General features: G+C 39.5%; 7 protein-coding genes across 10 annotated transcripts in view; 4 read left to right on the top strand and 3 right to left on the bottom strand.

Moving 5' to 3' along the window:
* The first annotated feature begins 10,659 nt into the window (after positions 1-10,659).
* Positions 10,660-22,809, top strand: LOC148896904 (soluble guanylate cyclase 88E-like). Of its 2 annotated transcripts, XM_088999522.1 has the most exons (18): positions 10,660-10,770; positions 10,927-11,213; positions 12,613-12,745; positions 12,875-13,049; positions 13,196-13,287; positions 13,598-13,691; positions 13,773-13,855; positions 13,950-14,097; positions 14,650-14,772; positions 14,849-14,969; positions 15,057-15,186; positions 17,076-17,222; positions 17,541-17,687; positions 17,779-17,935; positions 18,160-18,269; positions 19,560-19,649; positions 20,842-20,960; positions 22,320-22,809. In XM_088999522.1, the coding sequence occupies exons 2-18, from the start codon at positions 11,086-11,088 to the stop codon at positions 22,681-22,683; spliced, it is 2,361 nt and encodes a 786-aa protein (XP_088855648.1). In that variant the 5' UTR covers positions 10,660-10,770; positions 10,927-11,085; the 3' UTR covers positions 22,684-22,809. The 2 variants fall into 2 exon arrangements, with proteins under 2 accessions (XP_088855648.1, XP_088855646.1); XM_088999520.1 differs by having other exon boundaries at positions 13,598-13,855.
* A 4,602-nt stretch (positions 22,810-27,411) lies between these two features.
* On the top strand, positions 27,412-36,809 carry tnfaip8l2b (tumor necrosis factor, alpha-induced protein 8-like 2b). The gene is made up of 3 exons (XM_088999250.1): positions 27,412-27,716; positions 34,251-34,574; positions 34,670-36,809. The coding sequence occupies exons 1-3, from the start codon at positions 27,570-27,572 to the stop codon at positions 34,910-34,912; spliced, it is 714 nt and encodes a 237-aa protein (XP_088855376.1). The 5' UTR covers positions 27,412-27,569; the 3' UTR covers positions 34,913-36,809.
* A 576-nt stretch (positions 36,810-37,385) lies between these two features.
* lysmd1 (LysM, putative peptidoglycan-binding, domain containing 1) lies at positions 37,386-42,585 on the bottom strand. Its single transcript, XM_088997995.1, has 3 exons — positions 41,711-42,585; positions 40,285-40,583; positions 37,386-38,048 (listed from the first exon to the last, which is right to left on the bottom strand). Exons 1-3 carry the CDS (start codon positions 41,891-41,893, stop codon positions 37,895-37,897), a joined length of 636 nt encoding a protein of 211 aa, XP_088854121.1. The 5' UTR covers positions 41,894-42,585; the 3' UTR covers positions 37,386-37,894.
* A 49-nt stretch (positions 42,586-42,634) lies between these two features.
* scnm1 (sodium channel modifier 1) lies at positions 42,635-48,192 on the top strand. 2 transcript variants are annotated; one of them, XM_088997994.1, is made up of 9 exons: positions 42,656-42,934; positions 43,116-43,186; positions 43,278-43,366; positions 43,524-43,618; positions 44,656-44,759; positions 44,835-44,932; positions 46,110-46,230; positions 46,294-46,406; positions 47,789-48,192. In XM_088997994.1, coding segments are annotated over exons 1-9 (744 nt in total). In that variant the 5' UTR covers positions 42,656-42,883; the 3' UTR covers positions 47,791-48,192. The 2 variants fall into 2 exon arrangements, with proteins under 2 accessions (XP_088854119.1, XP_088854120.1); XM_088997993.1 differs by lacking the exon at positions 47,789-48,192 and having other exon boundaries at positions 42,635-42,934; positions 46,294-46,414.
* A 293-nt stretch (positions 48,193-48,485) lies between these two features.
* Positions 48,486-68,923, bottom strand: tmod4 (tropomodulin 4 (muscle)). 2 transcript variants are annotated; one of them, XR_016115217.1, is made up of 11 exons: positions 68,808-68,923; positions 62,655-62,844; positions 60,828-60,984; positions 59,965-60,084; positions 55,386-55,478; positions 55,181-55,311; positions 53,705-53,812; positions 52,254-52,397; positions 51,927-52,071; positions 50,197-50,277; positions 48,486-49,898 (listed from the first exon to the last, which is right to left on the bottom strand). XR_016115217.1 is itself a non-coding variant. In XM_088997992.1 (10 exons), exons 2-10 carry the CDS (start codon positions 62,754-62,756, stop codon positions 50,255-50,257), a joined length of 1,023 nt encoding a protein of 340 aa, XP_088854118.1. In that variant the 5' UTR covers positions 62,757-62,844; positions 68,808-68,923; the 3' UTR covers positions 50,120-50,254. The 2 variants fall into 2 exon arrangements, 1 of the variants encoding a protein (XP_088854118.1); XM_088997992.1 differs by lacking the exon at positions 48,486-49,898 and having other exon boundaries at positions 50,120-50,277.
* A 53,498-nt stretch (positions 68,924-122,421) lies between these two features.
* mcl1b (MCL1 apoptosis regulator, BCL2 family member b) lies at positions 122,422-124,945 on the bottom strand. Its single transcript, XM_088999533.1, has 3 exons — positions 124,305-124,945; positions 123,427-123,677; positions 122,422-123,290 (listed from the first exon to the last, which is right to left on the bottom strand). The coding sequence occupies exons 1-3, from the start codon at positions 124,792-124,794 to the stop codon at positions 123,174-123,176; spliced, it is 858 nt and encodes a 285-aa protein (XP_088855659.1). The 5' UTR covers positions 124,795-124,945; the 3' UTR covers positions 122,422-123,173.
* A 2,705-nt stretch (positions 124,946-127,650) lies between these two features.
* The window catches only part of LOC148896898 (juxtaposed with another zinc finger protein 1-like), a 15,561-nt gene continuing 11,444 nt past the window's right edge, over positions 127,651-131,767 (top strand). The window contains exon 1 of the mRNA XM_088999534.1: positions 127,651-128,025. Within this exon, the coding sequence (XP_088855660.1) occupies positions 127,911-128,025 (115 nt within the window). The 5' untranslated portion in view covers positions 127,651-127,910. The remainder of the gene's footprint in view (positions 128,026-131,767) is intronic.

Raw genomic sequence — 131,767 nt, 5'->3', positions numbered from 1 at the left:
TAAAGCTGACTTTGACTTTGATGAACGAGAGTAGAGAACGACAGTACGAACAATCAAACGAACAATAGACAATCGAACGAACGAATAAACGATCAAACACTATTTTCATTAATTAATATTACTACATTTTAGCAGATTATTTCAGAATCTGTAGGGTTGGCCAATGTAACTTTAATTATCACAGCAATTGGACCATTTCTCTAAGAGGCGGATAAATTCATTCACTGCCATTTACGAATTTATTCGGGAATTGAGAGTATGACGTAGAGCACCATTCCCGAATTAGTTCGGGTTTTGTTTTTTCTTGCTTGGATGCCAATAAAACGCTGGCCAGACCTCTGGCAGTGTTTTTCCCTTCCATCAAGGATGTCCCTTTTTTTCCATGTCAGTGCTTTGTTTCAGCATCAGCTGTTGTTATAGCGCTATATAAACCAATGTATGTATTGCATTGTATTTTGGACATCAGCCCTCATTTCAAGTTCATATAACTCCAGACCCATAAATCGAGGAATTAACTCTTTTTTTTTCCTGATGAAAGAAGAGAGGTTTCTTACGCTGCATTGAATGTTTATGTAGTCCTAAAAGTCAACATTCTGTGGGTCGTGGAATTCGAGTGACAATGACAAAAACCCTGGCACTGGAGTAGACACATTTTTGCACGTCTGGCAGTGAATGAGTTAAGGACAAAAACAAAATAATTGTAAGTCAGTCGACCCTCGCTATAGACTCCATCGTAATGAATATTGGTGTTGACATCATGTCGTGAAAGTTTTTGTTGACATGCTAAATCCATAAATTAGCTAGCTATCTATCAAAACAATGTGAACATATTTTTGCACATTGTCTGGCAGTGATTATGTTAAGTATGGTAAATTCCCACTGAAAGTAAACAGGTGCAACGTTGTCCATCCTTTTCTCCATTCCGACCAAAAATGCCATCACAATGATTTTGTGAATACATGTTGATTGTGACTAGCATACGTTGGGGTAGGTCAAACGCCGCAGTGGGTGTCAATTGTCATGCAAATGCATCAACAGGAAGCGGCAGCATCAAACACGACCGCGCTGCCAAGCTAAAGCGCGCTAACGTGAGCTGCAAGGACATGGCGACGACATAGCGGAGTGGCGTATGGCCATGTTTGGCACACACAGAGCGTCTGGCGGATCCCCTGGCACACTATCAACGTTTTATCTGTCAAAATGTCCAGTCCGGATTTCTGTTGTTATACATTGAACTCCAATGTATCACGAGTAATATGGTTCAGAATCTCAAAATGTTTTTTGTTGTTGTTTTTTTTTTACCCTTTCATCTTGCTTTTAGGATATTTAACCCTTTCCTGTAACCTCATAACATTGTAAAACATTTAAACTGTAAAGTGTCCTTGAGAGCTTTGAAAGCTTAAAATGTAATGTTTTATTATTATTATTATTATTATTATTATTATTATTATTATTATTATAAAGACTTTTTTATTTAAACAGGCGTTTCAATAACTGTTATGTTCTATGCCTGCATAATTTTCCACTTGCACGTTTTTGTGTAATGTTTTTATTAAGACTGTTTTGAATTTTGTGAAGCACTTTATGGTTTTACCTGTGAAAAGTGCTATATAAATAAAGCTTACTTAAAATGGTGGTAACCGCTGCTCCCCAAATATAGATTACAGTACACATAAATAAATAAAAAAACATCAATAAATAATAATAATAATAATACATTTAATTTCTAAGCACCTTTCAAAACTCTCCAGGACACTTGACAGTCACGGGATATGAACTTTTTTTTGTGCAGGTGAGCAGCGGCAGCCATTCGTGCCAGCGTTCACTCTACCCGGAAGTAACACAGCAGCAACGTTATGAAAGGAAGAGGAAAGGAAAGAAAGAAGTAGAAAAACAAAATACTAAATAAACAATAATAATAATAATAATAATGTTTAAAGAAGGGACGAGTCGATTAGCAATGGGCAATTTCAAGTCTTTATTAAAGTTAACACGCTAACATGTTTTTAACTTGTTCACTGCCATTCCAGAATTTATTTGGGAATTGAAAATACGACGCAGATAAAGCGCTGGCCGTGGCCTCTGGCAATGTTATTCAATTCCACAAGGGGGTAGCATTTGCCTTTATTCCATATTCCAGCTTCAGTTGTTGTTAAATAATACATTTCAAGCACTATATAAACCAATATATTGAAAGGGTAAGACATAGCGCTTTCCTTCCTCATCAATCATTGAAAGAGTTGTACATATTATCTATTAGCTAGCTAGCTATTGCGGGTTGAGTGAACGCTGGCGCATGTGACTGCCGCTGCTCACCCACAGAAAAACTGATCCTGTGACTGTAAAGTGACCTTGATAATTTTGAAAGGTGCTGATAAATGAAATGTATTATTATTATTATTATTATTATCATTGTCATATCATGATACATATCATGTATGTATTGCATTGTATTTTGGACAGCCACCCTCATTTCAAGCTCATATAACTCCAGACTCATATAATTTAGGAATTAACTATTTTTTTCTGATTAATGAAGAGCGTCTAAAGTTTCTTACGCTGCATTGAATGTTTATGTTGTCCTAAAACTCAATATTCTGTGGGTCCTGAAATTCGAGTGACAATGACAAAAACCCTGGCACTGGAGCGGACACATTTTTGCACAATCTCTGGCAGTGAATGAGTTTAAATGTGGCAGGGTGGGGAAAAAAAAAAAAGCAATAAGAGATTCAAACCCAGAACTTCCAGACTGCGATGCTGACAGCTAAACAACTCACATCCATTGTATGAGGTCAAATACCCCCCGCCCCTTTTTTTTTAATTTCCACTTCACATCTCCGGTAATTATTATTCCTCTGGCTGCGAAAGAACACTATTGATTTGATCGGATTGTCTTGTGCGAGCTTTTAACATTCACAGTGTCTCCCGTGACCTTTCCGACGCGGGGTGCATGCGTGTGCGCACGCGCGCAAGCGTGTGTATTGTCGCTGAAATTGGATTAGCGTCACCTGTGATGAGGTGGAGGGACCAAAAGTATTAGAAGAGGAAGCGGCTATTTCCACTCCTACCCCTCCCCCCCACCCCGCTTCCCTCCAACCTCGCCTCCATAATTTCATTTTGGCGTCCACGCTGAATACATAACGCTGTTATGGAGCCGACTCCACTTAATGGAATATTGATATGCACGCTTCCTTCCTCTGCAAAAACGCTCGCTGGCTTGCTTGGCTTTCCTTTGAAGCCATCGCGGAACTTCTGAGTGGGCAAAACAACCACAGGAAGATGTTTCAGTGGTGAAAGTCGTCACCGTGTACAAATGTGGAGTAGTCAACATTTAATGTCATTACCATTGCGTGGAAAGGGAATCCAAAATGGTCAGTTCGTTTCATTTTCTTAACTAACAGGCAGTGATTTTTTTTCTTTTTTTCTTTGAACGCCGCCACCACATTATAAAACAAAATGTAACGGCCCACACTAAAAATTAAATCAAAATAAAATAGCTAGCTATCAAGATCGCTAATCTAGCGATCTCGATAGCTAGATTAGCGATCTCGATAGCTCACTAGATAATCTAGCAAGATAGATAGCTATGCTAGCTAGATTAGCTAGATAGCGGTTCACATCCATCGCAAACAGATAGCTATGCTAGCTAGCTATCATAGCTACCTAGATAACTAGATTAGCTATCTAGCTAGCTAGATTAGCAATCTCGATAGCTAGATTAGCGATCTAGCTAGCTAGATTAGCTATCTAGATTAGCTATCATAGCTAGCTATCATAGCTATCTGTGTGCGACTGGATGTGAATAGCTACCTAGCTAATCTAGATAGCTAGCTATATTGAATAGCTAATCTAGATTAGCTATTTTTAGAGCTAGATTAGTGAGCTCGATTAACTATCTAGCTAGCTAAATTAGCTATCTAGCTATCTTGATTAGCTAGATAGATACAGATACAGATAGAAATAGATGGATAAATGAATTAATTAATAAATAAAACTGCAGTGTGTGACTAAAAATTCAAAATCCAATTATTTATTTTTTGACAACACGATTTTTCTGAAATATTTTCTTGCAGAAACATTACTATTTCACAAAAATAAAAAATAAATAGAATACATTCTGCTGCATTTTTTTAAGTGTCACTTATTTTGGTAAATTTGCCATTAAAAAAAACTTTTTCAAAAATCTCTTTTCTCCCATTTTCTTTTTTCTTTTCTATTAGCTAGCTAGCTAGCTATTGCTAGTTCCCAAATGTTATTTTCTCCCAAACTGCACTTTTCAAAAATATCTGATTTCAGAAATGCACCTTCATCCAAATGTTCAGTGGTTTTTTTTCTGAAATACATGATTCATTTGGAAATACTACCTTTTAAGTAAATTTATTCTGGTTACTTATTTTACATCCTTGTATTCTAGCAGTAAATCATCATTCGCAATTATTCTCCTCAGCTAGCAGACATTAGCAATAGTTAGCAGTTATTGATACACATTTTCCAAACACAGGGAGAACAGTCAAATAAACACCATGAGTATACTCAGTTATAGAAGCTGCTGTGGGTCACAGTTGACATCCAAACAGTCGCACACAGACGCGCTGATGCCACATGCTGCTGCATCAGGGTCCGCCTCTTAAAGGCACATGAATGCATATACACAAACACTGCAATTTGTGTGTGCGCGTGTGTGTGTCCGTGGGGGGGGGGGGGGGGGGGGTTATTTCAAACCCTTTCACAGCTATTATTGATCAATGTGTGCTTTTGGCTGCAGGTCTTGGTCCCGAACCTTGGCCAACAGCTGGCGTTGACTGTAATGTCTTTTTAATATTCTCGCACACGTACACAAACACACACATAGACACACACACACACGAAGAGCAGCTGAGATGGGAGGTAAGCAGCCAAGATAAAGATGCTGTCAGGGGAGGGCGGGTACAGGTGGGGGGGTGATGGGTTGGGAGGGGGGTCCATGGGGAGGAGATGCCATAGATGGAGAACACACAGAGGAGCAATAAATGCAATCCAAAGAGCACCCAACTCGTTAGCATTCAGCTAGCATGGCCCCCGCACCCGCTGTGTGAGCCAATGACGAGGCGGTGTAATGGACTGTGTGTGTGTGTGTGTGTGTGTGTGTGTGTGTGTGTGTGTGTGCGTACATGTGCGAGAGAGAGCTTAACGTAAACATGCACCTGTCAACTGGAAGATCCAAAGACTTTTATAAAGAAAAGGAGAAAATAGCATTTCCTTAAATAAAAGACCATCAGGGTGAAAAGGAGAGACGTGGTAACATACACAGAGGTCGTACAAATGTGTCAGGGGGGATTTATGTCTGGTTTCTTTTCTCCAAATGAAGAAAACAAATCAAATACAAATGTTGTTATTTTTGTTATTTTTCTTAGCTATTAGCCATATAGCTAGATAGCTAGGTAGCCACCTATCTGTCTATTTACTTTCGGGTTCAGTGAACGATGGCGCGTGTGGCTGCCGCTGCTCACCCAGAGAAAAACTGATCCTGTGACTGTAAAGTGACCTTGAGAGTTTTGAAAGGCGCTCATAAAATTTAATGTATTATTATTATTATTATTATTATTATTTTATAAGTGAATGGGATGGACGAAACACAGTCACACTATTCACGTAAAATTTTAACTCATTCACTGCCAGACGATGTGCAAAAATGTGTCAACTCCAGTGCCAGGGTTTTTGTCATTTTCACTCAAATACCAGGACCCACAGAATATTGAGTTTTCGGGTTATATAAACATTGAATGCAGCGTAAGAAACCGTAGACTCTCTTCTTTCTTCAGAAAAAAATTAGTTAATTCCTAAATTATGTTGGTCTGGAGTTATGTGAGCTTGAAATGAGGGTGGCTCTCCAAAATACAATGCAATCCATACATATTGATTTATATAGGACAGAATAAGATATTTTTGGACTATATAAACATTCAATTCAGCGTAAGAAACCTTAGAATCTCTTCTTTCTTCAGAAAAAAAGTTATTTCATAAGTTATATGGGTCTGGAGTTATCTGAGCTTGAAATGGGGGTGGCTGTACATATAAATAAAAACAATACAATACATATTCATTTATATAGTGCCTTAACAACAACCGAAGCTGGATCAAAGCGCTAACATGAAAAAAGGGGAAATACTGCCCCCAAGTGGAAGGGAAAAAATTGCCAGAGGTCTGACCAGCACTTTTATCGGCAGTGCCTACAAGAAAAAACAAAACCAAAACAAATTCGTAAATGGTGCGCCACGTCATGCTTTTCAATTCCTGAATAAATTCGGGAATGGCAGTAAATGAATTCATAATTGATAACGATAAGTCAGATGTGTTTTTCACAGATTCACCTACTTCAAGTACGATGAAATAAAAGCATATATTGTCCCAGTGTTACTTCCCTGTCGTGAATACAGAAAGTACAGAAAGTGCTTAAGAATGAATGTCTCTCTGTTGTCATGTTATTTGTTCTTTTGACTTCAAGACGGCGCCGCGAAAGTGGCTGCCTTTCTAGCAGCTCCTGTGTTTTGCTTTTCTACTTTAATTTCTTTCATAACTTTGCTGCTGTGAAATGTAAATTTCTCCACTGCGAGACTAATAAAGGCCAATCCAATCCAATCCAATACATGACTTTTGCTTTCGTTGCTGAATATAATTGTGTATTTTAGGACTTTTGAAACATTATAAAGATATAAAAATGTGCTACGCTAGCATTTCTTCTATATTTCCTCAAAACCGCGGTCAAAAAAAAATTTGCGACTTATCCTCCTGGTTGAATAACGGCGAGCAAAAACACTATCAGTGTTGGTACAGAAGCTTCTCGGAATCCGAAGCGATAAGGGCGTCAGCGGATAAGCGGCGAAAATGATACACCTGCGAGACGACGAGGACAAGGACTGACTCAGCGGGTTGTGCTAATGAAAGCGGCCGTCATCTTTTTGCACGTTGTTATCTCTGCATGGTTCCGCCACCGCTGAGGTGTCGGGGCGCTACCGAGCGGCACTGTCGTGGGCCGCTAACGACCAAAACCAACTGCCGAGGTGGGAAGATGAGGTGAGTCAACGGGCTAGGCTATTAGCTTTATTAGTGCGTTCCAGCCCACGTGGCGACTGAGGCCTTGCTAAATTGCGGGGTGACCTTGTTTGCGTCATGACTAGTCGATGAGAAGGTTTCTTCAGCAGTCATCTGTACAAATTTGAAGGTTTTGGACGTTTCGCCTCCTATCCAAGAGGCTTCGTCAGCGAACTAAAGTCTGACTGGTCGTATCGGCCCTATTTATATATCCCTAATGTCCAGCCATGGCGGCGCCGGACACAGCTATGATAGGTCCCTACTCTCAGGTTGGGGGGGGAGCAGAGGACCCCTCCCTGTGGCCCCACCCCAAATTTGTACAGATGACGGCTGAAGAAACCTTCACATCGATGGACCACTCCTGTACGACAGAGACCTTACACAGACGTCATGACTTGTGTGTCGACGTACTTCAAAATCCCGTCTGAAGCTTTGCCATTGCGCGCTAACAAACCAAAATAGAAGAGGCTAGCACTTACATCTCTCAGAGCGCTAAAAGCGATTAATTGAAAATCATCAAAGTAAAACTGGAAAAGGAGATGCTAGAAAATTAAATGACTGAACTGAAGTGCGACTAGCAGAAGCTAACATGCTAAGATGTTATTGCAAAATGGCTCTAAGATAGCGAAATGGGAAACGCCAACAAACTATTTTTTTTCCTTGACAAATAAAAGGAAAAGTATGCCGTTTAAAGTCCTAAAATCAGAAGTGAACCGAATCAAATCTCTTATCTTTTGGTACCTTTTGGCAAACTCACTAAATGACAATATTTTGCGATCATAATTTGTGGTATACTGCCCGCCATTTTGGTGGAACCTTAAGTTACAAATACCCAAACTAACAAGTTGTTTAATGACAAGCTATCACTTTTTTTAGTCAAGTAAAGAGGAAAAAATGAAATGGTGTTAACGTACCCTATTTTCTGGTGTATATCGCTCACCGCAGTTTTGAATGAATGGTATATTTTCAAACGTTTTCCAGATACAGTGATACTTCATCTCATGAACATAATTGATTCCCAGAAAGTGTGTGTGAGGCAAAAGGTTTGTCTTACGAACATTTATTTCCCAGAAGAAACCATTAAAATGAGAATAATCCATTCCCAAGTCCCCATAAAACATAATTTTCTGCTAAATAAGCATTTAAACTACCCAAAATACACCTTATTTTATGTATGATATTGTATTTTATTGTAATTAAAGAAATAAACTGTACCGTGGCACTGTTCGACTGTGTGGTTTGGTTCGTCCGCCAAAAACTAGTTCAGAGACTATATGCTAGCAAATTTAATGTTCTTAAGACGAAAAGTTTATGAGCTGAAGCATTCATCGGCAGAGGTATCCCTGTAGAGGACACACCCGACTATAAAGCGTACCTTCAATGAATGAAAATAAGTTTTCCAAATATAAAATATAAAAAAAATAGTTTTCCAAATATAAAGCACACCACGTTATAAAGCGCTACATAAGAGGTCGGGGTTACGCACTACTTCTTCTACAGGGTGAAATTGAGTCAGTGACCGTGGACAGTAGTTGCGAGACCCGTTTTGGCTCAGTATTACATCACATATAATATGCCCCTGCGTATAAGGCGCAGGGTCATCTTTTGAAGAAAATAAAGGCTTTTGGGTGTGGCTTATACACCGTAAAATATGGTACTTTAGTACCTTTTGGGCTGGGCAAGTTGAGCTATGGTCACGGATGCAATGATTTTTTTCATTTTTTTTTTTTTTTTACAAAATGAGAAAACTTGCAAGGAACATGGCGTGACACATAAACACTGTACTCCATTGTGTATGCGTGTGTGTGTGTGTGTCTGTGTTTTGCAGGTTTACTCCATGTTAGAGTTCCTCGCATTTGTATGATTGCCAAAAGGTCTCTCAACCCTTGTTTGGCTTTACAATGTTGGTACATTAGCCGTGACAACAGTGCCCTCTTCTGGGGCGCAATCGCACAACAAAAACTAAGGGTAAGAATACATGTAGTCATGTAGGCAGACAGCTCACAGTCTGACACAGTACAGCAATAAAGATTTTATGTTATATCACGTTGGCTGAAGGGGTGTGTTTAATAAAGTAACAGTCAAGCCCACATTGATTTTAAATGAACAGATTTTAAATGGCAATGCATGAGTTTGATGAGATAAGATAACCTTTATTTGTCTCACATTGATAGAGAATGGATGGATTAATTTGTTATTAAAAACAAAGGAAATTAATTTGTCACGTGATGTAGTGATTTTGTTTACCAAATCTGCCCAATTGCAAATAATGTTATTGAAATAATGTATTATACTCTATTTCATTAGGTTGTTTTAAATTTCCATATGATGGGAAAAAAAGCAGTTCAAAATCCATTCATTCATATTTTATTGAATATACATAATTTGAATGAACATTTAACAGAGACTGTGCACCTTCGAGACAGTACCAGTTAACATTTCACAGAAGTCGTTTAGTTTAAAATGGCCACGAAATATAAAATAGGCTCTTCAGGCAGTCGTCCGCATTATGTTGAATTAATATCTAGCTAGCTATTAGCTAGTTATTATAAATGAAATTTATCATTATTATTATTATTATTATTATTATCCATCCGTCCATACATTTTCCGTACCACTTATTCCTCATTAGGGTCGCGGGGGGTGCTGGAGCCTATCTCAGTCGCATTTTTATTATTATTATTATTATTATTGTTATTATTATTAGTGGCACTGACAATATGAATTAACTTTTGTCCATTGGGTTGTCGGTGATGTCTACCTTGAATGAAATCAGCCATTTTGGTAGCCAGTCACAAATGTAGTGAGTCACTCATTTAGTTGGTCACTATCCTTATTTTAATTCAATTACTGTGATTCCGTTTGATCGTCGTTTGTGAAATATTTTGTCATTTAGTCAGTCAGTTACCGGAATTCAGCCAGTCCCAAAGTTAGCTAGCTACTCACTACACTTTAAACTATCAGCTAGCCAGACAGTCAGTTAGTCAGTCACTTTTAAATAATAATTAGTCTTGTACTTCAGTTAGTAATGTAGTTAGTTTATTCAACTCAATGTTATTCGTAGAGCTCTGAATGAGTCAGTCATTTAGTTACTCACTCAGCCATTTTGTATTTGTCAGCGACTAAGTCACGGATGTAGTTAGTCAGCTAGCAAGTCACTTAGCTAATCAGTCTGTCATATTTTTAGTCAGTTACTAAATTAGTTAGCAGAAATGGCATTCATTTCTTTCAGTCAGCAAGCTAATGTTAGCCAGAAATGTTATTCAGCAAGCTAACTATTTTTTAAATAGTTCATTAATCATTCAGTTCCTTGCTAATTCTCAATGTACTCTGTTTAACTTGAGTAGTTAAGATGTGATTGTGTTTGTCAGCATGTCAGAGTGGATGCGTTTTGTTTGGCAGCTGCCACAAACACAAGTCACTTGTTCTATTTCGAACCGGCTCACCTGTTGACCTGACAGCCAAGTGCCTGTATGTGTGTGTGTGTGTGTGTGTGTGTGTGTGTGTGTGTGTGTGTGTGTGTGTGTGTGTGTGTGTGTGTGTGTGTGTGTGTGTGTGTGTGTGTGTGTGTGAGTGATGTTGGGGCTCGCGAGGGTGGGCAACTGACATATGCAGGTGGTCTTGGCGAGCGGTGGTCTACGCTTCGGTTTAGCCTCACACACTTGCAACCTGAAACGACGCAGGGCTCAGACTACGCAGGTAAGAAGAACTTTGGTTAGCTGCTTTATTGTCTGATCCACTCACTGCTAAGAACCTGCTTGGACCAAATTGGGGTCCGTAGCTTTAATTTTGGCTTGATCGTCCCATCTCCACCCCTTGAAAACAAATCTGTTTTAAACCTGTGGTTTTCAAAAGGTTGAGCAACACTGAGGTGAGCCAGATCTCATTCCGGTCCGGTCCAAGGACTACCACCTCTCAGCGGATTTCCCGCCCTCCAGATTGTGTTCTCCCCTCAGCTGAGTAGTCAAATCAGGCAGCGTTACGGAGGTCCCTAGCGCCACCAGCGCCGCCAAGATGTACGGCCTGTACCTGGAAGCGGTCAACGACTACATCAATGAGTCCTACGGCGAGGACGTATGGCGGCTGATTGAGAACCGAGCCGAGATCCCGCACCTCAAGTTTGTCAGGCATCAGATGTACAAGTAGGTGACGAGGATTGGACCGTACGAATAATAATGGAAACCCTGAGATGTCAAGTTTCATTGAATTTAACGATGGTTTCCTCTTTGTGGTGTTTCTTCGTTAATAAAGTTGATGATGGGATGTTTTGTTAATGGGATTGGCAGCAAAAGTGAAGATGGATATTTATGGCCGATTAAAAACTAAAAATGATATTATTAAGATAGACACAGTAAAGATGCTTTCCCTGCCCAGCCAAATTTCTCACCCAAAATTAATTTCATGTTGTCTTTGAATCGTGGACTAACTGAGCTAATAAATTGACTAACTGGCTAACAAAATGACTGACAGATTGTTGAACATAACGAAACCAACGACTGAGTAATTGAATAGGTAAGTGACAAAATGGCTGTCTGACTAATTAACTCAATGATAGAGATCCTGACTATGTGGCTAATGACACGACTGAGTACCTTGCTAATGAACCTAGTGATTTACTATATTACTCATAACCGAGTGACTTGCAATGTGACTGACTAAATGACTGAACTAACCAACTGATTAACCAAATATCTCATAACTAAGAATGGCTAACTAAAGAAGGGATTGACTGTGAAAAACGATGAACAGAATAACTAACCAAATGATGACTTCAAACAAGTGTCTCGATAATGACGTTGGATCATCTGTGAACCACCAAACTAATTGAATGACCGACTGACCAAAAGTGACTAGTGGCTGACGACATTATGAAATGGCTAACTACCTCACTACCTACTTGACTGATTGACCGTCTACAACACAGGTGTCAAAGTCAAGGCCCGCGGGCCAAATCCGGCCCGCCACATCATTTTTTTCGGCCCGCGAAAGCAAATCAAACTTGTTAAATTCCATGATGATTGCTAAAATCTGAGCCAAAATTTCATATTTTTGGATGTCAACCACAATAAAAGTCACTATTCTTGACTTCAGATTTGAAAACGAGTTATTCATTAATTTGCTGTGTGCTCTATATGTAATATTTGAAGGGATTTAAACATTCTAATGGGTTCCCCAAATTCATAACGGCCCTCGAGAGGAAACCATAACTACAATGTGGCCCGCGGCAAAAAATGACTCTGACACCCCTGGTCTACAAGATCAGCGAACCAGCTAGTTGAATGAATAACGGGCTCAAGTGACCAAGCAACTGAGATCTTACTGAGTGACTAACAAATTAATTGACAGGTCAGTTAGCTAAACATAAACTCGAATGACTCAGTAACTGAATGACAAACTGATTGGCTGACTCGCCGACAAGCTGTCATGGAACTAACTGACGGTACGGGACGACTGGCTGAATGTAGCCGATTAGCACGATGAGTTATTGACGAAATGATCAACCGGTTAAAGTAACATACGCACATGGCTTCTCCCTGTCAGTGACAACCTGATTCTACGTCTGGCAAAGGCGGCAGGTGAAGTTTTGGGAAAGACTCATGACGAACTGATGTACGCCTTTGGAGTCTACATGGTCAAGAGGATCGGAAATTATGGCTATGAGCGAATCCTGAAAGTAACCTGACCGTCCATTACATCCATTAGACTAATTATTAAATGCTCTTCCACTAGATGGTGTAAAAGTACATAATCAGACAGTGATTTGAAGCACAAAAGACCAAAGTATGCTGATGTTTTCTCCTAGGTTTTAGGCCGTAACGTCCGCGACTTCATCAACGAGCTGGACAACTTGCACGAGTATTTCCGCTTCTCTTTCCCGAAAGTACAACCGCCTAGTTTCTGCGTGGAGGAAGAGTGCGAGACCAGTCTGACCCTGCACTATCGAAGCACACGCAAAGGATTTACGCAGTTTGTCAAAGGTCTCACCAAACTTATTGGGCTCCTTTCTTATCATCCCCCATAAAGAAATGATTCCGCTCGTCTTGTCTATTTTTTAGCGGGAATGAAAGACCAAAAGTTGACGTGTTTTGACATGTCTTAAACCCAACGCCTCCCCACCTTGCAGGCCAGCTCTCCCAGGTGGGACGTCAGTTTTACAACACAGATATTGAGGTAGAGATTTTGTCCAAGGAAGAGACGGAAAAGATGACATATGTGGTACGTACGCTGAGTCATCATCATCATCATCATCATCATCAGCATCATCATCAATGTCATAGATTCTTTAAAATATTGCAGTAAATTGAAATATTGTCTGTCACGATACAGAGTCAATACACAAAAAATGTGGATCCCAGTGCTGCATGAGTGTTGCATAACGTGACACTCTATTAAAATTTCCTAACCCCCACACCCAACCTTAAAAATCTGTATTATATAGCGGGGTGGGGGCCACCATCTTGTCATACGCTGCGATACGTTCCGTATCCTGATGATAAGAATGGTCCTGCTGATCCCATCCCGTCAGGTATATAAGATGAACTTTGACAACGCGGCCTTCAAGCACCGCATGCCGCAGCAAAAGACGGCGCCGAGCTATGAGAAGCTTCCCATGAAGCGAGGTATCTTTTTTGACATGTTCCCCTTCAGCGTTATCTTCCGCCGCGACATGACCATGTACCGAATTGGCGACGGCCTCAAAGAGGTCTTCTCTGACCTCCAGGGCAAGAAGGTGAACGAGGAGTTCACCCTAGTCAGGCCGATGTTGGAGTTCAGCTGGGACAACGTGAGTGTCCCGATCCACTGCCGCCATCCTTTCCCTGCTGTGTTCTGATCATTCAATAAACACCGCCCCCACCCCTTCATACCTTCTCATATAGATCTACACCCACCTGAACAATGTGTTTGAGCTGCTGTCTAAAGCAGTGGTTGAGAGCAAACAAAAAGTTAACATTCCCAAACACAACAAGGAGGAACCTGAAGAGGAAGAGAGCGAGAGCGAGAAGACCAAGAGGGAAGAAGAAAGAGGTACGGCATCCTAACAACGCAGACAAGGTGTTGAAGGTGGTGGGTCGTATCGCTCAGTCAATGATACAAAAGTGGCAAGATGTCACGGGTGTCAAAGTCAAGGTCCAGGGGCTAAATGTGGCCCATCGCATCATTTTATTCGGCCCACGAAAGCAAATTAAGCATGTCAAGTTCCAGAATGCTTGCTAAAGTCTGAACCAAAATGTCAAATTGTCCCATGTAAACCACAATAATAGTCATTATTTTGGACTTCAAATTTGAGAACTATGCATTAATTACCATATTTTCCGGTGTGTAAGGCGTACCCAAAAGCCTCCATTTTTTTCAAAAGATGACCCTGCGCCTTATACGCAGGTGCACCTTATATGTGAAGTAATATTGAGCCACAACAGGTCTCGTAGCCACCGACTCCATTTCCCCCTGGAGCAGTATTGCGGAACTCCAGCTTCTACTGTCGCGCCTTGTTGTGGTGTGCCTTATATTTGGAAAACTTTCGACTTGTCGAACCTTCGACTTGTCGAACATCAGACTGAGTACTTGTTGTTCGCGCAGAACAAAAGTCTGAGGAGATGAAGGGCACAGATCAGGAGTACAGCAGCTCTCTGGCGCAGTACAATAGCGCCGCCAACTCTGGGGGCGAAGACATTGAGCTTCTGGCCTTCCAGACCGTCACAGGTGAGTTAGTCGGTGTAAAAAAAATGGAGCTCAGTACACTCATGAAGCTTGGATGATGATGGTGGTATCTTCGCAGGAAAATGCAGCGAGACCATTTTTGAGGACATGCGAGAGCCTCCCAAAAAGCCTCTCCACCTGAAAGGCCAGATGAAATACGTCCCGCAATGGGATTCGCTTATCTTCCTGGGGACGCCCATGTAAGCCAATCACTACGCATCGCTCTGGCACCTCCACTCACCATTATTGACTTTGGGGTGACCTCCATGGAATTCCTTTTTTTGCAGTATTGAGACAGTGGAGGACATGATCAAGATGGGCGTCTACGTCAATGACTTGAACCTGCACGACTCCAGCAGGGAGCTGATCCTGGCCGGGACGCAGCAGTCGGCCGAACTGCAGCTGGCTTTGGATCAGGTGATGAATATGGACCTGATGATGGTGATAGGAACTACTGATGTGAAGATTAGTAGTCAAGTGCAGATTTTTTTTTACCAATTCGCCTAAAAATAAATTGAAAATCATGTTTTTTTGGGGGGGGTGGGGAGTGTCTGACTTCAAACTAATTGTTCTGTCAATGTGCTGTTTGTATCTGATAATAGGAGGGGAAACTAGAAATATGAGATTGTTGCCCGCAACAAACATTTATTTGACTCTCCTGGATAAAAAAAGGCAATGTTGACTTATAACATAGATAGATAGATAGATAGATAGATAGATAGATAGATAGATAGATAGATAGATAGATAGATAGATAGATAGATAGATAGATAGATAGATAGATAGATAGATAGATAGATAGATAGATAGATAGATAGATAGATAGATAGATAGATAGATAGATAGATAGATAGATAGATAGATAGATAGATAGATAGATAGATAGATAGATAGATAGATAGATAGATAGATAGATAGATAGATAGATAGATAGATAGATAGATAGATAGATAGATAGATAGATAGATAGATAGATAGATAGATAGATAGATAGATAGATAGATAGATAGATAGATAGATAGATAGATAGATAGATAGATAGATAGATAGATAGATAGATAGATAGATAGATAGATAGATAGATAGATAGATAGATAGATAGATAGATAGATAGATAGATAGATAGATAGATAGATAGATAGATAGATAGATAGATAGATAGATAGATAGATAGATAGATGTTTCCGGAAAAGACAAAAATGTCATAAAATACATGTGCTGACAAAAATTGCATAAAATATTCACTGTAAAGTGACCTGTTGAGTTTTGAAAGGCGCTTATAAATTAAATGTATTATTATTATGATTATTCAGGTATTCCTTTAGCGTAAGTACCTCTAGTGCAGTGGTTCTTAACCTGGCTTCGATCGAACCCTAGGGGTTCGGTGAGTCCACCCCTCAGTTAGACTGCAGTGAGTAGGCACAGTCATTGGAAGAAGGCTTCGGTGAATGAGCATATGAAACTTGTGGGGTTCGGTGCCTCCAACAAGATAACCACTGCTCTAGTGAATATGTAATTCCAATTAGCATAGCTCCATCTAGTGGATATGTCATGCAACTGTCGCCGCTATTGTCGCTTCTATTCTACGTTGTCTTCTATCTTGTGTATGAAAACAACGCTAAAATAGGCAATTCGTTGAAATTGCGTATTATACTCTAAAGTGCCTTATAGTGGAGAAAATACGGTCATTTAGACAATATATATTTTTGGACAAAATTTGATTCACGCAAAACAAAACAATTTGCTGTACATGTTAAGCATTTTAACTCAATCACTGCGAGATGATATGCAAAAACGTGTCCACTCCAGTGCCAAGGTTTTTGTCATTTTTACTCAAATTGCAGGATCCACAGAATATAGAGTTTTAGGACTACATAAACTTTCAATTCAGCGTAAGAAACCTTAGACTCTCTTCTTTCTTTGGAAAAAAATCATTAATTCCTAAGTTATATGGGTCTGGAGTTATCTGAGCTTGAAATGGGGGTGGCTGTACAAAATACAATACATATTGATTTATATAGTGCTTTAACAACAGCTGAAGATGCAACAAAGCGCTAACATGGACAAACGGCAAATGCTACCCCCTCGTGGAATGGAAAAACACTGCCAGAGGTTTGACTAGCACTTGATCTGCACCCCCATGCAAGAAAAAGCAAAATCCGAACTAATTCAGGAATTCACTGCCATTCTCGAATAAATTCGAGAATGACAGTGAATGAGTTAAAAACAAGTTGCTCAGCGAAATTGACCGCATGGAATAGGAAAGAAGTGAGACGTACGCCTCACAATCCAATCGTGTTTTATAGGAGCAACAAAAGTATGCACAGCTGCAAGAGATCATCAAGAAGCTGGATGAAGAGAAGAAACGCGGCGACTCCTTGCTGTACGCTATGATCCCTAAAGCCGTGGCCGACCGTCTCAGGAAAGGAATCACCGCCCTGGAGACGTGCCAGGTACGACGCGACCTTTGCAATGTTTTCCTTTGGGTGAATTTTGTCCATTTTTTGGTGCTTCGTACGTCGCAGTGGTGCTCAGAGGAATTTAGGAATCATTATTTTTTTATCTCAGATTTGATTCCGATCCTATGAGATTTTGATTTGTGTCAGACCGGGGGTATTGGAGTCCGATAATGATAACCTGTAACATGACAAGGTGTCAACCGTCGTTTGGCTTAATCTCATCTGGATTTGGATTTTTGTGACTCAAGAACTTGACTTGGACTTCGAAATCGCAGGAAAGAAGACATCATGACTTTACTGGATACGTTCCAGGTCTTCCCGGATGTGACCATCCTGTTCAGCGACGTGGTCAAATTCAACGAGATCTGCATTCATATTACTCCGATGCAAGTGGTGGACATGCTCAATGAGATCTACATCGTCTTTGATACGCTCAGTGAGAAGCATAACGTCTACAAGGTGGGAATCCTCAAGCTCGCATCTTCAGATAGGATGTCACGCAAGGAAACACGACGACCCTCAAGACGGGTTTCCGGTCTTGTGGGTACAGGTGGAGACCATTCGCGATGCCTACATGGTCGTGGCGGGTGTACCCAACAAGACCACCTTTCACGCGCATCACATCTGTGATATGGCCCTGGACATGTTGAGCTCCATTGACCACCTGAAGGATCCGTCTACTGGGGACAACATCCAGATCCGAGTAGGTGAGTTGGACCGTTTTTGCGTCTGATCACTGTCGGGCGGAAACCTCACATGTCCAAATATCTCAATTTCAAATTTTATGTATGTATGATACAATTGGTCTGTCCTCGGTTTATCTTTGGAAGTCTTGAGAACCGCTTCAGCACAAATCTTTTAATTCTCTTGACGTGTTGTGTATCAAAGGATTAAATTGCTATAAAACTCTATATCTTCACTCCCTCTGCAGGCGTCCACTCCGGAATGGTGGTAGCTGGCGTGGTGGGCCTGAAGATGCCTCGCTATTGTCTCTTTGGTGATACGGTCAACACAGCCTCCAGGATGGAGAGCAATGGTGTGGTGAGTACACTGATATCCATTATGATTAACTCTCGAGCAAGGGTTCTTGAACTGGGGTATTCAGACCTCAGAGGATCCACCAGATGCAACTTCAGGATTTAAAAGCTGCAATTGCGAGGATAAAGATGTACTTCTAATACCCATGTCATTAACTCATTCATTGCCATTCACTAATTTATTTGGGAATTGAAAATATGACAGAGTGCAATTCCCGAATTAGTTATTTTGTTTTTCTTGCTCTGGTGCCGATAGAGCGCTGGCCAGAGCTCTGGTAATGTTTTTCGCTTCCACAAGTGGGCAGCATTTCCCTTTTTTCCATGCTAGCGCTTTGCTCCAGCTTTAGTTGTTGTTAAAGCGCTATACAAACGTATTACGTACGTATTGCATTGTATTTTGGACAGCCGCCCTCATTTCAAGCTCAGATAAGTCTAGACCCATATAATGTAGGAATTAACTTTTTTCTGATGAAAGAAGAGAGTCTAAGGTAACGCTGCATTGAATGTTTATGTGGTCCTAAAACTCAATATTCTGTAGGTCCTGGAACTTTAGTGACAATGACAAAAACCCTGGCACTGGAGTGCACACATTTTTGCACATCATCTGGCAGTAAATCAGTTAAAAATCCCCCCCGCCCCTTTGTTAAACTTTAGCTTCATTATATTCATATCCCTGCAAAAGTACGTTGTATACCGATTTTTTCCCCCTGACAATGAATAGTATCTCATTTTCAAGAAAATATCCTTTTGACCCATATTAATTTATCATATTATTTTGGATAGTTTAGGGCAGGGGTGTCAAAGTCATTTCTTGCCACGGGCCACATTGAAGTTACAGTTTCCTCTCGAGGGCTGTTATGAATTTGGAGAACCCATTAGAATGTTTCATCACCTCCGCATATGACAGAGAACACACAACAAATGAATGAATAACTAGTTTTCAAATCTGAAGTCAAGAATAATGACTGTTATTGTGGTTTACATCCGACAATTTGAAATTTTGGTTCGGATTTTAGCTAGCATCATGGCACTTAACAAGCTTGATTTGCTTTCGTGGATTAAAATGAAATGGCCCGCCAAATAAAATGATTCGGCGGGCAACCAATCAGATTTGGCCCCCAGCCCTTGACACCTGCACTTTTGGGCATTTCGAACATGTTGTGGTCCTTGAAGATATTATCAACAAAACATCTTTGGACCCCAAACATTTAAGAACTCCTGCTATACAAGATTTAAGATGCAAAATGCTATATGTGTGTTATTTGGTTATGCGTGCATGTGTGTGTGTGAGCAGGGTATGCAGATCCACATCAGCCAGACCACCAAAGACCACTTGGAACATGAGCCATACATCATCGAGGAGAGGGGCAAGATATTTGTCAAGGTCAAACCCATTGCGGTCACTCAATCTTGTCAATTCGGCCACTTTTTTTTACGTATATTGTGAATTGTTTTTGCAACCAAGCTATCGCAAAAAATAAAATAAAAAATAAAAAAGCAACAAATACTACAAAATGAAGCCTAGTGGCAGGATGAAGAGAGCATTGACACAAATTAAAATGTAATATCAAAAAACGGAGTTAACGGATCATCTCCAAGCCACCCAATTTCAATGTTGTCAATTAATGTAGAGCAGCCAAATAAAAAAGTGCACTCCCTCTGGTGGTACGGATGAGAATCACTGAATTAAATGTGCGCACAGCTAATCAAACTTTATTTCGACAAAGTGACATTGAATTCAGTGCAAGAAATACAGAACAAAATGCATGAGGGAGATTGTAGCATATACAAGCTTTTAAAAAAACAAGAACTTATTTTATGTTTAGTGCCCGACAATTATTTATTTCAACATTTATTTGAAGCAACATAAACACGTTTTTAAAATTCAAAGTCGAGAAAAGGACAAAATTTATTAACCTTTGTGTATTCATTTTCACGTGCAGATTTTTAGGTTTATGAGACTGTTGTATTTAACTAAGTACAAAATTTCGCAAAAAATAAAAGTAATATAAATAGCTTCCTAAAAAAAATTTTTGCCTTATTTTATTTACAGTGTAATACAATTATTTTTCTAAAAATGTGTTATAATCCATAACAGTAAACATTTTACTTTTCACATAAAGCTGAAATTTATTATTATTATTATTACTACTACTACTACTACTATTATTATTATTATTATTATTATTATTATTATTATTATTAACATCCTTTTTTTAAGTTGAATCCAGTACAAAGAAATTGTATAACATCTTAGAGAATGTTTTTAAATATTCTAAAATTAATTATTGAACTTATTTTAATTGCATGATTTTTCAGAAAATATTTCCGAACCTCATACATTAAAAAAGTGTTAATCTCCCAACCGTGCATCATGGCTTACAATAATATTCAATAAAAAATAAAAAATAATCTAAAAAAAAATGAAGAAAATATAATATCATAATAATTCATTTTTCGACTACGCCGTGGTTGCGCTATGTGGTAGAAAATTCATTGCTTTCGATGTTCCACTCATTTATTTGCCATGATGCCATACGATCTGTTCACCTATGCTGATTTACGGTGTACCACAGGGTAAAGGCTACATGAAGACATACTGGCTCAAGGGAAAGAAAGATCTTTCCTTCAAGACTCCGGCGGAGTTGCGCTACAGCAGCGAACAGAAGGACTCAGAAGACAAAAGCTCCAACGGGTATCCTAAATTCTTTTTGAACTCTTTTTTTTTTCCACGCACTGCGGTCACGGCAGTGTCCAGGTGATCATGTGATCAGGTTACGGGTTGTCATTGGTGCATGAAAGGGTTAAATAAGACCAATTTTGTCATGCCGTGAACCGGTTTGACGTAAAAGACATCATTAAGAAAGAAAAAGAAAAACATAAGTTGCTATTATGCTAATTGTCATTGTAATTAGTTTAAGGTCTCCTTTTGTGTTCCGTCGCATGCTAACATGCCGGGAAACGGCATGTAGTCAGGTTACTTCAAAATAAATAAATAAATAAATAAATAAATAAATAATGCTGATGATAAACACATAAATAAACATAAATAAATAAATAGATGAATACAATACAATACATATTGATTGTAATATAAATAAATGATAAATAAATAGATGATAGTTAATAAATAAATAAATAAATAAATATATAAATAAAATAATTTTTTATAAATAAATAGTTAAAGAAATAAACAAATCAATAATTATAATACAGTATTGATTTATATATAAATACACGATAAATAAATAATGATAGTAAATAAATAAATAACTATTTTTTTTAAATAAATAGTTAAAGAAATAAACAAATCAATAATTATACTACAATAAATATCGATTTATATATAAATAAGTGATACATAAACAGAGAATAGTAGTAAATAAATTATTTAAATAAATAATAATAATTAATAAAAAAATAATAAAAGTAAATAAACAAAGAAATGGATAACTAAATAAATACGTATTGATTTAGATATAAATAAATGATAACTACATAGATAAATAGATGAATAGATAAAATAAATGATAAATAGATAATGATAGTAAATAAATAAACAAACAAATAAATTGATAAATAAATACATATTGATTTATATATGAATAAATAAATGCGAAATAAAAATAGATGATACTAAATAAACAAAAAAACAAACAAATAAATACAGTACATGGACAAATAAATAAATGAAGTTATTTAAATAAATAGTTAAACAAATATGTAGATAGATATTAATACATACATACATAAATACACACATAAATAAATAAATAAATAAATAAATAAATAAATGTTAGCTGCTCCGTGTTGCTATTAGCATAGCAGCATGACAGCAAATTATTTATTGTCTGCCAAATAAATGAGTTAATATTAGGAGTTGAAAAGCGATCCAAAGTAGTCTACGTGAGGAGTGATCGGGTAAGAAAATGAGAATAGTCTTGACCTTCATTCAACAACCAGCCTGATCTCGCTAGGGACATTTTTGTTAAAAAATGTCACATTTTACGATATACTAACTTTAAATCAAACCTTGCACGAATGTATTTATTAGTTCCGCCAGCCCCAACGCCAAGCACATGTCATCCAGCCAGCCCATCAGCGGCGGTGAAGAGCAAGCAGAGGGCAAGCCGAGCCCCAGCGACCTCCCTCAGGATACCCTGCCTCTTCCCGAGGGCACCATCGACCCCATGGACGCATCGGGAGATCTCCAAGACAAATCCAAAAAGACAAAGAACAACAAAGGCGGCAAGGCTGAAGCGGGCCTGGGAAACACGGCATCGGAACTGGTGCCGCCCATCGACGATTCCGAACACCCGGGGCCGATTCTCAACATGAAGAGGAACAGCTTCAGGCAGCAGTACGCCAAGTTGCCCGCCAACCTGCCCATAAAAAGTGCCTCGTGTACCCTCCTGTGAGAACCGCGGCGCCGCCCCGTTATCACAATGTCATAAAGTCATGACAACAGGACCCCGTGATGTCATCGCGCTGTGACAGGGAGAAACAGAGTGATAGATGGAAAGCCTTTGGGGCTTTTTTTATTATTATTTTTTATTATTTTATTTTCCCCCCATTCCAATAATATTCAGTGTAAGGTTCACGTAGCAGTTTTTTTCATTTTCCTCATTCGCAAGACAATCAACACAACAGCAGAACAACTTGAGCCCAAGGTAAAAAGAACAAGTGGTTCTCCACTTGAAAGGTATTGCAGTTTTCTTTCTGAAGCACATTTCATACACACAACTTAGCATCACAATCACACATAATTACTACTCTGATAGTTTTGCTGATGTTGTCATCTTTTTTTTGTTACTTTAAATGATGATGCCAACAATGTAGTGTTTGATGTTCAAAGTAGACAAAATGAAAACTATGACGGTTTTGTTGAGTGAAATATGTATTTTACTTGTTATCGTCTTCATATAAAGATGGATGTACAGCCACTTGAAACGTGTGTTGCCATAATTTCGTACCCATAGGCTACATTAGAAACTTATAAAAAAAGCAATTACAAAAAACAAACAGTGCTTAAAATGTTTCTAATCGTGTATTCAAATGTTTTTATTGTGTACAAAGAATTACAGTTCTTGAAATAAGGTCACCTTTAGGATATACGTTAAACCGTTTTGTTGTTTTTTTTTGTTTTTATTATGAAATAAAACTTAATAAAAAATTATGGTTGGTCAAAATGCTAAATGATTCAATCATAACTGGGGAAACGAGTAGCCACAGATAATGGTAAAACTTTTCAACTACAGAATTTGGCTTCCATGAGTAACACTTCAATTTGCTGTCACACAACCGGACACAATTATTTTATACTAACACAAATGACAAATAATAATAATAATGTTGAGTGTACTCACCAAAACTGTAAATTGTTTGTAGACGAACTCCTTCCATGTCTTTAGCGGGCTCAGCTTGGTATGGTCAAAGCTAACTGTCGTTGTTGCCGCCTTGGAAACGGCAAATAAATCTAAATTGAAACAATCTAACCAAATGCAAGCAAGCGTTGTGTAGCATATACTACACGTTGTTCTCACATTGTCCATTTTTTAAATACCCGTTGAAAATGAAACAAGCTCGTTCAATCATGACTCAACATTGCTCTTCACCACCATGTTTGACATTCGAGTGTCTCCGAATCAACCAATCAGAAAACAGAAAAAATAATGACGTACCCAAACCCCTCCCGTTGGCTGCTGATTGAAACTGAAATTTAATTGGCTGAGACTGGTGTTTATAATAAAAAACAAAAAAAATACCCACAATGATTTTACATACACGACGGTTCTCTTTTTAATTATTACAAACAAAAAAGGCGCTACATACCCAGCTAACGTGTGCACTGAGCTTCTTATTTTAAACGTTTTTGACGATTTAAAAATTGTAACGTCCGGCGCTTGTTATCGTGTAATTTGAGGGTTGGGCTAGTCAAATGAGCATGACGTCCACGGGAAAGGGCGGAGCTTACAACAAACAGTCCGTTTGAGTTGGGAGAGAATGGGCGTGAGTTTTGGCCAACAGCAACTCCTGTAGATGTTGCTATTTTTTTATTTTTTTTGTTTATTAAAAGACTGACCCACTTTACCCACGAAGGTGCGCGTCCTTTATTAATAATAATAGTAAACAATAATAATAATACATCATAATAATACATTTAATTTATAAGTGCCTTTCAAAACTGTCAAGGTCACTTTACAGTCACAGGATAGGTTTTCCTGTGGGTGAGCAGTGGCAGCCACACGCGCCAGTGTTCACTCAACCTGAAAGTAAATAGAAAGCTAGCTAGCGAGCTAGTAGATAACAAATAGATAGCCAACAGATAGCTCACTAGATAGCTAGCATGCTAGATAGCTATATATCTATATAGCTAGCTAGATATATGGCTATATAGCTAGCTAGATAGATAGATAGCTAATACACTGAATGTCACTAAAATACACAGATAAAAAGCTAGCTATCAAGCTAGTAGATAGCTCATCGATAGCCAACAGATAGCTCGCTAGATAGCTAGCCACCTAGAAAGCTATATAGCTAGCTAGCTAGTTAGTGAGCTAATACACTGAATGTCACTAAAATACACAGATAGAAAGCTAGCGAGCCAACTAGTAGATAGCTAATAGATAGCCAACAGATAGCTCACTAGATAGCTAGGCACCGAGATAGCTATATAGCTAGCTAGATAAATAGTTTATTACGCTGAGGGACATTATAAATATTGGACGTCATACACTCCAGCAGAGATTCGCCAATGTGATTAAAGTGCATGGTAGCATTTTACACCAGCGCACACGAAAACACATCCAGATAATGTTGATTTTGCCGCCCGCCCGCTGATGTTTCCTCGTGAGATGTCATTACGCGATACGCGAGGAAGCCGACAGGAAACCACTTAAGCACTACTTCCTGCCTGTTGCCCTAGCAACCGGCCTCCTTCTGCTGCGGTCCAGCCACTCATTCATTTTGACTCGGCGAGACAAAGAGGCAGGTGTGCTCGGTTGGGGGGGCCTCGATGGGCATGAACCCTCCGGGCTCCCAGTGCAGCAGCTGGAATGTAGAGGCACCGCCATCATCAACATCTGGCAGCAATTAACGTGTTGGTGGGAGGTGAGGGGGGGGGGGGTAAATGGTCCCAGTGTCCACACACCTGAATGTTATTCATACACAGTCACCAAGGTAATGTTTACAGAAGTGAAGTGTTTAAATAATCATAACAGAGTAGTAGATTTGTTAACAAATATCATGGCTTAGTACTATTTATATTTTTAGAATTATAAAGCATGGCTGTGTGCTACAAAAACACTGATTTGACTTCAGCCGACAACCATCTTCTGATGCGATTAATCGAACGTGGTACTTTGTCAATTTCTGGCATACATGAGCTTTGGGAGTTCCACTGTTTGAGAATTATACAATGCAATACAATACATGCTAATTTATATATTTATATAGCGCTTTCACAACAGCTGCAGCTGTAACAAAGCGTTTCACATAATAGTCAACACAAAGCAAAATAATAAACAACAGAAACATATGACTGAACGACCATTTTTCTAAAAGAAAATCTTTTGACAAATACTATCTTATATGGGAAAAAAACTACAACTAATACCGAAACAAATACAATTAAACTAATAACATGTTTTTAATAAAATGAAAATAAATCAACATTTACAAACCTGTTCTAAAAACTAAATTAAAAAGTGACTAAATCGACAACAAAACTAAATTAAAAGTATCGTGAGAATAAAAAATCCCGACTATTTTAACCGTGCTTCACACAAGCAAGGTTAATATTCACTCAAATTTTCATTCGGGATCCAAAGCAAAATAAAAAAAATACAAATACCGTATTTTCTGTTCTATAAGGCGCACCTAAAAGTTTTTTTTTTTCAAAAGCTGACCATGCGCCTCATAATCCGGTGCGCCTTATGTATGGAAACATTTTAAAATACAGTGATACCTCAGTTTACGAATGCTTTAGCTCACGAACTTTTCGCTTCACGAACATTAAATTTGCGAGAATACAATCTTGGCAGGCGGACTAGTTTTCGGCGGATGAACACCAAATCACATGGTTGAACAGCGCCTTGGTTGCTGGCAGACGAGTTTTCGTCACCTCCTTTCTTTCAGTGCAGACGTGGTTTGTTATCAAGTGGAGTACTTTTGCTATTATGGGACACGAAAAAGACCCCACCACAGGCTGGTGTTGAGCGGAAGAGGACACAAAACTAAATCACGGTCGAGCAGAAGGAGCTCACCGAGAAACACAAACGAGGTGTGCGTTTGTGTGACTTAGCATCCCAGTAACGGTATGCTAAGTCGACCATTGCTACATGTGGCTAAGGGTGTTTCTGTGTTGTCCAACCAACGGTCTCAGGCAATAGAAGGGGTTGAAAAACGTCTGTTGATTTGGATTAACAAAAAGCAGCTAGCAGGGGACAGTGTGAATGAGGCTATTATCGCCAAACTACATGAACGACCATCACAAAGGTAAATAAAATGACTTAATTATACAGTACAGTTCATTTATTTAATTACAATACAATAGCAAATTTATTATACATAAAATAATGTATATTTTGTGTAGTTTTAAAGCTTATTTAGTAGAAATTTGTTTTATGTGGACCTGGAAATGGATTATTCTCATTTTTAACTGTATCCTATGGGAAATTAATGTTTGGAAGACACACTTTTCGACTTACACACACTTTCTGGAAACCAATTGAGTTCATAAGCTGAGGTAACACTGTATGTCATTCGTTGAAGGTGCGCCTTAAATTCCGGAAAATACGGTACAGTAAAATGAAAAAAAAGAAAAATCAAAAGCGACAGATTGTGCCTAAAAAAACAAACCCCGTTCATGGCATGTCCACATTTTGCTTTTCTGCCTTGAATAAAAGCGAGAACCTGAATACAGCACTGTCACTGTCAACCGCATTCCAGGCAAGGTGAACACACACACACACACACACACACACACACACACACACACACACACACACACACACACACACACACACACACACACACACACACACACACACACACACACACACACACACACACACACACACACACACACAAAGGTCTAAGCCGCTCCCCTTTCAGGCTGTTGCATCTCTGGCTTACATTCTTTGTCTTTTCACTTGTCAGGACAAGCAGACTTTGACAACGTCAGCAGTCGGAGCTTTGATTGCGGGGACGCTGCAACTTTTACAAGTCAATCTATGAGCAGCCAGTGAGAGAGAGAGACACACTTTACACTCACACACTTGACCGCTGAGGGGTGTGTCGATGCATGTTGAGTTCCTCAAGGAAGTACAAGTCGTCAGTATCGCAAGACGGAGTGCCGAGAAAACAGGGCCGCTGTTTTCGCAAACATGAAGTGTTAAAGTCACGCCGCTTTCCTTGTTGTCGTCACCCTCCACCGGATCAACCGCGACAGGTAAGGCCGCCACTCGTCAGCGTTCCGCCCGGTTAAAACTTACCACTTTGAAGAACTAAAAACCAAATGGACTACAGTGATACCTTGGCTTACGAACTTAATTGGTTCCCAGAAAGTGTGTAAGGTGAAAAGTGTGTATCCCAAAAATTAATTTCCCATAGAAAACCATTAAAATGACAATAATCCGTTCCCAAGTCCCCATAAAACGTAATTTTCTACTTTCTAATTTCCTAAGCCTTAAAACTACACAAAATATACCTTATTTTATGTACAATAAATTTGCTACGGTATTATAATTAAAGAAATAAACTGTACTATATAATAAAGTCATTGTATTTACCTTTGTGATGGTCATTGATGGCTTGATGGAATGGAGTGGCCGATTTCATCTGCATTAAACACTTGATGAGGAACGTAACCTTCTTTCACCATCTTGAGGAATGATCCCTTGTAGGTGCTTTCTCTGTGATAATTCTATCTAGTTCCTCATCAATTGTGTTCTGTTTAGCTGAGTTGATAGCTTTTTGCAGCAAGTGTACAGATGGCTTGTGCGGGTTATTTGTGGAGCCAGATTGATGGGATATTCTAACCTTGCAGTCTAAACTCAGCCTTTGAACTATCAAAGTTGAAACTCTCACTGTCGTCTGCCGGTCTCTTTAATGTTAAAACCACCCCCCCCCCCACACTGCTGCGTTCTTGACCAATCACGTGGCTTTAACCGAAGACTGGGGGCGGGGAATAGAGGACAAAAACAGTCGGCTGCCATTTTGTTGTTGGAAGAACGGGCTCATTCGCGAATGACACATCACTCATTGAGGAAGCTCTGTGTAGTTTGTATGCCAAGGTAAAGTTCGTATGCCAAGGTAAAATTTTCATAAATGTAACGTTCGTAAACCTAAAGGTTCATAAGCCAAGGGGTTCGTAAGACGAAGTATCACTGTATTTTCCACAACCCCTCCGATCCCCTTCACACACATGCGGTTGCTCGCGGCGAGACTGTGCGCTTCCTCATCCACGTTGATCTTATTGGATACGAGATGCCGAGAGACGATGGCGGCGTCGTCCCAACTGTCAGCTGTCAGTTTCGCTTCCCGTCCAAGGGGTGTGGCCTGAGGGGGCCGTGGCGGGCTTGAGCAACGACCACTTGAGCAACGGCGCAATCTCCGCTGGGCAATTTCGACATAGCTTCAAGTCAGGTCGCTTTGAGGAAGCGGTCGTGATTGGTCAAGAGCGCAGCAGTGAGGGGGGGGGGGGGTTAACATTAAAGAGACAGGCAGACGACAGAGAGAGTGATAAAATAGATAGAAAACAGTGAAATTTGGACTCATTTCAACGTTGATAGTTCAAAAGCAGAATGTAGACTGCAAGGTTAAAATACCGCATCAATCAGGCTCCACAAATAACCCGTACAAGCCATCTGTACACTTGATGCAAAAAGCTATCAACCCAGCTAAACAGAACACAATTGATGAGGAACTAGATACAATTATCACAGAGAAAGCACCTACAAGGGATCATTCCTCAAGATGGGGAAAGAAGAAGGCTACGTTCCTCATCAAGTGTTTCATGCTGAGGAAACCGGCCACCCCATTCCATCAAGCCATCAACGACCATCACAAAGTTTATTTCTTTAATTATAATACCATAGCACATTTATTATACATAAAACAATGTATATTTTGTGTAGTTTTAAGGCTTATAAAATTAGAAAGTAGAAATGTATGTTTTATGGGGACTTGGGAACGGATTATTCTCATTTTATTGGTTTCCGATGGTAAATTATTTTTTGGGATACACACTTTTCGCCTTACACACTGTCTGTGAACCAATTAAGTCTCTAAACCAAGGTATCACTACTTGCATGCTCTTCATGAAAATACTGTTCTGGATTAATAAAAACAAACTAAATAAATAAATAGCTTTGCACAATTACGCACAGTTTGAACATTTAATTTAGTAATTCTCCCCTGGTGGTGTCAAACTGAAGGGCCATGAGCTAAATTTGGTCTTCCATATCATTTTATGTCTTTCACCCCCTACCCCCAATAAAAAAATAGCGATAGATAATGAGAGCCACATGCAAAGTGTCAATTGTTATATAGTGGCGTGTCGGACAGCAAAACGATTAATCTGCTACATTGACTGGCTCAAATATATAGTAAATAAATAAATAAGTAGATAAATAATTAGCGAGCTATCTAGCTAGCTATCTATCTATCAGTCTATCAATCTAGATAGCTAGCTAACTAGCTATCGAGATTGATAGGTAGCTAAATAACTAACTAGCTAGCTATTAGTTTTCATTAGTGTGTCTCTAGTGGTTATCACTATCTATCTATCTATCTATCTATCTATCTATCTATCTATCTATCTATTTATTTAGCTATATAGAGATCTATTCATCTAGATAGCTACATATCTAGATATCCTGATTGATGGGATATTTTAACCTTAGCTAGATATCTAGCTATCTATAGTAATAGATAGCTAAATACATAACTAGCTAGCTATTAAATTTCATTAGTGTGTCTAGTCATAATAATAATAATAATAATAATAATAATAATAATAATAATAATAATAATAATCCATTTTATTACTACTGGGATTACACATACAAAAAAAACACACCAATCACAACAAAAGAGGACTTCTTTCTTTGCACTTGTAAACATCATGTAGATGTTTTGTGGTCCATGTAGATAAATAAACAAACAAACAAATAAATAAATAAATAGCTACCGAGTTACCTTGATTTTTTTAAGTGTAATCCCAGCAATAACCACTCGAGACACTAGTGAAAACTAATAGCTAGCTATTTATTTATTTACATATCTATCAATCTATCAATTTATCAATCTAGATAAATAAATAAATAAATAAATACATAAATAAATAAAAGATCTGGAAGCCTTTTTACTTGCTGTAGGTTTAAAAATTAGGATTGAAGAGGAATTGACTTTCAATCATTTTTATACCGTACTTTCTGTTTTCAATATTCTTTTTTTTTAGTCAAAAATACTAAAATAAGTGTCCTTGAGAGCTTTGAAAGGCGCTTAAAATGTAATGTATTATTATTAATATTCTAATGTGAAATTCAGTAGTGTATCTCTAGTGGTCATTACTGGGATTACACATAAAAATAACACCAATAACACCAAAATAGGACTTTTTAATTGAGTAATTTTTTTGTGGTCCAGATTGAAGAGCTTTTTTTGTATTATTCTAATGATTTTTTTAAAGGGGGTTTCTTCTTTCAAAAAAGACCTCAGGGGGTCATTTGAGGAGTCAAGAGTTCATTCGTTGGTGAAGGTGAGATTTGTCATGTTTTGATGTTTTTTTTAATCAAGAAGAATTTATTTAAGATTATAATTGGAGGACATTTTCAAATTGTTCTTCTGCGAGGGAATTTCTTGTGGATATTTTTTTCTAAATGTGTGGATTCCAGATACGTGCTTGAAATATCTACTGTGTATATTGTAGTGCTGATGACATGTGAAGCAAACAGGCGTGGGCTTGCCTCAGCTATGTCACTCGCCTCCACAACTTGCCAGCACAGGCAATAATTTGCACACAACAGCTTCATACATTTGAAATGGTTCGACTAAGTTGTGAACTTGGGAGTCCAGCAGAAAACCCGTACTTGTGGTTGTGGATTTGGACCTGTCAATCAAAATAGGGAGTGGTCTAGTTGGATAATAGAAATTGCTGTTGTTGTTGTTTTTTTTTGCAATATAGGCTAAAAAAAACAAGCATTGAGTCCCAATGACCTCTCCTGGGTGTTTATGTGTGTTGGATGCAAAGTATGCTAAACAATCGCGGTGAAGGGTAAAAAAGCCTCATGAGGTATACGTTGGTGCCGTTTTTCCCATTAGGTTTCACTAGTCGGTATGACAAAACAAGCAAACAAACATTTCCTGTGGGAACTATGTTGGATGGAGTTGAGGATCTTTGCCCAAAAACATTGCTTTGGCGCTATATAGTGTCCTTGAGAGTTTTGAAAAGTGCTTAGAAATTAAATGTATTATTATTATTATTACCGTACAATAGCTATCTGGCTGGCTAGCTATATAGCTGGCTAGCTATTAGCTATCTATTGGCTCGCTAGCTAGCTTTCTGTCTATTTGTCTTACTAATCTATTTGAGTTACTTCCGGGTTGAGTGAACGCTGGCGTGTGGCTGTCGCTGCTCACCCACAGAAAAACTTATCCTGTGACTGTAAAGTGACCTTGAGAGTTTTGAAAGGCGCTTAGAAATAAAATGTATTATTATTATTATTATTATTATTATTATTATTATTATTATTATTTTGGTGCCAAGGAATTATTTCAAGGTGAGGTTAGGAGCTTCATTTAAGCAAAAGTAGTGCTTCTTGTGGCATCTTGGTGTAAAGGAACTATAGTGAATTGAGTTGAGGAGCTTCTATTAGGCAAAGGGAGTATTTTTCGTGTTGTGTTGGTGGCAAGGAAGTATTTTGAAGTGAGTGGAGGAGCTCCATTTTGGATACTTAACTCATTCGCTGCCATTCCCGAATTTATTCGGGAATTGAAAAGTGTGATGTGGAGCGCTGTTCACGAATTTGTTCGGGTTTTGGGTTTTTTTCTTGCGCAGGTGCTGATAAAGCGCTGGTCAGACCTCTGCCAATGTTTTTTTTCCCCTTTGCATTTTGTCTATGTTCCTGCTTTGTTACAGCTTCGGCTATTGTTAAAGCGCTATATAAGTCAATATGTATTGTATTTTGTACAGCCGCCCCCATTTCAAGATCAGATAACTCCAGATCCATATAATTTAGGAATTTTTTTTTTTTTCCTGATAAAGAAGAGAGTCTTAAGGTTTCTTACACTGAAGTGTATGTTTTTGTAGTCCTAAAACTCAATATTCTGTGGGCCCTGCAATTTGAGTGAAAATGACAAAAACCCTGGCAGTGGAGTGGACACATTTTTATGCACATGGTCTGGCAGTGAATGACTTAAAATTGATTTACACAACTTGCTTGAAGCGAGACAATTCTGATGTTTGGTGGGAAAGGAAAGGTGTCCTGTTAGCTATAGATGCTAACACTGCTAACACGCAGCTTTACGTCTTTGTTTTAAGATATGCTAAATCCAGAATGGTGATCACGGTCCTAGAAACTACACAAGATTTTATCCGTAGACCGATACAGAGATAGGCGCAGTGTACGCATGTTGTTTGTTCCACACTTCCTGCGTCGTTGTTGTCGTGTTTCACTTGGCAAGCAGCAGTGAGAATGTCGCCTTTCCTCATGCCAGCATGACTATTGGGATGATTATGTTTGTCATATACTATTAAAACCTGACCGATTACATGGGGCGTCTCCAGTGACGAACTTCTACAAGGTCAAGTTAAAATATAAAATAAAATAAAAAAAGAAACAACAATAATTTGAGAAACCTCATCAAAATATGTTTTTTAATCCTTTTTTTTATTTTCTAATTTTTTTCCGTTTTTTTTTTCCTTTGCTCACATTTTCCCCCCTCACAAAAAAATCCAACATTTGTATAGTTTTAATAATTTTTTTTAATATTTTGAAATATGGTATTTTGGCTATGGCACAGGTATTTATTTTTGAGTTGGTTACGTTATTAATTAATAATAATAATAATAATAATAATAATAATAAATACATATCATTTATAAGCGCTTTTCGACACTCTTAAGGTCGCTTTACAGTCAGGGGATAAGTTTTTCTGTGGGTGAGTAATGGCAGCCACACACGGCAGCGTTCACTCAACCCGGAATAACTCGAAAAGATAGAAAGCTAGCTAGCTAGCTAATAGAATGCTAGATAGCTAATAGATAGCTAGCTAACTAGATATCTAATATGTTTCCTGACTCAAATATAGCTAGCTAGCTAGATTGCGAATAGTTAGGTCTCTAGCAGGCTAGATAGCTAAAAGCTAGCTAGGTAGATAGAGAGCTAATATGTTTCCTGACATGACTTGAAGATTGCATCGGTAATTTAACTTTATCAATTGACCTTAATTTATTAACTCATTCATTAACCCGTTCACTGTTATTCCCGAATTTATTTGGGAATTGAAAATATGATAAAGCGTGTAAAGTACCGATAAAGCACTGGTCAGACCTCTGGCAATGTTTTTAAAGTGAGTGGAGGGGGCAGCATTTGCCTTTTGTACAGCCGCCCCCATTTCAAGCTCAGATAACTGCAGACCCAGATAACTTAGGAATTAACATTTTTTTTTCCTGATGAAAGAAGAGAGTCTAAGCTTTTTAACGCTGTATTGAATGTTTATATAGTCCTAAAATTCAACATTCTGTGGGTCTTGCAATTTGAGTGAAAATGACAAAAACCCTGGCACTTGAGTGGACACATTTTTGCACATCGTCTTCCAATGAATTGGTTAATTAATTAACCGAGCAGTCATCACAGTTGAGATTCACTGAACGAAATAAATACAATACAATACAGTACATATTGATTTACATATAGCACTTTAACAACAGCTGAAGCTGGAACAAAGCGCTTAACATGAATCATCATGTCATTCCCAGACAACCATGGACCACTTCAGCTCGAGGGACACGGCCTTAAAGGTCCAGAAAAAGATCCTGAGCAGCATGGCCACCAAGACCTCCGTCCAGATGTTCATCGACGACACCACCAGCGAGATCTTGGATGAGCTCTACCGCGTCTCCAAAGAATATTCGGGCAACAAGACCGAGGCCCATAAAGTGGTCAAGGACCTCATCAAGATTGCCGTGAAGATCGGCCTCCTGTTTCGCAACAACCGCTTTAGCACCGAGGAGCTCATCTTAGCCCAGGACTTCAAAAAGAAGCTGCACCAGGGCGCCATGACTGCCATTAGCTTCTACGAGGTACACACTTGCTATCTTATCCGAAAACGAAATTCTAAATCTCAAAGCGGATAATCGACGGAGAAAAGTAACGATCATGTACGGCGTTCCGACAGGTGGACTTCACCTTCGACAAGACGGTAATGTCGGAGCTCCTGACAGGATGCAGGGACCTCCTCCTGCGACTGGTCAACAGCCACCTGACGCCAAAGTCCCACGGGCGCATCAACCACGTGTTCAACCATTACGCCGACCCCCAGTTGCTCACTCGACTATACCAGCCCGACGGGCCCTTCCGAGACAACCTGGAGCACATCTGCAAGGGACTGAACAAGCTACTGGAGGACGGGACAATTTGATGGCGCCCCCAATGCCCACCCTGAGCACCCTTGGGACCACACTGACACTCCATACTTGACACTGTCCTGCTGCTGAGAGAGAAAATATTAAGGAGGGAGGCCAAGCCAAGCGCTGTACTTGGGAACAAAACTGCAGAGATATTTTTTTCTTTTGTTGTGAGGCGCTGTCATGACAAGTCAAATAAGAAGTGCTTCACAGTATTTGAAAATGATTCATGGAGACGCCGATGTTTACAGTAATCCCTCGTTTTTTTGCGGTTAACTCATTCACTGCCAGACTTTTTACCGTAACACCGGTCAATGGCAAATTAAATGAGAAAGAACTATGTGTCCATAATCAATATATTGACACTGATTAAAAAAAATCCCTCGTACAAAAGATTTTTTTATATACAGTAAAGTCTCGTTATATCGATATTCAAGGGAGTCGGAAAAAATATCGATATAACTGGGACTATCGATATATCCGACCCTGTTTGCATGTAATTTTCTCCGTGCGTGCATAGAAATAGTATCGATATAACCGGGACTATCGATATATCCGATATCGATATAACGAGACTTTACTGTATTAAATTTGATCACTAAAAACTTGCCAGTTTTTTTTTTTTAACTCATTCACTGCCAGACGTGCAAAAATGTGTCCACTCCAGTGCCAGGGTTTTTGTCATTGTCACTTGAATTCCACAGAATATTGAGTTTTAGGACAACATAAACGTTCAATACTGCGTGAGAAAGCGTAGACTCTCTTCTTTCATAAAAAAACAAACAAACCAAATAAAAAAAAAAAACAGTTAATTCCTAAATTATATGGGTCTGGAGTTATATGATCTTGAAATGAGGGTGGCTGTCCAAAATACAACGCAATACATAAATATTGGTTTATATAGCGCTTTAACATGCTAATACTGGTTAGCACAGTTAGGGATTTATGGCGTCCTGTCCGTAGGATACCAAACACGTGAACAATAGATACTGACCAGCTAGCTATTAGCTATATAGTGATATAGCTGGCTGGCTGGCCGTCTAGCGAGCTTGTTATTAGATATCTGTTGGCTTATTATCTATTTGAGTTACTTCCGGGTTGAGTGAACGCTGGCGTGTGTGGCTGCCGCTGCTCAACTGCAGAAAAACTTATCCTGTGACTGTAAAGCGACCTTGAGTTTTTGAAAGGTGCTTATAAATGAAATGGATTATTATTATTATTATTATTTAACAACAGCTGAAGCTGGAACAAAGCGCTAACATGGAAAAAGGGGTAAATGCTGCCCCTTATGGAAAAGAAAAAAAAACATTTCGGTAAGGGCACTCTACGTCATCTTTTCAATTCCCGAATACATTTGTGAATGGCAGTGAATGAGTTAATGGGGACCACGACCACCTTCCATAATAATAACTCACGTGACAAGATTGAGGGGGGTGCACAGCCAATCGCAATGGCTTTAAACTATGAGCTGTCATGCTATCATCCTGTCATCATGAATTATAATTAAATAAGCCACAAATTCAGTGGCGTTTCTTCGCCATTGCGCCTTAAATCGCAGATTTCTTCCAAAGACAATATGAATCGCATTGAATCGTGACGTCAGCACTGGGAACAATCAAGCGACAGCCATGTACAAAACCTCGGAGTTATTCTGCATTTTTTTTTATTCTAAACGATTTTTTTTCTTTGAAAAAGAAACATCTACGATGCACTGAAATTGCAATAAGTGAACCACGAAAGAACGAGATTACTGTCATGGAAAGAGGAAGAGGCAGTCTGCTGACACAATGCTGCCCCCTGGTGGCCATGACGATGTGGAAGCGTCCAAAAAAAAAAAAAATCACAAAAAAATAAAACAGCCAATATGAAATATAAAAATGATGACGATCAGAATAAAAAGGCTTGACTGTGGTGTGGGCTCTGCATTTAATTAGCTGTTTATTCATCCATATTCAACACTGCTTATCCCGTGCAATAATCCACGCAGGGTTGCATATTAATGAATCAAATCAGTACTGTACTTTTTTTAAATTAATTAATTATTGATGTAAGTAAAATTGTTAAAAAAGTTAAAACACAATTAATCACATTAAATCATCACAAAATCGTTATCATATTTATTAAATCGCTCAATAGTGTGCATTAGATGATAAAATGCATAAGTAAAATAGATGTATCTTTTTAAAAAAATTGCACGCAGTCATTTATGAACAAAAAATAATCATTTTCCCCCAAATGTTTCTCTATTTTTTTTTTAATACATAAAAGAGTGACCTTGAGAGTTTTGAAAGGTGTTTATGAATGAATTGTATTATTATTATTATTATTATTATATATTATAGATTGGATTTGCCTTTATTAGTCTCGCAGTGGAGAAATTTACATTTCACAGCAGCAAAGTTATGAAAGGAATTAAAGTACCATTATATTATAATTATTATATTATTATATTATTATTATATTATTATTCATTAATCAAGATGTATGGTATTGTATTTAAGAAATTGTACTGATAATTAAACTAAATAGATTAAATCAGGCATAAATAAATATATTTTAATGAATCAAATCAAATGCATGACCACATTTGTTACACCAATAAAAAAAAATCATGTTAAAAATGTTTAATAAACTCGACAAAACTTCTTAGCACGATGATGCTAATTAGCATGACATCCTAACCTCCAGTGTCTAGTAAGAATGAAGCTAAATTCCGTGCATAAGTTAATAAACCTGGGAACAATATTGCCTGTTGTTGCAAGTTGGGCTTGTGAGGCTGCTTCACACACACACACGCACACACACACACACACAAACACACACATATACACACACACACACACACGCCTCCTGACCGCCTACATGTGACTTGCCTCCATGTGACATGTCACACGCAGTCCATATATAGCACCACGATCGGGATAAAATAAGTGTTCAAAATGTATTTCAAAGCATACCGAGCTCAGTGTCAGTCACACCACGTTAGCGTAGTCGCTTCACAACTCAAACATGTCGTCCTCTCGCTCCCTCAGCTTCATTGTCAGCTTGGTGGTGATGGGCGGCACCGCCGCCGCCCGTTGACCCCTGCTCGGAGGTGAGCGCAGACGTTCGGTCAACCTGCTGGAGCAAATCGTTTCCAGGTCAGCTATCCTGAGAGAGGGAAGACAAAGAGAGGAAATAGCAGTGTCTGAAATAACGTCTGCCCGGACACCCGGGGCGTGCAACTGTTACGTCGGGCGTACAACTTACAAAACGTCACCACGCGGGTGGCCGACAACTTCTTCAAGGAAAAAATAAAATAAAAAAATCGAAAGATCAAACATTTGCTTTATTCAATAAAGCAAACATTTGAACGAAGATTTCGAAATCTTCGGTTTGGAAATTTTGGTTCGTTTTACATACTCGGCACGGCAGCCAATCAGAAGCCTGCTTCGTGCTTCGGGACTTTCCCGAGCGTTATGAGGTCGTGCATTTGCATATCATTTTCCAAAGTAGATGTACAGAACCTCAGCCCCAGAAGAAAGATTCAAAAGAAGCTTACAACATTTATAACGCTACAAAACGTAAACTTACATTATCCTGAGACTGTAAAGTGTCCTTGAGAGTTTGGAAAGGCGATTAGAAAGTAATGTATCATTATTCTTATTAAAAGCATCGTGGAAAGAGGAGTTCACATGGCTTGTAGCAGACGACGCAACGCAAACATTGCGTTGTGCAACATGATGAACAGTGTTTGGACAAACGACAACTGGAGCAAAATCATCAGCAAGGGATATTTACGATAAATTAAGCAAGGGAGCATTTGTGGTAGGTACATCCTTCATTAAAAAAAATTCTTAATACTTTGCAACAAATGTTTTTTTTTTTTGCGATTAGTCGTCTTATTGTGTTTTAAGTTGTGAAAAATGGGGCAAGCAACTTTATGGCAAGCAACTTTTCAGAGTTGTCTGCACTGGTGTCTGCTAACTTTTTGTCATGAGTTTCAGACACTGGAAATAGATTGATCAAATATTGGCCTTTGAGTTCACATCCGTATCATGGTTATATTGAATAGGTTATTTTGGGCTCTTACCGCCTGTAGAAAGGCAGCTAGACCAACCGACTGACAAATACAGTAAAGTCTCGTTATATCGATATTCAAGGGAGTCCGAAAAAATATCGATATAACCGGGACTATCAATATATCCGACCCTGTTTGCATGTAATTTTCTCCGTGCGTGCATAGAAATAGTATCGATATAACCGGAACTATCGATATATCCGATATCGATATAACGAGACTTTACTGTACTCCAAATATATGCTGCAGACTGACAAATACAGTGAGTTCGATTCATACTGTTGTTGGACAAAGTGATACTACGGATTAGCGAGTACCGATACCAAATATCGATATCGGGCCGATACCAATGTAATTTTTCAAAGCAGAGATTACTAATGGAGGCTGTCCACCATTGTTATTTAGGGCAAAAAAAAAATGTGATATTCCAACCCGGCAAGAATTGAGGTTAGCTAGACCATAATGGTTGACACATCGGTATCAGAAAGAGAGATAGATCTTAGTTCAGAATCGTAGGTTGTGTGATTTAAAATTTGGGCATCCTCGGTTCAATATAAAAAAAAGAAGAATGCAATGATTTTTAAAAAAATCATGGTTAGGCATGATTTGAAGACACTCCAAAGACAAATTATTTCAATGAATGTTATTGTACTGAGAAAATAATGGTGGTGGATCTCAAAAATGCATGCAGGAGGGTGCAGCAATGTGTATTTGACAAATTGTATTAAATAAAAGTCAGAAGGAACAAAATCACAAACAACAAAGTCATCAGAAAAGAAAGGTCCAAAGTAGCAAACAAAACCTTTAGTAAAACATGACAAGATGAAACACACCTGACAGGGTGAAACAAACAATGATCCGACACTGAATGGTCACGCCGGGAGTCCTTTTAACTGTCACTGATTAAAATGACCAACACTCGAGCAGCTGCAGGCGGGGCCCTACAGTGCCAACGATTGGTCGCAAACCGAAACGTGTCAGAAAATGCAGGTTGAAGAAATTAACTCATTCACTGCCATTCCCAAATTTATTCGGTGAGCAAGGGCAGCCACACGCGCCAGCATTCACTCAACCCGAAAGTAACTCAAATAGATTGAAAACTAGCTATCTCGCTAATAGATATAGATGCCAATAGATAGCTTGCTACATATTATGACTCTCTCCAAGGAATGTGTCAAGTTCATGACAATTTGCTTAAAGCACTGAAGTTTTGAACAATCCTGCTTTTGTAGAGTCTTCAATTTGAGAAGGAATACTTGTGTCGGTATCGGTTGGGGAAAAAGATGTATGGATAAAAAGACAAAGAGACAGACAGAGATACTGTACCTTTTCTCAGCATCCTGCCATCTCCTAGCAGCCGCCCGCTTGGACTCGCTGATAACGCCGTCCAATCGGCTGAAGAAATCTGCAGCTGTTAATTCTTTGGAAGGGCTCGCCGTCGGGACCTTACCAGTCCGGAAAACTCGGCTGTTCGATGGTGCATCTTTATTATCATCATCCTCCTCTTCATTGTCAGCGTCAGTAGCAACCGTGTGAGACTCTGAGTGCGACGGCACAGGGATGGATAAGGATCTTTTCAGGTAGATGGAGTCGTTGGTGTACAGACGGTTGACTCGTTTGATTTGCTGACAGACGTCATAGGAATGTACAAAAAAATTATATCATTGGATTTATTTTGATGGTAAATTGCACGAGTCAACACGTTATTCTTTTTTTAACATCATATCATGTTGAAAAAAAATCAAGTTGATTATTTTATGGGTTATTTTTTTGTAAAAATCCACACAAATACATTGATGCCTCGGTTCACGAATGCGTTGGCTAACGAACGTTACATTTATGAAAATTTTACTTTGGCATACAAACTGTTTTTCGGGACAGACACGGAGCTGCCACAATGAGTGACGTGTCGTTCGCGAACGAGCCCGTTCTAACAAGAAAATGGCAGCCGACTGTTTTTGTCATCTATTCCTCACCACCAGTCTTCGGTTAAAGCCACGTGATTGGTCAAGAATGCAGCAGTGAGGGGGGGGGGTTAAACATTAAAGAGACAGGCAGATGACAGTGAGAGTTTCAACTTTGATAGTTCAACGGCAGAGTGTAGACTGCAAGGTTAAAATATCCCATCAATCAGGCTCCACAAACAACCCGCACAAGCCATCTGTACACTTGATGCAAAAAGCTATCAACCCAGATAAACAGAACACAATTGATGAGGAACTAGATACAATTATCGCAGAGAAAGCACCTACAAAGATCATTCCTCAAGATGGTGAAAGAAGAAGGCTACGTTCGTCATCAAGTGTTTAATGCTGATGAAACCGGTCACTCCATTGCATCAACGACCATCAGAAAGGTAAATCAAATGACTATTATACAGTACAGTTTATTTCTTTAATTATAATACCATAGCACATTTATTATACATAAAATAAGGTATATTTTGTGTAATTTTAAGGCTTAGAAACTAAGACAGTAAAAAAATATGTTTTATGGGGACCTGGGAACGGATTATTCTTATTTTAATGGTTTCCTATAGGAAATATTTTTTGGGGATACACACTTTTCGCCTTACACACTATGGGAACCAATTAAGTTTGTAAGCCAATGTGTCACTGTATTTAATTTTGCTTTCTTCTTGCCCCTTCTCAAACATATCTATCTTTGTTTTTAACATTGGTGCAAAGTAAAAGACAAATATTGATACGGATGAATTCAACATTGTAGACAGAAAGTGTTGGAGACTACGTACAGTGACTCCATATTTGAGGGCGAGTCCTTGGAGGGTTTCGCCGGGCTGGATGGGATGTTCGATGTGTCTTCGTCGGACCGGGGACAGATTGGATCGGACCAGGCTGCCGTAGGACCTGCTACTGCGGCCGCCGCGTAGCAAGCCGCTCCCACCGGCGTCCGGGGGCTCTTTGCCCGCGGACATGACGGCGAGGGGAAGGAAGAAAGGAATCACTAGGATCCGGTCAACTTTCCTAATTTCGTAGAATCGCGAACATGGCAATTGCGTAATGACCAACGAGATTATTTTTTTTGTTTTGGTTTTAACAAATCATTTGCTGAATCGGCGCTCCAAAGATAACGACCGACGTCAAATCCATAATGTCAATCCATGCAAAGTTAGAGTCCAAATTACAAAGAATAGTACATTCTAGAAGAATCATAGAAAAGATAAACACGGAGAAAGGTTCCAGTGGAAAAGGACAAAAGTTAAGCTTTCCGCCGTCTCCGGCTCGCTGCCATATGTTGCCATGGCTGCCTTGTGAGTGACAGCTCCCATGATGCATTGGGGGTGATGCGTTCAAAAACACTGGGCATTGAATCTGTCATCAACATTTTGTAATAATACAATAAAATACAACGATTAAATATATGAAAAAAACTGCGAATTACCGTTACACCGTGAAATAATTCTAACCATCATATTTACCCCTACTTTGAACGCTTCATAATTTGTCGGCTCGACCGTAAGTAAAAATGCTAGTGATGCTGCTACTAAGATGCGCTGCACATTAAGAAGCATCCATTTGAAAAGCAAATGTGGTGAAAATACGTACTTAACATAATATCCTGGGGAGGATCTATTTGTAGAATTTACGTTATTGTCAGTGGATACACATTGCATGATGCCTTCCCATTCCCCCGGCTTTGGAGGTTACTGATTCCCTGCGGCGACCCGAAAGTAAAAGATTACTGCGGTACAATGTCGTTGTAACCTTTTTAAACTCAAAACTCTAAATTGAATGCATAGCTGTATTTTTTTTTTCGATTCGTAAGCTATCCACTTAAGTTAAAATATTTTAAACCTGAAAAGCCAAATTTACCACGACTTCTAAAGGCGACAGTACACTCGCGAAGTTACTGTAATGTGTCACTAAACTACGGTTTCAACATCATATTGTAGTGCTATACAAACATGTCTTTTAAACGGGAAGGCAACGACAAGAGTCAGCTCAATATCCTAAAGGTGAGTCTGAATATTATAGCATGTGTTGTGATCAATGCAATTATATTACAGTCGCGAAGTAGGCTAACTGTTAGCAAACGCAACGCTCCAATTTAACTACAGCCAAACGGAAATAAACTCTGCAGTACCGTACTCCCAATTTGTTGTCCATCGAAACTTTTGTTGTTTGATTTGCTTGCAGAAACGTCGCGTTGCAGATCTTCTGTCAAACTTTATACCAGATGACGAAGCAACACTTTTGAGCAATGGAAGGTAAAATGTAAACAGTGGCCACGCCGTGGTTGTCTGTAGCCGTTCCAACTCATGTCATCGAACAATCACCAACATAAAGTCGTTTTTTTAGGTACACTTGTCTTGTATGCAACTACCGTCCTGTGTTTGACACCGTCGACATGCTGACAGTCCACAGGAAAGGGAAAAAGCATCTAGAAGGTGAGTCAAATGTACTGACTGACTGGTGACCCTCCATATCGTTACCCAAAATGCAATTAATAAGCCTGACAGTCAATGAAAAATTCCAAAATACAATACGTTAATGTAATGTTTTTGGAGTGCTATTTAAATCTAGATCATTTGTGGATATGTTTAGGGTTACAGGCATTCTATGGGAGGAAGTCCCAGCTGAAGCACGAAATAACAAAGAGGAAACAAGAAAACTTAATCGAAGCTGAAGACCAGGAGCAGGTGGATGACCCTTGCTTGAGCGATTCAATTTACAGTGATAACTCGGTTTACGAACCCTTTGGCTTACAAACTTTTTAGTTTACAAACGTTAAATTTATGAAAATTTTACCTTGGCATACAAACTTTTTTTCAGGATACACACGGCGCTGCCACAATGAGTGATATGTCGTTCGCGAACGAGCCCGTTCTTCTAACAACAAAATGGCAGCCGACTGTTTTTGTCCTCTATTCCCCGCCCCCAGTCTTCGGTTAAAGCCACGTGATTAGTCAAGAACGCAGCAGTGAGGAGGGTGGTTTAAACATTAAAGAGACAGGCAGACGACAGTGAGAGAGTTTCAACTTTGATAGTTCAAAGGCAGAGTGTAGACTGCAAAGTTAAAATAATCCCATCAATCAGGTTCCACAAACAACCCGCACAAGCCATCTGTACACTTGATGCAAAAAGCTATCAACCCAGCTAAACAGAACACAATTGATGAGGAACTACATAAAATTATCACAGAGAAAGCACCTACAAGGGATCATTCCCTAAGGTGGTGAAAGAAGGTTACGTTCCTCATCAAGTGTTTAATGCTGATGAAACCGGCCACTCCATTCCATCAAGCCATCAATGACCATCACAAAGGTAAATAAAATGACTTTATTATACAGTACAGTTTATTTCTTCAATTATAATGCTATAGAACATTGATTATACATAAAATAAGGTATATTTTGTAGTTTTGTAGTTTGTAGTTTTAAGGCTTAGAAAACTAGAAAGTATAAAATTGTGTTTTATGGGGACCTGGGAACGAATTATTCTCATTTTAATGGTTTCCTATGGAAAATACATTTTTGGGATACACACTTTTTGCCTTACACACTGTCTGGAAACCAATTGAGTTCGTAAGCCAAGCTATCACTGTACATACCGCTGTCCCTGCCTTTTTAACAGAAGTAGTTTTAAACTACTTGTATGTAAGGCAAAGACAGCTATATTTATCGAGCAAATTTCATCCATAGACATTCAAAACGACTTTTGTTGTATTTTTTTGAAGGGAGGATCCAATTCAACAGCTCCTTTATTGGCCCAAACGAGGAAGCTAACTCATCACGCTTTACTGAGGACGGCCCCATATAACAGTTGCCATCAAAGAACCAGGCATGCCGAAATTCACGTTTCATTCCATCTCACAAAAGCTCATAAGAGAAATAAACTTGTTTTTGTTTGAGGCAGAAAAACCGCGAAAGGCCAAGGAAACAGCCGAAGTCCACTTGATCACGTGGCGTCACCTTGTGTAGCTGCAGAGTCATCTGACGTTCTGAGCATATCAGGTGATATTGATTCTATTGATATTGATTTGGATTTGTTTTGTATTGGATTGCATTTGCCTTTATTCGTCCCGCAGTGGAAAAATGTATGTTTCACAGCAGCAAAGTTATGAAAGCAAGATGAAAGGAATGAAAGAAGTAGAAAAACAAAATATTGAGTACAATAATGAGAGATTTGAGTTCATCCGTAAAAGCAGTTCCGCTTTGTATTTTGCACCTCGATCAAACACACTTGAAGGTAAAACTGTGACCGGGCAGCAAATGATGATACGTGGGACTGTTGCGGCTTGGAATTGAAGCGGATTGGATATTGGATATTGGATATGCCTTTATTAGTCTCACAGTCTCACAGTGGGATAGGAGATGTGAGACAGTTCTTCGTCAATGGACCATTTAGTGTCGAGTCATTTGTTTCACCCTGTCAGGTTTGTTTCATGGTGTCATATTTGACTCATGGTTTTGTTTGCTACTTTGGACCTTTCTGTTCTGATGACTTTGTTGTTTAAGATGTTGTTCCTGATGACTTTATTTAATATGATGTGTCAAATACACACATCTCATCCCTCTTGTCTGCCTGCATTTTTTGGGGTCCACCATATTAGTTAGCTAGCTAGCTTTCCATCTATTCAAGTTACTTCCGGGTCGAGTGAACGCTGGCGTGAGTGGCTGCCGCTACTCACCCACAGAAAAACTTTTCCTGCGACTGTATAGTGACCTTAAGAGTTTTGAAAGGCGCTTGTAAATGAAATGTACTATTATTCTTATTATTATTATTTAGCTTGTAGCAGATGTGCACATTTCACTATGACATCCCTGATCCACTGGTGAAAAGAATGCTTTGATCGTCCATCTCCTCTTTCATCTAAGACTGCTTCATGCAACAAACAGGGTGCAGAAACTGCTTAAAATTGAATGACTGTGTGTCTTTTGTGTTGTCACATTATTTGTTATTTTGTTTATTTTTTTTGTTTTGACTTCAAGATGGCGCCGCGAGAGTGGCTGCCTTTATAGCAGCTCCTGTATTTTGTTTTTCTACTTCTTCCTTTCCTTTCATCACTTTGCTGTTTAGCAATGTCAATTTCTCCACTGCGAGGCTAATCAAGGCTCATCCAATCAGAAGAACTGCCAAATGTTCCAGAAATCGCAGTTTGTTAAACCCTCTGATTTTGTTTCTATCCAGACAGCGAGCGATCACAGTCATCAAACACCCCAGGAGGGCCTCCCCCGTTTGAGACCCCGCCATCTGAGCCCATGTCAGCGCAGAGGAGACGCGAGCTGGAGCAATATCTCAAACTGAAAAGGTACACTTTGTCCTGTTTTTTTTCACACACACGTGGACGCTAAATGCATCATCTCACCCGTAGTGACGGATGGCTGCAGGACACTAGCGGCCGCTGGGTGAAAGACGAGGACGTGGAATTTGATTCCGATGAGGATGAGCCTCCTTCGCTCGCAAGCGAGCTATCAGGAGACCCCTGTGAATAGCTATGAGGTTCCCTCACTTTACTTCCTGGATAGCTAAAATGACATATGACGCTTAAAGGACAACCGACAACATTTTTTTGTTTCTTAACTGACATCAGAAAAACGTTTTATAGAACAGGTGTCAAAGTAAAGGCCCGCGGGCCAAATCCGGCCTGCCACATCATTTTTTTCGGCCCGCGAAAGCAAATCAAACTTGTTAAATTCCATGATGATTGCTAAAATCTGAGCCAAAATGTCATATTTTTGGATGTCAACCACAATAAAAGTCATTATTCTTGAGTTCAGATTTGAAAACGAGTTATTCATTAATTTGCTGCGTGCTCTATATGTAATATTTGAAGGGATTTAAACATTCTAATGGGTTCCCCAAATTCACAACGGCCCTTGAGAAGAAACCATAACTACAATGTGGCCCGCGGCAAAAAATGACTTTGACACCCCTGTTTTATAGCATCTAAAATACTCAAAACACGCAGGCTGATATTTTTTGTCAAATGCAAAAACACCAATAAAAATGAGTTAGTGTCCCAAAACTACGTCAAAATGACCCCGGAAATGGCGAGTTTCAGAAGGTCCCGCCCCCTTGTTCGTGATGTCACGCCAGGACGTCTTGCCTTGCTCTAGAATCAAAACAATGGCTTCAGATTCGGAAAAGATGCTTTCTTGTTACTCATCCAGTTATGAATATCATTTAAATAGTTCTGAAGAGGAAAGCATACATGTTTGCAATCGATTAAAGAAGTACTTGCGTATCAATTCGAGCCGTCAGGACTCCAATGTAGCGTCCGGAAAAAAACAAGATGGCACCCAAGCCGGTTGTCTGCTGGGAATTTGTGTCAACTAGTATCAAATAGTAGTCTTGGTGCAACAAACAGTGATTCACATCACATTATTTATGTTTTTTCCTTCTAGTTTCGCCATCAACACAGATCAACACGAGGTTTTCAGACCAAACAAAGTACCCACAATGCATTGTGTGTCACTTTCTCGGTCAGGGGCGTGCGTTCCCGACGTGACGTCACGTCAGGCATCGTCATCAACTCGAAAACAAGACTTCCTGAATATTCAGTGCGAGTCTTAAAACGAAAAATCTAGCCATATGCGGTGGAATCTTTATAAAATATGCTCAATCGAAGTCATTTGAAGCGATTTTCCAAATTATGGACACAACTTGTCCGGAGGCGTCGGTTGTCCTTTAAATGTAAACCTGCAGTGGATGAGTGATGGGGTGCTAATTTGGGGCCTGATTCCGCCAGTTAGCATCGCGCTTAGTAAAGTAGCTTGCGGGGAAGCTAAGTCCAGAGGTGGGGGGGGGGGGGCTTGTAAACCTCACCTCTCAATGCCGCTAATGTGTCGAATGCATCTTGCATCCAGGAGGAGTCATTCAATACGTCCAGTTGTCAGAAGCAGCAGATCTTCAACTGTGATCTTCAACTGTGCCCAGCATGATCTCGAGTGATGCAACTCTACCATCTACAGGAATCCGTTAGTCATTACGAGTGGTTTACAAAACTCAAATTTCACAAACCTCCTTGTCCAGCGCCTTCCTGTTGGAAAAACAAACTTGTGGAATTGGCAGAGATGTTCAGTCGGACACTGGAACACACAAGGCATGAACACAGGAACACTGTCTTTTACTGCCGGTAGGGGTCGCAGCCATTCATGGCTGACGCCCAATGTCTTGAGCCCTCTGCCAAGCTATTTATTATAAGTACAGTAAAGTCTCGTTATATCGATAGTACTGCTTATTACGATACTACAGTAAAGTCTCGTTATATCGATATCGGATATATCGATAGTCCCGGTTATATCGATACTATTTCTATGCACGCACGGGGAAAATTACATGCAAACAGGGTCGGATATATCGATAGTCCCGGTTATATCGATATTTTTTCGGACTCCCTTGAATATCGATATAACGAGACTTTACTGTATTTCTATGAACGCAAGGAGAAAATTTACATGCCGCAGGATCGGATATATCGATAGTCCGGTTATATCGGTATTTTTTCGGACTCCCTTGAATATCGATATAACGAGACTTTACTGTATTTCTATGAACGCAAGGAGAAAATTTACATGCCGCAGGATCGGATATATCGATAGTCCGGTTATATCGATATTTTTTCCGACTCCCGACAATATCGATATAACGAGACTTTACTGTATGTAGAACACACAAGGAATTTGTTTCCGGTAGAACAGGCTGCACTAGTATCATCATCAAAAAATTGCAAAGAGGCACGATACAGTTCTACTTGGGTTACTGTTTACAAAAAAAATATTTCATAAACAACAATGTTTTTTTTTGTGGATTTTGATAGAGTGAATTAACATCTCACATCCCAAATTCAGAATGTTTTGGCTATTCATTGATAGGTCAGGTATTAAAGGGTTAAACAGCAACATTTTGAAAAGCTCAAATAGTGATCGACGGGGAACTCGGTTGGCCATCACTTTAAGGAGAAGACGAAAAAAACGTGCCGGGCAAAGGAAGAAAAAGGAATTCCAGCCATGTTGTGGAAATCCTGGGAGGTGAACAGCTGTTATTACCCATAAAGAGCTGAGGGTGTAAACGGGTTGCTCTTCTACGTGGAACGCCGTAACTGAAGAACGTCCATCCGGATGCGTTTCACTTTGCGTCCCGGGGGAGATAAAAATAGCTCAGGTGCTTGTGGGAAGTGCTTGGATCAAAAATGACTTAAAGGAGATTTGCATGATTAAAATGAAACCTTAGAAGGTTGTCAGCAGACCACATGCCAGAGGTGAGGAAGCCTTCATCTGTACTTCTTTGAAGGTATCGGACGTTTCACCTCTTATCCAAGAGCCTTCGTCAGCAAACTAAAGTCTTTTGCTGGTAGTTTCGGCCCTATATATATATCCCTACTGTCCAAACGTGGCGGTGCCAGACTCTGCTATGATTGGTCCCTGCTCTCAGGTTGGGGTGAGCAGAGGACTACTCCCTGCGGCTACACTGACTACTTCTATTGTCCTAATTGATTACTTCTATTGTCCTGCCTGAGTATGAGGTCTACGACTTGGCCTGGTTGCCCCATTTGCACTGGTATCACCTCATCAGCATAACTAAGCCTATGTTGTCTAAGAAGTCGGTTGTAGGAACGATCCAAATTGAACCTCACCACACCATGGCGATTTAGTGAAGGGGTTTGCTGTTTTATGAAAATAGCTTATTTTACTCCCCAACAGCAACATGTCACATCTGTGCTTCATGTCAGAAAATGGTACAGCAAGAGCTGAAGAATGAATGACTCTCTGTGTCTTGGTGTTGTCATATTATTTGTTATTTAGTTTTATTAGTTTGTATTTTTTACCTCAAGATGGCGCCGCGAGAGTGGCTGCCTTTCCAGCAGCTCCTGTATTTAGTTTTTCTACTTCTTTCTTTCCTTTCCTCGTACTATCATAGCTTTGCTGCTGTGTTACTTCCGGGTGAACGCTGATGCAAATGGCTGCCGCTGCTCACCTGCACAAAAAAATTCAGTGACTGTAAACTGTCCTTGAGAGTTTTGAAAGGCGCTTAGAAATTAAATGTATTATTATTATTAGTAGTAGTAGTAGTAGTAGTCAAAATGGTGCACATCGGCGCTTTGAATTTATGATTTCTTAAGTTGTTTTCATGTGTTACATTCTTTAAAAAAAGCAGCCAATAAAAGTTGTGCAAACGTTTACAAAGAGTATTTGAATAAATATTTTATTGAAAGTATTTACAGACGCTCCTCCTCCCACCCCCCCTTCTCACATGAGATGAATCATCATGTCACCTGTCTTCAAATGAAAACCAAAGATCTTCTGCGTGACAAGTTCTTTCACCTTTCGTCTTCATCTCAGCCTCTGCTGCCGAACTGGACAAATAAGCAAGCAAAAAAATGTGAAAATCACATGGTGGAATTATATCGGTCAAAACGTTTGTAGTCATATTATCATTTGTGTCTTTCCATATTACTCATTCACTGCCAGACAATGTGCAAAAAATGTGTCCACCCCAGTGCCAGGGTTTTTGTCATTTTCACTCAAATTGCAGGACCCGCAGAATATTGAGTTTTAGGACTACATAAGTATTTAATTCAGCGTAAGAAACCTTAGACTCTCTTCTTTCATGAAAAAAAAACAGTTAATTCCTAAGTTATATGAGTCGGGAGTTATCTGAGCTTGAAATGGCGGTGGATGTACAAAATACAATACAATACACACATATTGGTTTATATAGCGCTTTAACAACAGCTGAAACTGGAACAAAGCGCTACCATGGAAAAAAAATGTAAATGCTGCCACCCCGTGGAAGGGAAAAACATTGCCAGAAGTCTGGCTAGAGCTTTATCGGCACCCCTGCAAGAAAAACGCAAAACCCGAAAAAATGTGGGTATGTTGTTCCACGTCATGCTTTTCAATTCCCCAAATAAATTCAGGAATGGCAGTGAATGAGTTAAATTGACAGTAGCAAAAAAAAAATTAAACACTATTCATATTTATATTTAAGAAATACAATTGCTATCTATTAGCTGTCTAGCTAGCTATCGATTAGTTATCTATTAGCTAGCCAGCTAACTTTCTATCTATTTGAGTTAGTTCGGGTTGAGTGAATGCTGGCGCATGTGGCTGCCGCTGCTCACCCACAGAAAAATGTATCCTGTGGCTGTAAAGAGATCTTGAGAGTTTTGAAAGGCACTTATAACCAAAATGTATTATAATTATCATTATTATTAACTTTGTCATAATGATAATGCATTCGCTTTTTGTTAACACAAAACTAGCATCAATCGCGCTGCTACAAATCCTATGTAGTATGTCATAAGTGTCCTTGAGAGTTTTGAAAGGCGCTTATAAATGAAATGTATTATTATTATTATTATTATTATTATTATTATTATTATTATTATTGTTATTCTTATTATTATTCTGTCCCCTGGTGGCTAAGATGCGCACACATGAAGGAGCAGCACAATTTACATTGAATAATAATAATAATAATAATAATAATAATACATTTCATTTATAAGCGCCTTTCAAAACTCTGAAGGTCACTTTACAATCACAATTTTTCTGTGGGTGAGCAGCAGCAACCACACGCGCCAGCGTTCACTCAACCCGGAAGTAACTCAAATAGACAGAAAGCTAGATATATAGCTAATTGATAGCTAATAAATCGCTAGCTAGAGCTAATAGATAGCTAGCTAGAGCTAATAGATAGCTAGCCTGAGCTAGATCTAATAGATAGCTAGCTCGAGCTAGAGCTAATCGATAGCTAGCTAGAGCTAATAGATAGCTAATAGCGAGCTAGCTACGGCTAATAGTGATTATGCTATATTTACATTTATCCGCTCTGTAATTATTTGGAGAATATGAATATAAGACAATTTTTATGTATTAAAGTAAACATATACTAACTGCATTGTCCATTTTATCACGAAATACAAATTTCTTTTAATCCTTTCCGTTCTATTTCATGATGATAGATTTCCAAAATGGAGAGACCTGATGAAGGTTGTCTTACGCATGTCGTTGTTTCGCGTGATGGCCATGGCGGCGCGGGCGCGCGGTCCCTGCTGCGTGAAGTGATAGCCGAATTTGAGGATGCTGGAGTTGTTCTCCAGCATGGCGGCAATCTCCATCTCCACCGAGTCGCCAAGCTTCTGTCGCTATGAGGGAAGAAGGAAGATCCTGTCACGGAAATGCCCTCGCTGAAGAATTTCAAAGCCTCCATAGAACCGAAACTACAACCACGGAGTCAAGATTCAAAACCTTCACGGACCTCAGAACTGTGAGACAGACATGCTAACCATTGCTACACTGTACTGCCTCGCTGTGCGTTGTTTCTGACCTGATTGTCGATTTTGAGCTCCACCAGAGTGGCGTTACTGGCCATGGCCTTGATGACGGCCATCATGCCGTCGGAGGTGATGAAGTTGGACTCGATGTTAAGACTCTGCAGGTTGGTGTTCTCCTGCAGCATCTCCGCACATGCCTGGCAGGCATAAAACACAAATACAGTGATACCTTGGCTTACGAACTTCCCAGACAGAGTGTGTAAGGTGAAAAGTGTGTATCCCAAAAAAATATTTCCCATAGGAAACCATTAAAATGTGAATAATCTGTTCCCAGGTACCCATAAAATGTAATTTTCTAATTTTCTAAGCCTTAAAACTACACAAAATATACCTAATTTTATGTATAATAAATGTGCTATGGTATTATAATTAAAGAAATAAACTATACTGTATAATAAAGTCGTTTTATTTATCTTTGTGATGGTCGTTGATGGAATGGACTGACCGGTTTCATCAGCATTAAACACTTAATAATAATAATACATTTAATTTACAAGCGCCTTTCTGAACACTCAAGGACACTTTACAACAAAGACAGCACACAAACAGTAAAATCATGCATAAAACAATAAATGATAAAACAGCATAATAAATTAGACCATGTAAGCAAGTTTAAACAGGTGGGTTTTCAGGTGAGATTTGAAAGTAGGAAGGGAGTCAATGTTGCGGATGTTGGGTGGAAGTGAGTTCCAGAGTTTAGGAGCGGAGCAGCTGAAAGCTCTGCACCCCATCGTTGTGAGACGGGCAGAGGGCGTGTAGAGATGGAGGGAGGAAGAGGATCTGAGGGCCCGAGAAGGAATGGAGATTTGAATTAGGTCAGACAGATAGGGGGGGGCAAGGTTATGGATGGACTTGATGATGAAAATAGCCTTCTTCTTTCACCATCTTGAGGAATGATCCCTTGTAGGTGCTTTCTCTGCGATCATTTTACCTTGTTCCTCATCAATTGTGTTCTGTTTAGCTGGGTTGATAGCTTTTTGCATCAAGTGTACAGATGGCTTGTGCGGGTTATATGTGGTACCTGATTGATGGGATATTTTAACCTTGCAGTCAACAATCAGTCTTTGAACTAACAAAGTTGAAACTCTATCACTGTCGTCTGCCTGTCTCTTTAATGTTACCCCCCACCCCCCTCACTGCTGCATTCTTGACCAATCACGTGGCTTTAACCGACGACTGGGCGCGGGGAATAGAGGACCAAAACAAGCCGCTGCCATTTTCCTGTCAGGAGAACGGGCTCGTTCGCGAACGACACATCACTCATTGTGGCAGCTCCGTGTGTATCCCGAAAAATAGTTTGTATGCCAAGGTAACATTTTCATAAATTTAACGTTCGTAAACCGAAAAGTTCGTAAGACAAGGGGTTCGTAAACTGAGGTATCACTGTACTGACACGAGCTGACACGACATCATTTTCACTCATTTTGTTCACGGTTGGACTCACAATGGCCACGGGGTCGTTGCTACGAGTGGCGGCGATGCTCAGAACCTCCACGTGAGAGTTTCCCTTCATGGCCTCGAAGAGCTCCTTCAGTGTCGGTATGGGAATGTCCTGAAAGGGTCAAGCCGAAGAAGCGTTATAGACTTGTGAAAGTTATGTGGTTCCAGTAAGTATCTTTGTATACGGTTCATACCGATATGTGGGTATTACTCGGCAGCAAGAATATATAAGAACAGTTTTTTATTCACAGCCCCGCTTTATACAGCGAAAAGGTCTGTGCTGTTGGACAGTCTGCAGCTGCATGGATGCATAGCTTGAGTACCCCGCGATGAGAAGAAAGGGGCGTTAGCGCAGAGCGCTGCTGCATATGTGGAACTGTCGTGGCTTGGAATTGAAGCGGATTTACATGGGACAGGAAATAATAATAATAATAATAATAATACATTTCATTTATGAGCGCCTTTCACAACTCTCAAGGTCACTTTACAGTCACAGGATAAGTTTTTGTGTGGGTGAGCAGCGGCAGCCACACGCGCCAGCGTTCACTCAACCCGCAAGTAACTCAAATGGATAGAAAGCGAGCCATATAGCTAATAGTTAGTCAGCTAGATAGCTATCCAGCTAGCCAGACAGCTAATAGACAGCCTGCTAGATAGCCATTCAGACATACAGGCAACAGATAGCTAATTGATAATAAATAGCAAATAGATAGCTAGCTAGGTATTCAGCGTTCACTCAACCCGGAATAACTCAGATAGAAAGCGAGCCAGCTAGCTAATAGCTAGCTAGATAGATAGCCATATAGCTAATAGCTAGTCCGCTAGATAGCTATCCAGCGAACCAGACAGCTAATAGATAGCGAGCTAGATAGCCATCTAGACAGACCGACATTTATATGAGACAATCTCTTTTTGTCAATGGATGCTACAGTTTCGTGATAGCTTTAAATATTTAGCTTGTAGCAGACATGCACATTTCACCATGACTTCCCTGATCCACTGGTGAAAAGCACACTCTGATCCTTTCTTCATTTAGAACTGCTTCATCCTCATCTCGAACTGACGGTGGAGAAAGTGCTCAAGATTGAGTGTCTTTTGTGTTGTATTACATTATTTGTTATTTAGTTTTTTGTTGTTTTGACTTCAAAATGGTGCCGCGAGAGTGGCTGCTTTTACAGCAGCTCCTGTATTTTGTTTTTCGACTTCTTCCTTTCCTTTCCTCTTACTTTCATCACTTTGCTGCTGAGAAATGTAAATTTCTCCTATGCAATAAAGGCTAATCCAATCCAATCCAATACTCCCACCTAGTTCAACTTTGACACAGCTAAAGGCTCTGATATGATTAAGTCTTGTTTTAGCATTTTCAACTATAAAATCTTACAGACTCCAACATTTTAAGAATCCACCAAAAAGACGTTCCATTGGCTCTCGTATACATTCAACCAACCTACTAGATGCCATGCGAACATCAAGCGTTTACCTTGATGTTGTTAAAGTTGACTGCGGTTAGGCTACTGTCATTGTTTAGGATCCTCTCCAGCGTCTCCTCCACGTTGGTAGGATTGGGCGGCTCGTCTGGGAAGATCTTGAAGGGGTCTTCTTTCACCACACCTGACGGATTACACAGTAGACATCAATCACTAATCTCTCAAAAGAGATCGCGAGGTACCTCGACTGCTACGTACTGTTGATGCCCTCCGTGTTGGCGATAGTTCCGGTGGTGCCCAGAGCGTCGTAGTACTGCTTGTTGCTCATCAGTGTGTACATGCCCAAGATGGCTACCAGGGTCAGAAAAAATTGGCGGGTCATTTTGTGCTTTGACTGTAAGTGGTAATGCAATCCAGGAAGTAGACACTAGCAATTTTGAGTACAGTGATACCTCGGTTTACGAAGCCCTTGGCTTACGAACCTTTCGGTTTACGAACGTTACATTTATGAAAATTTTACCTTGGCAAACGAACTTATTTTGTACACAGAGCTTCCTCAATGAGTGATGTGTCGTTCGCGAACAAGCCAGTTCTCCTGACAGGAAAATGGCAGCGGCTTGTTTTGGTCCTCTATTCCCCACGCCCAGTCGTTGGTTAAAGCCACGTGATTGGTCAAGAATGCAGCAGTGATGGGGATGGGGGGGTTTTAACATTAAAGAGACAGGCAGACGACAGTGAGAGTTTCAGCTTTGATAGTTCAAAGGCAGAGTGTAGACTGTAAGGTTAAAATATTCCATCAATCAGGCTCCACAAACAATCTGCACAAGGCATCTGTACACTTGATGCAAAAAGCTGTCAACCCAGCTAAACAGAACACAATTGATGAGTAACTAGATAAAATTATCACAGAGAACACGCCTACAAGGGATCATTCCTCAAGATGGTGAAAGAAGGTTACGTTCCTCATCAAGTGTTTAATGCTGATGAACTCGGCCACTCCATTCCATCAAGCCATCAACGACCATCACAAAGGTCAATAAAACGACTTTATTATACAGTAGTTTATTTCTTTAATTATAATACCATAGCACATTTATTATATATAAAATAAGGTATATTTTGAACAGATTATTCTCATTTTAATGGTTTCCAATGGGAAATAAATTTTTGGGATACACACTTTTCGCCTTACACACTTTGTCTGGGAACCAATTAAGTTTGTAAGCCGAGGTATCACTGTATCATCAGAATTCAGGAAAATGACTAAGGTCAAAATAGAAACTGTCTGGCCCGTTATGGCCTTTATTGTTGTTGCTACCAGGTGAGAGCCGAAGGGGGACATACGATGAGACAGGCGCAAATTGTTTGTTGGTCTGAGTTGACTTTAGAAGAGTCAGTCTGGAATTGGATTGTGTGTAAGTGAGACGTCAACGTAAAAAAAGATCATTAAATTTAGCGTGCAGCATGACAAACGGTCTATTCTGGTGTTTCTTGACCTCAGCCAGGCCTTCGCAAGTTGACTCTGGAATTCTCTTTGAGATACTTGAACTCGGTTCAAACAGTCTTTCGTTTCGAACTAGGCACACGCAGAGGCCCCCCAGGGATCTGTTCTGTTCCCACTGAGCTTTTAAACTGATGATCTGAGTTCAAAAAAATATACATAAAAAAAGGTTTGGACATTCATTTCTGAAAATGCCAATGGCTTGACTTCAAATCTGTAAATACCAGGAAATATCCATTCATTGATTGCCAGGAAACATTTTTCACTACACCCAGTACACGTCTTTCATTTTAGGCAGCTATCTAAAATAAAACCTCTCCTTTCTCATGACCATCTTGAAGCAGTAATCCATGCCTAGGTCACAGCTCAGCTCGATTACTGTAATGCGCTTTACTTTTGAGTCAGCCAATCCTCCATGAAACGTCTCCAGCTGGTTCAGAATGCTTCTGCTCGCCTCTTGACTGGTACCCGTAAGAGGGAGCATATAACTCCTACTATGGTGTCCCTTCACTGGCTCCATATACATATCTTTTCAAGATCTTATGTGTCTTCAAATCTTTAAATGGCCTCGATAATCCACCCCTACACACCTTGCCGACGCCTCAGGTCTGCTGACCAGACACTATTAGATACAGTAAAGTCTCGTTATATCGATATCGGATATATCGATAGTCCCGGTTATATCGATACTATTTCTATGCATGCACGGACAAAATTACATGCAAACAGGGTCGGATATATCGATAGTCCCGGTTATATCGATATTTTTTCGGACTCCCTTGAATATCGATATAACGAGACTTTACTGTATGTCCAAAACTAAACAGAGGCTCAGAGGGGATCCAGCTTTTTCCGTTGCTGGTCCCACTCTCTGGAATGACCTGCCACTGAACATTCGTCAAGCCCCTTCGCTACCCACTTTTAAAACTCGCCTCAAAACTCACTTGTACTCTTTGGCATTCGACTCAGTATGATTTCAGCACGATCACAGGGAGACGAACATGGTACAATAAAGACGTTGACAAAGCAAGTCTTCTCCTCTCATTCCTCCGACATAACAACTTTTAATATATGTTTTGTGTTGATTTAGATTATTATAATAAGAATAATAATAATACATTTCATTTCTAAGCGCCTTTCAAAGTTCTCAAGGTCACTTCACAGTCACAGGATAAGTTTTTCTGTGGGTGAACAGCGGCAGCCACACGCGCCAGCGTTCACTCAACCCGGAATAACTCAAATAGGTAGAAAGTTAGCTAGCTAGCTGATAGCTAATAGATAGCTACCCAGATAGCCAGCTAGATAGCTAGCTGGCTAATAGATAACCAGCTAAATAGCCAGATAGTTAATAGATAGCAAATAGATAATAAAAATGCGTGTGCCCACTCCAGTGGCAGGGTTTTTGGGATGTTTCACTCAAATTAGGATACAGTGTTCCTTATTTATGCTTTAGGAATGGCAAAAGGCACAAGAATGATTTTTTTTTTCAACACACTATTCTATTCTATTTTTGATGTGTTTCATAGCCGTGTCACCTTAAATTACAAATTTAGACCTCAAACGACAATTTTGCTGTTACCAGGAGGGGGAAGCATTGTCTCATGCTGTAATCCGCCTCCCATGAAAGTGTGTCATACACCAACTGCGGTGACCCCCCCCCATCCCCCCAACCCCCCTTCCCTTGTGACCCCATCAAGGAAAGGCAGGCCACTGAGACAGCTGCCTGCTTAGCCATAAACAACCGCTGGGCCCCTGACAGTAACCCAGCTAGCTTTACGGCTCCAGCTAGCCAAGCAGAGGAGCGTCGACGGATGCTAATATTGTCAATAAAACAGTTAATTACATTTGCTGATCTACAGTTGCCCGCTCACTTTTGCGCCAAGTTTTTCATCCCCACTGCCAACCACGCTGGCCAACAAAGCTCAACAAACGACTGGCGGAAGTTAACCTAGCTTTAATCCTCATCTGGACCGAGTCCAGATCCAAGGCAAGGGGCAGCCAGTGAGGGGCCAGGCTCCGTGGTTCTATCTATCTGTCTGTACACATGCTTTGGAATCAACAATTGACTTCACTTTTATGGCTTTTACAGAAATCAAATCCAAATCTACAATTCTTAGTTGACCCCCATAATCTGGCTCACCATTCCTAAACATGTGTTGAAATAATTAACAGGCTTAAATATCAAATACAGTGATACCTTGGCTTACAAACTTAATTGGTTCCCAGACAGTGTGTAAGGTGAAAAGTGTGTACCCCAAAAACTAATTTCCCATAGGAAAACATTAAATTGAGAATAATCCGTTCCCAGTTCCCCATCAAACATAATTTTCTACTTTCTAATTTTCTAAGCCTTAAAACTACATAAAATATACCTTATATTATTTATAATAAATGTGCTATGGTATTATAATTAAAGAAAACAGTATAATAAAGTCGTTTTATTTACCTATTGTGATTGTCGTTGATGGCCTGATGGAATGGAGTGGCCGGTTTCATCAGCATTAAACACTTGATGAGGAACGTAGCCTTCTTCTTTCATCATCTTGAGAAATGATCCCTTGTAGGTGCTTTCTCTGTGATAATTTTATCTAGTTCCTCATCAATTGTGTTCTGTTTAACTGGGTTGATAGCTTTGTGCATCAAGTGTACAGATGGCTTGTGCGGGTTGTTTGTGGAGCCTGATTGATGGGATATTTTAACCTTGCAGTCTACACTCTGCCTTTGAACTATCAAAGTTGAAAGTCTCTCACTGTCGTCTGCCTGTCTCTTTAATGTTTACACCCCCCTCACTGCTGCGTTCTTGACCAATCACGTGGCTTTAGCCAAAGACTGGGGGCGGGGAATAGAGGACAAAAACAGTTGGCTGCCATTTTGTTGTCAGAAAAATGGGTTCGTTCGCGAACGACATATCACTCATTGAGGCAGCTCCGTGTGTATCCCGAAAAAAAGTTTGTATGCCAAGGTAAAATTTTCATAAATTTAACGTTCGTAAACCGAAAAGTTCGTAAGCCAAGTGGTTCGTAAACCGAGGTATCACTGTATATGATCCACAGGCCATCTTAGGTTTATTCTGTCAACGGCCGTGTGTTTTACAAAGATATCCTATCTTTCGCCCCACAGAAGCTGCTCCACCCTAGCAGCTCGGCAGCGTTTTATTTTTGAGCTGCTGACTTCAGGGAAATCGGATCCCGTCGCATGTCTGTCGTGGTTGATGGGACGTCCCAGTGCAATTTATATGTGGGTCAGTTCAGTTGATGTGCTGGCATACTGAGGGTTAACCCCAAAAAAAAAATCCAAAACAAACAAGTAAGCAAGGCGTTAAAGTCGTGGTTTCACCTGCGATGTCGCACATTTCGGCGTCGGTGGCGTTTTTGAGAGCCTCCTCCAGTTCAGGCTCCAACATGACCTGCTCGTGCTGGGGAATCTCACTGGCTTTTTTTGCCACAAAGGCTTTTCCTGAAGGCACATAGACAGAGAACACCATTGACAAAAATGCTACGATTATTTTTTTTTTTTCCTCAAATGTCGTTAACCAAACGCTGGCATCCACTAGTTGTAATTTGAGATATCATTTTTTCAAAAATGCTAAAAATTGATTTACATTGATACCACAGCTTACGAACGCTTTAGCTCAGCTTATTATACTGTATTTTGTTTTTGTCCTTAACTCATTCACTGCCACACGTGCAAAAATGTGTCCACTCCAGTGCCAGGATTTTTGTCATTGTCACTCGAATTCCAGGACCCAGAGAATATTGAATTTTAGGACTATATAAACATTCAATGCAGCGTAAGAAATCTTAGACTCTCTTCTTTCATCAGAAAAAAAGAGTAAATTCCTAAATTATATGGGTCTGGAGTTATATGAGCTTCAAATGAGGGTGGCTGTCCAAAATACAATGCAATAGATACATATTGGTTTATATAGCAATTTGAAGCTGGAACAAAGCGCTAACGTGGAAAAAAGGGAAATTCTGTCCTCTTGTGGAAGCAAAATAACATTGCAGAGGTCTGACTTGTGCTTTATCGACACCCAAACAAGAACAAAACCCGAACAAATTCGGGAATGGCGCTATACGGCATATTTTCAATTCCCAAATAAATTTGTGAATGGCAGTGAATGAGCTAATAAATAATAATTTCTGCAATTATGCTATTAAGCGTACAAGTGCGGTGTCTGTGAATAAAATGTCAGGCACCTTTCTTCTCTCCCGTGAAAGGCACCAGTTCCTCTCGGTCAGGGTGTTCCATGGCTTGCTTCTCCAGGTGCTGCATCAAAGCGTCACGGTCAAACGGTCCCGTTGGGTTTTTCTTTGTCTGGTCACGCTGCCGCATACCAGCTGGCAGCATGGCATTCTGGGAGGACAAGGAGGTGATGTTTATGTGACCAGGCAGCAGAAGTGTGACAAAGTCATATGTAAAAGTCTTAATCTTCATGTTTCGAGCAAGTACTAGATTAATTGTGGCAAAAATGTAGTGAATCAAGTCTTGTCATAAATCGGGCTGAGCAGTCATGTTATGTAGTAGCTCAGTTACAATGTATGGTTCATTGCCCCATTTGGTCTGGTATCACCTCATCAGCATCACTAAGCCTATGTTACCTAAGAAGTCTGTTGTACGAACGATCCAAATTGAACCTCACCCAACCATGGCGATTTAGTGAAGGGTTTCGCTGTTTTATGAAAATAGCTTCTTTTACTCCCCTTTCAAACCATCGTTTTTCTTTCGCTAAGATTTTAACCTCATTGTCGTCAAATGAGTGGTTGCTAGCTTTTAGGTGCATATGTACTGCCGATTGGAGCAATCAGGCCAGTGGTAGACCTCATACTCAGGCAGGACAATAGAAGTAATCAGTGGAGCCGCAGGGAGTAGTCCTCTGCTACCCCCAACCTGAGAGGAGGGACCAATTATAGCAGAGTCTGGCACCGCCATCTCTGGACGGAAAGGATATATATAGATATATAGGGCCAAAACTACCAGCAAAAGACTAGTTCGTTGACAAATCCTCTTGGATAAGAAGCGAAACATCCGACACCTTCAAAGAAGTACAGATGACAGCTAAAGAAACCTTTTCATCGAATCACAGTTGTGTTAATCATAAAAAACAGCCCATATTGTCCAACACTTTACTGTCTTTTCAATTAAAAACATCACCAAGGCAACATGAAACTTAGTTTGACAAGCTATCGGTTAGCCAAATCTGTGACGGTAACCTAGTTATACTACCTTATTGTTTTTTGAGTTTATAACTTATTACAAAAGTAAAATTGATTTTACTCTTTTAACATTCAATAGTGTTGATGTTCAAGTTTCGAGCAAGTCCTAGAATAGTTGCGGCAAAAAAAATCAAGTCAAGTCATAAATTGGGCTGAGAAGTCACATTATGTAGTATTGCTCAGTCACAACATATGGTTCATTTGCACATTAGCCACATTGCGCTCATTATTTTGACTCGTTACTAAACGTGTACGAAGCGCAATCACAGCTGTTTTAATTATTAAAATAAAAACAGCCTATATTGTCTTAGACTTCACTGCCTTTTCAATTAAAAATAGCACCTGGCTAACATGAAACTTAGTTTGACAAGCTACCGGTTAGCTAAATCTGTGAAGGTAACTTAGCTTACACGAACGACCTCATTGGTTTTGGAGTTTCTAACTTATTACAAAAGTCACATTATTTTTTTCATATTTTTGTTATTGCTGCCGCACACAGTTCGCTAGCTAGCAGCTAACTAGCTAATTGTGTAGCAGGTAACTAGTTAGCTAGCAAGCTAAATGTGGAGCATTTAACTAGCTAGCTAGCTAACTGTTGTGTTGCAGTTAACTAACTAGCTAGCTAGCTAACTGTGTAGTGGTAAAAAAGCTAGCTAACTATACTTACATGACAACAATGCCACAATTTTAGTGAACAGAACCGCTAAGTGACTTCATTCAAAAACTCCCAAGCGACACATTTATTTTCAGTCGACACTTTTGGTCCGACTCCAGTCAAGTCATGTGACTCGAATGGCGTTCCCCTCATACCTCGGGGTCCAACTCTTGCAGTTCATATTCCAACTGGTCGAGCTCTTCGGGACTCAGGCCATTGAGGATGGCGTCCTCGTCGATGTCCCTGGGGTCCGACATGACTCACTTCTCGGGGTGGGGGGTGTGTGGCGGGGGCGCACACTCACATGCACTCGTTCTGGTACGGGTGGGCCGAGGTGGTGGAGTTCTGCGAAAGAAAACAGAGGGTACGAGAAATCAAAAAATAGTGTAAAAATTGGGATAAGGAACTACCAGTATTGGTCTGTCACATTAAGATATTTTTAGTTTTGGATTATTTAATCGGTTCATCGAATAAAAACGCATCATGACTTCAAATGTGTTTGGGTCTTCTCATTCTTAGTATGTCTAGAGTGAAATGTATACCCTGCTAATTGAACTGGGAATACGAAAATGATTTTACTTAATTAAGTTATATTGTCCACATTGTTTTGTGTTTTCTTCTGTCACTGAGTTGTTTTTCAGCATTTTTGGCCACGGCATTCTTCCAGGACGAGACGCTACTGAGCGGTTGCACCTTTTTAGCAGCAGACATAGACCAGCACTGTTTTTGATTTGGGAGGAATGTCAATGTCAGTGCTATTTGACTGTCATCGCTGGACAGCACTGGGGCGATTGTGTTTTTTTGCGCCTGTCATGGACAGCATTTTCACAGCCACGCTTTGTTCAGCAAAGCGCCGATGCGTATGTGGAACTGTCGCGGCTTGGAATTGAAGCGGATTTACGTGGGACAGGAGATGTGAGACAATCTCTTATTGTTAATGTTAATGCTACAGCTTCATGTTTGCTTTCAACATTTAGTTTGTAGCAGACGTGCACATTTCACCATGACGCCCCTGATCCATTGGTGAAAAGGACGCTTTGATCCTCTCCTCTTTCATCTCGAACTGCTTCATACAACAAAGAGGATGCAGAAAGTGCTTAAGGTTGAAATGTCTGTGTCTTTTGTGTTGTGTCACATTATTTGTCATTGGAAAGCTTTTGACATTCTAAATAACAACAGAAAACACAAGAAAAGATTCAAAATATAAATTATTGCAAATACAGTAAAGTCTCGTTATATCGATATTCAAGGGAGTCCGAAAAAATATCGATATAACCGGGACTATCGATATATCCGACCCTGTTTGCATGTAATTTTCTCCGTGCGTGCATAGAAATAGTATCGATATAACCAGGACTATCGATATATCCGATATCGATATAACGAGACTTTACTGTATCAACGATCAAATGCAGGCAGATTTTCATCAGAAATCAAAATGGCTGTCACTGAATTCTAGGAAAGAAAATTGCAAGCTCTAGAAATATATATGCTAATGCTTCTTTTTGGTTGAAACTTGGCAGTTATGGAGGAAAATATATATTCTACCACTTCTATGAGTTATAAAAATACAACTTACTCACCTTTATAAACTGTAGTGTTAGCAAAAAGAGCGTAAACTTCAATCAATTTTTCCCCCATTTCTCGTTGTCGTATTTGGAAATTTCAAGAACCAGCATGGAGGGAAACGTGTAATACGTCATCATAAACTGCATAGCTTGGACGAAAAACGATTATGTACTTCACAAAAATGCAATCATATACGACTGCGAGTACAGAGTGCGCTCGGTTCACTGGACGGAAACAATCGCGGTGGAATATAGGTCACTGTAGCGTACCTATATAATCCAATCCAATCCAACAGTTTATTTACCTAGGCGTAATGTGAAACGTGCTATGCTCACCTGTTACCGACCATTTTTTTGTTTGTGAATGTATTTTATAATACTTGTGTTCAAGTTTCACACTGTTGTTCAGTGCAAGAAATTTTGTGAACTCTTTGTTTACCATCCGAGGAACCAGAAGAGTCAGAATGATCTGCTGTTGCTTGAAACATGGTATCGGTACTCACTATCGGTAAAGCAAAAATATTTGAATTGGTACTGCTCCGGATACAAAGAAAGTGATATAAAACACTCCCCTCAGAAAAGACATCACATGACGTCATACAGCAGGGCGAGCGAGGCCAAGCGATGACTGAAACGAGAAATCGAATGAGGTGCGAGTAACTGTAAACCTTTTAGCCGCAGCTCGTAGTCGCTAAGAATAGCAGGGAGGTTGCGCGCACGCATTTATCATCCGCGCAACCTCATTTGTCATACGTGCACCCTCTTGAATACCCCCACAAATGTTTGGACCGTCTTACACTGTAAAAACTGTGATTAAGAGTAAGGATGTTTTTGCTTGTGTGTGACAGTTGTTTGGGAATGATAAAACGAGATTTTTGCCACACACTATAATTGATGAAGCAGCTTATACAAATATTTTTCAAATGGCCGACAGGGGGTGGTCACGCGCAAAAGGTATGAATAATAATAATAATAATAATAATAATAATACATTTTAAGCGCCTTTCCAAGCTTTCGTGGAAACTTTACAGTGACAGACACGCATAGGTACTATAATAAATAAAATGTAATCACAAATACAATGCAATAAATAAAATACAATTACAAATAGAAACAAGAGAGAGAGCTACACAAAAAATGCAATTTTAAATAGGTGGGTTTTGAGATGGGACTTGAAGGTGGAAAGAGAATCGATGTTACGAATGTTGAGAGGAAGTGAGTTCCAAAGTTTGGGGGCAGAGCAGCTGAAGGCTGGGGGAGGGGGGCACACAGAGGTGGAGGGAGGAAGAGATTCTGAGGGAACGAGAGGGAATACAAATTTGAAGAAGGTCAGATGGGGCAAGGTTATGGATAGGTAGTTGACTCTATATTTGACCGGGAGCCAGTGGAGCTCTTGGAGGACGGGGGTGATGTGGTGAAAGGATGCGGTTCTGGTGATGAATTCTGGACGAGTTGAAGTTTGTAGAGAAGTTTCTGAGGGACACCAAAGAGAAGTGAATTGCAATAGTAAATCCGGGAGGTGACAAGGCTATGAGCGAGGATAGCAGTGGTGTGAGGAGTGAGAGACGGGCGAAGACGATTGATATTGCGTAGGTGGAGGTACGCAGAATGGGTTAAGTTATTTATATGCGAGTGGAAAGACAGTGTGCTGTCAAGAATGACACCTAGGCTTTTCAATTGATGGGAGGGAGAAAAGGTCCGATTATTTCCACACGTGTTGAGGAAGACGCTATGAGCAACCGGCCATCGTACTCATGATGCCCCCCCAAAAAAATGAAAAATAATACATAGAAAACAATTTAAAAACTGCAGAAGGACATTGTCGTGAAAGTTGACACAACAGTGTCAATAGTAGAATGCCAAATGAAGAAATGTTTGACCATGTGTTACAGAAAGCGAGGATTATTTTTCAATGAAAACAAAATGGAAAAAATGGTGATTTTATGTTTTTTGCTGTTTGTTTTAATAGGCATGACTTAAAGAAATGAAAAAATGTTTTTTTGTGAGCTGTCTCTCTCTGTAACTGTCACGGTTTGCAAGGTGGTGATGGCGGTTGTGGATCCCAAAAAGCAGGCAGGAGGGAGGAGGTTGTGTTTGACAAATTGTATTAAAATAAAGTCAGCAGGAACAAAATCTAAAACATCAAAATCATCTGAACAGAAAAAATAAAAAGTATCAAAAGAAAACCAAGAGTAAAAGTCCGCCAAGGAGAAACAAATACATGCACAGCATACAATGCATACAATTGCATACAAAGCATACAACGACCCGACAACGAATGGTCGTGCCGGGAGTCCTTTTGCCTGCCACTGATTGTAATGACCAGTACCTGTGAGGCTGCAGGCGGGGCCGACAGCGCCACCCGTTGGTCTCCAACCAGATCAGTCAATCATGTTTACACTGTATGTATCACTGGTCTATCGATTGCTTCGGTCTGAAAGTCGGAAGTGACGCTATGTGGCTGAATTTGCAGCTTATGAAGCTGAAAAATGTCCAATGAATGTTTTTATCATACATTTAATTTACAAGCGCCTTTCTGAACACCCTGGGGCACGTTATAATAAAACAACAACACATAGAACAATAAAACCATGAATAAAATGATAAATAATAAAATAGCAGATTAAACTAGACCATGAATGCAAGTTTAAAGTAAGAAGGGAGTCAATATTACGGATGTTGGGTGGAAGTGAGTTGCTGAGTTTGGGAGCAGAGCGGCTGAAATCTCTGCACCCCATCGTGGTGAGACGGGCAGAGGGCATAGAGAGGTGGAGGGAGGATGAGGATCTAAGGGACTGAGAGGGAACGGAGATTTGAAGTAGGTCAGACAGATGGGGGGGGGGACAAGGTTATGGATGGCTTTAAATGTGAACAGAAGTATCTTGAATTCTATCAATTGCTATCGATTGTTTTGACACTCATGCAATTCAGCAAAGGGAATTCATAGTCCAAATTTGACATCACCGATCGAATTCCTTCAAAATAAATCAATAAATTTGCCAAAGCCGACCCTTTCCCGAACAAACACTTCCAAGATATACGAAGGTAATTTTTGCTGTAGACGGTAGCGACTATTTGCCTTCTTCTTCTCGCCTCGGGTCTTAGCGCCCAAGTGTAACATTCCAAATCATGCTGAGCTTAATTTTAGCTTGACAAGTCAGCTACTTGCAGTGGCGTCAAGCCTCAGCGCCTTAAGTTGCCCGCACAAACATCGGACGCACACACATGGACTCGCACATGCATCTTGACACACGGCCGAAAAAATTGCTGATTGCTGAAATTGCTGATTCATTGACAAACTCCAAAATAAAGAAATAAATAAACCACACGTCTCCAAATTCATCCATTACTTGTTTTTCTCCAAGTTAACAATCCTCATCGATATGTTTCAAGTACATTCCTGCTCTACTCAAAACATCAACATTAAAATACATTCATCTTTCGAACACATTTACCATCTTAAGCCTCCAGTTACTTTCAAGTTCCAAGGACCTTCATCGATCTTAAAGGACAACCGACACCATTTTTTTGTTTCCTAACTGACATCAGAAAAACGTTTTATAGCAACTAAAATACCCCAAACACCTAGGGTGATATTTTTAGTCAAATGCAAAACACCAATAAAAATGATTTAAAGTGTCCCAAAACTACTTCAAAATGACCTCGGAGATGCCGAGTTTCAGAAGGTCGGGAACTTCTGAAACTCGCCCCCTTATTTGTGACGTCACGCCAGGACATCTTGCCTTGCTCTAGAATCAAAACAATGGCGTCAGATTCGGAGAAAGTGCTTTCTTGTTACTCATCCAGTTATGAATATGATTCAAATAGTTCTGAAGAGGAAAGCATAAATGTTTGCAATTGATTAAAGAAGTCCTCCCATATCAATTCGAGCCATCAGGACTCCAAAGTAGCGTCCCAGAAAATTCACAAGATGGCGCACACGAGTCACCATCGCGTTATTTATGTGTTTTCCTTCTAATTTCACCATCAACACGATGTTTTCAGACCAAACAAAGTACCCAAAATGCATTGTGGGCCGCTTTCTCACTCAGAGGCGTTCCATACGTGACGTCACGTAAGGCATTGTCATCAACTCGAAAACAAGACTTCTTGAATATTCAGCGCGAGTCCTAGAACGTAAAATACAGCTATATGCCGTGGAATCTTTGTAAAATACGCTCAGTAGAAATCATTTGAAGTGATTATGGACAAATTATGGACATAACTTGTCCGGAGGCGTGGGTTCTCCTTTAACTTCCAAAAACTTAAAAATATCTCCACCGAATGCATAGAAACTCCTCCATGTTCCTAAAACTTTCAAACCCCTCAAATACATTCAATCATGATATTTTATTCTGAATTCTTTGGTCTCCAAAAAGTTCATCCTCAAGCATCCTGTTCGACAACTTCTAAAAATCTCCATCTCCTACTTCTAAAATAGACTTTTGAATATTTAAAAAAAAACTTACACAACCCCCCAACCCTGCCAAAACATCCACTTCCAAATACAGTCACCATGGTAAAAACCTCCACCTTAATACTCCCAAATTGTTATTATTATTTTGCTTATGAAAAGCACCATTTCACCTTCCAGAAAACCCCAATTCTCCAAATAACCTTCATTTTACACCTCTAAACATCCACAACCTCCATTTTATTGCCATCTAAAAGTCCCTTAGCCCCAAATTCAGTATTGCTAGACAGGAACAATCGGCATTGAGGTGTTCGAAGTTCACCTACCTCAAGTCACAAGGTCCGAGCCTCCACTGAGACCCAACTACACCCACCACCACCCCTGATCCATCCGAAAGACCCCACCTCTCTTGTGATGTCAGCATTGTATTATTTTCGGGGTAGAAAGTGGAGGGTGGGACAGCGACAGGACTTTCAGGATCGACATGAACAGTGGCGCACATATATGGAGAAACACTGACACCTAGTGGCTCGAACTAGTCAGTGCTAATACGGACCCCAGTCCAACATACAATATGTACTGTATTTTACATTAATACAGCGCTTTAACCACAGCTGAAGCTGTAACAAAGAGCGTAACATGGACAACTGTCATATACAGGAAATAAAGTGTCATTGAGTGTTTTGAAAGACGCTTAGAAATAAAATGTATTATTATTATTATTATTAAGATGTTACTACTATTACTATTACAGTAAAGTCTCGTTATATCGATATTCAAGGGAGTCCGAAAAAATATCGATATAACCGGGACTATCGATATATCCGACCCTGTTTGCATGTAATTTTCTCCGCGCGTGCATAGAAATAGTATCGATATAACCGGGACTATCGATATATCCGATATCGATATAACGAGACTTTACTGTATTATGAAACACACAAATAACACACAAATAACAGACCGAGAATGCTGTACTCTGTCATGTCTATTCTCTTTGCAAGTAAAAAAAAAAAATCAACAAAGAGACGTCTGCCCTCTTTTTTTGTGAGTTTCAATTATTTCTTGATGTCAACCTTAACATTTACAATTTAAAGATTAAGAGCAGAGTTGATTATTACTTTGTTTGTGACACATGTTGAGGACATTGACACTTCCTCTTCTTTTGACTTTTTTTTTTTTTTTTTTTGTGGCATTGAGGCGCATAGATTGCACTGAATTGCATTCAGGACAGCTTACATTAATTGCTTCACGTTGGCTAGGAAGGCTAAAATAACATTACCAACAAACCAGAACATGACTCATGACACACTCACACGAAATGTCATCCTCCAGAAGGTTGACCTCTGCCAAGACTCGGCACTCGCAATCTTCTTCCCAGTTAACTAATGCAGCTAAAAAAATGTGTATTGTATGTTGAAACGGTATCAAAACACAGGGCGCTTGTGTAAATTCCCCAGATACCGAAAGCAACTCAACAAACCACAACAGAAAAAAAAAAACATTTCAGACAACAGCACTACACAACCAAACGCAAAAGAACACAGTTGGACACAAAACACAAAAACAACCAACAATGCAGGAGAAAAGAACCCTTTTTTACTACTTTTTTATTTGTTTACTTTTTACCACCGGAAGTAATTCAGGTAAAAAAAATCATGTACGTTTTTTTACAACTTTTCTGATTATTTATTTACTTTTTACTACCGGAAGTAATTCAGGTTCCCCAGCCCTGCGTGGTGCCTGAGGCACCTTTGGGGCAAAGTACAGGAACGACCATATTTAGACGTTCCGCAACTATTTACGTCATGATAGAGGACGTCGGTTTCATTTTCAAACAGTAAGTGATTCTTTTCAATCGTGTTTCTTTTCAGGTCAAAAAAGAAGCAACTTCCTCCACTCGAAGACCCTCCTCAACACACGCGTGGGCGAGCACAAAAACTTGGAATGGAGTGCTTTGCTATGACACATGACGCCACCAGGGGATGCCTCAGACGCGTTTCGTTCAGTGTTGGGGGGGGGGAGAGAGAGACAGAGAGAGAGAGAGACAGAGAGAGAGAGAGAGAGAGAGAGAGAGAGAGAGAGAGAGTAGTGTACGTGTGTTTGTGTTTGCCTGTAAATGTCTGTGTGCATCTGTGCATGCAAGCGTCTCAGTGTGAATTTGTGTGTGTGTGTGTGTGTGTGTGTGTGTGTGCACTCATGAGAGAGTGTGTACTGTATACTGTACTTGTATGCACAGCCAGCATTTTGTGTTCTGATGGGCCGCAATTAAAAAAGTTCAAAGGCAGACTGCGGCGGAAGATTGGACGCCATAGCAGGAAAACCAGTTTGTCATGATGATGATGAAGATGTGGAGGAGGAGGAGGAGGATGGCATCCACAGGTTGTTTCAGCGACGTGTCAGATTAAGTCTGACTCAAGTAGCAGAAGGTGTCTGTTTGTGTTACTATGGAGAGTATAAATACACTCAGTGGAATGTCTATTAGGTAGTGTTGTTGTCTATGTTTGTTATGATTGACAATTCATCACCACAACATGCCCGAAAATAAAGCAATTTTGGAATGTGCGGCCGTCCTCAAAATAACTCGACCAAAACTTATTCTGTCTGTGCGCGCACAAAATGACGCAAGACAAAAAAAAGTCACTCTGTAGCGCTCTTTGGAAAAAATATTTCATTAAATGTTATCCCAACACCAGTTTCACAGATCAACAAAAGGTGTATGTTTATTTTTCCCCCGGCGCCATCGAATGTGACACAGAGTTTAATGTCAAAGTTGAGTGATTTTTTTTTGGGGGGGGGAGAACTTTTTAAAATCAAGACAAGCGCACATAAAATCCTCCTGGACCCTCAGCATCCTGCCCACCACCTTTTCCAGCAAAAAAAATGGCATCACCCTACCCACTCTTGAGGACTTTCACACTGCAAGAATCGAAACAAGAGCGCGGAAAATCCTACTGGACCTTCTGCACCCTGCCCACTACCTTTTTCAGATAATCCACCTTTTACAGCAAAGAAAATCATTGCCATCACCCTACCCACACTTGATGACTTGCACACTGCAAGAATTGAAACAAGAGCGCGGACAATCCCACTAGATCCCCCGCATCCTGCCCACCACCTTTTCCAGCTAATCCACCTTTTTCAGCAAAAACAATCATTGGTATCACCCTGCCCACTCCCGAGGACTTGCACACTGCAAGAATCAAAACAAGAGCGCGGAAAATCCTATTGGACCCTCAGCACCCTGCCCACCACCTTTTCCAGGGAAAAAAATCATTGGCATCACCCTAACCACTCTTGAGGACTTGCACACTGCAAGAATCTAAACAAGAGCGCGGAAAATCCTATTGGACCCTCAGCACCCTGCCCACCACCTTTTCCAGGGAAAAAAAATCATTGGCATCACCCTACCCACTCTTGAGGACTTGCACACTGCAAGAATCTAAACAATAGCGCGGAAAATCCTACTGGACCCTCTGCAGCCTGCCCACCACCTTTTCCAGCTAATCCACCTTTTTCAGTGAAAACAATCATTGCTATCACCCTACCCACTCTTGACGAATTGTACACTGCAAGAATCAAAACAAGAGCGCGGAAGATCCTACTGGACCCTCCGCACCCTGTCCACCACCTTTTCCAGCCTCCGATCCATGTGCACCAAATCCAGCAGATATTTGAACAGCTTTCCCCCCCATCGCCATTAATGGTGTTTTCTCTGCGATAATTTTACCTAGTTCCTCATCAATAGTGTTCTGTTTGGCTGGGTTGACAGCTTTTTGCATCAAGTGTACAGATGGCTTGTGCGGGTTATTTGTGGTGTGCCGATTGATGGGAATTTTAACCTTGCAGTCTACACTCTGCCTTTGAAATATCAAAGTTGAAACAAGTCCAATTTTCACTGTTCTCTGTCCATTTTGTCTCTGTTTGTCATCTGCCTGTCCTTTTAATGTTTAAACCACCTCCCCTCACTGCTGCGTTCTTGACCAATCACGTGGCTTTAACTAAAGACTGGGGGCAGGGAATAGAGGACAAGAAAATGTCGGCTGCCATGTTCTTTTTTTGGAGAATGGCTTCACTCTCTCTCTCTTTCTCTGTAAACCCCCCCCCCCCCCCCCTCACTGCTGCGTTCTTGACCAATCAGGTGGCTTTAACCGACGACTGGGGGCGGGGAATAGAGAACCAAAACAAGCCGGCTGCCATTTTCTTGTTAGAACGGGCTCGTTCGCGAATGACACATCACTCATTGTGGCAGCTCCGTGTGTATCCCGAAAAAGAGTTCGTATGCCAAGGTAAAATTTTCATAAATTACCATTCGTAAACCGAAAAGTTCGCAAGCCAAGGGGTTCGTAAGCCGAGGTATCACTGTAACTAAAAACAGAGTCTCTGATTCAGTTTGGAAACTGCCCATGAAACAGTTTTTTTGTCTTACTTTGTGAAATCCCGTACGCTTTACTTCTATTCGTTTGTGAAATTTTAAAAGTCTCCCTTATGCTTAGATTGAAAGAGGAACCAACACCCCCTAACCTCCTCCCTCGCCAATCCAAAAAAAAGCCCAATTTCCACCAGTTTAAAGAAGCAGTTGACAGGAGAAAGAAAAGGCGTTGAGCTGCTGTTTATCGTCATGTTAAAAAAAATGTGAATGGCAAAAAATGTGAATGGACGCAGACGTTAGGCCTCCCCGCTAACCGTCGCGTTCTCTTTGTCTCTCAACAAGGAGGATCCCATTTCCCGTCGGTCTCCTCCCCCCCAATCCCAAACACACATAAACCACATGAGCGCCCACATGAGCGCATGGGGAAAGAATTCAGCGGCAAATCCATCAGAGGGAAGGAAAAAAAAACAGAACCAAAAAGAGAAGAAGAATCTCGCTTTGGAAAATTTCAAGGATGTCGAGTACCGCGGTAAACTGATACCACGAACTTAAAGGACAACAGACACCATTTTTTTGTTTCCTAACTGACCTCATAAAAACGTTTTATAGCATCTAAAATACCCAAAACACGCAGGCTGATATTTTTCCTCAAATGCAAAACACCAATAAAAGTGAGTTAAAAGTGTCCCAAAACTACTTCAAAATGACCTTGGAGATGGCGAGTTTCAGAAGGTCCCGCCCCCTTGTTCGTGGCGTCACGCCAGGACGTCTTGCCTTGCTCTAGAATCAAAACAATGGCTTCAGAGACTAAGTAGATGCTTTCGTGTTACTCGTCCAATTATGAATATGATTCAAATAGTTCTGAAGAAGAAAGCATACATGTTTGCAATCGAACCTTCTGAAACTCGCCCCATTGTTTGTGACGTCACGCCAGGACATCTTGCCTTGCTCTAGAATCAAAACAATGGCTTCAGATTCGGAGAAGGTGCTTTCTTGTTACTCATCCAGTTATGAATATGATTCAAATAGTTCTGAAGAGGAAAGCATAAATGTTTGGAATCAATTAAAGAAGTCCTTCTGTATCAATTCGAGCCATCAGGACTCCAATGTAGCATCCCAGAAAATGCACAAGATGGCGCCCAAGCTCTGTTGGAAATGGGCTGATTTGTCTGCTGGGAATTTGTGTCAACTAGTATCAAATAGTAGTCTTGGTAGTCACAACGATTTACCATCGCATTATTTATGTGTTTTCCTTCTAATTTCGCCATCAACACGAAGTTTTCAGACCAAACAAAGTACTCAAAATGCATTGTGTGTCGCTTTCTCGGTCAGGGGCGGTCCTTTAGTGACGTCACGTACGGACTCGTCACCAACTCAAAAACAAGACTTCCTGAATATTCAGCGCGAGTCTTAAAACGTAAAACATCGCTATATACGGTGGAATATTTGTCAAATACGCTCAATAGAAGTCATTTGAAGTGATTTTACAAATTATAGACGCAACTTGTCCGGAGGTGTCGGTTGTCCTAAGGGCTTTGTCTGTCTTCATGTTTACATGCATGGAAATAACCACATACACAAACACACAACACATCGAGTACAAAAGACCGCAGACAATGGAGTCCCTCAAGGGTCCGTCATCGGACCCCTTTTGTTCAGTCTGTATAAGGTTAGCCTTGGATGGATCAAGTGCTTCATAACACCTATTTTGGTTATCACGATTATGCAGATGACACACTGCTATATTTATCAATGTTCCCAAATGGTTACTTAACCTTATAAAACCAATTGGAGATCATTAGTTTCGGCAACAAAAAAAAAGAAAATCATAACATTATTGTTAGATAACACCTAGTAGCGCTGTTTTTAGAAAGCAAACAACAAATCCGAAAGGTTTTGAATCGCCTCAGACCTGAATTTCTACAGTCATAGCGAATCATTCACCAAAACACATCAAGACTGTATGATCCAAGCAGATTCATTTCAGAAAACCAATGTGGCCACATCTCACCCTGTCTGTCGTCCAGTTTGCTGTCAAACTAAACATCCAACTAAAAAAAAAAATCACTACATATCGTAACCCGTGATATGGAACTGCTGATGCGTATGTGGAACGGTCGCTGCTTGGAATTGAAGCGCATTCACAATGTGAGATCATTCTTTTCGTCATTGGAAATTGACGCTACAGCAAGTGAAGGCTGTCAATAGAAATGGAATTGTGGAAGCCCACTCTCCATTGTTTTTTTTTTTTTTTTGAAGAATTCGTAATTTGATCGAAATTTTCCATTGTTCAGTGTTGTCATTGGAATGCACGCATTTTAGTTCAAGGAATTGAACGAGCATGCTACATCTGTTAGCTCATGTTTGCTAGCTATCTATTATCTATATAGCTATCTGGCGGGATAGATATCTAGATAGATATCTGTTAGCTATCTATTAGCTAGCTAGTCAGCTTTCTATCTATTTGAGTTACTTCCGGGTCGAGTGAATGCTGGCGCGTGTGGCTGCCCCTGCTCACCCGTCTCAAAACTCACTTGTTCTCTTTGTCATTCAACTTGATCTTGATTTTACTCCCCGTTGCTTTCTGCTATCTTTGAGACTCCTTTATTTCCCTGTATATGGTAGCTGTACATGTCAAGCGCTTTGTTACAGCTTCAACTGTTGTTAAAGCACTATATAAATCAATGTGTATTCTATTATCTTGTATTGTAATTAGTGTAGCCGCAAAGTTCAAAGCAAACGTGGTGAAGCAGCACGTAGCTGTTATGCTGCATGAGAATGGAATAAGATGTCAAATTGGCTTGTTGTGGTTTACTAAGCGACTACAACAATGACAGCTTCAAATCATCATACATGAAGCGTGCATATGATGAAATCAAATCAAATCTAGTAGCACCCCCCCCCCCCCCGCCCTAAAACGGACGATTCCTTGGATTATGGACCAATACATAAATTCAAAGAAAATAATTCATGTGTTTATTAAAAAAAATTGTCAGATTCCCTACTTTTGAATGCTCGCTAGTATCAGAAGCAAAATCATGCAATGAAAATCACATGAAGGTCACGCACACGAGTACGCGGACCGCACAAACACACACAAAAGTCCACAATGTGTCCCAAACTCAGCATGTGAGCAAAGCAAAGCACACGAAAACAAAGAGAATGTTCTGTACTTTTGTTGCTCACGTGTGTTTCCCGCAGCGAAAAACAAAACTGATAAAGCGTTCAATATAATCGATGAAAAGATTTCTTCAGCCGTCATCTGTACTTCTTTGAAGGTGTCGGACCTTTCGCTCATCCGAGAGGCTTCGTCAGCGAACTAATATATATATATATATATATATATATATATATATATATATAAAACCCTACTGTCCTTTTCATCGATGGACCACTCCTGTACGACTGAGAGCTTACACAGACGCAATCAATTTAATGATTGGCTTCGATTGGTATTTATAGACTTTTAATGAATGGCGCCATGTTAGCATAGTTTGTTTTTGCGTTTTTATATTTATTTTAAATATATTAGTTTGTGCTGAGGACAAAAATACATTATTTTTCCTTTAAGAATTAAGCAAAATAATTAATTAATTAAAAAAAGAAATCAATTGGAAGAAAAAAAGCTAAATTTAATTATTATTTAAATTCAGCAAATATAAGGAATGTACGAAAAATATGAAAAAATATAATATACATTTAATCAAATAAATAATTGACATTTTCATGTTTTGTTGTTTTTGATTGTAACTAATTATTGGTATAATTATTTAAAATTTCCAACCAAATGTGAAATAGCAATCCGACTATTTTTTGGTATTATTTACAATTAAATGTAAATATTTTTAACTCATTCACTGTCAGACAATGTGCAAAAAAATGTGTCCACTTCAGTACCAGGGTTTTAGTCATTGTCACTTGAATTCCGGGACCCACAGAATATTGAGTTTTAGGACTATACAGCATTAGAAAGCTTAGACTCTGTTCTTTCACCAGAAAAAATAGTGAATTCCTAAATTACATGAGTCTGGAGTTATTTGAGGTTAAAATAGGGTCGGGTGTACAAAATACAATACATATTGGTTTCTAATTCGGGAATAGCGCTCTAAGTTATACAGTAAAGTCTCGTTATATCGATATTCAAGGGAGTCCGAAAAAATATCGATATAACCGGGACTATCGATATATCCGACCCTGTTTGCATGTAATTTTCTCTGTGCGTGCATAGAAATAGTATCGATATAACCGGGACTATCGATATATCCGATATCGATATAACGAGACTTTACTGTATTTTCAATTCCCGAATAAATCCGTAAATGGCAGTCAATGAGTTAATGAACAGTTTAAAAAGTTATGAAATGAGATAAATTAGTCGAAACAAAAATAACTGACTACATTAACCAAACAGGAAATACATTTTGGGTGAAAAAATAAATAAATAATGCAACGTCATGCAACCATTTACATGACGTTGCATTATTTATTTATTGAACTCTTTTTGGGGGATACACACGGAGCGCCACAATGACTGATGTGTCGTTCGTGAATGAGCCCGTTCTCCGAACAACAAAATGGCAGCCGACTGTTTGTGTCCTCTATTCCCCGCCACCAGTCTTCGGTTAAAGCCATGTGATTGGTCAAGAGCGCAGCAGTGAGTGGGTGGGGGTTACAGAGAGAGAGAGAGTGAGGCCGTTAGACCTTAAAGAGACAGGCAGACGACAGAAAGAGAATGAGCAAATGGACAGAAAACACTGAAATTTGGAGTCGTTTCAACTGATAGTTCAAAGGCAGAGTGTAGACTGCAAGGTTAAAATATCCCATCAATCAAGCTCCATAAATAACCCGCACAAGCCCTCTGTACTCCTGATGCAAAAAGCTATCGACCCAGCTAAACAGAACACAATTGATGAGGAACAAGGTAAAATTATCACAGGGAAAGCACCTATAAGGGATCATTCCTCAAGATGGTGAAAGAAGAAGGTTACGTTCATCATCAAGTGTTTACTGCTGAGGAAACCGGCCACTCCATTCCATCAAGCCATCAACGACCATCACAAAGGTCAATAAAATGACTTTATTATAAAGTACAGTTTATTTCTTTAATTATAATACCATAGCACATTTATTATAAATAATATAAGGTATAGTTTGTGTAGTTTTAAGGTTTAGAAAATTAGAAAGTAGGAAATTATGTTTTATGGGGACCTGGGAATGGATTATTCTCTTTTTAATGGTTTCCTATGGGAAATAAATTTTTGGGATACACACTTTTCACCTTACAGACTTAAGTTCGTAGGTCAAGGTATCACTGTATACCGATTTCTAAATTTCATAATCAGTGTATCAATGAATGTGATGTGTGCAATGCATGCTGGATGTTTTATGACTCAATCGGGCGTTCGGCTTGTGTTTCACATCAAGCAGCATAAATATTTACATTGAGCATATGACCTAAATTTCCATATGTGGAGTCAGTGACGAAGGGGGGGCTGGTGGAGGGTGGAATGCGGGGGCGAGGAGACGGCGGTGAGGGGGGGGGGGGGCGGAGGTGCGCAAAAGCGTGGGGGTTGCTTTAATCCATCTTAACTACGATGGAGCCTCGAACCCAAAGCGGCAAACAACATGTGGCATGTAAAGCGTCCCTTTGATTGCATTGTTGCTATCGAACGCTGCGCTAGGCCGCCTACCAGACTGCAGTCGCCGCCCCCCCCCCCCCCCCCTGCATTCATGTCGCCCCCTCCAGCCATCCCCTCAAGACCGCAGAGACACACACACCGAAGAGCCAAACCGAGGCCTTCCTGCAGCCGGCTGATGTCAGGCTCCAAGAATGTGGAAAACAGAGCACAGTGGGGGGGCTTGTTCTCCCCCCGTGAATAGAAAACGGCAGGCCAAAGCACATGCCACACACACGGCCTAGTCTCGGGGGGGCGGAGGGGCTTTGTGGGAGGCGGCGGAACGGCGAGCGAAGGAGAAGGGGGTGCCGAGTGTAGTTAGAGGTCATGTGGAGGCACTTCTGATGGAGTTTCAGTTCCAGTGAAATGGATTTTTTTTGAAAACAACTTGAATGTGAACGCGTCAAAACAGGAAGTGCAAGGTCAGCACACATTGGCAGACTTTTATTTTTTTTTCCCCACTCAATCTTTGATTTCTATTTTTCTCATCACTCTGTGAACGAAGTTAACACAAGGGGGTGCTAAATCCACCAGTAGAGATAATTATTTGCATCAGTGAAGCTGTTTTACAGTCTGTTTCTCAGCTGGCTAGCGAGTTAGCTAGCTAAAGCGTGAGTTGCCCAATAACCAGCTTTATACAAAATAAGAAGCACAAGGGCCTGCGTGGTGACATGTGTGTTCCAACACGGATGACACTAGCAACAACTGCTACCACGATTCTTTCTTTTCGCTCGCTAGCTAAATAAATAGTGAAACAAATAGCTAGCAAGAGTGCGAGACTGGTTTTTAGGCTATCTAGCTGGCTACCGAGCTGGGTATCTATTTGGTACCTAGCTGGCTAACTAGCTAGCTATTTGCTGTCTTGCTGGCTATTAGCTATCTATCTGGATAGCTATCTAGCTGGCTAGTTATTAGATATATATTAGCTCGCTTTCTATCTATTTCAGTTCCTTCCGGGTTGAGTGAACGCTGCCGCGTGTGGCTGCCGCTGCTCACCCACAGAAAAACGGATCCTGTGACTGTAAAATGACCTTGAGAGTTTTGAAAGGCGCTTACAAATAAAATGTATTATTATTATTATTATTATTATTATTATTATTATTATTATTATTATTATTATTATTATTATTATCACATTATTATTACCGGAAACAAATTCCTTGTGTGTTCTACATACTTGGCAATAAAGATGATTCTGATTCTTACTATTATTATTATTATTATTATTATTATTATTATTATTATTATTATTATTATATTATTATTATTTAGAGGAATGTAGTACAGATGGACACAAATAGTTTTCACCACAAGCCTTGACTATGATAATAAAAAAATAAAAATAAAATAATAAATAAATTAATAAATTAATACCTTGGCTTATGAACTTAATTGGTTCCCAGAAAGTGTGTCCAAGGCGAAAGTTGTGTATTCCAAACATTAATTTCCCATAGGAAACCATTAAAATGAGAATAATATGTTCCCAGGTCCCCATAAAACATAATTTTCAACTAGCCTTAAAACTACATACAACATACCTTATTTTATTTATAATAAATGTGTTATGGTATTGTAATGAAAGAAAAACTGTACTGTATAATCCTTTAAAGGACAACCGACATCACTTTTTTGTTTCTTAAATGACATCAGAAAAACGTTTTATAGAATAGAAAATACCTAAAACACTAAGTATGATATTTTTAGTCAAATGCAAAACACAAATAAAAATGACTTAAAGTGTCCAAAATCTGCAAAAAAAATGAACCCGGAAGTGGCCAGTTTCAGAAGGTCCCGCCCCCTTGTTCGCGATGTCACCCCAAGACGTCTTGCCTTGCTGGAGAATCAAAACAATGGCTTCAAATTCGGAGAATATGCTTTGTTGTTACTCGTCCAGTTATGAATATGATTCAAATAGTTCTGAAGAAGAAAGCATACATGTTTGCAATCGATTAAAGAATTTATTCCGTGTCATTTTGAGGCATGAGGGGTGGGAAATGTCGCACCCAAAAAAGGCAGAAAATGGCGACAAAGCCGTGTAAGGAATTAATCAGCCCGTTTCCACAGGCTGATTAATTCCTTACATGGAGCTTCGTCGCGCTCTTCTGCCTCTTTTTTGGTCCTACACGACATTTTCAGACCAAAGTACAGCAAAATGCATTGACGTGATGGAAGGACTGGTACAATGTGTCCTTTTTTCAGTTAGGGGCGTTCCTTCAGTGACGTTAGGTGAGGACTCGTCACCAACTCCAAAACAAGACTTCCGGAATATTCAGTGCGAGTCTTAAAACGTAAAATATAGCTATATGCAGTGGAATCTTTGTAAAATACGCTCTGTAGAAGTCATTTGAAGACATTTTACAAATTATGGACACAACTTGTCCGGAGACGTCGATTGTCCTTTAAAGGTGGGATAAGATGTTAAATGTTTACACGTATGTGTATTTCACATACAAGGCCCAAACACTTGCATGACAACCAAGGTGCGGTCATGTCTGCAAGGATGATGTCACTGCACTGATGTAAGCATCATTCAACAAGTCCAGACGTGCTTTCGCCACCAGATGTTTAAGGCCGACACCGGTGCTGTGTAATAATGCTCAATAACTTTTTGTACTTCAGTAATACGTATCTGAATTATACTCGTTTTTCAGACGACTTCATTTTTTGCTTTTACTCACTACAAGTAAACATGAAAATCGGTTCTTTGTGTCCAGAAATGTCAAACTTTTTATTGTGAGCATCCAAAAGCACACCTAGCTTTTCTTAGCATAAATATGTTTCGTTTAATGCTAACATCCAATGCCATCGCACATATAGGCAAATTAACTCATTCACTGCCAGACAATGTGCAAAAATGTGTCCAGTCCAGTGCCAGGGTTTTTATCATTGTCACTCAAATTCCAGGACCTAGCAAATATTGTGTTTTAGGATGGCATAAAACATTCAGTACAGCGTTATAAACCTTAGACTCTCTTCTTTCATCAGAAAAACATTTAATTCCTAACTGATATGAATGAGGAGTTATATGAGCTTGAAATGAGGGTGGCTGTCCAAAATACAATGCAATACATACATATTGGTTTATACAGCGGTTGAACAACAGCTGGAGCTGGAACAAAGCGCCGACATGGAAAAAAGGGGAAATGCTGCCACCTTGTGGAAAAGAAAAAAAAAAGCATTTCCAGAGGCCATGGCCTGTGCTTTATCGGTACCCAAGCATGAAAAAACAAAAATGAACAAATTCGGGAATGGTACTCGAATAAATTTGTGAATGAGTTAATTTCAGGCACATGGTGGTGGTTGAATGGAATGATTGACAGGTGATTGAACACAAATGTTGCAGCAACTCATGTAGACCAACAGGCACAGCCATGTTTTTAATTTAATTTTGGATACTATAGATGACAAAGTACATTTGATGGAGTTCTCAAACTACACAACTTTTTTTTTGTATTTCATGACACTCGCCCTGACAGACTACCAGATAAACATCGCTCTGTATCTTGGATCGGTATGTATGTCACACAACAAGTCCATCACCTTCTGGGAGGCAAGAAAAACAACTGTAGTCAAGGTCATGTTGAGGTAGGCATTATGTGCATGTGCTTTGTTTCGATGTTCAGAAAAAGCAAAGAAAATGAAAAATGGGAAAATGGACATGTTCCTGAATGGTGGTAAGAAAGAAAAAATGTCTATTCTCCAAAAATAATTTAAAGGACAACCGACACCTCCGGACAAGTTTCCATAATTTGTAAAATCACTTCAAATGACTTCTACTGAGCGTAGTTTACAAAGATTCCACAACATATAGCTTTATTTTACGTTTTAAGACTTACGCTGAATATTCAGGAAGTCTTGTTTTCGAGTTGATGACGATACCTGACGTGACGTCACGTCTGGAACGCCCCTGACTGAGAAAACGAAACACAATGCATTGTGGGTACTTTTTTTGGTCTGAAAACTTCGTTTTGATGGCGAAATTAGAAGGAAAAAACCATAAATAACACGATGGTGAATCGTAGTGTGTTGCATCAAGACTACTATTTGATATTAATTGACACAAATTCCCAGCAGACAAATCAGCCCATTTCCAACGGAGCTTGAGCGCCATCTTGTGCATTTTCTGGGACGCTACATTGGAGTCCAGACGCCTCAAAATGAGACGGAGGGACTTAATCGATTGCAAAAATGTATGCTTTCTTCTTCAGAACTATTTGAATCATATTCATAACAGGATGAGTAACAAGAAAGTATCTTCTCAGAATCTGAAGCCATTGTTTTGATTCTCGAGCAAGGCAAGATGTCCTGGCGTGACGTCACGAACAAGGGGGCGGCACCTTCTGAAACTCATTTTCTGAGGTCATTTTGAAGTAGTTTTGGGACACTTTAAGTCATTTTATTATATACAGTAAAGTCTCGTTATATCGATATCGGATATATCGATAGTCCTGGTTATATCGATACTATTTCTATGCACGCACGGAGAAAATTACATGCAAACAGGGTCGGATATATCGATAGTCCCGGTTATATCGATATTTTTTCGGACTCCCTTGAATATCGATATAACGAGACTTTACTGTATATATTTTGGGTATTTTAGATGCTATAAAACGTTTTTCTGATGTCAGTTAGGAAACAAAAAAATGGTGTCGGTTGTCCTTTAAATATTTTGTGAATGGGTACCTTTTTTGAGTCGTTTTCATGAACTACTTTTGTTCTTTTGGTTTCGCCTTTGAAAGTCTTCGACACAATTAATTAACCTTGTGTATGAAGTGTTCGATATCAATAAAGCGGCCTTGCTTTTGTTTCGAAATGCTTTGAAATGTTATTTTTAATTAGGTGAGGCACGTTTGAGTTACCTTGTGTGCGGAATAAACTTGCTTCCGAAGTGCAGCATGCAAATTACTCTTTGACATTAAAAAAAATAATTAATTTGACTTTGAAGTGTCAATTAGGCACACCGATATGAATCATATGTAGGAGTCAATACTTAGCCTGAAGCTAACGATTGGATTGGATTAGCCTTTATTAGTCTCGCGGTGGAGACATTTCAACAGCAGCAAAGTGGTGAAAGTAAGAGGAAAGGAAGAAGTAGAAAAATAAAATAACTGGATCTGCGGTAAATGCAGCCACTCTCACGGTAATAATAATAATAATAATAATAAAATTTAATACATTTCATTTCTAAGCGCCTTTCAAAACTTTCAAGCTCACTTTACAGTCACAGGATCGGTTTTTCTGCGGGTGAGAAGCGGCAGCCACATGTGCCAGCATTCACTCAACCCGGAAGTAACTGAAATAGATAGAAAGCTAGCCAGTTAACTAACAGATAGCTAATAGATAGTCAGCTGGACAGTTAGCTAACTAGCTAGATAGCCATATAGCAAATAAATAACCAGCTACATAGATAGCTAGCTCAATAGATAGCCAATAGATAGCCAGCTAGACAGTCAGCTAACTAGCTAGATAGCCATATAGCTAATAAATAGCTAGCTACATACTCCGGTGTGCCTTATACACCAGAAAATAAGGTAAATGTGGAAAATAACGATACCAATGTTACTCTTGATAATTGACGCAAATGCAAGATAAATGGTGAGCTTTCATCAAATTTTAAGACGTGGTTAATTTGTGACGTTCTGTTGGTCAGTTTTTCATCATTGTGGCAAAACTACTTTGTGTTTAACAAAGTGATCTTGCAACGTTAAAAAAAAAAAGAAGACCAGTGTTGTTTTTAAATCTTCTGAAAGCGTGAAAAGCCACTTGGCAAAAAAAAAAAAGAAAAAAAAACGAAGAGCCCCACTTTTTTATTTCACTGCAAATCCTCCCCAAAAATCCCCAGTGGTAATCCAAACGCCTCCACACAATCATACTACTGTGAGAAAAATACACATCTGCCTGTAGGCGTTTTCGGGTGCGATAAAGTGACAAAAACAATGGAAGCCAAGCCATAACGCTAAATGCATTTACATGTCCAAAATGACAGAATAATGTACTTGACAAATACCGACATGTGTAAGAACAAAACCAACTCCTTGACCGCCTACGCAATGACTCACATTACAGTATGTGTGCTTGTGCATGTGTGAGAATGACAGACTTGCCTGATCACATGAAACCCAAACCTTTTTTTTTGTTCAAGTCAGACTGAATGGAAAGAAAAAGATTAGTCCTATAGTCAGTGGAGTCAACTTCGGAGAAAAACAAGTAACACACAAAAAAAAAAACATAAATATGAGAAATAAATACATAGTTAAAAACTAGCATAAATAAGCAAATAAATAAGTAGATAAATAAATACAGTGATACCTCATCTTACGAATGCTTTAGCTTACGAACTTTTCGCCTTACGAACATTAAATTTGTGAGAGTATAATCTTGGCAGACAAACTAGTTTTCGGCGGATGAACACGGTGGCTGGCGGAGTGCTTTTCCCACACACCCTTTGAGTGCAGACGTGGTTTTCTATCTAGTGGAGTACTTTTGCTATTATGGGACCGAAAAAGACCCCACTCAGGCGAGTACAAAGCCGAAGAGGACACAAAAGACAATTACGGTCGAGCAAAAGAAGGAGATGCTCGAAAAACACTAACGAGGTGTGCGTTTGTGTGCCTTAGCATCCCAGTACCAGTATGCTAAGTCGACCATTGCTACCATCCAATGATAACGAGCATCACAAAGGTAAATAAAATGACTTTATTATACCGTACAGTTTATTTCTTTAATTACAATACAATAGCACATTTACTATACATAAAATAAGGTATATTTTGTGTAGTTTTAAGGCTTATTTAGTAGAAAATTATGTTTTACGAAGACCTGGGAACAAATTATTCTCATTTTTAATGGTTTCTTATGGGAAATACATGTTTGGCGGACAAACTTTTCGCCTTACACACACTATCTGGGAACCAATTAAGTTCGAAAACCGAGATGTTACTGTATATATAATAAAGATGGATGGATGAATGGATGGATAGATGGATGGATGGATTCAGAAACAAAAGATAGTTAGCTAGATAGCATGATAGCGAGATAGCTAGAATGATAGCTAGCACGCTAGCTAGGATGATATCTAGACAGCTAGCATGATATCTAGATAGCTAGCACAAAAGCTAGCATGTTAGCTACATCGATAGATAATATGAATACTTTAAATATGGAAATATGGAATCCATCTATATATTTTCGGAATTGCTGGTTTCTGGTCATGGACTAAATGAAATTGGCATCTGCATGTAAAATAATTAAAAATTTGGAAAAAAAATGTTTGGGGAAAAGATTCTAAATAATCACAAAAGTGCTGAATATTTGTCTGTCATAAGTCACATCAGGTCTTTTCGTTGGATCTGATGGATCTTTTCATTGGAACTTTCGTTGGATCTGATTGGACAGTCATAAAAATGTCAATGTCAAACTCTCTTCTTTCATCATAAAAAAGAGCTAATTCCTAAGTTATATGGTTATGGAGTTATATGAGCTTGAAATGAGGGCATCTGTCCAAAATACAATTTTGGTTTATATAGCGCTTTAACAACAGCTGAAGCAAGAACAAAATGGCAACATGGAAAAAAGGGAAATGTTACCCCCTTGTGGAAAGGGAAAAAACATCGCCAGAGGCAATGGCCAGCGCTTTATCAGCACCCAAACAAGTAAAAACAAAACCTGAACAAATTCGGGAATGGCGCTCTGCGTCATATTTTCAAATCCCGCATAAATTTGTGAATGGCAGTGATTGAGTTAATCAATACAAAGACCAACCAACCGATCAAGCGGAATCAGAGAAACGACAAAATTGCCGTTTCTCTGATTTCTCTGATCAGACCGTTCAGGGTTGAAACGAGTTAAGCGCTGCATCAGCACAACATGTTTGCGCTAACGTTACTGATTGACATGCCGGCATGTGGTCGACTGATAAGAGTCACTGCAGTGTTTTGCTTGGACACACAAGTTTTTAAAAAAATGAAGTGCTGTCAATCATCTGCGATTGACCAAATTCACCCGATCAGCACGATGGTACGGCATGGGTGCGCAACGGCCCTTTTTTCCGTCACATTCCTCCCCTCCTCCGACGATCCCGCCCCTTGTCAACTATTATCCTCTTTTGAACTCCCTCGTCCCTCAATCATCTCAAAATAATCTCAAATCCAAGACTTATTCCTTAATAAATATCTAAATAAATACATAAATAAAAATAAATAATAATAATAATAATAATAATAATAATAATAATACATTTTATTTCAAGCGCCTTTCAAAACACCCAAGGACACTTTACAATAAAAACAATAAAACAAAGCACATAACAATAAAACCATAAGTAAAATGATACATAATAAAATAGCAGATAGAACTATACATTAAAAGCAATTTTAAACATGTGTAAAATAGCTAGCTACCTAGCTGACCATCTATTTGCTATCTATTAGCTATCTGGCTGGCTCACTAGCTATCTAGCTGGCCATCTATTGGTGATACAGCTATCTATCTAGCAAGGTAGCTGTTTAGTTGTCTATCTATTATCTAGCCAGCTTTCTATCTATTTGAGTTACTTCTGGGTTGTGTGAATGCTCGCACGTGTGGCTACCGCTGCTCACCCACAGAAAAACCTACCCTGTTCCTGAAAACCTTGAGTTTTGAGAGTCGCTTATAAATGAAATGTATTATTATTATTATTATTATTATTATTATTATTATTATTATAAATATCGGATTTGATTTGGATATGCCTTTATTAGTCTTGCAGTGGAGAAATTCACATTTCACAGCAGTAAAGTGATGAAAGGAAGAGGAAATGAAAGAAGTAGAAAAAACAAAATACAGGAGCTGCTGGAAAGGCAGCCACTCTGGCGGCGCCGTTTTGAAGTCAAGATATGTTAGCAAAGCAGGTCGGTGGTCCAGTGGTTAGTGCATAGACCTCACAATGCACAAGTTGTGGGTTCGATACCAGCTTTGACGTTCCTGTGAGGAGTTTGCATATGTGGGTTTTCTCCAGGTTCTCCGGTTTCCTCCCACATTCGAAAAACATGCCTGGCAGGCTGATCAACCACTCCAAAAAATGTCCCGAAACGGAACGTACGCGCAAATGGTTGTCTCCGTGTACCCTGCAATTGGCTGGCAACCGGTTCAGGGTGTCTTCTGCCCGCTATCTGAAGACGGCTGGAATATGCTACAACACACCCAGTGAGGATAATTGGATCAAAAACTGGATGGATGGATTGAATGGCAGCAGGAGTCTGGCACAATGCATATTTTGTCGTTGCTTATGCAAAATACGCATGCTAACTAGGTAACTCACGAATTAGCTAACTCACGACTTAGCACCTCCCTCCTTCTCCTCCTACCTACGTACCTACTGAATGCAATCAGTACTTGTTTAATTTTTTATACCTAAAATGTCCTTGAGACTTTTGCAAGGCGCTTAGAAATAAAATGTATTATACAACTTTAGTTCGCTGACGAAGCTCTTCGGATGAGGAGCGAAACATCCGACACCTTCAAAGAAGTACAGAGGACAGCTGAAGAAACCTTTTCATCGATATTATTATTATTATTATTATTATTATTATTATTATTATTATTATTATTATGACCCTGTTCGACCGTGTGGTTTGGTATTCATCCGCCAAAAGCAGCTTCTCAGATGCTTTCCGACCCATCTCAGGTACTTTCCTCCGCTATCGAAAGCAAACATGCGCCCATAAGCATCGACATGCCTCATCGCCACGACTTCCACCTTTTCCATTTCCACTCGTCACCAAGCTCTAAAGTGCTACTCCACTTCGCATTTATCCAAACAATGTGAGGGAACAAAAACACATACGGGACATCACAAAAATCTGAATCACACCTTCACGTCAAATAAGTTTCAACACAAAAAGCCAAAACAAAAAAATGACGACACACCAAAAGTGAATTCATGAGAAGAAAAGGTGGGCGGGAAAATTCCGGGATTTGAATGGGGAAAAAAAAGACTTGCGTAACGACCAATCAATTGACATGACCATACCTGTACTACTAAAAATTACATCAGTACTTATTACCGTATGTGTGTGTGTGTGTGTGTGTGTGTGTGTGTGTGTGTGTGTGTGTGTGTGTGTGTGTGTGTGTGTGTGTGTGTGTGTGTGTGTGTGTGTGTGTGAATGAAGTCATTTTCGTGTTCCCACGAGCCTCGAATAGCTGAACTCAGCCCATACGATACACAACTCCATAGAGTCACACTGCTCATGCTGGTGCATGCCACCTGCATGCAAGCAGACAAACGCACGCCCGCCCGCGCACACACACACACACACACACACACACACACACACACACACACACACACACACACACACACACACACACACACACACACACACACACACACACACACACACACACACACACACACACACACACACACACACACACACACTTTCCTGTTTCAAAGGTTTTGTGAGGTCCGGATAACTCCAGATAAAGAGTGAGGACCACCGTTGCTGATAAATTGAGAGAAGAACTAGTGTTACATTTGAACACTAAATGTCACCCCATTTCCCACTTCAACTTCTTTAAAAACAAAACAATCAAAAGTGGACTTGAAACTGAGTAAAAAGTGTGTGTATCCAAGTGAAATGAAAATACACACCCAAATTTTTTTTTTTTCGGTGAATTTGTGAGGACCTCTCTGAAACTTATATATATATATATATATACACAGTAAAGTCTCGTTATATCGATACACAGTCGAAAGTCTCGTTATATCGATATTCAACGGGAGTCCGAAAAAATATCGATAGTCCCGGTTATACCGGACTCCCTTGACTAACGAGACTTTACGATATATACACACACACAGTAAACCGTTATATCTGTTGCATTGTAATTTTTGAACGCAAGGAGAAAATTACATGCGTGCAGGGTGGATATATCGATAGTCCCGGTTATATCGATATTTTTTCGGACTCCCGAGAATATCGATATAACGAGACTTTACTGTATATGTATATATATATATATATATATATATATATATATATATTATATATATATATATATATATATATATATATCGAGAAATACCAAGGGCTCAGAGAGGAGCTGGAGAGAGCCTGGAAGGTAAAGGTAACAGTCGTGCCTGTGGTGGTCGGAGCACTTGGGGCAGTGACCCCCAAACTCGACGAGTGGTTGCAACAGATCCCGGGAACAACATCGGATATCTCGGTCCAGAAAAGCGCACAGCACGAATACTGCGCAGAACCCTCAACACCCGAGCTGAAATGGGGACAGACACCACCCATGGTGGGTGAGACGAGGATTTTTTTATATATATATATATATATATAGATATAGATGCCTTTAGAATGAAAAACTTGTGACCGGCCAAAATTTCCTCACTTGTCAAAAATGTCCTCACTACATATGGTATAAAATGTTAGTGGTCCTCACGAGACTAGTCACACACACACACACACAGAGACGGTTGAATTCAAAACAAAAGCAATGTAAGTTGCAGGTCGAGGCTTGTGATCAAGGATTTAGCTCGCACCTGGTATTTTAATGTTAGCATGGTTTATTGTGCTCATGCTTATGTAGTAGTTATGCGGTCATTTATATGCTGCATTTGTTCTGTAGTCTTTGAACAGCATTTGATGTGAAGTTGTGGTGTCGTTTGATGAAATTGTTGTGGAATTGTTAGTGAGATTGTTTTGTATTTGTTAGTTGAGAACCAGGAGGCCAATGCCATGGCCCACCGATTGCCCAACGTGCAGGTGCAGGTTCTGGCGTAGGCAAGCCATTTCATGCAGTCAAAATGCCCACTTACTCAGGGAGCGTTTGGAAATATGCTTCGAGCGTGCACTGGTTCACCTCGACAGTTTAGGAACTTTTGAGCGGTGTTCAAAATTGCCATTCGGTTATTCAAAAGGAACCGAAAATGCAGTTTCAGCTGACACAGCTGCTCCGACTGAGGACATAGTGCACCAGAGTTGGCTGCATTCGAAAATTAATGGGTGAACTCAGCCTCGACAAACACACCCAAGCTTAGAGAAGCACACAGGCAACAGAGGGAATTTTCAAACGTGCTGGAGCAAGAGTCAAAGGGAGACAAGGCAGCTGACAACATCAGCAGGCAACACAACAAAACAGAACTTCAAAGTTGAGTTGATTCAAAATAAAACAAAAACAAACAAAAAAGGGTACAAACAAAAAAAGTTAACCATTCATTCACACGAGTGCTGCTAGGCAAATTGTAAAAGCAGAAGCTGGCGAAGTTGTAAAAGCAGAAGCTGGCAAAGCCAAAATGACGATGCTGGGCGCAAAAAAAAGGAGAAGAGAATACACTCATCTCTCCCAGAGCGCTTCAAGAAAAAGCGAACATGTCACCCCTGCGGTGCTAAAAGGAGAAACAGACATTATAAAACGAAGCTGACAAGCTAAAATGACTAAACCTATGCCCCCGAGAGAACACAAAGCAGATGGTCACAAGCTAGCGAAGTGCGAAAATATCTCTACAAGTGTTAAACGAAGCCAACGGGCTAAAATGGCTAAAGTAAGGTCCTGAAAGGAGAAACTGTAAAACTAAAATGACGAAACCGATGTGCAAACTGCAGAAACAAACATACTGTGAGGTGTTTTTCAGCACGCTAAAAGAACAAGCTAATATACTAGACTCTCTCACTAAATGCTAAAAGGGCTAGCTAACTTTTTAAAAATGTACTTCCGTGTGAAAACAAAGCTGAAATTATCACACTGAATTGCTAACGTGTCGGGGGGGAAAACTCAAAAAGAGATCTGAAGCGTGAGAAAAGAAAACGCTAAAATGATCACACTGAAGTGCTAACGTGCTGAAAACAAAGAAAAATAATACATTAAAAACAATCAAAAAAGATATGCTGATAGCCCAAAATGTTAAAAAATGACAAAGCTAAAAGGGCTAGCTAACTTTTTAAAAATGTATCTCAGAGTGAGAAAAGAAAAAGGTAAATGATCACACTGAAGTGCTAACATGTCGAAACGAAAGACAAAAAAAATAAAAAAGATCTGCTGATAGCACAAAATGTTACAAATGACAAAGCTAAAAAGGCTAGCTAACTTTTTGAAAATGTATCTCAGAATGCGAAAAGAAAAAAAGCTAAAATGATAACATTGTAATGCTAACATGTGCCAAAACAAACCAAAAAAATTACAAAATATGCTGCTAGCACAAAATGTTAAAAAAATTACAAAGCTAAAAGGGCTAGCTAATTGTCGAAAAATATATCTGAAGAGTGCGAAAAGATAAAGCTAAAATGATCACACTGAATTGCTAACATGTGTCGAAACAAAAAAAAATAATAAATCAAAAATGTATGGTGATAGCACAAAATATTTAAAAAATGACAAAGCTAAAAGGGGTAGCTAACTTTTTAAAAATGTATCTCAGAGTGAGAAAATAAAAGGCTAAAATGATAGCATTGAAATGCTAACATGTGCCAAAAAAAAATCAAAAAGATATGCTGCTAGCACAAAATGTTAAAAAAATTACAAAGCTAAAAGGACTAGCGAACTTATTAAAAATATATCTCAGTGTGAAAAGAAAGAGCTAAAATGATCACACTGAAGTGCTAACGTGACAAAACAAAATAATACATTAAAAATATTTTTAAAATGTGCTGTTATCACAAAATGTCAGAAAATTACAAAGCTAAAAGTGCTAGCTAACTGTTTAAAAATATATCTTTGAGTGTGAAAAGAAAAAGCTAAAATGATCACACAGAAGTGCTAACGTGTGCTGAAAACAAAAAATAATACATTAAAAACAATCAAAAAGATATGCTGATAGCACAAAATGTTTACAAATGACAAAGCTAAAATGCCACTCAGGGCACTATGAGCAGCAAACATACTAATAGTAAGTAAGAGCATTCTTTTAATCAGTTTCACCAGTGGAAACAAAAAAAAGTTCATTTAGTAGGAGAGAGTCTGTTGACACCATGTTTCAACATGAGCTATCTATCTGGCTACCTGGCTAGCTAGGTAGCTGGCTCCCTGGCTAGCTAGGTAGCTGGATACCTGGCTAGCTAGGTAGCTGGCTACCTAGCTAGCTATCTAGTTGCTATCTATTTGCGATCTATTCACTATCTAACTAGCTAGCTGGCAATCTAGCCAGCTAGTTATTTGCTATCTATTTGCTATCTAAGTAGCTAGCTGGCTACCTAGCTAGTTATCTATTTGCTATCTATTCGCTATCTACCTAACTAGCTAGCTAGCTATCTATTAGTTATCTAGCTAACTTTCTATCGATTTGATTTATCGGCGCGTGTGGCTGTGCTGCTCACCCGCATAAAAACTGATCCTGTGACTGTAAAGTGACCTTGAGAGTTTTGAAAGGCGCTGAGAAATGAAATTATTATTATTATAACATTTACAATACAATGGTAAAACAAGATGAGTAGCTAAAAATTGGGCTAATGTAGCTAATGAGCGACAGTGTGTTTCACAATGCTAAATGAAGTCGCTAACAAGCGAAACCTGAACACAGATACTAACAGTCACGAGGTTAACCACTTCCTGTGCATCGGTGTGAGTGTATTTTATGATCATGGCACAATTTACATTTTTATAGCATTGTCTCTGCGTGAATCATTACTTATATCACACTTTTGATACGGATCAGGAAAAAAATAATCCAGTCATCCAAAGTCATGCTGGTTGGGAAACTGTGTCACATGACAAGTTGTCACAAGACACACTGGTCAGCAGGAATGTGAATCGCTTTGGGGTCAAAATAAAAAGTAAAGGGATGCAACATTTGTACTCTGCAACATTCTCTGTGTGTCAAAAGGGAGCCCTCTACCCCAGTTTGCTTTTAGAAGGAGGGTGCGAGGGTCATACTGGAGTGGTTTGTCAGGGCACGATATTGACAAAAAAAAAGCATTCACACATCTAAAATGTACTTTGGGGTGAGTAGCAGTGACCAAGTTCCAAACTCTGAGATGGAAGAACTAACCACTACTCCACCGTGTTACACCTTCAGGTACAGTGATACCTCAGCTTTCGAACTTAATTGGTTCCCAGAAAGTGTGTGTGTAAGGCGAAAAGTTAGTCTTCCAAACATGTATTTCCCCTAAGAAACCATTAAAGTGAGAATAAGGTCCCAGGTCCCCATAAAACATAATTTTCTACTAAATAAGCCTTAAACTACACAAAATATGCATTATTTCATTCATAATAAATATGCTATTGTATTGTAATTAAAGAAATGAACTGTACTATATAACAAAGTCGTTTTCTAAACCTTTGTGATGGTAGTTGTCAATCGATGGTAGCAATTAGCGTAATGGTACTGGGACAGCTAAGTCACACAAACGCACACCTTGTTCGTGTTTTTTGATGATCTCCTTCTTCTGCTCGACCGTAATTTTCTTTTCCGTCTTCTTCGGCTTAACACTAGCCTGCGGTCTTATAATAGCAAAAGTACTCCACTCGATAACAAACCACATCTGCACTCAATGCAATCAAAGAAAGGGGGACGAAAACTAGTCCGCCAGCCACCATGGCGCCAAAAACTGGTTACGCAGCAGTGAGGGGGGATGGTTTAAACGTTAAAGAGACAGGCAGACGACAGTGAGAGAGTTTGAACTTTGATAGTTCAAAGGCAGTGTGAAGACTGCAAGGTTAAAATATCCTCTGACTCCACAAACAACCCGCACAAGCCATTTGTACACTTGATGCAAAAAGCTATCAACCCAGCTAAACAGAACACAATTGATGAGGAATAAGGTAAAATTATCGCAGAGAAAGCACCTACAAGGCATCATTCCTCAAGATGGTGAAAGAAGAAGGTTACGTTCCTCATCAAGTGTTTAATGCTGATGAAACCGGCCACTCCATTCCATCGAGCCATCAACGACCATCACTAAGGTAAATAAAACCACTTTATTATACAGTACAGTTTATTTATTTAATTATAATACCATAGCACATTTATTCTACATAAAATAAGGTATATTTTGTGTAGTTTCAAGGCTTCGAAAAGTAGAAAATTATGTTTTATGGGGAACTGGGATGGATTATTCTCATTTTAATGGTTTCCTATGGGAAACTAATTTTTGGGAAACACGCTTTTCGCCTGACACACTGTCTGGGAACCAATTAAGTTTGTAAGCCAAGGTATCACTGTACCCTCACATGGGGTTAAAATGAGAAACAAATCAGCTAACACGCCTATCGGACACATCATTCAGTAGTGCTACATAGCACCAAACAGAAAGTGCTCTTAAAACTTATAATAATAAAAATAATATGAATAATAATCATACATTTGATTTATAAGCGCCTTTCAAAACTCTCGTGGTCACTTTACAGTCACAGGATCCGTTTTTATTTGGGTGGGCAGCGCAGCCACATGCATGATGACGTTTTCCTCACGCGTATTTGTTGTTATCAACAAGGTTAACGATGACAAACCAATACATGTGTTCCTCCTCCTGTAGGTCTCACGCTGATCACCTTTCTCTAAGTTAACGTTACGGACTTCAAGCGCATTACGGACAATTTGCTTGTAACAGCGGATCGTTATCGCCGCCTCTGGCACGCTGGACGGTTTCTCACGCGGATCGGGTTCAAATAAAAACGAAAAGGACAGATGTCGATGTCATCACTTTTGAAACCATCTGAATAACAGCGAATGCCGTTAATTCCAAAGATGAGGACATTGTTTTTTATTATACCGGGAGATACAACCGGTTTTTCATCGACCGTGGGCATGTCCCTTTGAGACTTTTTTTTTTAAATTAAAGGTGATTACATTTGAGTGATATTTGACTTCACTCACAGAGAGAGGGAGAGTGATGAAATACTTTCAAAAGTTGGTTTAGTTCTGCTTGAACATAGTCAAACATCTGCAGCTTTCTACAGGTACTTGTGAAAAAAACCGTTCCTCACAGGTTCTGATTAGCCTTTTATTATCTATAAGCTGATTTTGGCGTAATAAAATGATAGCACAAAATGCTAACAATTTGATATGTCTAACAGAGCACGAAAATAATAAAAAATAAGAATTAAACTGAAAGTTAAAGAATGTCTGAAGAAATGTCTGTCAGAATGCTAAAAGGAAACACAAAAAAGCTAAAATGTTTCCTAACTGACTAAAGAGGAGACGCTAACATACCTCTCAAAGCAAGAAAGGAGAAGCTAACATGATAAAATGCCTCTCACAGCACGAAAGAGAGAAGCTAACATGATAACATGTCTCTCCATGCACGAAAGGGAGAAGCTAACATGCTAACATGCCTCTCCGAGCACCAAAGGAAGAAGCTAACATGGTAACATGTCTCTCCAAGGACTAAAGGGAGAAGCTAACATGCTAGCATGCGTCTCAGAGCACGAAAGAAAGAAGCTATCATGCTAACATGCCTCTCAAAGTATGAAAGGAAGAAGCTAATATGATAACATGCCTGTCCAAACACTAAAGGGAGAAGCTAACATGAAAACAAACCCCTTCAAGTACTAAAGGGAGAAGCTAACATGCTAACATGTCCCTCCAGGGACTATAGGGAGAAGCTAACATGATAGCATGCCTCTCAGAGCACTAAGCGGAGAAGCTAACATGCCTGTCCAAGCACTAAGGGGAGAAGCTAACATGCTAACATGTCTCTCCGATCACTAAAGGCAGAAGCTAAAATGCGAACATGTCTCTCCAAGCATTAAAGGTAGAACCTAACATGCTAACATGTCTCTTTGTGCACTAAAGGAAGAAGCTAACATGCTAACAGGACTCTCCAAGGTCTAAAGGGAGAAGCTAACATGCTAACATGCCTCTCAGAGCACAAAAGGGAGATGCTAATATGTCTCTCCAAGGACTAAAGGGAGAAGCTATCATGCTAACATGTCCCTCAGAGCACGCAAGAAAGAAGCTATCATGCTAATATGCCTCTCAGAGCACAAAAGGAAGATGCTAACATGCTAACATACCTCTCTGAGTATGAAAGGAAGAAGCTAACATGCCTCTCAGAGCACGAAAGGGAGAAGCTAACATGCCTCTCCGAGCACTAAAGGGAGAAGCTAATAAGGAAAGAATCACATGATTAGCGCTACCAAGCAGCAAAAAGGACATTTGCGAGTGGACATGCTTGATGAAGCAACAGCAAACCCATAAAATGGCCTTAAGAAACACTATAACATAGCACAAAGTGTGTTTCGTCATGCTTACACGTAGACATTTCGGCAGCTTTGTTGCGTGAAGATATCCGCTATTTATCTGTTAGCTGATATAGGTGACCCACTGCCATATAAAATGGCAGTGTATGGTCCAGTATCAAAGAAGATATTGGCAATTATAATAAAATTGTGATTAAAAAGTTCCTATGAAAGAAATTTGCTAATTGTTGGACAAATATTACAGGGAAATTTGTAAATTTGTAATAACTCTCATTAGCAGATTTAGGTTTCTCCTGATATTTTAGTCTTGGGGACAAAAAACAAAAATGTAATGTAATTTCCAGTAATTTTTGACAGTACATAAACAGACAGGCTCATGCCTCGCCCAGATCACTTTGTTTAATAATAAATATTAATAGTTATGGTTCTTTCAATTCCTCAAGGGTGAATTAAATGTCAACACAAAGTCCAAACTCTACATTGCTATCTGATTTCTGAAAAAAGATAAAGATTAATCTTGATTAATCCTATGTATGACTAACATATTAACTTTTATTGACTATATTTATTTTATTTTATATGAAAATGACAAACCAAAGCAACAAAACAGTTGACATCTTGAAAATGTATTAATATATATATTTTATAAATATATATTTTTATCATATAAAATTTGCACATATAATTGATTTTTAAAACCGTTTTTAAATGGGGACGAATAAAATTTGCACGTAGGAATTAATAATAATAATAATAATAATAATAATAATAATAATAATAAAAATACATTTAATTTCTAAGCGCCTTTCAAAACTCTCAAGGACACTTTACAGTAACAGGATTTTTTTTTGTGCCGGTGAGCAGCGGCAGCCATTCGCGCCAGTGTTCCCTCTACCCGGAAGCAACACAGCAGCAAAATTGAAAGGAAGCGGAAAGGAAAGAAAGAAGTACAAAAACTAAACACAGAACTTGCTGGAAAGGCAGCCACTCTTGCGGCACCATAATGAAGTCCAAAAACAAAAAAAAATTAAATACAAAATAATATGACAACACAAAGACACAGAGAGTCATTCATTCTTCAGTACTTGCTGTACCCTCTTTGTGACATGAAGCAGTTATAGTCACGCAATGAGAGCTAATGTTCCGTGTACGGGATTATAATCATTTTAGAAAGAAAAAAAATCGTTATCGGTGGGGCCTCACAAAATAATTCACCACCCAAAGTGACTCTCGTGAGAGCAACACGGTACACTAGTGGTTAGCACGTCTGTTTTACAGTCTTTAGATTCGGGCACGTGCATGCACGTCCTTGCTATCTAACACGAGAGCTTCACTTCACCCCTTCAAGGGACAGCGCACTTGTTTGTCACATTGTTGTTGTCCTGTGATTGACTGGTTAATATTCCCAATGTGGGTTCAGCTTCTCATTCCAAAAGTCAACTGAGGAAGTTTCACCCGTGACCTGTATGAGGACAGAAAAAGCTTGAACTCCGTTCAGGCTAAGAATGTGAGTGTCAATACTTGTCATTGCCAGTGTCTGAAACTCATGACAAAACGTTCGCGGACATCAGGGCAGACAACTCTGAAAAGTTGCCTGCCCGGCCATAAAGTTGCCTACCCGGCCATAAAGCTGCCTGCCCCATTTTTCACAACTTGAAACAAAATAAGACAACTAATCGCAAAAAAAAAACATTATTGCAAAGTATAAATGCTTTTTTTTTAATTAAGGATGTATTTACCACAAATGCTCCCTTGCTTAATTTATGGTAAATATCCCTTGCTAAAAATTTTGCTCCAGTTATCGTTTGTCGTCATGGTGCACAATGCAACATTTGTGTTGCGATGTCTGCTAAATGCCACGTGGCTCCTATTTCGAAGCACCTTTCAAAACTTTCAAGTACACTTTACAGTCACGGTATAGTCCGAAACACAAAACAGGCTTCTGATTGGCTGCCGTGCCAAGTATGCAAATTCCCAAACCAACATGCGTTTGGTAATTTGAAATAAAATTCACGTAAGCCCCACACATCACATCCACATCACCCCCAGAGGACGGGGGTGATGTGGTGAAAGGATGAGGTTCTGGTGATGATCCGAGCTGAAGAAATCTGGATGAGTTGAAGTTTGTGGAGAAGTTTCTGAGGGACACCAAAGAGAAGTGAATTGCAATAGTCAATCCGGGAGGTAACAAGGCCATGAACGAGGATAGCAGTGGTGTGAGGAGTGAGAGACGGGCGAAGACAATTGATATTGATTGACGACTGACTGAAATTCTCCTCGTTGGTACCAAATCCACCTCTCTCACTATTGACAATTCGACTGTTTCTCCCTCCCATCAGGTGAAAAGCCGAGGTGCCAATCTTGACAGCACACTTCAGCACACACTTCAGCACATCTTTCCACTCCAAATAAATAACTTAACCCGGTCTGCGTACTTCCACCTACGCAATATCATGTAATCATGTATTCATTTTAATATGAAATTGAACATTTCTATACAGAAGGCCTTGTATAATTTCTATCTGTGACTAATTTCTATAGCAACATTGTTTTATAACTAAAGATTCAACGTATAAATATGTGGTGGAAGAAAAATTAAAAAAAGAGAGAAAGTTATCAATAGTGACAAGTTTCCCATATTTTGGATTTATAATTGAGAACTCTTTGTGATTTCATGTGTTACCTATCTAGCTGACTAGATTGTAGCTATCTATTAGCTATATAGCTATCTAGGTAGCTAGCTAACTTATCCTGGGACTGTAAAGTGACCTTGAGAGTTTTGAAAGGTGCTTATAAATGAAATGTATTATTATTATTATTATTATTATTATTATTATTATTATTATTATTATTATTATTATTGATTGGATAAATTAATCGGTGTGCTAAATGCGGTGGAAAAAAACAGCAGCTGGTGTGAGGTTAGCAAACAAAATGCAGGTGCACGACGCGGAACACCTGCTAGCGCCGTCATGGACAAACAGATGCCGTCGGAAGTGCTCAGGACAAGAGACGAAACAAAACGGGCTGCTGGCTAAATGTCAGAAACGTGAGCGCTAAAGATTATGATGAAGGGATGGGGGGTGGATGGAGGCAGCGAATGACAGGAGAGGGACACCCACGCAGTTGTGACACACCTCTCGTTAATGAGCTTTACGATCTTGATAAGGATCTCATTTCCCCATTACATGGAGGCTGAAGGTTGTTGGCGTGCCCTTGGGGGGGGGCGGTTAGTGGGAGCATATCCAAATGTCAAATACACCTGGGGAGATAACCAAACGGCACACGCGGAAATTCCAAGACTTTTTATGCTTCACCAGAAGATCCACTTTCCAGTTCTATGCAAACGTCACATTCGTTGATACTTTTTTAATCACAGACAGAATTTCCGTGGCATTTTGTTCTGTTTTATGTTGGTCCATATCTTTAAAATGTTGTGTGGGAGATAGAAAGCAATTTACGATGGCGACATTATGATGAATCCAACTGGAATCGCCAATGACACGCCTCGCTGATTGATTCCTACAACGCTGGAGAGGTATGACGCACATGACTGGGACTTTATAGGGCGCCATCATTTTGGATAGATGTTCATCAGTGAAAAGAAAGAAAGACAGACAGCGTTTACTAAACGGATGATCGAGAATAAGAAGTTATCATATTTAAAATGTTCATGCTGTTATATGGTTAGTCACAATGTGTGACTCGAATACACGATTGAAGCACAGACAACCTGGGGTGAATCAAGTCAACAGACACAGCAAGTTGAACGGTCATCTTCATCTAGGAGATCTGGCCTTGGACAGAATTTAGGACTTGGGATACTCCTTTATCACCGAAGCAATTTACGACTTGAAAATCTTTCACAGGAAGAGCTCATTAGCGAAGTTACAAATTTATCAGTTCATGGAGGAGACAATGTTTTATGGCTTACAGCTGTCTGCGCTCAGAACGTTCCAGGAGTGTGGTATTCTAATCAAGAAAACTATGTTTTAGTCATGTATCACTTAAATTTGCATATACTCTCAATAAACAGCTTGGCAGAGGGCTGCAGAATTCAGGTGTCTGTCATGACTGGTTGTGTCTCCTGCCGGCAGTAAAGACAATCTTTCTGGGTCCGAGCCTTCGTCCAGTGTCCGATCGAACATTTCTGACAACGGTTTGGGTGACTGTTCAAAAACTGTTCCACCTGTAATATAGTCACACACAAGACACATTACGTTTGATAACGTAACGTCTGCTACTGGTCTTCCTCTCGGTCTTCTGCCTGGCAGTTCAAGGCTCAGCACCCTTGTCTCAATAATTTCACTCTCTCTCCTTTGGACAGTTTCAAACCATCTCAGTCTGGCCTCTCTGACTTTCTCTCCAAAGTCTCTCGTATGAGTTGTCCCTCTAAGATACTCATTCCTGATCCTATCCAACTTGGTCACTCCCAAAGAAAACCTCAACATCTTCATCTGTGCTACCTCCACCGCTGCTTCCTGTCTTTTCTTCAGTGGCACTGTCCCCAGTCCAAACATCATGGCTGGTCTCACTACAGTTTTATAGACGTTTCCTTTCATCCTAGCTGAAACCCTTCTGTAACACACGACACCTGACATTTTTCTCCAGCCGTTCCAGCCTGCCTGGACAAGCTTCTTCATCTCTTTTCCATACTCTCCATTGCTCTGGACAGTTGATCCCAAGTACTTAAAATCATCCATCTTCTTTATCTCTTCTCCCTGTAACCTCACTCTTGTACTTGGGTCCCTTGCTGCGACTGACCATCATTCCTCTCCTTTCCAGGGCAAACCTCCACCTCTCTAGTTTCTCCTCCCCCGGTTCCCTGCTCTCTCTACAGATCACAATGTCATCTGCAAACATCATTGTCCAAGGGGATTGCTGTCTAACATCGTCTGTAAGACTGTCCATCACCATAGCAAATAAGAAGGGGCTCGGAGTTGACCCCTGGTGCAGTCCCACCTTGACCTTGAATTCCTCCGTCACACCGACAGCACACCTCACAACTGTCTTACAGTCGTATTAAGTTCGTCCTGTCTACTTTATACCAAATTTAAAACAGATTCTTATCTTACAGTGTATTTTCGGTGTTCAAATACCTGACATGTTTCAACCTATTTTGTTATACTGATTCAAATATCTGACATGTTTCGGCGTCTACTTCCGCCTTCGTCATACGAAACATGTCAGGTATTTGAACACCGAAAATACACTGTCTGTAAAATAAGAATCTGTTTTAAATGTGTCTTACAGTCATCGTACATGTCCTGCTCCGCTCTGACATACTTCACTGTCATGTCATGGACATATGTCAGGATGTGCTTTTATTACTTTTTTTCCTTGATTAAAAAATAAATATATAAAAAGAGCTTTTATTAGATTTAGTTTGATTTAGTCTTTGTTGTCAAGGAGAAGTGATAGGCAGCCATGTAGCCGTTCATGTCCTTTAAAGCTCCTTGGTTTTAAGGAATTTTGATTAAAGTCGGAATACAGCCGGATTAAGATACTTTAGGGGCAGATTAGCGCATCGATAAAACACTCCTGATCTGGCATTTTTTTACTGGATTATCTGGTGTTTTTTGGGAACCTTTTTCTTTGTGTCTGGGGAAAACTCCAAAGCAAAAACAGCAGGATCAACACTTTGGCTACACAGTTACACTCCTTTGTTGCCTTTTTGTATCGTCTGCGGTGTAATCCCCCCCCCCCCCCCACCCCTCATCTTCGCCTTCATTATCATCATCAACATAGTGGTTGTTGTCGTCAACCACGGGGGAGGATGAAAGACCTGACCCAAATTCATGCCGAGACAAAACAATGGTAAAGCTTCTGATTGTCGGCTCGTGTGTAGAAAACTCTGAAGCATATGGCCAAACACAGACTAAAAAACATCTGCAGCACAAATGCGCTATGCTTGTCAAGTTTTTAACGTTTACTCAAATGTACACGTTTAAAACGGGACATGTGGTGAAATATGTACTTTTCCATGTCTTGTTTACTGGCTAATATGTCTTCCCGTTAAATACGAGTGAAGTTAAACAAACATGGCAATGTTTATTTGTACTCACTATTTATGAAAAACACACCTTGAACTAGCTCGTCTATTTCTAGCCCACAGCGACATCACAAAAATAGTTATTGAACATAATTGCGCCCCCCTACCAAGGCGCATAGCCAATGACTTAGTAGCTAGGCTGGTTAAAACACTAGCGTGTGTTTATGTGGATTTGTCGTCAATATATATTTTGTTTTACTGATTAGTTAACTGTACTGGAGTGTAGCAGCTATCTTAAGAAAGCACTAGTGTGTGGCTATGTGGATTTGTCGTCAATATATATTTTGTTATACTGATTAATTCACTGCACTGGAGTTTAGCATTTAGCTTGAGAAAGCACTAGCATGTGCGTATGTGGATTTTCGTCAATATATATTTTAAATGTGAAGGTTTCGGACGAAACCTTCACATTTGTACAGATGACGGCTGAAGAAACCTTCTCATCGATGGACCACTCCTGTACGACTGAGAGCTTACACAGACAATATATATTTTGTAATACCGATTCGTTAACTGTACTGGAGTGTAGCAGTTAGCTTGGGCTGAAGCACTAGTGTGTTCCTATGTGGATTTGTCGTCAATATATAATTTGTTATACTGATTAATTCGCTGTACTGGAGTGTAGCAGCAAGCTTGTGAAAGCACTAACGTGTGCCTATGTGGCTTTCTCATCAATATATATTTTGTTTTACTGATTAATAAACTATACTGGAGTGTAGCAGCTATCTAGGCTGTACCACTAGCGTGTGACTATTTGAATTTGAATATATATATTTTGTTATATTGATTAGTTCACTGTATTGGAGTGTAGCAGCTAGCTTGGGAAAGCACTACTGTGTGCCTATGTGGATTTGTTTTCATTATATATTTTGTTATACTGATTAGTTAACTGCGCTAGAGTGTAGCAGCTAGCATGGCTAAGCACTAGTGTGTGCCTATGTGGATTTGTCGTCAATATATTTTGTTATGCTGATTAGTTCACTATACTGGAGTGTAGCAGCTAGCTTGTGAAAGCACTAGCGTGTGCTTATGTTGGTTTGTCGTCAATATATATTTTGTTATCGTGATTAGTTCATTGAACTGGAGTGTAACGGTTAGCTTGGCTAAAGCACTCGTGTGTGCCTATGTGGAATTGTCGCCAATATATATTTTTTTATACTGATTAGTTCACTGTATTGTAGTGTAGCACCTAGCTTGGCTAGAGCACTAGCTTTTACTAGCAACAATATATATTTTGTTTTAAAGATTAGTTCACTGTACTAGAGTGTGACGAAATACCGGCGATAAAACACTTTCGTGCTCCCAACGTACTCGCCGAATAAAGGCGATTCGGGTTTTAAAAAGCAGAACATTAGTGTTAGCAAGGATTAGCCTGAGTTGGCAGGATTAGCTTCTGCCTATCTGTACTTTGCTATTTGCAAATCCACCTTTTCCGTTTTTTTTCTTTTACGGGAAGCCATCCTGGTATTATTGCAAAAAAAATAAAAAATATTGCTAACATGACACATTTTCTTGGTCGTCTGCTGGAGTTGCTGTTTTAAGTTAAATGCGAAGCAGAAAGACATTTATTTAGTTCCTGTGTTCATTTTGTGCTGAGCAAGTGCTGAGCACAGCTTCACAATGGGGAGTGGGGGGAGTTAACTGTGGGTAGGGGGCGGGGGGCCACTATAATTAGCCACTCGGAGGTGAGCTCATCTCTTGAACTTCAGAAAGTCATCGGATGGCACAACACTCATCATCTGCTCGGCCGATAGGAAACAAACATGTGAGGGAATGATGCATGACTCCATATTTCGGTCACACGGAGGCCCGAGCGGTTGCAGGCTGAGCTTCTTCATAAAACAGATGATAAGTGAAACAAGCTGGCCTCGCTGAAGTGCTGGGAGACAGGTTTAAAGTAAAATGTTGGATGATATGAATTAATTTGGTTTTAAACGGGTAAAATGCAAAGAAGCACTTCCTCTTGGGAAAAACAATATATATATATATATATATATATATATATATATATATATATATATATATATATATATATATATATATATATATATATATATATATATATAGGTGTCATGGATGGATGGGTGAGTGAACATTGCCCTCCATGATTATTGTGGTACGGTGATACCTCAGTTTACGAACCCCTAGGCTTACGAACTTTTTGGTTTATGAACGTTCCATTTATGAAATTTTTACCTGGGCAGACGAACTATTTTTCGGGATACACACGGAGCTGCCACAATGAGTGATGTGTCGTTCGCGAACGAGCCCGTTCTCCGAAAAAGAAATGGCAGCCGACTGTTTTTGTCCTCTATTCCCCGCCCCCAGTCTTCGGTTAAATCCACGTGATTGGTCAAGAATGCAGCACTGGGGGGGCGGGGGGTTAAACGTTAAAGAGACAGGCAGATGACAGAGAGAGAGTGATAAAATGGATAGAAAAGTGAAATTTGGACTTGTTTCAACTTTGATAGTTCAAAGGCAGAGTGCAGACTGCAAGGTTAAAATATCCCATCAATCAGGCTCCACAAATAAACCGCACAGGCCATCTGTACACTTAATGCAAAAAGTTATCAAGCCAGCTAAACAGAACCCAATTGATGAGGAACAAGGTAAAATTATCGCAGAGAAAGCACCTACAAGGGATCATTCCTCAAGATGGTGAAAGAAGAAGGCTACGTTCATCATCAAGTGTTTAATGCTGATGAAACCGGCCACTCTATCAAGCCATCAACGACCATCACAAAGGTAAATAAAACGACTTTATGATACAGTATGGTATATTTCTTTAATTATAATACCATAGCACACTTATTATACATAAAATAAGGTATATTTTGTGTCGTAGAAAAAAGTAGAAATTTATTTTTATGGGGACCTGGGAACGGATTATTCTCATTTTAACGGTTTCCTTTGGGAAATTAATTTTTGGGATACACACTTTTCGCCTTACACAGTCTGTCTGGGAACCAATTAAGTTCGTAAGCCAAGGTATCACTGTACCTCTACTTATGAAATGTATTGGTTCTGGAAGACATGTCTTCACTATATTATAAGTCGAAACATGTTTTACATGTAAATGGCCTAAAGAAATAATCACCTTTGACCCTCACATTATTGACCTGTTAGCAAGAAATAAAATCAAACGACACATTTTTGAATAAAGGTTAGTACACAGCCATGACGACCACGAGACTGCCTGACCCAGAAAAAACAAGACACTTAGGAGCACTCGGGTCAAACGTGCCCAGGCCTGCCCTCCCGCCGTTGTCGTCGTCATGGCGTCAACGCAACATATTTCCTTATGGGTGACCGTACAAGAAGTGGGTCACCTGTTTGAGGGTGACAACCACATCCTCAGCGCGAGGTTACGCCGTGCTCGGGATTTTGTTTCAGACAAAATTCTGTTGGACGAAAAAAAATAACACAATAAAACGTCAATCATGCGTCACCAGCTATCTTTCCCAAGCATGTAGTTACAAATTTTTTTTTCCATCCTTTGGTAAGACATTTCCTCATAGAATTTGCTGTGCGCTTTCATTTCCATGTCCATTTTCCAATGTGGCAATAAAATGCATCATTTAGATTCAAGATTTCACATTTATTTATTCACATTTATTGTCAGGATCACCGTAGAAAAATAAATAAGTGAATAAATGAACATTAAAATAAATAAATAAATAAATACCATAAATACCATTCATAAAAAATGAAAATGCACATAAAATAAATAAATACACAAATAAAAACAAAGAAATAAGTAAAGAAATAAATACATGCATAAGTAGATAGAAAGACAAATAAATAGATAAATGAGTCAATAAATGAACACATAAATAAATTAATTAATTAATAAACACATACATAAACACAAAAATAAACAAATAAATAAATACATACATACATAAATAAATAAATAGTGAGAACATTAATAAAAAGAACATAAATAGATAGATAAATAAATGTGTAAATTGTAAATAAATAAATACATTAGTAAATGATAAGTAGATACATAAATAAAATAAATAAATACAATAAATGAAATACATACATAAAATAAATAAATACAAATAAAACATAAATCACAATTAAAAACATGAATAAATATTTAAATAAATACATCCATAAGTAGCTAAATAAATAAATAAATAAATACAGTAAGAAATAAATATATTGAGATATTAAGAAATAAATACATAAATAAATAAATAAATAAATAAATAAATAACTGAATGAATGAATGAATGAATATGAACATTTGTAAATAATAATGGAAAAGCGGGGGACAGATTTAATCAGTCTGTCCAGAGAAGAGAGCAGTGATAAACGATTTTCTAGAATGGACAGAAGCTTGTTCAGCAGCCATCTGCTGCTGCACGTCAGGCTGTCCAATTCTGTGTGTCCCTATTCTTGACGCACAAACCACCCCCATCCCCCGCCACCCCGACTCCTTTATACATGAGAGCACCGGGTCACCATACACTGGCAGAACAACATCAGCAGTATTTTTTTTGTCTTGCAGAAGTGAAGGAAAAACAGTCTTTGAAGTCAGTTGGTTTTTTTTTCCTTTATAGTCCTTTCATATTGCACACGCAGGTAGGTGAACTTCTATAAAGCAAATATTTCTTCAAAAATTGGGTTTAAAGGACAACCGACGTCACTATTTTGTTTCCTAACTGACATCAGAAAAACGTTTTATAGCATCTAAAATACCCAAAACACGCAGTATATTTTTAGTCGAGTGCAAAACCCCAATAAAAATGACTTAAAGTGTCTAAAAAGTACTTCAATTTGAAACCGCAAGTGGCCAGTTTCAGAAGGTCCCGCCCCCATGTTCGTGGTGTCACGGCAAGACGTCTTGGCTTGCTCGAGAATCAAAACAATGGCTTCAGATTCTGAAAATATGCTTCCTTTTTACTCATCCAGTTACAAATATGATTCAAATAGTTCTGAAGAAGAAAGCATACATGTTTGCAATCGATTAAAAAATTTATTCCGGGTCATTTTGAGGCATCAGGGGTGGGAAATGTCGCACCCAAAAAAGGCAGAAAATGGCGACAAATCCGTGTAAGGAATTAATCAGCCCGTTTCCACAGGCTGATTAATTCCTTACATGGTGCTTTGTCGCCCTCTTTTGCCTCTTTTTGGTCCGACACGACGTTTTCAGACCAAAGTACAGCAAAATGCATTGCTGTGATGGAAGGACTGCTACAATGTGTCATTTTTTCGGTCAGGGGCGTTCCTTCAGTGACGTAACATACAGACTCGTCACCAACTCAAAAACAAGACTTCCGGAAAATTCAGCGCGAGTCTTAAAACGTAAAATACGCTCAGTAGAAGTCATTTGAAGACATTTTACAAATTATGGACACAACGTGTCCGAAGATGTTGGTTGGCCTTTAAAAATGAGGCTGATTAAGGTATTAGATACTTGAATTGGCAAATCAATTGTTTTTATTTAACCGATGCTTGATCATGAAGATGATATTTGACTAGGCCAAATGAAAACAAAAATAATAATAAAAACGGCTGAATGAGCAAGAGAACGAAAGATCAGTACCTGAGTTATCATAGTGTGCACACGTTCCTTGAAAACCATTCCGCAAAAATCACACACGCATTCTATTTACACTCCAATTAGCTCATTAAAATTAATGTGTTCAAAGTCCCTCAACCACATTTGTTGGAACATTTTGCGACCCAATTTTCTAATTTGCATCTCAAACATTGAACCTGACTTGATGGATTTTTGATCACTTATTCCAAAATCTGTCACAATATTAGCATTTCTACCTAGCTAGCTAGCTATTTTCTATCTAGTTACTATCTATTTTCTATCTATAAGCTAGCTAGCTATCTAACTAGCTATTTGCTATCTATTAGCTATCTAACTGGCTAACTATTTGCTATATATTTGCTTTCTAGCTAGCTATCTATTAGTTATCTATTAGCTACCTAACTTTCTTTAATAATACATTTCATTTACAAGCGCCTATAGATAGCTCGCTAGGTAGCCAGCAACGGTGACCCCGTTCAATCGGGAATAACTCAAATAGACCAAGTTACCTAGCTAGCTAATAGCTAGATAGATAGATATAGATAGATAGATAGATAGATAGATAGATAGATAGATAGATAGATAGATAGATAGATAGATAGATAGATAGATAGATAGATAGATAGATAGATAGATAGATAGATAGATAGATAGATAGATAGATAGATAGATAGATAGATAGATAGATAGATAGATAGATAGTTATACTGCTAATCAATAGCAAATAGATATCTAGCTAGGTAGCCAGCAACGGTAACCCCGTTCAATCGGGAATAACTCAAATAGATCAAGTTAGCTAGCTAGCTAATCACAAATTAATAGATAGCTAGCTAGCTAGTTAGACAGCTAATAGATAGCAAATACTGTAGATAGGAAATAAATAGCTAGCGAGGTAGCCAGCAACGGTGACCCCGTTCAATCGGGAATAACTCAAATAGATCAAGTTAGCTAGCTAGCTAATAGATAACTAATAGATAGCAAGCTAGCTATTTTTGAGGCGGTTTGATGCGAGGCTTCGAGCGTGGTCAGGTCAACTTCTCATGACATAGGACAGAAGCTTCCCGAGTTACAGTAAAGTCTCGTTATATCGATATCGGATATATCGATAGTCCCGGTTATATCGATACTATTTCTATGCACGCACGGAGAAAATTACATGCAAACAGGGTCGGATATATCGATAGTCCCGGTTATATCGATATTTTTTTGGACTCCCTTGAATATCGATATAACGAGACTTTACTGTATTTGAGTTATTCCTGGACTCAACTCCCTCCCAGCCCTGCCCAGCCTGCCCCTTCCCACTGCCACACTCACCGAACTCTGAGTACACGCTACATGCTGTACGATCATCCTGAACTCTATTTTTTTTGTTCTTTCTCATTTTTTTTCTGCAAGACCTCACTTCAACCCTTTCTTGTTGTTTGTTTTTGCAATACTACATTACGTCACTTTATGTACGTCACTTCCTCACTTTACATATGTCACTACCTCACTTTACATACGTCACTGCCTCACTTTCCAGACGACACTACCTCACTTACATACAGAAATTACAAGTATTGTCTGTTGTCAATTGTATGTCTTTTAGCCACGTTATAAGTGTCTTGCATGTCTTGCACGCTGGGTCCGAGAGGACATTAATTTCATTTGTGCTGTATGTCATGCATATAAGCACGTTTGACAATAAAGCTGACTTTGACTTTGACTTTTGACTTGGTTGAGTGAACGCCGGTGCATGTGGCTGCCACTGCCCCCCCACAGAAAAACCTGTGACTATAAAGTGACCTTGAGTGTTTCGAAAGGCGCTTATAAATGACCAGAGCTACCAGCAAATATAAAGCTTATCGAATAAGGAGCAAAACGTCCGACACTTCCAAAGTACAGATGACGGCTGAAGAAACCTTTTCATCGATGGACCACTCGTGTACAACTGAGAGCTTACACAGAAGTACTGTGGTTGATTGATTACTGTATTTTTGTTATATTTTTGGGAGCATAGGGGGTGCATCCTGAGCTGGTCTAAGTACAATTCACGGTCACAATTCACGGGTGACCGAGAGAGTAGCTCAGTTGACTTTGGATAGATCGGCAGTCAATGTCAGTCCACGTATAAACAAACAAACGTTCATCAACACTGACAGTCTTCTCTTCATCTAACATGGATACAGTGATACCTCAGTTTACGAACCCCTCAGTTTACGAACTTTTCGGTTCACGAACGTTAAATGTATGAACATTTTACCTTGGCATACGAACTATTTTTCGGGATACACACGGAGCTGCCATCAAGAGTTATGTGTTGTTCGCGAACGAGCCCGTTCTCCTAAAAGAAAATGGCAGCCGGCTTGTTTTGGTCCTCTATTCCCCGCCCCCAGTCGTCGGTTAAAGTCATGTGATTGGTCAAAAACGCAGCAGTCAGGAGAGGTGGTTTAAACATTAAAGGGACAGGCAGATGACAAAGAGAGACAAAATGGATAGAAAACAGTGAAATTTGGACTCGTTTCAAACGTTGATAGTTCAAAGGCAGAGTGTAGACTGCAAGGTTAAAATTCCCATCAATCAGGCTACACAAATAATCTGCACTAGCCATCAGTTCAATTAAAAATGAAGAGACAAGCAAGGCAACCAGCTATTAATGATGTTTCTAGTGTGTCTGCTTGCATCTGTTGCTGTTGCAATATCACAACTTCCAAGGTGTACAACCCAGAACTCCTCGAGACACTTTATGCAAAAAGCTATCCATTTCATCAAGCCATCAACGACTATCACAAAGGTAAATAAAACGACAGTAGTTTATTTCTTTCATTATAATACCACAGCACATTTATTATACTTGAAATAATGTATATTTTGTGTAGTTTTTTGGCTTCGAAAATTAGAAAGTAGAAAGTTATGTTTTATGTGGAACTGGGAACGGATTATTCTCATTTTAATGGTTTCCAATGGGAAATTAATTTTTGGGATACACACTTTTCACCTTACACACTCTGTCTGGGAACTAATTAAATTCGTAAGTGAAGGTATCACTGTGTTTTTTTGGAAATGTGTGTAAAAAGCAGCACTGTCAAAAAAAACATCCAATCCCAGGAAGAAGATACAAACTGCATATTTTTCTAATAAGAATTGAAAAACGTCATATCCTTCCCTGTAAAATTCAACCTGGTAAACCCACATTTGAACGCCGATCCTTGGAACTCTGAGGCTAATTATACATATCTCAAACGTAGTAACTATAATAATAATAATAATAATGTGTTATTTCCCACCCCAAAATTACCAAAGACGTAACAAACAGGAACAATCACTCTATTGTCTTTCTCTTTGAGATGATTGGTGTGCCTCAGATCAAAATGAAGATGAGTTTATTGTCTATGATTAGCCTTGTGTAATGTCATCTCACAGCATTCTCTTCTGCCCGCTGGAATTTTCATCCAACCAGCAGAGCAGGAAAAAGTCATAAATGCGTGGCGTCTTCATTTTAATTCACTTAGGTGTTATTCCAGCTCGTGTGCTAACTTGATTCTCACGTTTCTCCTTTCTGGACTGGCAATGAGTAAGGATACTTTTGCCTAGGCCCTAGGCATATCCAGTGAATTATTTGCGGCTACACTGCCTTGATGATAAGTAAACAAACACGCCTGACCCACGGTGAGGTCAGGCCGCTTGTTTTCTTCCTCTCAGGGACACAGTGTTCCCAGCAACAGTTTTGCAGGGAAGGTTCAACATTCCAAACTTACGTAACTAAGTAGCAGGATCCTCCGCAACTTTGACAGAGGTTCGAAAAGATTTTCAATGACGTCACGCATTTTTCAGGACGCCCAAACTTTTTTGACCGAATGTGGACTTTTCGATCGAGCGATCGACCCTTTACCGCACACGCACGCATTTATATACACATGCCACGATGAGCAACAGCCACGACGCTCCAAAAAAAGGGACATCGTTGCCTACCTTCCTCGAGACCCGACGTGGAGGCATGGGACGCACTTTTGAAGTCTGTTCATGATCGTGGTTAACGTGTACCAGTTTTCAAATGTTTCTCCCGGTACTCCAGTCTTCCGTTCTTTGCCGGTGACCTCAATGAATTGTACACGGAACAAATTGTGAATGAGAATATTTATAAAAATAAAAAAATACAGATGTGTATTATATAGCTCATCGGTTCGTATTGCTAGCTAGAATTGCAGACTAGTGAGTGCTAACAACTTCCGGTGATCCGACCACTGTACTTTATACGTGACCTTCCTTTTTATTTTATTTTTAAATATATATATTTTTTGTAAAATTAGAGTGGTATGATGTTCGTGGTCCAGTTTTCAATAAAACAAAAATGTATCATATTAATAAAAGTCGTCCTTTTTCCCTCGACACCTCTTCTGATTGACGTGAAGCTAATGATTGAGTTTTACCTGAGGCCCGATATATTGTGACGTCACAAACTGGAAAATGGCAGTCGTCTGAGATGGACAAAAACGGATCAATTTTACCACTTAACTTCTTCTTCTTTTCCCTTCGGCTTTTCCCTTCAATGGGTCGCAACAGCTCATATTCCACAAATGGAATATTAATCAGGATACCGTATTTAGACAAGTGCAGGGGCACAAAACATGATTGTGTAGACATTTTTTTTGTGTTGACTCCTATGACCAAGATAGACCTTAGTCATGGGAGTCATCTGTGTTCCAGCTTCAGTTGTTTTTAAAGCGCTATATCAATAAATATGTATTGTATTGAATCTTAAAATACAATGTTAAGCAGATTCCTTACTTACAGACAGTGTATTGTCGGTGTTCAAATACCTGACATGTTTCGGCGACTACTTCCGCCTTCGTCAGAGTGTCACGGATGTTGCTGTGACGCGCCATTTTCAGCTGGTGTTGCTATGAGGGCGTGACCTACCTGTCAGAACTGACTTAAAATACAATGTTCTATTTTAAGAGCCATGGAGTAAGCTTCATTGTACTCAACTTCCAACTGGCAACGTTAATATTTTCTTGAGAATTTTTTAGATGACTTCATGATATAACGCCGTGGTGCGTTTACTTCATCACGAGAACCAACGAAAAACGCCACGAAATCTTGTATATGGCTCCATGCAAGTAAAAAACAAAAAGGAACGAAATAATGTGACTAAAGTGTTGACTGCACAGCTTCAAACGTCTCTGTCATTTTTTCCTCACTTTTGTCTTTTTATGGATTCATTTATGTGAACATGAAGCCTCTCCAGCGTGACGTTCAAACTACAGAAACACACTTGCGTGGCAGCCGTCACACCGCTTCACCGCACGACAGCCGTGCCACAAAGAAGAACACAACTTTGCCATCCGACTCCTCACTTTTGAGCAAGTGGCATCACAATCTGCCAAACGCTTTACTATCCTTTTTTAAAAATTGTGTTATCTTGCTTTACTTCTACGTCAGCAATGTGCAATATTGCTGTAACCTAAAATATTCGGAGTAAAAATTGGAGTCGTGAGTTAAAAGTCGGAATTCTGAATTGAAGTTCGGAATTGTGAGTTAAAGGTCGGAATTCCGAGTTAAAAGTCGGTGAGTTAGAGGTATGATTTCTGAGTTAGAGGTAGGATTTCTGAGTTACAAGTAGGAATTCTGGGTTAAAGGTCGGAATTCTAAATTAAAGGTCAGAATTCTGAGTTAAAAGTCGGAATTCTGAGTTGAAGGTCGGAATTCTGAGTTAAAAGATGGAATTCTGAGTTAAATGTGTGTGCGTGACTTCCGGGTTCAGTGAACGCTGGCGCGTCTGGCTGCCGCTGGTCACTGGCAGAAACACACGTTTATTCTTATCCTGTGACTGTAAAGTGTCCTTGAGAGTTTGAAAGGCGCTTATAAATTGATTATTATTATTATTTATTATTATTATTATGATTATATTTAAATTTTGCATGAACAATATTTCGACTGTTCTTTCTTTGAAATTCTCATCATTTTTCAATTGTTCTGAAACACCCTTTTTTGCCCCTGTAATGTTTCACATTCTCTAAATGGCAAACGTGCAAAGTGAAATCGAAATGTACACGTATCATGCGTTAAACCTGTTTACACAGGTTTGACTGAACGCAAAAAAAAAAACGAAACGAACAACTCCGTCAAGTTGTTGTGTCAACAGGGTGTGCAATTTTAACTGCAGTGCGCGCTGAAAAATTGCGTGGTCGGTTACTGCAAGCAAACTTCTTCTTTCAGTTTTTCGCAGTCGTCCTTGCAGGCCAACTTTTATCATTTTATCTTCGCAATCAGGCTCTCACGGTTACAAGCTAAAGCATCAAAGTTCTAAGTAAGAGGAGCTGAGTTGCACGGTTAAAGATAAACCTGCACGACAGCCCACTTCCTGGAATCGAAGGCTTTTTTTATAAAAAGAAAGGGGGTGAGCAGTGAGGGGGAGGGGAGTCAGTTGCCATCAACCAATACGCATGAAGGCCGATCCTCAACCGCTCAAATTACCAAAAAGTTCAAACTGCAGCAGACTGTTTTGCACAGGAAGCTATGAGATCAAATAACAGAACACAGCGATTCTTTTTCTGGTCGCAAGGGTTCATTTTGAATTGCTATGCTGTATGGAGTCAACTGCCAAGACACTTTTGTTCTGTTTATCGAGCAGGACCACACACACATTAAGAAAAACCTCACCAGGCATGTGGAGCACAAGTCAACCACCCAAAATACGAAAATGAAAGCACTCACCATGCGCAATGGGCAGACTAACATCGATACATAATAATAATAATAATAATAATAATAATAATAATAATAATAATAATAATAATAATAATAATAATAATAATACATTTCATTTATAAGCGCCTTTCAAAACTCTCAAGGTCACTTTAAAGTGACAGGCTAAGTTATTCTGTGGGTGAGCAGCTAACTCAAATACATAGAAAGTTAGCCAGCTAGCTAATAGATAACTAATAGCTAGCTGGCTAGGTACCTAGCGAGATAGCCAGCTAGCCGGCTAGCTAGGTAGCCAGCTAGATAGCCAGCCAGATAGCTAGATAGCTCAAGTGAACAACATGGCGTGAACAGACCGGGAAGGACCCATTGTCAATATTGTACACTTAAATACAAAATATGAACCATACAATTGGCAGATTTGGAGTCAAAGGTTCTATTTTTAGTCATGAGGCCACACCCCTTAAAGAAGCATTAGTGTAAAGCGCCCGATGCATATGTGGAACTGTCGTGGCATAGAATTGAAGCGTATTTACAGTAGATGTGAGACCTCTTTTCGTCAATGGATGCTGCAGGTTTGTGTTTGCTTAAAACATTTAGGCTGTAGCAGATGTGCACATTTCACCATGACTTCCCCTATACACTGGTGAAAAGGACACTTTGACCCTCTTTTCTTTTAACTATGACAGCTAGCTACCTAACTATCTATTTGCTAACTATTAGGTATCTATTAGCTGTCTGGCTGGCTGGCTCGCTAGCTATCTAGCTAGCTATCATTTAGCTATCTAACTGGCTCGCTAGCTATCTATTAGCGACTGTATCCTGTGACTGTGAAGTGACCTTGAGAGTTTTGAAAGGTGCTTATAAATGAAATGTATGATTATTATTATTGCTGTATCTATTAGCTAGATAGCTAGCTTTCCATCTATTTGGGTTACTTCTGGGTTGAGTGAACGCTGGTGCGTGTGGCTGCCGCTGCTCACCCACAGAAAAGCTTATCTTGTGACTGTAAAGTGACCTTGAGCGTTTTGAAAGGCGCTTATAAATAACATGTATTATTATTATTATTATTATTATTATTATTACTAAAACTGCTTCATACAATAAAGAGGGTGCAGGAAGTGCTTAAGATTTAATGAGTCTGTTATTTTTTGTTGTTTTGTTTTGACTTTACAGCAACTCCTGAATTCCGTTTTTCTACTACAGTGATACCTCGGTTTTTGACCATAATCCGTTTCAGAAACCTGTTCAAAAACCGATTTATCCAAAAACCGAAACAGCACTTTCCATTAAAATCAATGTAAAAAATCTTAATCCGTTCAAAGTCTAGAAACCAACTTTTTAACTATTTCATCGCATAAACCGGATAAAAACTTAATAACAGAGCAGGTAATGTGTAAAAATTCTATAAAAACAAACTTTTATTTTTACCAATTTTTAACATCAACATTAACATATGTACATAAAAATCTCTCTATCTTTCAGCCACAGGGCGTGTTGGCACCTATCCCAGCTGTCACCGGGCACACTAACTTTTCAAACCATCCTCTGCTTGCTTTAAAATCATGCTATTCAGGAGATCTTAACCAAATATGTCAGCATTTTCGCAAGAATAAAACAACAACAATATTAATTACGTCGGTCACAATGAGACAATGAGGAAGACGTGACATATAAGGAAGTGATATGTAAGGAAGCACAGGGTGATGCATTGAGATGCACTCAGTTTGGTTGAGAACCAAATTTCGGTTGTAACCGGGGCATAAAAAATATGATATTTTTGGTTGAAAACCGAATGGCATGAGAACCGAGACGTTTGAAAACCGAGCTTTCACTGTACTTCCTTTCCTTTCCTGTTACTTTCATCACTTTGCTGCTGTGAAATGTCAATTTCTCCACTGCGAAACTAATAAAGGCTAATCTAATCCAATATGTGTGTGTGTTCGCAACTACTGTGAGACCTCAATTTACAAACACCTTAACTTACAAACTTTTCGTCTTACAAACGTCAAATTTTTGAAAATTAAACCTTATAATAAGCACTATTTTCATAATACACACCCACCACGGCTGGCGGAGTGATCTTCGGCGGAAGCACACGACCGAACAGCACCAACAGTCCTTATGGAAGGTGACTCTCCTTCCATAAGCCATCAACGACCATCAAAAAGGTAAATAAAACTTTATTTTACAGCACAGTTTATTTCTTTAATTACAGGCCTCATGTAATTCCCTTTGACCTTCGACCTCCAACGCCATTCCATCAAGCCATAAATGACCATCACAAATGTAAATAAAGTGACTTTATGACACAATGCAGTGTATTTCTTTCATTGCAATACAATAGCACATTTATTATACATAGAATAAGGTATGTTGTGTGTAGTTATAAGGCTTATTTAGTTGAAAAGTATATTTTATGGAAACCCGGGAACGGATTATTCCCATTTATTGGTTTCCTATGGGAATTTTTGTTTTGAGATACACACTTTTCGCCTTACACACTCTGTCTGGGAACCAATTAAGTTCGTAAGTTGAGGTCTCACTGTACTGTCTTAAATACATTTAAAGCTAACTTCTTTTGATTGTTTTGTTTTTGTATTTTAGTTTACCTTGATTGACAACATGTCGCATGAAGTATTTTGGGGATTTGCAACAGTTCACTGTCATTTCAATTCATTTCAATTGATTTGACATTGAAGTAAATTCAAACTCTTCATGAATTTAACAGAGATGGTTACTCATTCCGAACGCAACCTTTAAAAGCTGTCCGTTGAACTCCAAAGTGAAAAAACGAGTTCCAACTCGATGACAATCGGTTCAACACCGCCCACTGAATCACAATGTGAACTACGCGCTCGATTGTTCTGAAAAGCAACCGCGCCTGCAACGCTCCCAACGCTGCAATGCAGTTACAGCAACACTTCCTGTTTGCTTCTCTCGACTGTTTTTATTTTTTCATTTTCATTTCCCTGACTTCCTACAAGCGAGTGTCATGCAAAGGAAGCTATTTCAAAATATATATATATTTTTTGCCTAGATGAGCATGACTAACAATAAGCAACAATAGTGTGTGCACACACTAGCTGACTGGCAGGCTATCTGGCGAGCTACATGGCTGGTTATCTATTAGCTATATGTGTAGCTCGCTAGCTATCTATTAGCTAGCTAGCTTTTTTACTATTTGAGTTACTATCTGGCTATCTAGCTGGCTATCTATTGCCTGGGTAGCTATCTGGTTGGCTAGCTATCTAGCTGGATGGAGACCTGCATGGCTATGTAGGTAGCTATCGATTAGCTATCAGCGAGCTAGCTAAATTTCTACTTATTTGAGTTATTCCGGGTTGAGTGAACGCTGGCGCATGTGGCTGCCGCTGCTCACCTACAGAAAAATGTGTCCTGTGACTGTAAAGTGACTTTGAGAGTTTGAAAGGCGCTTATAAATGAAATGTAGTAGTATTATTATTATTATTATTATTATTATTATTGTTGAGCTTTTTCATCTTTTCTCTTGATTTAATTCTTATTTCCTCTCTTCAGTTTTTATCGAGCTATCCAGCTATCTGGCTAGCTGTGTGGCAGGCTATATGGCTAGTTATCTATTAGCTATATACGTAGCTCGCTAGCTATCTATTAGCAAGCTAGCTTTTTTACTATTTGAGTTACTTCTGGGTTGAGTGAACGCTGGCGCATGTGGCTGCCGCTGCTCACCTACAGAAAAACTTATCCTGTGACTGTAAAGTGACCTTGAGAGTTTTGAAAAAGCACTGAAAAATGACATGTATTATTATTAATAATAAAATGGATATAGAGTTCCCTTTATATAAATATAAGGAATTCCTAAATTGGTCTGTTGTTGTGATTAATTATAGCTATCTAGCTATCTATCAATCTAGCTAGCCATCTTGCTAACTTTCTGGCTAGCTATAAATGCATATAGAGTTCCCTTTATAAAAACATAAGGAATTCATAAATTGGGGTGTTGCTGGGATTAAGTATAGCTATCTAGCTAGCTAGCCATCTAGCTATTTAGCTAACTTTAAATGCATCTAGAGTTCCCTTTATATAAATAAGGAATTCATAAATTGGGGTGTTGTTGTGATTAAGTATAGCTAGCTATCTATCTAGCTAGCCATCTAGCTAACTTTCTGTCTCGCTAGCTATTAGCTATCTAGCTAGATATTTCTTAGCTCTCTATTAGCTATCTACCTAGCTAGCTATTAGTTATCTATCTAGCTAGCTGGCTATTAGATATCAATTAGCTAGCTACCTTTGTATCTATTTGAGTTACTTCCGGGTTGAGTGAATGTTAGCGCGTGTGGCTGCCGCTACCCGTGTCCTTTGTGAGACACCTCATAGAAGCTGTGGAACGTCGTCAACCGAGATTCCCATTTGGGACGGAGGCATTTGACGAAAGTTTGTACGGTTTTAACGCAGGCCCACGTAAGATGGTTGATACGGCAGCAAAAAATGAATGAAATATGAGTCATACGATTGGAATGATCCTTTTTTTTAGATTAAGATAAAATCGAGAAGTCTAGCAGGTTTGTTGAAGCCTTGTGAGAATGTGGGAATTTTGATTGAAGCTTCATGAACCGTGTGGAATGAACCTGAAGCTTCATCTACAAACTTGGGTGACACATGTTGACGTTTTAACGAGCTTGGCAAGTGTGTTACGATTACAAGAACATTCCAAAATATACAGATAACATCCGACTTACGACCTGCTCGACTTACGATCACCCGTACTTATGACCACGACCTCCAGACCCTATTTTTAACATTTTAAGAGGGGGAGTTTGTGAGTCATTTAGCCTCCGAGTCTCTATTCAACATTTTGAATGGATTTCGACTTACGACCATTTTGACTTAGGACCGTTTGATCGGAACGGAACGCGGTCGTAAGTCGGATGTTACCTGTATTTTGAGGTTATGTCTGCGTTTCACGATTTATCGTACGTAAGAAGTTTTTATGTTGCCTTCGTTTTAATCAGGTCAGCAAAGTGAATTGAGTGGCAGCCATTTTTATTGTTTTTACAAAAACTCTTGGAAAGAAATTCAATTCAATTGGGATTCAATGTGTGGAGTCTTAAAAGACAAATATGCATTAGGTAATAATAATAATAATAATGATACATTTCATTTATAGGCGCCTTTCAAAACTCTCAAGGACACTTTACAGTCACAGGATATTTTTTTCTGCGGGTGAGCAGCGGCAAATAAAAGAATAAAAAGATACAAAGCTAGCTAGCTATTTGATATCTGATAGCTAGCTAGATAACCAATAGGGGGCTAGGTAGATAGCTAATATATAGCTAGCTAGATAGCTAATAAATATCTAGCTCGATACCTAATAAATATCTAGCTGGATAGCTAATAGATAGCTAGCCAGAAAGTTAGCTAAATAGATAGATGGCTAGCTAGATAGATAGCGAGAAGAAGTAACTCATTCACTGCCATTTCCGAATTTATTCGTGAATTGAAAATACGATGTAGAGGGCAATTCCCAAATTTGTTCGGGTTCCGTTTTTTTCTTGTTTTGGTGCCGAAAAAGTGCTGGCCATGGCATCTAGCAATGTTTTTTTCCTTCCACAAGGGGCAGTATTTCCCTTTTTTCCATGTTATCGCTTTGTTCCTGCTTCAGCTGTTGTTAAAGTGCTATACAAACCAATATATATGTATTGCATTGTATTTTGGTCAGCCACCCTTATTTCAAGCTCAGATAACTCCAGACCCATATAATTTAGGAATTAACTTTTTTATCTGATGAAAGAGTCTAAGATTTCTTACACTGCATTGAATGTTTATGTAATCCTAAAACTCAATATTCTGTGGGTCCTGGAATTCCAGTGACAATGACAAAAACCCTGGCACTTGAGTGAACACATTTTTTACACGTCTGGCAGTGAATTAGTTAAGATGCCAAGGGGCAAGCGGAACTCAAGACATACTTAAATGTATATTTAAATGAATCAAGGTCGTTGCCAGATCTTTAAATTCAGATCAGCCCGCCCCCAACACCAAAATGCTGCAATGCGCCTCCATTTTATGCTCCTGAATGACGCAAGTATTTCTGCCTAGTTGCCCACAAAAGACTTCCTCTTTCCCTCCCTTCCCAATTCCCCCCGACATCACTGATCGTCGCCGTGGAGACAAAATGTCCTACTCCCTCTTCAGGCAGACATCAAGTACAGTGATACCTTGGCTTACGAACTTAATCGGTTCTCAGACAGCGTGTAACGCAAAAAGTGTGTATCCCAAAAATTAATTTTCAATAGGAATCCATTAAAATGAGAATAATCCATTTCCAGGTCCCCATAAAACATAATTTTCTACTCGTTGTACTAAGTTCATCCTGTCTACTTGATATCTAATTCAAAGCAGATTCTTTACTTACAGTGTATTATAGGTGTTCAAATACCTGACATGTTTCGGCGTATACTTGCGCCTTCGTCAGAGATTACCATTCGTAAACTCTGACGAAGGCGGAAGTATACGCCGAAACATGTCAGGTATTTGAACACCTATTATACACTGTCTGTATGTAAAGAATCTGCTTTAAATTATAATTTTCTACTTCCTAATTTTCTTAGCCTTAAAACTACACAAAATATACCTAAATGTGCTATGGTATTATAATTAAATAAATAAACTGTATAGGATAATAAAGTGGTTTTATTTACCTTTGTGATGGTCGTTGATGGTTTGATGGAATGGACGGTTTCATCACAATTAAACACTTAATGAGGAACGTAACCTTCTGTCACCATCTTGAGGAATGATCTTTGTAGGTGCTTTCTGTGCGATAATTTTATCTAGTTCCTCATCAATTATGTTCTGTTTAGCTGGGTTGATAGCTTTTTGCATCAAGTGTACAGATGGCTTGTGCGGTTTGTTTGTGGAGCCTGATTGATGGGATATTTTAACCTTGCAGTCTACATTCTGCCTTTGAACTATCAATGTTGAAACTCTCACTGTCGTCTGCTTTTCTCTTTAATGCTAAAACCAACCCCACTCACTGCTGCGTTATTGACCAATCACGTGGCTTTAACCGAAGCCTGGGGGTGGGGAATGGAGGACAAAAACAGTCAGCTGCCATTTTGTTGTTAGGAGAACGGGCTCGTTCGTGAACAACACATCACTCATTGTGGCAGCTCTGTGTACGAAAAAGTTTGTATGCCAAGGTAAAGTTCGTATACAGAGGTAAAATTTTCATAAATGTAACATTTGTAAACCGAAAAGTTCGTAAGCCAAGGGGTTTGTAAACCAAGGTATCACTGTACCATGAAGACGTTATATAATTTTGGCGGATGTGGGGTGCGGGCAGGGAGGGGGATGAAATCTTATTTCTAAGAAACTGTGTTGCGTTGCGATAAAGGCGATGTGGAGCGGAAGTAGCGCGTGGGTGCCAAAAACCAAACACTTCTGCATTTACAAAAATTCCCGAAACAGAAAGACAGCATCAACAAAATCATTTCGTGTTACTTTTTTTTATTAAACTAATGAACCCAAATATTCCAACTACACATTCTCACTGTGGTTTACACGTGAACTCGTGCCAGCGACCTTGCCGACGACCCCATCGCCCGCAAGTCTTTGTTTCTGAAACGCGCTTTGAACTCAGTCCTTGAAAAGCTTCTCATGTGACTACTCTAAAGCGTCCATGGTGCAGAACTTCCCAACGGTTCCGTGGCGTTTCGGTTCCTGGCGCTGATCTGACTCGAGGGAAAGCACCGAGCGACACCGATGCAAACGTTTAGCGTTCCACTCAAAAAGCTGGATTGTTCCGGAATCAGACTAATGGAAATGAGCTTCACCGTCACTTTGCTGAGCATGGGAAGATGCGGCTGGCGCTTCTTGCTACGAACTATTACGCCGACGCCATTGGAGGGGAAACGTCCCATACCGGTCAACTTAATAACAAAACAAGCGCAAAAATCAGGGAGAATCTTTTACAAATTTGCATAGAAACATATTTTTGATCTATTAGAAAAAAATAAATTTCTTTGAAAATTAAATAATTGCTAATTACCGGACGAAGTCAACCCGTGAAAAGTAGACGTGTCTGCGCATACGCTAAGCCATAGCTAGGAACGCCCAACTGCCATAAGCTGTGACTTTGCCTTAATTTCCATCTTTTAATGTCCAAGGGGGAACGTGGACGTTGCTTGTACGTATCCAGCATCAGCGTTGGTTTGACAATTGTCTCTAAAGAGTCCAACAAATTCACCTGATCAACAGGGCCAATGTGGCGCCGATGCCAGCCACTCCAGCAAAGGCCATTAACGTGTTCCTCACTGTCGACTCAGGATCCACTTCCCGAAAGAATTCTACAAAGCCATCCTAAGGGGCGGGGAAAAGAAGCAACAACAAAAAAATCCAAGGGATGATTAGTTGCGGGGGTCAGTGGCTGCTTGACACATAGACCATGGCCCTGTTACACAATCACTGTACAGTGAGCCATGACTCACTAACTTACCCAAGAGTTGTTTTTCACCAGCCAGTTGCGCTGATGAGACAGCAGATACGAAGAGATCTCGTCGGCAACCAGCTCCACACAGTGGGCTCGGTTCTTTTCTTTCAAGTGCTGGGACACGATGGCCCCAAAAGCCACCAGGCTTGCCACGCGCCCCCAGTTGGTGGTCCCATCCGAAAACAGACTCGTAGCCACTTCACTAACGAAGCCCACGTTGTCCCCTCGGTCATCCAGAGATAATTTGTTGATGATACCTTTCAGAAAGATGAAAGTGACATTAACCTAAGTGCACCCTTTTGATTGTACTTTTTGGCACATACTTGTTTGATGTTTCCATTTTCTGTTTGTAAATTTCCCATTCGGTTGGGAATATTAAATATCATGGACTGGTTATGATACCTTGATTAAATAAACGAATCTGTTAAAAAGTCCGAGAAAATTACCACACTTGGTGCCTTTTTTTCGTCTTTTTTGCTTTCAAATTACAGCAGATGACTCGAGGAAACAGGTTACGCCCAAAAGCCTTAAGGGGACATTTAAATGTTTGTCGACAACACCTTTAGTAAATACGTGGCCTAGTTTACAAAAGTGTTCTTTTTAACATTTCCGGAAACATGCTCTCTTTCTTGGTTGACTTTCTGAACGACTCTTTTCTATCAAATCTACACGTTGGTTTAAACGTTATGCTATATAGCACGTGTGAACAATGGTCGTTAAGTATAATATATTGTATATTATTTTTAAAACATAACTGTAAAATTGTTGAGTTGAACTAACCCTTTGGAACAATATGTTCCGACTACGAAGCACGTAGACATTTCCTGGTTACGAGGGGAGGGGGGGAAGATGGCCGCCGATAATGAAAAGAACGAGCCGCTCACCATTGTACTTGTACTTGTGCTTTTCCAAAACGTTCGCCACGACTCTTTTCATGGTCGTATGTGCCTTAGTTTCGTTCCAGCGAGCAGTCGACAGGCCGGTAAAGATTGCAAGAAAACGTCTCATGAGGCTCCTGGTCTCGTCGTCCAACGCGTTGTTAATGTCTTCGCAGACGAACGTGTCCTGGGATTCGGGGCTACGCGGTGGAGAGCCGTCGCTGCCATCCAGGTCGTCGTCGTCGTTGCTGTGGTTCATGGTAGCTCGTCCGCCCTTGCAGTGAATTTCCAGGGAGCTAGGTCGCTGCTTGGCGGCCCCGCTGTTGCCGTTAACGGCCTCCACGGGCCCCGCTGCCCGTCGAAGCTGTGGCGGCGATGAGGACGCGGCGGCGGCGGGGGGAGAGCTGCAGTGCAACTGCAATGAGTCCTCCGCGACTCCATTTTGTTTGAACATGAGGCAGTCCATAACGCTTCTTGTGGTCTGCAACACACTCATCTTAAAGGTTGCTTTTTCTTCTTGTATTTTCAAAAGAAATGGTGGTGGTGGGAAAAAAAAGCAACCGAGTAGTAAAAAAAAAAGCTAGTCTTGACTCGAGTTAGTCTCCCATAACCGCCTTGATGTTGGACGGCGAAAGCCTCTCCTGTTGGTGGTGCCCGTTTATATGTTCTTGCACAGTGCGTGACGTCACATTCATTGGAACATTCAGTTCCGTGATGATTCATTTTCTCAGCTATTAAAAACAATGTTAGCAACTATTTGAAATAAGTCAACCACCATTATTTTTTTTTCATTTTAAATCTAGGATTTGTTTTTGGATTTGTAAATCCTCATATTAAAAACCTTACGTTAACGTTAAACTGGAAATGTAGCACAGGGGAGAGTACATTCAGACTTCAGAGTACATTCAGTACAAACAACATTTTCTCTCCATTTTGGCAATTTGCTTAGTATATTGCATTTTAACCATAGACATTCAGACATTATAGCCATGATACTTTTTATTGCATTGCCCCGTAGTTGTTTTATGTGACATGAATCACTGTGAGTTCTTAATCTATGGTCCAAAGGGGAAGACATAACTATCACTGTTTAAGTAAAGGATTCTGCCAACGTGACTAACTGAAGTTTCAAGACGTTCTGTTCTCGATTTGCAAATAAAAACATTCCATTCATATTTGACAACTCTGTGGTAAGTGAGTCAGAGGTATGCATTTTGGAAATTAGGGTTTGCCTCCCTCGAGTGGTTGATGACTGCGAAAAACGAGGTAAAACCAGGTTTTGGTGCAAATTTGGGAAAACGCAAAAAAAAAACGGGGTAAAGCCTGGTTTAGGTGAAAAACTGAAAACCGCGACAACGGTGTGTGTGTGCACGTGTGTGCGTGTATGTCTGCGTGTGTCTGTCTGTCTGTGCGCGTCCGCGTGTTTTACCAAGCGTTCAACACCGGGATGAATGAAATTTAACAAACACTGCCCCGTTGTGGCAGTTATACTGTTTTACACCACTTCGTCACATGACTCAAACACTGGTGATTGGGTGCTATGGTTGATTTTTAAATTAAAACAAGCCAGATGTCAAATGTGAAAATACATTTAGTAAGGTTAAATTCATAGAGTTATTTTAAATTGTAGGCTGACTATACGTCATAAGAGAGTATTGAAACAGAAAAAAAATGTAGGAAAAAATCGACACAAAATGTATTCAACAGCGTAAATTTATATCGTACACGAACTAAACTTGTATCTTGAGGAACGAAAAAAATAGAGGAAAAAACGAATTTCCGCATTTGTCAACACTGGCTAATAGCTGCCCTTACATGTAATTGCAATTCCCGAATAAAAGTTGTAGTACGCCGTACATTATTTGAAATGATAAAAAAAAAACGCAAACAAGCAGGAATTCGGACAGTTTACCGCGCATACGCACGTTATGTTTTTATTCAAGATTATATACAGTAAAGTATCGTTATATCAATATTCCCGGGAGTCGGAAAAAATATCGATATAACCGGACTATCGATATATCCAATCCTGCGGCATGTAAATTTTCTCCTTGCGTTCATAGAAATAGTATCGTAATAAGCAGTACTATCGATATAACCGATATCGATATAACAATCTTATTATTTTGGATCCTTTTACTAAGTGAGTTGCTTGTTCTATAGCCACAAGGCCATAAGCTATAAGTCTTCTTGTGCCAGTCCCAAGCCCGGATAAATAAAGAGGGTTGTGTCAGGAAGGGCATCCGACGTAAAAGCTTGGCCAAAAGAAACATGGCAATCAAACCACTGAAGATGGAAGACACTGTTTCGCTGTGGCGACCCCTTGAAGGAAAACCCCGAAAGGAAAAGATGATTACATATTTCAGATTCCGATGCAATCCGACCGTACACAGCAATTAAAAAATACGATTACTTTTGCTGGTTTGCCGAGACAATAGTAGTGATGGGCGGCAGCATTTTCATTGTCTATCAGCAGTGTTTGAAATAATGTCTGCCCGGAGGCCCAGGGCGTACAACTTTTACGTCGGGCGTACAACTTTCAAAATGTCTCTGCCCGGGTGGCCGACAACTTCTTCAAGAATTTTTTTTTTTTTTTTTAAACCAAACATTTGTTTTATTCAATAAAGCAAAAGCTCCACACAAACCGCTACAAGCCACGTGGACTGCCCTTTCTAAGTGGCTTTCAAAACTCTGAAGTACACTTTACAGTCACGGTTTAGTCCGAAGCACGAAATAGGCTTCTGATTGCCATGAACGTTCGTTTGGCAATTTGCAAACTCGGCACTGCAGGCAATCAGAAGCCTGTTTCGTGCTTCGGACTGTACCGTGACTGTAAAGTGTACTTCAGAGTTTTGAAAGGCGCTTAGAAAGAGCAGTCCACATGGCTTTTAGCAGACAACGCAACCCAAACATTGCATTGTGCACCATGACAACAACTGGAGCAAAATCTTCAGCAAGGGATATTTACCATAAATTAAGCAAGGGAGTGTTTGTGGTAGATGCTTCCTTAATTAAAAAAAATCCTCTGTACTTCGCAACAATGTTTTTTTTTTTTTTTGCGGATTAGTCATCATATTGTGTTTCAAGTTGTGAAAAATGGGTCAGGCAACTTTATGGCCGGGCAGGCAACTTGTCAGAGTTGTTTGCCCTGGTGTCCGCTAACTTTTTATCATGAGTTTCAGACACTGCTATCAGCATTTGAAACGAACTGGATTTGAGCCAAAATTGTGTTTGTAAAATCGGTTCACAATTTTAGTTTTTTTCCCGTATAAAAGTTGTAGTACACCGTACATTATTTGAAATGACAAATTAAACGTATAAAATATGGGAAAAACGCATCAAAAATTTATGTGTAAAGTTCTTTCCATCCACCCCACTCCATCCGTTTTCAGATTGTATTTGAAAAGAAAGGAAAAAGGAACAAAACACACAAATGTTACATTATTTCCGGGCGTTAGCTTTGTTGTGAAGGGCATGACAACTTACTTCCGTTAACATTACCAGTCTGCGACGATTGCCGCATTTTGGAAAAAGTCCCGGCCGGCGCTCCAGCTGTTCGCGCCGCTGCGCTCCGGCCGTCAGCCCGCTGCGCTTTCCAAAGCAGCAGCGACCATGACAGGCATCGCCGCTGCTTCTTTCTTCTCCAACGCTTGCAGGTTTGGCAGCTGCGGACTCCATTTCGATTCCCTAGCGGAGCTTATCGTGCACATCGAGGATAACCACATCGGTAAGAGAGCCCGACGGCCGAGCTTCACGATTAGCATTAGCGGCTAGGCTAACAAATTAGCCCGTGGCTTCCTGCTCCTTGACAACCCTGTTGCTAGGTGTGGCGGGAGTCGCTCTTCTGTACTTCCTGTCCATGGCACCGCGACGTAAACACAGCGGTTACCCGCATGGGAACATGTGGCTACATGTCAAAAACTTTTTTTAGACTGCAATAGGAAGAAGAGTTGTTGACATTTTGTATTCGCGTTTGTGCGACATCTATTGCAAGGCGAGGCCCCGCGCACCAAACTACCGGAAGTTAGGTTGCTTTGCAGAACACATCGACCTCAAACTACTTTAAAACTTGTGAATTGCATTTAAAAGTATCCTTTAACGTGGCACGGACACATTTAGCTTGATTTTTGTTGTTAACGTGTTGCGATGAAAGGTGAAACATTCCGAGAAGCTGTTTTTTTGTGTATGTATACAGACAAGAGATCCTGTCCACTCATGTAGTATAGTATTAATTAATTAAAGTACAGTAAGTATTCTCTCATAAGCGATCGCGTGTGTGCAACCAAAATGTTCCTAATAACAGAATTTCCTTATGTAGGAATTTACAATAGTGCGTGTGCTATATGAACATGTAAATAAAGGCATAATAATAATAATAAATGTTATTTCTAAGCGCCTTTCAACGCTCAAGGACACTTACGGTGTTATGCATGTTCTGTATAAACATATGACTATGACATATATAATGTTATCAAATATGTAACAAAACAAGTCATAAGATAGCAACATATATTGTGCTTAAACATAACAATACACGACATCTTGAAAAAATAGAACACAATATGAAAGCAGTTTATTTATTTTTTTAATATGAGTCAATTTTGAATTGTTTTGTTGCTTGGGTTTTTTTTCTTAATCAATATGTTCCGGCTATTGGATTTTTTGTTGTAGGGAATTGGTCTTTGCGATAATTTAGTGGTAAAAATAAATAATACATATTTTTTTCCGGATTAAGTAATTTCCATTTGACAGAATTCCTTATGAGAGAATAATTATTGTATGTTGAATTACAGTAAAGTCTCGTTATATCGATATTCAAGGGAGTCCGAAAAAATATCGATATAACCGGGACTATCGATATATCCGACCCTGTTTGCATGTAATTTTCTCCGTGCGTGCATAGAAATAGTATCGATATAACCGGGACTATCGATATATCCGATATCGATATAACGAGACTTTACTGTATATTCAACTGTATGTAGCACCAATTCAAAAGCATGGTGGAATAGTGGTTAAACACACCATTCTGAGTTTGTGTGTGGCACAGATTCGAATCTATCTCATCCAAATGTCTGTTCTGGTTTGTTTATTTGTTAAACACTGACATCTTCATCTGCTGTGGATTTCTATATCTAGTTTTTAAAACATTCATATCAGGCAAATGTCAAACCTGGCAAACTTGTTGCTTCATATGCAACAGCTCCGATTATCATCATGAAATGGCACATCCTTTTTCTTTCTTTCTAACAGGACGTTGTCATTCAATTTCAGGTCATTTTGTGATTACGGATTTATTCAGTAGATGGATAACTGTTTGTTTTTGTTGTTCACTTGTGTGTTTCAGTTCCTATTAGTTTTCACCTTTAACGTATACACTCACTGTAGAAGTGAAGTACAGTGCTACCTCGGTTTACGAACCCCTTGGCTTACGAACTTTTTGGTTTACAAACGTTAAAATTTATGAACATTTTACCTTGGCATACGAACTATTTTTCAGGATACACACGGAGCTGCCACAATGAGTGATGTGTTGTTCGCGAACGAGCCCATTCTCCTAACAACAAAATGGCAGCTGACTGTTTTTGTCCTCCATTCCCCACCCCCAGGCTTCGGTTAAAGCCATGTGATTGGTCAAGAACGCAGCAGTGAGGGGAGGTGGTTTAAACATTAAAGAGACAGGAAGACGACAGTGAGAGTTTCAACTTTGATAGTTCAAAGGCAGAGTGTAGACTGCAAGGTTAAAATATGCCATCAATCAGGCTCCACAAACAACCCGCACAAGCCATCTGTACGCTTGATGCAAAAAGCTATCAACCCAGCTAAACAGAACACAATTGATGAGGAACTAGATAAAATTATCGCAGAGAAAGCACCGACAAGGGATCATTCCTCAAGATGGTAAAAGAAGGTTACGTTCCTCATCAAGTGTTTAATGCTGATGAAACCGGCCCCTCCATTCCAATGACCATCACAAAGGTAAATAAAACCACTTTATTATACAGTCCAGTTTATTTCTTTAATTATAATACCATAGCACATTTATTATACATAAAATAAGGTATATTTTGTGTAGCTTTAAGGCTGAGAAAATAAGAAAGTAGAAAATTTTGTTTTTGTGGGGACCTGGGAACGGATTATTCTCATTTTAATGGTTTCCTATGGGAAATTAATTTTTGGGATACACACTTTTCGCCTTACACACTCTGTCTGGGAACCAATTAAATTCGTAATCCAAGGTATCACTGTAATCCTAAAACTAAATTCCCTCGCAGACTCTTTAGTTTGATAAATTTGTGCATCTGTTCCATTTGTCTCATATTTTAGTCTCATTATTGAAGCTGATGGGGTGCAGCTGCATCTGTTGTTGTTTTTTTGTTGCTTGAATGGCTTTAATATTTTCTCCCCTCTCATTGTGTGCAGTGCATGTGTCGAAGGTGTTAGTCATAGAAGGGGAAAAAAGTCTCCGAAAATGACTTATTGAGGAGTAATGAGGCAATTAGTGTACTCGGTGTGGAAAAACTTTATACCCCCCAATCCCGCAGCCCAACCCCATCATATGCCCACTGGAAGAAGTGCGAAATCTTGCATACTGTGCCAAATGCCTGTAAAGTATAATTACAGACCGAGTGCCTGATTTGGCCACTCTTCCTCCTCATCTGGCGGCCTGCTGCATGAAGCACATTCTCCTTTATAATTAGGCGCCTGGCGAACAAGCAACAACATTCTCCATGCATCCAGAGCAACAGGCTGGCAGACAATAGATGGCGCTACCAGGCTGTGGTTGCTGCAAAAGTGGAGCAATATTCATATCTGGTATATGTAGTTATTCAGTTTCCCTATGTTGCCATGGACGGCAGTCCGAAGACTTTTGTCGTCGTATCCTCCTGAAGAGGATTGTGGCCTGACTGAAATGGAAAATTATGATACCACTCGGTTCGGGTTTATGAATATAGCGTCAAATAATAACAGAAGTTGTTTCAGATTGAAGTTTTTGGTACTATAACAATTAAAGAATATATCAATCAGAGCTTTGAAAATGGTTTCTTCTTGTTTTTCAAAAATATTGAAAAATGACTTACGATGTGGCCAGTGACATTATTGTATTATTGTGAAAGAAACAATGATAAAAAAAAAATCATTTATCCCTTATTTAAAAACTCCCTTAAAATTAAACGGAATATTGTACAGTACTTCACAGATATACGTAAATCACTACTGTAGAATACACTCTAGCGAGTGCAAAAAGGGAAAATCATAGCTTACTCTTGGCTTCCATTTTTGTGAACATGTTCATTCACAACGAAAGTTTAGATACTAACCAAGACCGGAACAAAAGCAACTTCCAAGCAAAAAAATCAGCGTGAAGCCTTAATCACGTTATTGAAGTTGAAAAATCTCCTGAGAGGTCTGGTGGTTATGTGTGCCAGGAAAAAAAATAAACACACTAAAATGTTTGTTTTGTTCCT

This window comes from Hippocampus bargibanti, linkage group LG06 (assembly GCF_051943395.1).
Source record: "Hippocampus bargibanti isolate YZ-2025 linkage group LG06, ASM5194339v1, whole genome shotgun sequence".
Taxonomy (NCBI): Eukaryota; Metazoa; Chordata; class Actinopteri; order Syngnathiformes; family Syngnathidae; genus Hippocampus; species Hippocampus bargibanti.
Note: the sequence above shows the minus strand (reverse complement) of the source record. Positions and strands in the feature narration are given on the sequence as shown.

Bases quoted from the DNA above. Each gene is read 5' to 3' on its own strand.
- LOC148896904 (XM_088999520.1), top strand. From the start codon at position 11,086: ATGTACGGCCTGTACCTGGAAGCGGTCAACGACTACATCAATGAGTCC. The intron at 17,688-17,778 runs GTGGGAATCCTC...TTGTGGGTACAG, and splicing joins AGAAGCATAACGTCTACAAG to GTGGAGACCATTCGCGATGC. The intron at 17,936-18,159 runs GTGAGTTGGACC...CTCCCTCTGCAG, and splicing joins CAACATCCAGATCCGAGTAG to GCGTCCACTCCGGAATGGTG.
- tnfaip8l2b (XM_088999250.1), top strand. From the start codon at position 27,570: ATGTTGAGTTCCTCAAGGAAGTACAAGTCGTCAGTATCGCAAGACGGA. The intron at 27,717-34,250 runs GTAAGGCCGCCA...TGTCATTCCCAG, and splicing joins CACCGGATCAACCGCGACAG to ACAACCATGGACCACTTCAG. The intron at 34,575-34,669 runs GTACACACTTGC...GCGTTCCGACAG, and splicing joins CTGCCATTAGCTTCTACGAG to GTGGACTTCACCTTCGACAA.
- lysmd1 (XM_088997995.1), bottom strand. From the start codon at position 41,893: ATGTCCGCGGGCAAAGAGCCCCCGGACGCCGGTGGGAGCGGCTTGCTA. The intron at 40,584-41,710 runs GTACGTAGTCTC...GACGTCTGTCAG, and splicing joins CCCTCAAATATGGAGTCACT to CAAATCAAACGAGTCAACCG. The intron at 38,049-40,284 runs GTACAGTATCTC...TCCCTCTCTCAG, and splicing joins TGGCAGGATGCTGAGAAAAG to GATAGCTGACCTGGAAACGA.
- scnm1 (XM_088997993.1), top strand. From the start codon at position 42,884: ATGTCTTTTAAACGGGAAGGCAACGACAAGAGTCAGCTCAATATCCTA. The intron at 44,760-44,834 runs GCATGCCGAAAT...TGTTTGAGGCAG, and splicing joins AGTTGCCATCAAAGAACCAG to AAAAACCGCGAAAGGCCAAG. The intron at 46,231-46,293 runs GTACACTTTGTC...TCTCACCCGTAG, and splicing joins CAATATCTCAAACTGAAAAG to TGACGGATGGCTGCAGGACA.
- tmod4 (XM_088997992.1), bottom strand. From the start codon at position 62,756: ATGTCGGACCCCAGGGACATCGACGAGGACGCCATCCTCAATGGCCTG. The intron at 53,813-55,180 runs GTAAACGCTTGA...TGACCCTTTCAG, and splicing joins TCAACTTTAACAACATCAAG to GACATTCCCATACCGACACT. The intron at 52,072-52,253 runs GTCAGAAACAAC...CTTCCCTCATAG, and splicing joins AGCTCAAAATCGACAATCAG to CGACAGAAGCTTGGCGACTC.
- mcl1b (XM_088999533.1), bottom strand. From the start codon at position 124,794: ATGAGTGTGTTGCAGACCACAAGAAGCGTTATGGACTGCCTCATGTTC. The intron at 123,678-124,304 runs GTGAGCGGCTCG...TCTTTCTGAAAG, and splicing joins GCACAAGTACAAGTACAATG to GTATCATCAACAAATTATCT. The intron at 123,291-123,426 runs GTAAGTTAGTGA...CCCGCCCCTTAG, and splicing joins TGGTGAAAAACAACTCTTGG to GATGGCTTTGTAGAATTCTT.